Here is a 144,179-nt window from a genome sequence, read left to right on the forward strand (position 1 = left end):
AGGTTATATATTTCTTTTCCTATGCAAAACGTTATTAACATACCATAACTGTAAAATGTTTTCTTTCTGAGCTCTCATTCTAATTATTTTTAAGTTGATTTTTCATCCATTAATTGACTTCTAGCATGTTTTATTTATAACCTTATTAGCTGCACATAATATACAGAAATTAGTTTTAATATTTCTCGAATATGCCACCTTCATCTTCTTAATTTTGTTCTCAATATGTGAAGCGAACCATATAGAAATAATCCCATTTATTTTATTTCTTAATTAGCTGTACAACAATTTCCACACACTATTTAATTTTTGCTATAGTTCATCCCAATTATGTTCAAGTATTTCCTTAGTAACTTTGTTTTTTCCTTTCAATCCGGAATTCACAATTACATCTGTTCTGCTTTATTATTTAGCTACTTAAAATTTCTTTTTCAAGTTTTACCCTTAAAAGAGCTCTGAATATCATCAAAAGTCAAAACTTATGTTTGATACTGACCATCTGAAGGGTGCTGTTTGACTTTGATTAAGGCCGTTGCATGGCACATGAAGGACAGAGCCAGAGAAGTCTGCCTGAGATTGATCAATAGAAAAGGGACATCTGTGGAAGTGATACAACTTATACTGAGCTTCAGTGAGTTAAGTGATATAGTGAACAGGTGCAAGGAATACAACCTCTTATAGTTTGTAGCAGGACCAATAAAAGACACAAAGTAATGTTTTTTTTGTTAACAGAATCAAATTTAACCTCTTTAACCTGAATACTTAGACAGAGTGCATACTGGATAGATAGGTTTGATGGGAGGAAGACTTCATAACATAGCACTAAACAATTATACTCATATGTAATTTCTGCTTTAAAATAAGTTGTTGCTGTTGTTATTACTGTTATTTACTTTTGTTAAACAAGTTAGTTCCATTAGGCCTTTGTCCTGTTTCCAGGGGAGAGTGCAGGCAGGAGATGTTTGGCTACAACAGTAGGGAAATTCTCATAGGCTTTCATCTCCTCCAGGCAGCAGAATGTGCATAAGCATGGAAGACATGTTTGTGTTGGTGGCTTTCATGTCTCTTGGAGAAGTTTGTGAGCCTTCTAAGTCAGAATTCTTGGCTGAATACAATGGTATTGTGGAGTGGTTAGTGGAATCTGATACACTAGCTGGTTTGCCTTTTTGCTCAGTGATTACTTGTAATGCTTCTTTCCTAGTTTTCCACATAACGAGCAAGGTGAACGGGTGCTGCAGCAAACAGGTTATGCATGCACTGCTGTAGGGACATGAGAGCTAAATCCTACAAACCTGCTGATTCTGTTCAGCAGCCACTCTTATACATATTTTCAAGCTGCTTGGAGCCTGTTCCATACCATAAAGTTGTGCATTTGCATTATAGAGGGAGGAGCTAATTTCAATGTTCATGCACATGGTATGCAAACCTTTATTTTTCCTCTACTCTGAACACTATAGCACATGCCATCTGCTACCAGATATACATTATAGTAGAGTAATTTTACAAAATCAGTTTTGAGGCTGCCAGTTTGATGGATAAGTTCTGGTTTTATCTAATAGAATTAATGATACATCCACAAGGCAGGACTTTCATGAACTATTGCCATCCAGCTCTGTTTAGAGACATTATGAACTGGTTATTGCTTCAGTATGTGGTCCACATAGTCCTAAACAAGAAAAAGGATGAACTTGCTGCTTTGAGTGGTGCATGAAAGGCTCAGATCCATTTATACATCTAACTCTGGATTTCATCCCTTACTAGTTTTCTTTTACTCTGCCTATGGGGAGGAGTTCTAGTGCATGTAAATGATCTCAAGTCCTGTTAAAAGTGTAGGAGTTGTATATTATTTTCCCTACCAGCACCTTATTGCATTATTCTTATTTTGACTAGACAAGCTAGTGTTTTGCACTGGCTTGGCTGAAGTCAGATATCTGCTGTTGTTTCCAATATGCGCCTGCTCATGTTCACAGGCATGACAAGTTGCTGGTGGAAATAGTGGAAAACAACTAACTGACTAAGGCACAGATTCATGTATTGACTTCTTCATCTGTTGAACAGGGAAAGGGAAACCTCTTAGATCCCCACTGATTCAGAAAGAGAATAACATTAAAAGGGAAAACTGATCAGTGGTCCTTTCAGATGCTAGTGTCTCAATGTAGGATTTCATTTCGGTGGAACTTCAGGCGAGCAGTCAGGAAATGTCTCTGAAAAGGCATGTCTTGTATTTTGATATGGCTATAGGTCAAAATCTTGGGAAGCTGGGAGACATTCTTCCTTCATGATACTGGTCATAGTGTACGTGGGTGTAAATGACCTAAGGCATACCTCACTGGACTACATGAAGACAGACATGATGAAGCTCTCTTCTCTGAATAAGTATCCCAGGTGGGTAGGATTCTACCTTCACCAATGATGATGATGCCACAGTACCTAAAAAAAATGGCTGACTTCAACAATTGGCTTAATTTTTGCTGTCAGAACAAGGGGATCCAATATCTGTCAGGCTGTGGAGACATGATTGATAAACCACAATGCTTTGCCAGAGATGGTTTGCACTTGTCACCACTTGGATTCCAGATACTGGCAAAAAACGTTATCTATCCCAACAGTGCCTTTTTAGGGCATGCCAAGTTATTAAACCCTCCAACATAACAAAAATCACTCATGACTACCTAAAGGTATTGCTGCTCGGTGCTAGCAGTTTAAATAAAAAACGGCACTCCCTGAAGGTACTCCTCACCCTGGAGAATGCAGACATATGTACAGTTATGGAAACATGGGTCAGAGCCATGGAAAACCATGGAGAAGCTATGATCTCTTTCATACAGTTTTATCCCTTTCAGCTCAGGATAAAAATGAAGGCAGGAGGTGGCTCAGTGTTCATGAAGGACAAGTACACTGCTAGATTAGTCCAGCAACATGGCTTACTGGAGCTGCTCCATGCCCAAATAACCATAGTTGTGACCCTCTATCATATCCTTGCTAGTTAGGAATCCCCAAACATGAATCTGAAAAACCACACCTCTTACCTAAACCTACATGAATATCTTAACATTCAGGCTAACACCATACTTATGAGTAACTTCAACTATCTTGCCATACACTCGGAGACTTATACAAGCCATAATTCACTTGCTCAGAGGTTTTTGGACTTTGTCAAACCAAACGCCTAGAGCAACTAGTTAGCTCCCCAACTAGAGGTACAAATATCCTAGACCTAGTACTGACGAACAGGAGGGGTTGCTCCTCTCTCTCATGTATTAACTCCTCCCTGGTAAGATCTGACCACAAAATCATCTTCTTTACTATTAAAAATAACCTTGAACCCCCATCAAATTCCAAATCTGTTAAGAACTTTGCTAAGGTCAATTACCACAAACTAAGTGACAGTTCATCAAACTTCCAAGTCCTCTGAACCTGGATGACACTGGGGCTTTCTCTGGGCTGTACACAAAAGTGCTGTACAACCACATTCATAGGTGCACAGAGGAGGGAGTATCTATCCGAGTCAAACCTATGATTACTGACAAAAATAAACCACCTTGGTAGACCCCTAGGAGAAATAGGCTAGTCAACAAAAGGTAAAAAATCATCTCCAAAGCCAAGAAATAACAGACAAAATAGTGGAAAAAGACACCCACCTGTCTAAACAAACAAATTATGGAGCTGGTCCAATCTGCCAAAGCAATCTATGAGGCAAAGGTAGCCCCAGGTGAAAGATAACTATAAGGTTTAATTATGTTCTTTACCTCAGGGTAAAATGTGCCAATTTAATCATGAGAGGCAACACTTAAACCCAGCCTGAAACTATAGCAAGCCTGCTGGCCAACAAATTCAGTTCAAACTTCATGCCCCATCACCTCCTACAACACCCAAAGAAATACCCACAACCATCGCCCTGCTGGTCATCATTAGGGAGCAGGTCCTTACTCTGCTCACTAAAGCCAAAAACACAACCTCCATGGGTCTCATCAACATTCCAGGATGCTTCTCAAATAGCTTAAAACAGAAACCATCAGGACCACTAGAAAGCCTCTTTAACCACAGCCTCCAGACAGTCTTTGTTCCATAGGAAAATCCCAGGATGCAAACAACTCCCTTACCAGCCTCAGTAAAAAGCTGAGATCCTTCATAAAATCTTCCAAAGCTAGTTATGAAAATAAAATTCCCAACAATTCCAAAGACAACCACAAGGCATTCTATAGCTATGTAAAGAATCTAAACAGCAATGCTCAGATATGCTCTGAGCTACAACCGAATGGCATTAAATATACTGATCCCAAGGATATTGCCAATATCCTGTCAGATCAATTCAGTGCCAACTTCACCCCCCTCACCCCCTAAAGGGCCCATCTCAATACCGAAAGATTGCCAAGTTCCGCTAATAATGGCCACACAGGTAAAAACCGCACTCTGCAAAGCTAAGAATATAGCATCCATGTGACCAGACAGCATCTCAGGCTGTGTACTACATGAACTACAAAATGAACTGGCACCTCACCTAAGTGTCATGTTTAATCATAGCCTCACCTCAGGCTTTATGCCCACTGAGTGGTGCACAGCTACAGTTATCCCACTCCACAAGGGGGGATCCACCTTGGATCCTGGAAACTAATGCCCCATCTGTCTGACAAGCCTGATCTGCAAGGCCATGGAATGTATTATCATGGAACTTATAAACAAAGACTTTGGCAACCTTCAGGCACTGGACCCCATCCATTTGGATTCGTGAAGGGCCAATCTTGTCTCCTGAACCTGATTAACTTCTTTGAATCAGTTTCCAGAGCTGTGGATGAGGGTAGGTGGTCCACACAGCCTATCTGGACCTCACCAAGGCCTTTGACACCATCCCCTACTCTGGAATCATAGATAAACTTACTAAGCTGGGCATTAATCCCTATGTCACTTGATGGGTTGCCAACTGGCTTACTGACAGAACCCAGACTGTAAAAGTAGCCGACTCCAAATCCAGCTCCAGACAAGTGACAAGTGGAGTACCTCAGGGTTTAGTCCTGGGAATGCTCTTGTTTTGCATCTACTTCTCTGAAGTACAGGCCAACACTAAGGAACTCTGGCTAACAAAGTTCGTAGATGACTGCAAACTGGGAGCCATTATTGAATCCCCATATGATGTGGATATTCTACAAAAGGGCCTTACAGAAACGGATGCTTGGTGCCAGAGCCATGTACTCAAGCTCAATGCCAAGAAATGTATAGTTATCACCTTTGGGAAAAAACATGTACCCATGAATTACCACATAGGTGGCAGTACACTAAACACTGAAAGTGTGATAAGAGACTTAGGGACACAGGTGGACAGTGGTCTCACCTTTGATAACCACATTGCCACAACAGTCAGGAAATCCTTCTATGTGGCACACCTCATCACTAACGGCTTTTCATCCAGAAAAATGGAGGTCATTGTCCCACTGTACTCGTCCCTCATTAGACCCATTATAGAATACAATGCCCCATTTGGTATGTACCTCTCAAGACATCTGCAACAACTGGAAAGGCCACAGAAATACTTCACTAAAAGAATCACAGGCCTAAAGCAGATGGCCTATGCTGACCATCTGAAAAAGCTCCAGCTATACTCTGTCGCATATCATCTACTCAGAGGTGATCACTGCTTAACATACAAGACCATGTCAAATCCAGAGCTGTTGGACATGCTACACTTAAAGAAATCCCAGTCCCTCAGAGCCACATGCTCCAGGGATCTAAACCTTGTCATCACAATGAACAAAACCTGCTAGAGGGATAGGTGCCTGACCCAGAGACTCCCCAGACTCTGGAATAGACTGCCGATACATGTCAAGCAGAGCACCTCTTTGGCCATCTTTAAAAGGAACCTTGACAGTTGAATGAGAGATAGGAAATTCACCCTGGGGATCACATCAGTCACCCTGCTAGACAGGGGTCCAGGGAAGTAAATATTGTGGGAAGAAATAGCCAGGGAATTTTTATGCTTAGGCTTGTATAGGCCCTAGGGCCGATAGCCTAGTACCAACCTATGAACCTATGAACCTCCTTTTTTGTTATATGATCTTTGCAGAGTATATTATAGCCTGGTCTAATATTTCATTGTTGGAGATAACTGGCTTGAGCCATATTTCAGTTAGTAGAACTATATCAGTTGTGTACATGGAGAGGTTAGCGTGAATATCATGCTTTTTTTTTGCAATGTTTCTAGCATTGTTATTTAATAGTAGCAGATTATAAGCTTTTCTAGGACGTTGGAATATGGTGTTGATAGCTTTTTGACTAAGAGGGGTGATATTACAGTCTGAGGGTTGAGGGTTGGGATGAATGTCACCACAGAGTGCCAGTTTAGTGACTATGTGTACTATAGCTTTCAAGAGTTTAGTAATGTGCTTATAATACTTATTAGATAGTCTAATGGTGTGGTGGGAGGATAGGAAAATGGATGTGATGTGGAGGTTGATAGATGTATGTAGGATTGATGAGTATATGGGGAGGTTGAAAGACTTATCTTGTACAAAATGGAAGGCTGTTGTGGCATTATGAGGTGTTGATTCAGGAAGGTTATTATGAAATGAAGTAGTATGTTTGATAAGTATTAAACATGTTATTAATATAAGATGGAGTTAGATCATGTTTACACTAGTATAAGATGGATTGTGAGGGAGTGCAGTATCAGAATATAATGCACAGTAGACTGCTAGTAGTAGATTAAGTTATTTGAAGGAGGGTGTTAAGATACAACTAGGTGGTATGTGAGTCAATATTGGTGGAGTGTTACAATTTGTTACATGCTCTTGTGGGAGTGGCTATAAAGTATAAATTAGGGGAAAGTGGGGCTGGGTGGGAATGGGGGTAGGGTAGGGGAGCAGAGTGATCCCAGAGTGAAGCGAGGATGAATGGAGTGGGATAAGCCAGAGCGTCAGCATTACAAACAAAGAAAAACAATCTCCAGGCAGCTTTGTTAGCAGGTCAGTAGATTACAGTTTTAGGAGTTTATCAAGCTACAATAAAAGTTTGGAGAGGAGCCCTGTAGCAAATGGTTCTTGTGTTGTTCTCACCACTGAGTTAGCCTTTTACAGTTAACACAGAAAACTACTTAAATAGGAGTTTGCCAAGTAAATCATAGAACATACAGTGGTGGCACTTTTGAAATAAAGAATCCAGTTAAGCTTGGAGCTGCAGAGCTTAGAGGAGCTGTAATGAAAAAGAGAATGTAGATTAGGTAGGAAAAGGTGAAGGATAAGGAGTAGTAAGTAAATCAAATAGTTGAGAGGATATGAAGTAAGCTTGGTAAAAGACAATAGTAACAGTAACACACAATATAACTTGCTGTATAGTTAAAACAGCATGGTAACTAGTATGCCCGAACTGCATAAAGTGAGAAACAATACAGTAAGCAGATATTAGCAGCAGTAATTGTTATTACCAAAATGTGTAATTACATTAACTGGTATATTCCACACATAGACAAACATGGTTGGAGTAATCAGTTAAGTCCCAACTTTCAAGAGCATTGCAGACAGGGTGCAATGAGTGACAGCAGTAATTACTGTGTTAAAAAATAGATATAACCAACACTGGTATAAAATGCTAAGCTAAAATTTTTAATTACCTGGGATTCAGAAAAATATTTAGCCAAATAATGTGTATAATGCCATGCAAACTACAGTAACATGTACAGTATTACTAACAGGTCAGAGTGAGCAACTACAGTGTGAGTCATACAAGCTGCGGTGTGATGATAGACCACCTGCATGGGCTACAGAAGCTAAGACCACAAATGCATACAAACTATTTGGGTCACACGTGATATATAAAGATGGTAAGAACTGCAATAGTAACAAGCTTTTAACTGAACACCAAGTAGTTGCTTTTCAATCTGTGGCCATTACATATACTGGAACTAACATTTATGAGAACCATATATCTGCACAGAATAGAAGAATAATGCAAACAGCCAGTGTCAATAAAAATGTAAGGCAGTTTAAGTAGATTACCATTCATCAAATAAGCAAGTTGAGGAACAATACGGAGGGGACCCTGAGTACAAGGCAGCAGAGAGTAAATATTGATTTAAAAAAGCCACCGGGGAAGTGCAGAGAGATATATAAACTCTGTATGGTGACACAGAGAGGGGCTGGTTAGACTGATGTAAACAGTTGTTCAGTCTGGTTGTTAACCCTTGAGACAGAGAGTCAGCATTATAAACAAAGAAAAACAATCTCCAACCAGATTGGTTAGCAGTTCAGTAGACTACAGTTTCAGGAGTTTATCAAGCTACAATAAAAGTTGGGAGGGGAGCCCTGTAGCAAGGGATTCTCGTGTTGTGCTTGCCAATAAGTTAGCCTTTTACAGTTAACACAGAAAACCACTTAACTAGGAGCTTATCAAGTAAATCATAGAACATACAGTGGTGGCACTTTTGAAATAGATAATCCAGTTAAGTGCACTTGGAAGTTTTTTCTTAGGTCCAGGGGTTTGTTTTTGCAGGTATTTGGAGCCACAGAGCTTAGAGGGAAGTGTTGTCACTTTTGAAATAAAGAATCCAGTTAACCGCACATGGGAGTTTATTCTTAGGTCCCGACGTTGTGGCACTTTTGAAATAAAGAGTCCAGTTAAGCGCACATGGGAGTTTATTATTATGTCCTGAGGGGTTTTTTTTGCAGGTATTTGGAGCCACAGAGCTTAGAGGGAGTGGCGAGGCACAATGCAGAGGGGTCCCTGAGTACAAGGTAACAGAGAGTAAAGATTGATTAAGAAATGAAAATGCAAGACAGACCTCAAAATAGCCAAATCTCCTACTTTAAAGCTATGATGCTGAACTTTTAGGCAACCAAATATTATGTAAAAAAGATAAGCATTATAACTTGAAAAAGAAAACATCCAAAATTCATCAAACTGACAGTGATGAGTAATATTTTCTTTTCTGGAATACAGGTAGCTGAAACATTTAAGGAACAAACCTCCTCAAAGTCAACAAACACAGCACCATCAAAAATAAATGTATACAGATTTAACTTGTACATTCATGTTGTTAGCTCCCCATGAACTCACTAGCTACCCTTCTGCTTGATGAACCCTAAATCAGTAAAGTAAAATTCCTCTTAGCTCAGAGACTGAATACATGATGTCCATGTACAGAAGGCCTCCAGGCATTACTTGTGAAATCTGTAAAATTAGTAGACCAAAGGCATACTTTCTTTCTTTATTTAAAGAACAGCATTTTATTCTGTACAAAATGTAATTTTTACATGCTGTGTAGTCCCCATTCATGTTACATTTGTTATTTTGGTTCTGATTGCTGACACCCATGGCTCACCTTATTAAGCTCCATGCAACTATACAAACAGGATTAAAAAGCAGCCACAACAATCCCATTATACAAGCCAATACCCAGGAAACGTACTGCTTTTTGTACAGTTGCATTAACCAATTCCACTAAATTGGTTGGCAACATAATATGCATATAATCTGCCAATAAAGGTGGAATTATGAGTCAAGTCAGCATGGCTTCAGAGAAGGCTAGAGGACGTGTGTAGTATTGTGGTCTGTTACTAACCAAAAACGTCTATACTAAAACCAGAGACAACTTGCACCTTGAATTAATTTCAGAAAGGCAGTTCGTAGTGTAAATCACACAATCTTTCTCCAACTCTTTCATTCATTAATAATATTTACTACTTGCTTATATTTAACAAACTGAGTAATAGACATGGCATTCATAATTAAGGTAAATAAAGCCCACTGCATATCAGAACGGTTACAAAAGGTGTGCCTCAATTGTTTTTTTTTATCCTAATCATTTTCAGTATTTATTTCCTGTATCACACTAGAAACTCACAATATGTAAGTAACTCTATTCATAGATGATGTTTTAAATGACTGCACATATCAACAATGAAGCTTGACTTACAGAAAATAGTTCTTCTACATTCTGTAGATGTGTATGTATATGCCGAATTATTAAAACTAACAAATAATCTCAGATATAAAGGAGGATGACAATACTCTTTTTGAGTAGGTTAAAATCTTCAAATACCTAGACGTCCCGCTAGACCCACACTTCCTTTCATGCTGCATAAAAACACTATTATAAAATAAGCTGAAGATCAGATTGAAATATGCCATACTACTTGCTAAAGACAAAAGGCAGTATATCACCCCAAGTGTAATATTATCTGATATTGATTATGTATACATTAGCATTCACTATAAATAAAAAAAACACTTTCAAACAATGGTCATATATGCAGATTCATATATTCTGGTCAACTCAGAGAAGCACCTCATTATATCCTTATTAATGCTAACTAGCTACATATAGGAGCAATACACCTACTTTCTTTTTTTTCTTAATCATTCTCCTTAGAGATCAGTCAGGTAGGCATGAGAGTGATGTCATAGAACCTCTGCATCAGCCACAACAGCGGTGGCAGGTGTGCTGTATCACAGAGGATCTTTCCACATCATTATCATTTTCTATAGTACCATAAAGTGACCTGTAAGGGATATACACTTCACTAGCCATGAGCTTTTACTGTTATCTAGTGACAGTAGAAACCCTAATTAAAGGAGACGACAGCATAAAGACACAGTAAAAGATGATTTTTTTCATGGCAATAGAATGTGGCATCAAGTTGTTAGTGTTTGCAGCAGCTTAAAACTGTTGAACCTTGTACTATTGCACAAATATGGAAAGGAAAGTATAAATATACCAAATGAAAACACATTTGCAATGACTCGGTCATGACAGAAGTAATGGTCTAGTGTACATCTTTGTTCCTCGTATATGCAAAGATATCAGATATATCAGTGTGCAGAAGTACTGCTAGAGATACATATACTGTGTGAAAATGAATGTACATCATGAATGACTCATGTACAGAGCAGGATTTACATGGAGGATGGTGACATGTGACATGCAGTGAAGACATGTCTCAGCAGCTGAGAAAAAGTTCAAGTGTGTGTGTTGTGTGTGTGCCTGCATGTGTGCGTGTGTTTGTGTGCACATAAATGGCATGCATAGTGAGATGCATGGAAAGAGGCAGTGTGTTTTCAAAGAAAACAATCTGGACATGATACCTACATGAATTACACTATGACCAGGAAAAGAAGCTGGACATGGACATGGTACCTTCATGAGTTATAACATGACAAGGAAATCAAGCATGACATGGTGTCTACATGAATTACACCATGACAAGGAAAACAAGCAGGACATAGTGTGTACATGAATTACACTATAAGAAGGAAATCAAAAAGGACATGTTGTCTGCATGAATTGTAACATGACAAGGAAAGTAAGCAGGTAATGATACCTTCATGAATTACACAATGACTCGGAAAACAAGCATGACATGGTGCCTACATGAGTGACACCATGAATGGACCTGCTCTGTTACCCACTGTCTCCTACATCATTGCTCCTGATCTCTATGTCATTATATCCAAATATCAATACAATCATGCACTAAGTCAGACATATAAACGTGTTACAGTTGTACTTAGAGTGTCTCTGGCTGGATATGTGCCCCTCATATGAGATAATATGTAACAGTAACAGATAATGTTCTTGCTCATTTTAAATCTGTACACTGATGTTCATTTGTTTGCATAAACAGTCATTGTGAAAGCATTTCAAGTTGCCAGTGCAAGGAAGTTTGGATTTATTATAGATGTGACCCAGTGTGATTTTCAAATGCAGCAGATGTATATTAAACAGCTCATGCAAATGTATACTTTTTATTTCAGGATCTATAGGTCAACATTTTACGTAATGCTTCTCTGACAAATGATTGATATAAAGAGACAAATGTGAACAGAGTGATTCATAGGTATATTGCGGTGCATGCAATCTATTTAAAAGAGCAGGAAAGTATGACAGAATATTATTTGTGTTATAGACAGAGAACACAGCATTATCGATTCATTTAAAAGTACATATCGTCATTATCGTTTTCTTTTGACCGATTCTATTACCATAAAAGGAACAGAATGTCACTAGTAATACTAGTTGTCTTCCTGGCCCTGTAATTCCAACAGCAACATATGTATTTTGTTCAACACATGGCATTATTGTTTCAAAAGTATATATCTTTGATATGTTTTTCTGTCAACCTAGTCTATTAATATAAAAGGAGTACAATGTCACAAATAGCACTAATTGTTTTCCTGGCCCTATAATGTCAAATGGCTACATGTGTATTTTTTCACAATTCATGGTATTCATGGTATTATTGATTTAGAAATGTGTATTTTCATAATCTTTGTCTACCTACCTGCTCTGTTCTCATAAACGGAATAGAATTTTGCTAGTGATACTAGTTGTTTTCTTGTCACTCGATGTACCACAGCTAAATAAGGATGTTTTTGACTATACAATCAAGAGAATTCATCATATAGGCCTCCAGATCTAATGCATATTAGATTTATATTTTCAAAGCAACAGCACAAGCTAATATAAAGTTCCAGTTGCTAAGGGTGATTGATTCATTTTATACCAATGATATCATAAATCTGGTTATTACATGTCAGCTGAAGGAACATTCAGATCACAGAGCTTTTTCTGTGACACTGTTTAGAAAAGTCGAGAAATTAATTTGTATTGCTAATATGACTTGTATTTTCAATAAAGAAAGAAACATTTATGACTCTTTTTTCATAAATAGGATTGCTTTATTTTTTCTGCTTAGATAATGGTCTAAATGTACATTATCACCTTACTGGAAATTCGTTCTCCATTAGTGTGTTAATGTACAGATATTGCATTGTAAAAAATAAGTCTGGTGCTTTATAGAAGCATAATTAGCTCCCATGAAGCACATACTGTAAAAAAAAACAAGCGGCTGTCGTTTTTTTTTTTTATGCTTGTTAAATACCTCTTTACTGTTTAGCAAGTATAAATTAAGAAAAAAGTAAATAAAGGGAAATAAAAATTGCAAAAGTAACTTCAGTGGCTATTACAAAGACTTCAAGTACTTGTCATTTTGTTTTCTCCCACTAACCATGGCTTAAACAGCTGTGTTTAGCGAAAAACCAAGAACGTAATGTGTGCACTGTGTGTGTGTGTGTGTGTGTGTGTGTGTGTGTGTGTGTGTGTGTGTGTGTGTGTGTGTGTGTGTGTGTTTTGAGATAGGTGAGACAGAAAAAGTGAATACTTCTCAACTTCTTTGATTCTGCAGAGACTCAAGGTCAGTGTTTAAATGTCACCCTAATTAATCACAAGTAAATATGACATGAGACTTTCCACCAAAACGCATTGTCTGAATATCACTAAGTATGAAACTTTAATATCTGTTTAGTAATCCACAGTGATTTACCAGAAAATCAAACATTTTCTAAGGGAAGTTAAAAATATGAGGTAAGATTAGGAACATCCTGTAAAAAATATGAGCAGATGAGAATGGTGTCTTGTGGGGGGTGTTTCATTCATTTTATCATAAAGAGATATATGAAGCGAATTTAATCAAGAAAGTGGCTAATTTCTAGGCCCACTTGTATGTGAGCATGTGGATGTCTGTCAGTGCCTCTGTGCCTCTGCATGTGGGCTTGACTTTCTGTATATGTGTGTGTGTGTGTGTGTGTGTGTGTGTGTGTGTGTGTGTGTGTGTGTGTGTGTGTGTGTGTATGTGTCTGTGTCTGTGTGTCTGTGTCTGTGTATGTATGAACATTAAATACTTGTATAACTTCCATTCTGGATGCAAAATACTTCCTTCAAAAACAATTCCATATGATAAAGCAACTTATAAATATTAGGTGGAGGAAGTATTCTGCATCAAAGATACATAAAAAAGTATATACTACTAAAAAAGTGAAACAAAGTAACAGACAATCCATTATCTAAACATGATAATGCCCTCAGGGTGTTAGTTATAGGGGAAATAAAGACCCTTCCACTGGGGGAGATGCCCTCCATCTGTGGAACTGGGTCTCCCTAGATGGGAGTTGTTTCTCCAATAATGCCAACCCTGTTAGGCATTACTGCTTGCTTAGAAAATGAGCAAAATTTAACTACAATTGGAAAGGGATGAATCTAATAATGAACAGCAAATGAGGCGGAAGTCAGTCTATTTATTTATTTGTTTATTTTTTTTATTTGCATTTGGTTACTGGGAAGGGTCGGCAGTGTCATGCAAAAACCCTTTTAGATGAGATCTGGGGAGAAAAGGTCTAAAAGTGAAAAATACAAAGAGATTATAGCAGACCCTTTAAGAGTACATACAGTATTTGAAACATAGTGTTTACATATTCAATACAGACTAGGGGAATAGGTGAACGTGTAAAATATAATTTGCCAATGCAGGAAAAGTAAAAAGGGGGGTGCATTAGAAGAAGGAGTTAGGGCAAGCCACTTGTAGAAGAGTGGAGATAGTACAGATAGAGAAAATAAATCAATAGTAAAGGTTGACAGAGATCCATACAAAACTGTATAAAAAATGTAGGGTATGGACTGTAAAAGTGGGCGAAAAGGGATTTCATTGTTAGTCTGCAGATTCAGTGTGTTACAGAAAAGAAAAGGTTAAGGAGTCACATCAACATTTATGAAAAGAGCAAAATTATAGATTTACTCATCAAAGGCATTATCAAATTGTTATCAAGATGGGTGAGAGAATAGACAGAGTGCTTCATTCCCACTGGGACGTATGGGTGGATGGGATATTCAAACCACTGCAGTCAGGCACAAAAGGCTGGAAGATGCACAGATAGCTTGTAGGTTTGTCAAGGCAAGATAAAAGGCCACTGACTGCACCTAAGATGTGAGAAGTATTCTAGGCTGTCATCATTACCTGGACACAGAGGGAGTTTGGTGACAGAGTTCACTTGCTTCTGGTTTATGTATTGGTTGCTGGGGCTGTGGTCACTAACAAACTTGGTGTGGATGCATTGTTGTTGTGAAGTTTCTGTATACAGACATTTTATGTTCACTACAGAGACCGTCTGACACATATAATTAATGGAAGCTGGAGTATCCATTGTTAAAACAGTACTGGTGGGAATGTATAAAAGAATTGAAGGATGTTGTGTTTGTTGATTAGGATTGCCACAGGCATCTCTTATAACTCGGATAAGTCTGGAGGAAGTGAATTGTACCACACTTTAGGTGGTTTTAAATGCCACCTACTCAACTGTTACTTTAAGTACTGTAGCAGATTTTGTTGCATTGTAATTAATCGTATGGATGAGGGTTAAAGTATAAATGCTGAACAGCTCTGGATATGGCACCAAAGCAGAGTTGCTTCCACTGTCACAACACAAGTTATTATATTTTTCTAACTTGAGCTCTGATCTGTGCTTTGAAAACTATGTTTTTCTTGAATTTTTTGAAGAAAGCAGTAAAGCACATACAGTTTGTGCAGAAACCAGTTGATTGTTTTTACTTTAGGGCATGTCAACCTCAAAGTTAATTCTAAAGCAAAACGGATGGGGAGACTTGCCTAATATTAGACAAATAGAGTCAAGATTCTAATTTCAATGTTGTGTTTGAGATAGAATTTTCAATATATTCAAGGTATTCTGTCTGGATCACTCACTACAGGTTATGTTCTCTCAGGCACCAGTCGTTTCTCCATGGGATCTTTGTTGTATGTCTTGTACGGCTGGCTATTGGCATAAAAGAATAGTGGTAAAGTAACATATCTGGAAGGTTGCACTGCCCTACCATATCTCAGAAAAACCTTAGTGAAGCTCTGGTGGATGTCAGTGAAATACTGATAAAATAAGAATGATGATCGAATAGAACAAAAATGCTCAAAATTACTGGTGTCTGTGTTTATTTTATCAGTATTTTACTGACAGTGCAATATTTTTGTCCATCGGAGCTTCACACAGGTTTTTCTGAGTTGTGTTGTACAGTTTTCCTTCGGTCTTGTTTTTGGACCCTGCCATATCTCCACACTTGGGTGATGGCTCCTTCCAAATTACATATCAATAGCAACTATGGTAACAAATCTATAGGTGGCATAGGTGAAATTACCAAGCATCCAGTGGGTGAATCAATAGATGTGGAAGAGCTCAGTGACAACTGCTGTTTTCCATAGGAAATCACTGCTGGTGTGATTTCTAAAATGTCTTGTCAGTGGTTTCATTGTTTTGGGATATTTCTCCTTACTTCAAGTTGGTGTGAACCGAGTTTGTATAAGTTTTACTGGGGAGGGAATCTGCCCACTCACCCTATACACACACACACACACACACACACACACACACACACACACACACACACACACACACACACACACACACACTAGGAGTACTGAAACTTCCTGTTCAAATTTTTGCTGATTTTAATTTTGGCCATTATTTTTTGACATATTGGTTCCTCTGAATTCTGACATTCTGGGTTTCATAGTAGAGCTAACCATGGTTATGCTCAGTAATGTCAAGGATGACAAACCTAAAAATAAAGATCCTGCATATATGTACTAAGCAGTGAAAAGGCTTGTTTACTCTTTCTGTTTTGGGAAATGTTAAAACCGTAGTCTCATAACATCTTCATATGACTCTATTTAATGATATGCTGCTATCCCTCTAGCATAAGCTATCTCAGACATTATAGCTATATGTTATCCAAAAACCTCTGCTAAGTATAACTCCATTTCTCCATCATGTTTTAACTTTGTAAACTGCTTCTTGAACTACATATTGTAGCATATTTTTCATCTTTAAATATGTATATGTTTTTAGCATATCCTTGCATTTGTAAATATGTTACGTTCATTTCTTATGTGATCCTATTCATCCAGCAAATGGTCCATTGAGATCAGTGCACTAACCCCAGTAAACAAATACAAATAAATAAAGACATAGATAAATATTTGTTTTAAAGAAAGAGCTTTAATTGAACAAATTCTGGCATCTGTAGTCATCATTTGCATATGCTTACTCCTGCTGTCTTGACCTTCTTTCTTTCCTTAGTGAACTTTAACCTAGGGAAAGGAAGTTCTTTATCTATAGATGTGATTATGGCTGAGCTAGATGCCGAGAGATGTTTCCTTAATTTTCTTATAAAAGCAGTTTATTTTTCTTTACCCTGTGTGAAGCTTTACTGTAAATCAGCATATTTATAAACCTGAGCTTTTCAATATTCTTAAGTAAAATAATCAGGCAGTGTGGCAGTTCTTGATACATTTTAATTACTCAGCATGTATCTCATATAATGACAGTATTATATGCAGCACTTTTGCTACTAAGTTACTTTCTCATGTGAAAGTTGCCAATTAAAACCTAGTACATAGCTTATGGCTTGAGATTAATATTTTGAAATTAATGACACAGAAAGAGAGCATAGAGATTTACATAAAATTAAAAATTTTGAGTGCTAGCAACTGCTGAAAGGATCAGTCTTTTTTGTGTTGACAGGTAAATTATTGAATAATTGTGAAATTATTTATGTCAGAAAATTTTATTTGATAATAAGATATGACAGCTGCAATTTTCCCGGATATTAATAGTAATACTAATACCAATAATAATAATAACAACAAAATAGGTAATGGCTTGTTGACTGCATGATGATCATCTAAAGGCTGCAGACCTGATAATGTGTCCTGAAACTTAAAATTAATTGTGATCAACTTACAATAGTGATAATATTTGAAATTTCTGTTATAGTTTTTAACTGTTTTGCAAGAAGCTAAACTAACCTCCTGCACCTCAACATATTCTTGCTACTTATACAAAGTAATTTTGAAATTACTGTATCTCAGAAAAGGGGAATACACAGAGATAGTACATTCTTTCATTTAGTACATACACACCCATGTGTGCACTAAAAGATTTCACCATTTTAAATATCACAATTATGATCCTCAGACTTTCAATGCAGCATGCTACCCATGTGAAATGTCATCCATGGATAATTCTATATGAAGCCAAATATGCATTTTTAAAAGTATCCGTATTACACTAGATGTAGTTTTCTTAACATACATGATTTGTACATGATGAAGTAATTTGAAACAAAGGGAACAACTTTGTTTAAATATAGTTGGAAAATTATCCCAGGAAATATCAGTAACTGAAGTTTAACCTATCAAATTTACCTAAAATGACAGGGACTAAAGGGCTAGAAAGCTACACCAATAGGAATTCAATCACAAATCTTAATATTTATTAAAATATCCTTTCACATAAAAATGCATTTATGTGTAAGCAATCCCTATGAAAGTAATAAAAATACTTCAAATTGCATTATACCAGGGAAAAAGTTTACTGATTTTAATTAAACCATATGATCTGCATGGGTTTAGCATGCAGTCACAGTAAACACTTTCAGGTGTTGTAACTGATCTCATCGCATGCACGTTTATGTGTGGTCTGTGTGTGTGTGTGTGTGTGTGTGTGTGTGTGTGTGTGTGTGTGTGTGTGTGTGTGTGTGTGTGTGTGTGTTTGTGTGTGTATGTTTACTGAAATCTTTCAGAAAAGATCATTTGAGGTTCCATGGAAGAAGAGGACACACAAAGTTTAGTTTTAAGGAAAATTACAAAGCAGAGTGTGATACAGTAATTTGCAATGATAACAAACTCAGCATTTTAAGGATATTGCCTCTCCCTTCTAGAACAACGGTTTCAGTTATTATATGCAACAAAGACTGATTAATTTAAATAGTATCTCTTTCTCTCTCTCTCTCTCTCTCTATATATATATATATATATATATATATATATATATGCATACATGCTGTTAGGCTTCCTGTTACTTAATAAGTGTAAATGTATTACACAAGCTAAGTATCAAAACAATCATTTTTTTTAATAAGAAAGTTGGCCTTGGGTGCAGTACACATCTTAGGGGAAAGGGAAGAAATTCCACTTACTGCTTACCACACTTCAGTAGTTACCAGATGCAATGAGTTCATGCTCAGTAGCTCATTAGGTTTCTCTTGTGCCTCAAGTTGCACTTGTGATAGCATTTGGTCATTGTTTTACGCATTTGTTAAATGCAGGGCAAGAGAATGCTATTATTTTGGAAAGTGTAGCTAATTCAAGTAGTGTCAATCAAGTAGAAACATAGGAATGCATTGTTTAGAATTAAGCCATATCACCACAGTTGTCAGGAAATCCTTCTACGTGGCACACCTCATCACAAAAGATTTCTCATCCAGAAAAAAGGAGATCATTGTTCCTATCTACACATCCCTCATTAGACCTATTATAGAGTTTGGTATGTACCTCACAAGACATTTACAACTGGAAAGGCCACAGAAATACTTCACAAAGATGATCACCAGCCTCAAACAGATGCCCTATGCAGACCGTCTCAAAAACCTTAAGCTCTACTCCATTGCATATCGCCAACTCAGAGGTGATCTCTGCCTAACATACACAGTCATGTCAAACCCAGAGCTGTTGGACATGCTACACTTAAAGAAATTCCTCCTAGCCACATGCTCCAGGGACCTAAACCTTGTCACCACAATAAGCAAAACATGCTGGAGGGATAGGTTCCTGTCCCAGAGACTCCCCATACTTTGGAACAGACTGCCCATTCATATCAAGCAGAGGACCTCATTAGCCCTCTTTAAGAAAAATCTTGACGATTGGATGGGAAATAGGAAATTCACACCAGGGATCACTTCTGTGGCTCTGCTCAACAGGGGCACAGGAAAATAATTTTTGGGTGGCAAAAATTAGGGAATATTTATGGCTAGGCTTGTATAAGCCATAGGGCCGATAGCCTAGTACCTACCTATGAAGATGTAGGCATTAACCGTAGAGGCAGGAAATAACACAGACTGTGTCTATGAAGGACTTTATCTGGAAACATTTGGTTTGTACTATGGAGGACTCACTAGTGTGATACAGAAGTTCTGAGGCAAGATAGTCTGCAACAAATTCAGCAGTCAGTGCAGAATGTTATTGCATAGTATTATGGATTTAAATGACCGCACAGTACCGATTGTGTCATGATGTAACAAGAACAATTCGGAAAAACTAGTTTATCAATCAAATAATAGCAAGATAAAACCCTAGCACCTCTGAAGCTTTTTGGTTACGCCACTTATGGTCATCTTTATTCAAATGAAAATGAACAAAATGAAATAATTACCATGTAGCAACAAGTAAAGTATAGCTTACAGTGGGCTAAAGTGGACAGTCTTCTACAATGTGCATTGCTAGATTGGTCCTCTGTAGAGATTGCTGCTGCATTGTCAGATCGGTCATCTGTAGAGAGTGCTGCTGCATTGTCAGATTGGTCATCTGTAGAGAGCACTGCTGCATTGTCAGATTGGTCATCTGTAGAGAGTGCTGCTGCATTGTCAGATTGGTCATCTGTAGAGAGTGCTGCTGCATTGTCAGATTGGTCCTCCATAGAGTGTGCTGCTGCATTGTCAGATTGGTTATCTGTAGAGAGTGCTGCTGCATTGTCAGATTGGTCCTCCATAGGGAGTGCTGCTGCATTGTCAGATTGGTCATCTGTAGAGAGTGCTGCTGCATTGTCAGATTGGTCATCTGTAGAGAGTGCTGCTGCATTGTCAGATTGGTCATCTGTAGAGAGTGCTGCTGCATTGTCAGATTGGTCCTCCATAGAGTGTGCTGCTGCATTGTCAGATTGGTCCTCCATAGGGAGTGCTGCTGCATTGTCAGATTGGTTATCTGTAGAGAGTGCTGCTGCATTGTCAGATTGGTCCTCCACAGAGTGTGCTGCTGCATTGTCAGATTGGTCCTCCATAGGGAGTGCTGCTGCATTGTCAGATTGTTCGTCTGTAGAGAGTGCTGCTGCATTGTCAGATTGGTTATCTGTAGAGAGTGCTGCTGCATTGTCAGATTGGTCCTCCACAGAGTGTGCTGCTGCATTGTCAGATTGGTCCTCCATAGAGAGTGCTGCTGCATTGTCAGATTGTTCATCTGTAGAGAGTGCTGCTGCATTGTCAGATTGGTCATCTGTAGAGAGTGCTGCTGCATTGTCAGATTGGTCCTCTGTAGAGATTACTGCTGCATTGTCAGATTGGTCCTCCATAGAGTGTGCTGCTGCATTGCTAGATTGGTCCTCCATAGGGAGTGCTGCTGCATTGTCAGATTGTTTGTCTGTAGAGAGTGCTGCTGCATTGTCAGATTGGTCATCTGTAGAGAGTGTTGCTGCATTGTCAGATTGGTCCTCTTTAGAGAATGCTGCTGCATTGTCAGATTGGTCCTCTGTAGAGATTACTGCTGCATTGTCAGATTGGTCCTCCATAGAGTGCTGCTGCATTGTCAAATTGGTCGTCTGTAGAAATTGCTGCTGCATTGTCAGATTGGTCCTCCATAGAGTGCTGCTGCATTGTGAGAGTGGTCAACTGTAGAGAGTGCTGTTGCATTGTCTGATTGGTCCTCTGTAGAGAGTGCTGCTACATTGTCAGATTGGTCCTCCATAGAGTGTACTGCTGCATTGTCAGATTGGTCCTCTGTAGAGAGTGCTGCTGCATTGTCAAATTGTTCCTCCATAGAGTGTGCTGGTGCATTGTCAGATTGGTCCTCCATAGGGAGTGCTGCTGCATTATCAGATTGTTTGTCTGTAGAGAGTGCTGCTGCATTGTCAGATTGTTCGTCTGTAAAGAGTGCTGATGCATTGTCAGATTGGTCGTCTGTAGAGCATGCTGCTGTATGCAAATGAATCCATGAGCTTGTCAAAGAACTCATTAGAAAGTCCAGAAATGTCACTAGTGATGCATGTTATGCTGAACATGCCTGGTGCTGTTAGTGTTACTTCTGTGGCCATCAGTGTAGCACCTGGTTTTACCAGAGTCTGCTGTATAAAACATTTGGACATCTCTCTGTAAAGAGAATTTCCTTTGCTGAAATGCCTTGATTGCTTTTTCTGAACATTTAAAGATGAACAATTCTTTCTGTTTATGCAGTTTAATTTTTGTATGATACAGCTTTAGTGGTGTAATATTTTCTTTGCCTGTTTCACTAAACACAAGCATTCTTTCCTTTTGTTTAGCATGTTAGTTGAAAAGTGATTGCTTTGGCATATAATGAAACACATGAAGCATACTGATTTCACTTCAAACTCTGGAAAACATTTGAATCTAGATATAACAATCTTGTCATACATGGAACAATCAAGGTTATTCTTTGGTATCTGTAAAAAGCTTCTCTAGCTTAAGACCTGATTATAGCAGCCCTTGGGGATTGGGTCCCATGTCGGGGCTAGTGCTGTCTGGCAAAGAACAGTGACTGAAGGTAAAACAGCTTTGTTTCTGTTTGCTGTCCATGCCACTCAAATGTTCCTAAGTTTGTCTGCTCTTTCCCCTCATAATTTTTTTGATTTTCTGGTAAATCGCTGAAGATTACACCATTTGGAAAATGACACACATTATAGTTTCATACTATAGTTTCATACTTCTTATTGTTTGGGAAATGTTTAGTGATGCAAAACCTATAATTCTATTAGCTTCTTAAGTGAATACAAGCAATATATATATATATATATATATATATATATATATATATATATATATATATATATATATATATGTGCTTTGCTTGTCCATTATTTTTGGATTGTGTCCAGAATTCTTAAGCAAAACAGCTGAAAGGGGTTCTGCTGTCCACGACAGTACTAAGTGCCTCACCATCTTTCAAAGCCAGTAAAACACTTTGTGTTCCTATACTTTTCTTCTAAAACTGGTAGTATAAGGAACAAATAGAGCTGCATGCACCACTGAGAATTACAATCCGTTCATCTTAAGGATTATAATAATTTTATTATGTATTCGTGACATGGATGCCAAGATTTCCTGTTGAGGTGAGTTTTGTGGTACAGGAGACAGCCCAGCACAGAACTGTATAAGATATCAATTGGCAGCTTTGTAAGTACATTTTGTATTGCCACAGGGGAAAAAAAAGTGTTGCCATATGAAGTGTCTCACAACTTTTAAAACTGTCGGATGAGTAGAAAATGCATTTTGTTTATGGTTGCCCTTTATGACCCAGCACTACACAACTTTTTTGTTTTTAAAGCTGTTGGTTTATTCCACAGCATTTTTCATAACTGGTAATAGTAATCCATTGTGTCAGTTGAAGTGAAGACTTAAAAATCAGAGCTAGAAGAAACTGTTTTAGGACACATGGATTGACAGAAACTAAAGTAGGAAATATGGCTGCATTTCTTAAACAAATGGACTAGAAATCAACAATTCTCAATTAGTTTTAAAGAATGCTTGGTGAAAACTTCTAACAAGGATATCATTACACTTAGGTGGTCATTTTGTAATCACTTTAAACATAATGTTCATGCTGATGATGGATGCGCATTGCCAGTGATTCGGGCACAGGTTTGAAAAATGACACTGTATGTTTGGAAATTATTATGTGTTGTTTTAATTGTTGTGTAATTCCAGCTCTGGTACATTCAACCCTAGTAAATGATGATAGAAGCCTTAGCACACTGTTGGCTCTAGAACTATTGCTTGTATATTAAATTGTATATTTGGCAGGTCTAGGTCTCCTTGAAAGGAAGTGCTGATGTAGTGTGCTACCCCTTTCCCTGTTATAGAAGGGTGCTTCAGAAACTCTGTTAGTAAATGCACATATTTTATTGTAATACAAAATGGCAGTGGTACCTATAATGGCTGACAAAGGGTAAATAATTGTGTAGAAAATGGTTATTCTATCATTGCTGTATGATGTACAAATGACAGATGAATCAAGCATCAGTGCTTCTATTGGGAACAGAAAACTGAAGATTTTCTGCAAATTTAAATGGCAATGAATTATAATTAATATATGTAATATATTACATATATTATGTCATATATAAATAATGAGAGAATAAAATAAGTTCCTATGCATTTAATGTCTTCTACTTTCCAGTGAGAGATTTTATATAAGGAATGTGGTACATGACTAGTCTGAAGTATGGAGGATTTTGGAGAAATGATGCAATTTATTGATATATGACCACATATCTGTAAAAGGTTATAGATGATAAATAAAAAGTGATATGAATTTGAAAGATATAACAGGGTGCCTACTGCAGATAGATTGCATTTGTAATGATTACTGTGAGACAGCAAGTTATTTGGGCTGATTATTTTTCATATATATTAGGCACTAGGGCAGACAGAAAAGCTGAAAATGAATATTATCCCTTTGTCCCTCAAAAGTGGGCACATATGCATAAGAGTCACAGAATAAATCATTAGGTATGTTAGAAACTGCAAGAACATACCTCAAAATAGTCCAACTCTATGCGAATACTTTTTGCACCTAATCTCAGCATTAAGTTTGATGTAACAGTCTTCTTCTGAATAGGCAACAATGCAAATATTTTGTAAATATTATTCAGAGTTTGTCAATGACAAAATAATGACAGAATAAACCACTTTAGTAAGAACTGATAAGATATGACATGTGGTTAATGTTTTTTGCTTAACACATTTATGAATGTTTTATAATCAACATTATAGAGGACAATAATGGCTGTGATACTTATGATATTGTCTGGAGTGAGAATTGATGTGGTTATGGTGTGATACCAGGGTTCTACCTGACTTCGTCGACAGCTGAGAAGACCGACATCGGAATCCGGAGCTCCAGAAGATCGAAAGCGAAGAAGACCGACGCGAATCGCGGGTTGCAGAACATCGACAATGCAGAAGACCGACACGACGGATGACAACACCAACGCCGAGGATGCCGACATGGGGAAAGGCTGTGTGAGTATGCGGTAGTGACGGACGTTAGGGTGCGAGGCAGGTAAGTGTGGAGATTGACGGTCTGTGGGGATAGGGGTGGGTTAAGTGAGTTAGGGTTAGGGAGCGGGTTAAGTGAGTTAGGGTTAGGGAGGCGATAAGGTTAAGTGAGTTAGGGTTAGGCGGGTAGGTAAGTGTGCGATAGTAGCGGACCTTAGGGTTAGGGTAAGGTTTAGTGTGGGCTTGTAAGGATTTTGGTGTGCTTGTGTTGTGTGTGTGGTTTGTGGAATGGGGATGTGTTTTGTTTTGTATGGGGTTTCGTGTTTGTGTACCGTCGGTTATTTCGTTGTCGGTTATGTGTGGTTTCGTGTTTATGGACTGTCGAATATGTGGTGTCGGTGATGTGGTTGTCGGTGTTGTGTGGTTTCGATTATGTCAGGTAGAACCGATACCAGACATAAAAGGTAGAGCTTCTTTATACTGTGTTGTTATAAACATTTAAATCATGTAGGATATACCAAATGGAAGGGCGGCCATGGTGGTACAGCAGTTAGCATTGCCATCTCACAGCAAGAGGTTCTCTGGTTCGATCCTTGACTGGGGTGCCTTCAGTGCAGAGTCTGCATGTCCTCCCTGTGGTTGCATGGGTTTCCTCTGGGTGTTCCAGTTTCCTCCCACATCCCAAAGGCGTGCTGTAGGTGGATTGGCACTAGGAGTGTGTGCATGTATGTGCCTTCTGTGAAAGGTTGGGTGTCGGGCTGACAACTCGACACTGTAAAACTCCACTGCCAATCATGAGCAGACAGGTGATCCACTGTGAAGAAGGATATACCAAATGGACCAAAGGCTGTGTTATGTATGACATGTTTTTATGCTATGTTCTTCCTGAGTGAAAGGCTGAGGCAATTTTATTACCTCTTTTGTTGATAATGGAGGGAGGCAGAGACAGCCTAGCAAGAAAAACAAATTGGGAATCTGGTGTCATTCCATTTCAGAGCAAGAAATTGTTGGTAGAAATACTACATGACATCATGCATGTCTGTTTCACTACTATTTCTACATAGTTAAATATTTTCTGGAATTTTACTTTTCTTGAGATGTTCTTATATGCCTACTCCTTAGTGAATTGTTTCTGCAGTTTTGTAGTCTATGTTGGATTTTATTGTGCAGTTTAGTGGCATGATGAAGACTTTCTAAATCATTTCTTCATGTTGTTTTTTTCTCAAGCCACACAACACTTCAGACAGTCATTAAAATATTGTGGCTCAGTGTTACAGCTTCAGAGTAGCAGTCACCCATGTCCTGAGCCATGCATATAGAAAAACATAATGGTATCTCATGGCTTATTTCAGTGGAATATGTTAGAAACATTATGGATCCTGCATCTGGCAATGATAGTTGAATGACCGTCTTTCGAGTCAGTATGGTTTAGAATAGTGGGGGCAAGTGAAGACACCCATAGAAGACAGTCAGTATCAAGGCAGAATTGGTTTCTCGTTTCCTTCTGACAGGAGAATAGATACAATTTCAAAAATATTTGCAGATTAGTTTCTACAATTGGTATAGATTATCTATATGACTTCTCTGATGCAAAGGTGGAAAAAATGGAATATGCTGGCTGTGGCTAAGCCATATAGAGATCAGTATTTTGTAGGAAGAGTTGGGAATATGTGCAATGAAGGATTTGGAGGGTGCTGAAAGTTTTACCTGTTTTTCTACTAATGAGCCATTGCCAAATGTCAAACTATGGAACATGCCCATTAGAGTAATATGGCATCCCAAAATCTGTATCAGGAAGTTTGTCATTGGCTATAAAGTTTATCCATATTTGGTACACATATAAACAGAACCAATGGAAAAACCACAGAAGAATTATTTGTAAAAAAATGTGGACTTTACTACCCAACCACATTACTCACGTAAATTAATAAATTATACTTTGCAGCTGGTATTAATCACATAGGATACTAGAAACTTTGACATGTATAAATATTTACAGTATGAGAATTTCCTTAAATGCATTGTAGAATGAGGTTTACGTACTGCAGCTTCAGGAGCTATAAACATCTGTGTCAGATAGTGTACATATGCTATTAGGTACTCAGTGAGTTACTTTATCCTTATTGAGTTCAATGACAATGTGATAATTATCACAAATTATTGTATAGACCCCCAGCAATGCAATTCAGCAGTAACATTTAATTTTAACATCTTTTAAATCCAAAGAGCACAGTACATAATGAATTTCCTGTGCACTGTTTTGGACTCTATCACACTGCATTTTTTTCATTTGAAAGAGAATGTTCAAATACAAACAGACTTCCTACATTTTAAATCATGGTAGTCTGTGCTTTATGGGCATGTGGTTCAGCCACCTAAACATGTATAAAATCACTGAACCAAGTCTTGTGAATAAACACATTCAGGATTTCAAAACAGCCATCTAAAGTTCTTATGAATTTGTATTAAACTACTTTCAAGTTGAAGCTTTTATAGTGAAGAACTGCCCATACAAAACAAATCTCTGTTATCACTGCATCATCAAAGTGAAAAGGAATACTCTCATTTCTTCTTCCACTTATTGTTTAACTCTGTGTGTTAGTGAAATGTCAGTTTATTATAATTCAGTTAATATAATCAAGAACCCTAACATAGCCAAAAAAAAAATTAAAAGTGATCCAAACTTAGAATAAATTACATGAAAACTGACTTACTAGGGTCTTTTTATCATACAGTATACTATTTTGTTAAAGTGTTGCTACTTTTATTTATTTATTGTAAGCTGGGCAAGTGAACTTACTCTGACTATTTTCAGCCAAGGTTCAGGACAAGTTACTTAGACAGCAATGCCATTCATATATTGGACAGATTCAAGACTCAATGCACATTAACATTTAATTATCATGTGTTCATAATAACAAATTAATGGAAAACTCTACCTTAGAACTAAAAACAGATCTATTTTTTCAGTCTTTGTTTTTGAATTATTTTAACACCTCAAAATCACCCTGACTGCTTGTTATAGGATTTTAATATGTTTTCTGCAAAATGGCTGGCAACAGGGCTTGAAATATCAATGTGATCTTGTTTTTCATTAAGCCTTTCTCTTTCCCATAATCCATTTCAAGTCTGCTTTATATGAGTCATGTTAGACATAAGGAAATAGTGCTGCATTCCCATGCCATTGACATATAATAGGATTAGTGTCAGTCACTCTCATCTTATATACCTTTTGTAACAGGGCTACTTCTTTTATTTCTTGAATGACCCTCATTTATGTGTGCTTCAGAGCTTATTTTAGAAAATACAGCTGCAATAAAAAACTGCATGCCTTTGCTTAAAGTATCTTTTTGTAGTCTAAGACTAATTGACATTCCCCTCCCCCTACATTTTGGTGAATGTGTTGCTACTCCGGTATCTACACAATACTAGAACCACACTGTAGGGAGAAAAGCATCCTAAGAATTGAGTTAAGGTGGAGTTTTCCTTTAATCTACCTTTAGTATCATGCATTACAGAATCCTAAAATGGGTAGGTTCTGCATTGAGCCCACACTCACATTTAATAATGATTGCAAATTGTCTTCAGTAGCAGACTGAGAAAATATTTATACTGATATATTTACCTGGATTAGATGAATAGTATTATGCATTACTGATTGCACACTGTTGAAGGAATTGGCTGAATATTGGGGTCCCTATTATTTTAGCTAACGCAATGAATTACGAACACTGTTTATTCGAATGTCATTATGCGGAATGGCAAAATACCAAAAGTACGGAATGGCGATTTTTTTCCTAGGGAAAAAAAATCACTGAGCCATTTTTGGGACTTTGCCATTTCCTCCACTGTGGTGAGATCTCAGAGTTGGTATATTTAAGTAGGGGGGTATGGGGGACAAAGCCCCCCAATTTATTTTGTGTTTTGATTTATTTATTTTTTTTTAATGGATCAGCAATTTTATTCCCTGGGGGGAAAAAGATCACTGATCCGAGTGTTTGATATTTTAGGTTTTTGGGGATTGTGGGTCGATTATATAGCATTCGCAGTTCATTGCATTCACTTATATAATATAGACCTGAATATTGAGTGTATGTTCTTGCTATTTATACAGGAATCATCCTGTATGCCCAAATCAGTCGCACTTCCATTTGTTTGTAAGGTGATCCGTAAGTAACAGTTCAAACTGTGTGAGTTTGCTGGCTATATGCAGTTTACCTGGTAAACTATTCCATGCCAGAACTGCTATTTTGAGGAAGCCTCTTTTTTTGCTGTCGGGACTACATGATGGTCTATATAGATGTTGATTGTCCTGTACTCTTAAGTAGTAGTTTATACTTGTGACTAGTAGTATTGTCTTTGTGAAGACAATAGTTTTAATTCAGCAGGTTATAGTTAAGTGTATTTAATAAATACAAAAATGAGCTTTGACTTGCATAGATAACCACTTGGCTCTTTGTATAGTAGTGTAATGGTGCTCTCTTTACCTGAATGTTTTATTTTCTGTTATTTGTACAGTGGCAGTATTTTGCTGGAAGGTGGTAATATATACCTGAGGTAGGGGTTATGACATTTTTAGCCTAGGAGGTATGTGTTTTTAGTGTCAGTAGGGTAAATATTCTGTAAGCTTCTATACATAGCCTTACATAGACTTCCATACATAGACATACATAGACTTCCCATACATGTTAAGCAGAGTACCTCACTAGCCCTCTTCAAGCAAAATCTTGATGAGTGGATGGGAAATAGAAAGTTCACTCCCGGGATCACTCCACTGGCTCTACTTGATAGAGGCATTGGGAACTAGTGACAGGTGGCACAATGCCAGGGCTAGGCTTGCAATGACCCCAAGGCCATTAGCCTAGTACACACCTATAAACCTATGAACAACCTGCCATATGACTTTGTCTGCCTACTTTCTACATGTAGGTTAAGGCTATCCTGTTATCTAAAATCATTCCAGATATATTTGTACTTTGAGTGTAGGAATGGATATACTCTCTAGATCGATGATGTTTAGGGGCATACTCTGAGCCAGTCTTTTCTATGCCTCAACTACTATTTTTTTGTGTTAACAATTAGCTTTTTGGCTATGAACTAATTGCAGATGTGAGCAAAATCACTTTGAATTTTCACATTCAATGTGTTGAGATCCTTTGGTAAGTTTACTTAAATATGTAAGCTGGTTTTGTAATTTTAGTCAAATATATAGTTTGTAATAAACCTTAAAATATAACAGTAAAAAAGAATAATACACTCAACAGAGTAAACGCCTCACACCAATAAACAAATATAAACGAAATACAGATATATATCCTTTGGTGTGTGCAACCATGCATCAACAACTGAAATAGAGTTATAAGCAATACTTCTTCCTTAAAAACAGTTTTATTAATGTGCACAGGTAAGCGCTTTCACAACAGCTTCATCAGACCAAACAGCACACATTTACTAACATGCCCTTTATATACTTTATGCAATAATGACATGAACTAATTATTAACACTATGTTAACCAACATCACCATCATTTTTGAACTTTTTACATTTAAAACATCTGTTTTCTTAATTTTATAGACCTAGGTGGAATGCAAATATATAAAGAAAACCATATATGCTATAAACAATTCTGCCAATGTTATCATATTACATCAGAATCTATTGAAACTTATAAAATGCATTTAAAAAAAAAAAATATATATATATATATATATATATATATATATATATATATAAACATTTTTTTCACATATATCTACAAAAGCTTATAAATAAAATCTTTACTTAAAATAGCTAATTATTTACTATACTTGTGAAATCATTTTATATATATATATATATATATATATATATATATATATATATATATATATAAACTTTTTAATGGGCTTTCAAAATTGGTTTGCGAGAAGCTCTCTCATTAAGCCCATGATCTCTGCTCTAAATTTTAGAATCCATATCATTTCCCTTTTTTCCGTACTGTTCCTGATATCACCTTGCCTAATAATAGGTAATACAGCGTCTATAGCCATAAATCTAAATGTATGTTGTTTGCCGAACATCATAACATGTTTGGCTACAGCATTATTATGATATTGTACTTTGATGGCGTACAAATGTTCTCTAATCCTGGTATGAAAGGACCTATTGGTTTTCCCTATAAAAAACGATGCACATAAATCACATTCTGCTAAATAGACTATGTTCGCTGTATTGCAGTCAGCATCTATTTTAAATTTATGGGATTCTCCAGTATCTGGATGGAGAAAGTAACCTCTAGTGTTAATATAATTGCAATAATTACAATGTCCACATGGGCTGGTTTTCGAGATATTGTTTGAAGTGTATCTACTTATATTATGACAAAGTAATTTTGAGATTGGGTCTATTTTATATCTAAAAGATGGTTTATCACCCACTATCTCCTTAAACCCATCATTATTAGTGAGTATCTTCCAATGGTTGTTAATTATATCAAAAATAGCTTTGTTGTCATTTGTATAATACATCGGTATCTTTATGTTCTTGGTATCTTGTCTTACTACACTATCATACTCAATTCTAGCGGAAAAATAAGGTGCAGCTCTATCTTCCCTCAATATATCCATGTCTATAAGGCCATTATCAATTTCTGCTTCTTTATAGCCTTGATTTAGCAATCTATTCTTAAAATCAGTCAAGGCATTACGATAACCTATATCCGTGGCATTTAAATGAGAAATTCTCATGCCCTGTCCCCTTATTATGTTTTTAAAAATATATTGGGGGTGCATGCTTCGTCTGTGTAATAGATTATTTCTATGGCATTGCTTTCTATAGACCCCTGTATTAATATACACATCCATAACTCTTTCTATATACACATCCATATATTCAATGTATACATTAGAATAATTGTGTGTAAATTTCAAAAAACTTGTCATTCCATTGATGTCACAAACAAATCTCTCCAATTCTTCCACCCTTCCATTCCAAAGGAGAAAGACATTGTCTACAAAATGACGATAAAATAAAACATGTTGTTTGTAAACATCATAATTAAATCCTCCCAGAGAGCCAATACCATGTTGGCATAGCTATTGGCACAAGAAGTGCCCATAGCTACGCCATCACATTGGATATAGAAGTTCTGTTCAAATACAAAGATGTTATTTTCTAAAATGACTTCCAGGAAGAGACAAACCAGGTCTATATGTTTATAATCTATGTCTCCATGCTTGAATAAATATTCTCTAACTGAGTCTATGCCCAAATTATTGGGTATGACTGTAAATAATGACTGTACATCTAAGGTGACAAATAGAATATCTGAATTTAGCAGATGAACATTCATAAAACTGTGTAAATCCAACAAAAATTGTTTGGTATCCTTAAGCACGATAGTGTTCCTGTCCAATACTGGTCTTAATACTTTCTCTATGTACACTGAAAATGGTTCAGTGCACCATCCTTTACCTGAGACAATAGGTCTCATTGGTGGATTGAGACTGTCCTTGTGGACCTTAGGTAAACCTTGTATGGCAGGAATCATGGGAAATTCCACTAACAGATAATCACCTAAGATTGAAAGTGATGTCAAAACTTTTAATTACGTCAGCAATTAAATTAAATAGCTGATATTTGATTTCTTCCACTTTATCACTATTTATCAATTTATAGTGTTTATCATCCCTTAAAAACTTAAGCATAGCTTCATGATACCCTTCATGATCCATCACTACAATGGGACCACCTTTATCTGCTGGTCTAATTACTATGGTGGAATCATCCCGGAGCCCAGATAGAGCTGTTCTATCCCTAAATGTAAAATTGTTATATCTATTATAACATTTATCTGATTTACTGACACTATAATACTCATGTAAATCATCCTCCACCATTCTATAGAACACATCTATCAATGGATGGTTATTGGGTATGTAAGTGCTCTGTTTCCTAAAACAACATTTCTTTTCATTAGACCACATACCAAATTCATGTTGTAATAATACATTTCTCAAAAACATTTTTATATCAATTAATACATCTGCCAAATTGTTGACACTCGTTGGAATATAACTCAAGCCTTTATTTAAAACATTAATTTCATCACCATCTAGTGTCCTTCTTGAGATGTTCAAAATTAGGTTGTCTCTGTCTGTTGCCACATTCTCTTGAGAGTCTGATTGGATTGTATCTCTATTGAATGTTTTCGCTTTGTCCTGCCATGACTGGCAGAGCAGTTTCTCTTTGTCCTCTTCTCCATGGATATGGGAAGGGGAAATTGTGGAAAACCCATAGGATTCGTATTATTAACAGGAATTTTAGGCCTAACTGTTTGTTGATTATTAGTCAATATGTCACTATTGCCATCCTTATTGCTCTGAGAACGATCATCTTGCATGACCAAATTCGAAAGTGTATGGACATGCGAATTTTCATTCATTTTGTCTGCTAGATTATTAGCACCACAAGTCACATCCATCTGTCTATTATTAGGGTGGTTAACATCATTGTTGACAGCCAGACCAGTTGTTACAGAAATATCAGATGTCTGAAAGGGAGCAGATATAACATTCTGTGCTACATTCACACTACCCATTTGCTTTCTGTTGTGTGAAAAAGCAGCATTAATTCTCCCATGATTATTTTGTCCCATTTCTCGATTAAATCTAGGCCAAGTGAAGACATGGCCTTCCATAAAATCTCTGGTATCTCTATTAATTTTAGTGCGCTTTTGTTGCAATAAGCACCTTTCATAAACTAGGACAACGTTTAACATGTTTAGCTAAAGCATTATTATGATATTGTACTTTGATGGCATACAAATGTTCTCTAATCCTGGTACGAAAGGACCAGTTGGTTTTCCCTATATAAAACGATGCACATAAATCACATTCTGCTAAATAGACTATGTTTGCTGTATTGCAGTCAGCATCTATTTTAAATTTATGGAATTTGCCAGTATCTGGATGGAGAAAGTAACCTCTAGTGTTAATATAATTGCAATAATTACAATGTCCACATGGGCTGGTTGAAGATGCCCACATATGGGGATTTATATCCGGAACTTATGGCCAGTTGGCAAAAACTGAATTTAGAGGTGAGCTTTAATTATATTAATTTACTTATAGACTTCTTCAAACCAGAAGAAGAGAAACTTAAAGTTTCCATTTTAAAGCAGCTAGAAGCTCTATATGATCATTTTTCGTCTATTATAGTAGATCATGCTTTAAGTACTGTGTTAGATGGTGTCCTAGTCCAAGTATAGTAAATAATTAGCTATTTTAAGTAAAGATTTTATTTATAAGCTTTTGTAGATATATGTGAAAAAATGTTTATATATATATATATATATATATATATATATATATATATATATGTATATATATCTATATATATATATATATTTTTTTTTTAAATGCATTTTATAAGTTTCAATAGATTCTGATGTAATATGATAACATCAGCAGAATTGTTTATAACATATATGGTTTTCTTTATATATTTGCATTCCACCTAGGTCTATAAAATTAAGAAAACAGATGTTTTAAATGTAAAAATTTTAAAAATTATGGCGATGTTGGTTAACATAGTGTTAATAGTTAGTTCACGTCATTATTGCATAGAGTATATAAAGGGCGTGTTAGTAAATGTGTGCTGTTTGGTCTGATGAAGCTGTCGTGAAAGCGCTTACCTGTGCACATTAATAAAACTGTTTTTAAGGAAGAAGTATCGCTTATAACTCTATTTCAGTTGTTGATGCATGGTTGCACACACCAAAGGATAGATATATATGTATTTTGTTTAAAATATAACAATTCATTGTAGACAGTGATGAAATTTTCTGAAATTTTGAGAAATTTTAACATAAACTTTTCCAGTAACACTTGAAAGAAGTTAGCCACAGTCAACAGGACACTATAGTGTCTTAATATCACAGCTCTTAGTATTGTTTTATTGGCATGTGTGATTATAATTATCATTAGAGTATTAATATAACTAACATGGTTATAATTCAGGGTTTTGTTTTAGCTTACAATGAGAATACATACTGTGTTCTCATTCTGTGTGATGAGTCTTTTGTCATAAGAATATTTCTTAGTTAATAGAAGGAAGTCTGTATATTTTAATAAGGCTATAAGGTCCCTTATGATTTACTGAAAGCAAATACTTGTATAATGGCACTAATAAAACTCATTTGTGTATGTGCACACCACATTGTTCTGTTTAAAAGCGTTACCTTTGTAAGCACTGTTGAACAAATATGTGTATTATGGAGTTAATAAAGCATGCCTATATATGTGGACAAATTGGCAATTTGTTTAAAATGCTCACCTTCACAGCATTTTTTTATTACAATGCAGGTCTCCAATATTTTCCATGCTGAATTATTTCCAATATTTCTTATATGAGTTTATACAATGGCCAAACAGAAAACAGAGAAAGTAATATGCTACAGACTTAGTAAATATATAAGAACTGCATACAAAATCAGTGTTAGAATAACACCAGATAGGGTGGTGATTCTTGCTGAGTTCCTGGAGCTATAAGGAATAATAACCCCAGGTAAGTCTGCAAGGATAGCCTTGCCTGTCATAGCTGTTAACATACAGCAGAATGACAGGCTTGAGCTCCAGGCTATGGAATCATTTTGAATAAATAAATGCATCTGGCTTGACTATAATGAAATAATGTGGTATATAAATATGGAAATGTCTGATGGGTTTATATAAGTAGAGGTGTATGCATAAAGCATACTGTGATTGTATACATTGTGTGATTCAACAATAAATGTTTCTGTCTGTGACTGGATGAATATTTGCCCTTAAACAGGAGAGAGAGGGAAGATGGGCAGGGAAGTGAGGAAAAATGTTTGCTTAATTAGATAGGACAGACTATTAGTCACAAAGTCAGCCAAACGTAATCAAACTGTTAACAGGGTTGCTTAGCACATTATTTTCCAACAGCAGTGAAAGTGTCATAAAACAAGCTTTCTTTCTTTACTTCCATTTTTCTTTTCTTTGAAATTTGATCTAAGTGAGTCATTTTAGATTCCATCCAGTGCTCTACGCACACATGCGCACGGACGCACGCACACACACACACACACACACACACACACACACACACACACACACACACACACACACACACACACACAGACACACACACACACACACACACACACACACACACACACACACACACACACACACGCACACAAGCACACACGCACACACGCACACACACAGTTTTCAAACAGAAACGGAACAGATTTTAAGTGAATGTTAAAAGCTACAGTTTAGTAATATGCAAGAATAGCAAAATAAATTAAAATATATATTTTAAGAAATGTGGGGGTAAAGAAAAAGACAAACAAGTGTCATGGTGGTATTATTATGATGTTATACAATTTTAGCAAATACATATTTTGTTATAGAGCTCTTTTCACAATTCCAGCATGAAAACTGTATTCTTGCTTCATAGTTGTGAGTAGCACATTTGTGATTCTGCTCTTCCAATGGACTTTGATGTGAGGAGCATAATGAAACATCTGTCAAATATCTGTCAGTGTTAAATCACACAATTAACAAAACTAATTATTTAAAAATAGCTACTCTCACGTCAGGTTGTCAGTATACAGAATAAACAAATGCTCATATACTTTCAACTGTCCTGTAGTTTCACAAGTTAGGCTACATGCTGACTTTTTGTGTGATTTTTTAACTAATGCTTAACAAGGAATTAAAAATTTGGTTATTTTTCTGTTTAGCAGCATTGATTTTTTTTAATTGCTGCTAAAGTACATTTTTGTGACTTATTCTAGGATATAGTTATAAACAGTAGTCTGATCAATTGAAACATGTCAAATCCCATTGCAACTGTATAATTTATAATTACATGTATAATCAACTAGCTTTAATATTCATGATATTATTACATTTCCCCATTCAGTTCATGCACAAGCTATAATCAAAGGTTCTTCTACTTTTGAAAGATCACTACCTAGCTTTTATAGTTTTTGCAAGCTTACGTCTGCAAAATTCTCATAACATACAAGTATCAAATAAAATATACAAAGATAACCGAAAATCTGGCACAAATATGCATTGAGCAATCTTTACAACCCCTGAAAATGTTTTTTTGTTTACTTTCATGTGAACAACTGGTTTGCAAGAAGTTAATAAAATTTCATAATTTTTTATTTATTATTTGGGCATAAATGAGGTTTGGTAACAAACCAAGTTGCCCTAGGACATCTTCAGTAGGGGTTAGGCTGATATATTAATGGGAGTTAAGTGGGTGGGGGAGGTGAAAGGGTTAAATGGAGGGATGGATGATTGGAAGAAAATGAGATAAGGTTGGGGAGGGGCTTAAGGGGTTTAGACAAGTGTAGCTGGGTAAGTAATCACATTTTGGAGTGAACTTGCTACCCTCACACCCTCCCTTTTTGTTGGCGATTTGGTGGGGATTTTGGTTATGTTAGTTGGGGTAGGCAGAGAAGAGGGACAGGCTTGCCCTCTTCTGTTCCCCCTCTGGTGTGTGGAGGTTTATTCCAAGGATTTGTGAAAAAGAAATGAGCAGCTGGTGGAAGTTTGCTGAATAGGTAAGCAAATGGAGGTAAGGATACTGCTTATTTGGTTGGTAATTGGTAATTTGATGAATGATTTATTAAGCAAGCAAAGGTTTGGACGCTGCTTACTGGGCAGGATGAGCAGGTACGCTGTCCTGATTAACATTACAAGGAGGTTTATAAGTAAGTAAGCGAGCAAGGGTATAGACGCTGCTTACTGGGCAGGATGAGCAGGTACGTGCTCCTGACTAACATTACAAGGAGGTTTATAAGTAAAGTAAGTAAGCAAAGGTTTGGACGCTGCTTACTGGTCAGGATGAGCAGGTACGCTGTCCTGATTAACATTACAAGGAGGTTTATAAGTAAGTAAGTGAGGAGGGGTATGGACGCTGCTTACTGGGTAGGATGAGCAGGTATGTGCTCCTGACTAACATTACAAGGAGGTTTATAAGTAAAGTAAGTGAGCAAAGGTTTGGATACTGCTTTCTGGGCAGGATGAGCAGGTACGCTGTCCTGATTAACATTACAAGGAGGTTTATAAGTAAGTAAGTGAGCAAGGGTATAGACACTGCTTACTGGGCAGGATGAGCAGGTACGCGCTCCTGACTAACATTACAAGGAGGTTTATAAGTAAAGTAAGTGAGCAAAGGTTTGGATGCTGCTTACTGGGCAGGATGAGCAGGTACGCTGTCCTGATTGACATTACAAGGATGTTTATGTTGTGTTTAGAATCAAGTATACTATGTCCAGTTGTAAATAAATCGGTAATCAAAATTAAGGAAGTTTAATAAAAGTTGTCAAATGTCATTCGGTGTGATGTGTTTATTGAAGGGGACTGGGACAATCATCATATACAATTGTTTTGTTCAGGCATGCCCCAAGGTATTGTCTGGTTAAGTGATTCACTTAGAGCTGCAGAGTATGTAAGCATGAGATTGAGAAAATCACACAGAGGACTACAGGATGAATTTCATTAGCAGATGAGCTGTCTTGCTAGACACTGTGAAAGAGTATGACCTAACTTTATGTTATGCGGAGAGTTAGCTTCAGATATCAAAACCATATGAATTGTTGATTCTTACGCCACAAGGACTCAACTCATTAATTTTAAATGGTTGGAGCTCAAACTACTTAATACAATTAAAACCAAAGATTTCTGCAGGATGCTAACCCCCCTGTAGATGACGTATTGGGGGAGCAAGCCATTGGCACCTCCAGATTTATATATACTAACTCCATAGCTGCAAACATGCATAGGAGGCAGACATCTCCTAAAAAATCATTGCGAGTGCACATTTAGAAGCCACAGCTGCTTTAATTTCCTACAGAATATAGCTACTGGCAAGTTCAATACTGGGGATATTAACTCTGTGAGTAGCATCCTTCTGGAAAAAATGGGAACTGCATCCATATCTCATAAGCATATCCATCCAGGAATTATGCACTCATGAGCGCACCCCTTTTCAAGGACATGCCCCAGGAAGAATGAGCAACTGCAGGAGCAGTACTAAGACTGTTTTTACTGGGCATCAAATGATGAGGCCAGATTTTTAGACTTTTTTCTGACAGAATGTCTACAAATACATTCCAAAAACCTAAGGATCATAGGAACACAGGATCATTAGAGTTACATGGCAAGTAAGTCATAATGCAGATACCTTTCCTGAATATGTACCTACCACTTCCAGTTGTGCAAAGCATGTCAGGCCATGCAAAAGGCCATATGGCACAGTGGTTAAGATGTTTGCCTCACATGCTTAAGGTGCAAGGTTTGATTCTCACCTCTGCTAAAAGTTGATTGATTAAAGAGATGTAATTTTAACCTATACCTCATGAAGAGGATCCTAGGCCTAAAACACATGTCCTACATGGACAGACTCCAAAAACATCAGCTATTCTCTGTCTCATGTTGTCTACTTAGAGGCAATCTTTGCTTGACTTACAAAGGCATGTCTGACTCAGCGCTGTTAGAAATGCTACATCTAAAGAAATCCAAATCCCTCCACACCACATACTCCAGAGGCCTCAACCTCATTACCACAATCGACAGAACATGCTAGACGGACAGGTTCATAACACAGAGACTGCCCATGCTCTGGAATAGACTTCCCATACATGTCAAGCAGAGCACCTCACTGGCCCTCTTCAAGAGAAATCTTGCTTAGTGGATGGGAAATAGAAAGTTCACCCCAGGGATAACTGCAGTGGCTCTACTTTCAGTCAGGCAGCATGATGCCAGGGCACTTCTGTGGGCAAGGCTTGTAAAGGCTCCAGGGCCATTAGCCTAGTACACACCTATGAACCTATGTATAATTTTGAAGATGACCATCTACTCATCCAGGCTCCTCTTAAAAGATGTGAGGGTGGCCCTCTGTTTAACATGGAGAAAATTCAAAAAATGAGGTAACAAATGGATCATAAATCTGTACCTTTAACATGTTTTTTTATGTATTGATGAAGGATTAGGTCCTTAGTTCAAATGTTTGTTGAAATGTTTGTCTTATGAGGGTGCAAGAGACCCATTAGTGTTGTGTCTTTAATGACACAGAATGCAAATCATAAAGCTCTTCACAGGAGCTTAAAAGAGATAGAGACAGGACTTCAAATCTATTTGGTAGTTCAAGCTTCTTAGCTGAATAATGTTTTTAGTTAGGAACCTTTGTGGCCTTTATAGCTGTATAATATGTCTGGCTAGGTGCATATTGGAAGGGGAATTGTATTTTATGATTGAAATTTTCATGGCTAAGTACAGAGAGATGATAACATTTTTTTTGATCTGTATCAGATGCCCTTAAAATTATTTGGTATAGATAGAAAGGTTTGCTATCTACTATTGCTATATAATGGTTGAAGGAAAGGAAAGGAACTACCTATCAAAGTACCTTTCCATAGCATATATCTTTGTTTATTTTAAATGCAGAGATTATCGAACACTGATATTAGTCCAAATTTCTGGAAGTTATAGTATGTGACAACATGAAATAAATATTATTTGGAATAGTGCTTAGTGACATTATCATTCATTTTCTGCCATATTGGCAGCAACAAGGAAATCAGAAGTGGTGTACATTTCTTTCAAAGTAATATGACCGGTCTAACAAAACTACCAAACTGCCTACAGCTTTCATGACATTTAATGACAATCTATATGAACATATGGATGAGCCCAACTGTATATAAAGTCTTGTGTAATAAGTAAGACGTAACAAAGATTTCAGTCTGTCACCAGGGAAAATTATATAGATATTTTAAATAGTTGGTAAACAAAGGGGGAAAGGGTATATAAGAAAATGAGATATGGTTTGTTAAATAGGACATTGTTATTAGTGATTAGAGTTTGGTGCAATGGCTAAATTGGTTAAATTGTTTGAATGACAGTCACAAGGTAACAGGGTTTTATTCTCACCTTAGAAAGTGAAATTGGCTATGCTTAAAATGGCCTACAAAGGCAGTTAGCTTAGTACCTACTTATGATAAGAAAATGTTTAGAAGTGTATAAATGGCTGTAAGAAATTATAATGATTTGCATTATCAGGCTGGGTGATACCTTATGGTGGTAAAAATACAAACATTTGACTTAAATAACACAAGGAGTTCACCACTGACAAAATTATTAGTGCACTATGCATGAGGAATACACTTGAGTTGTGCAGCTGATATGGTGAAATAACAATACTGAATGCAAAAAAATAGTAGAATGTTGTTTTTCAAAACTGAACATAATGTTTGGAAAGAAGGAACTCTTGCTGCTTCCTACAACATGTTGCTGTCTGACATCACTGACAATACAATGGACAGTCATACTACCAAACATTTACCTCTCTACAATTTATTTGGTCAAATAATGACTAAATTACTCAACACTGTTAAAAATATTTTCTCAATGTCAAATCTGCTTTGTGGGTTAACCCCTTCCTGCATAAATATATTTTCCTAGTCACCATTCTACACTAGATACTGATCTCATAATCATGCAACATAATCTGAAAAAAATGCCAATGCTCAGAGTTAGACAAATCAAATTTACTCTTCAAAACTGAAAATAGTCCAGGACTGGTGAACAATGTACTTTCTGGCAAAAGTAAGCTAACCACGATGAGCATTTATCTGCCTTATGAGAGTCTGTTATATTGAATATTACAGGCATTCCATCTACTTTTAAGAAAAAAAGCATCTTCAAACTAGGATTGCTAAGCCCCAGATATCTGCTAAGGCAATCATTTTATATAATTTTATATAATATACATAGTGCTTTAAATTCTAACTCAAAGTTTATGCCACATTTGGAAATGAGGAGGAGCATAATTTTAAAGCAGTTTAAAGATCATGGAATGGTAACACCCCAGCTTTTGCTTCTATCTATGGCCATACTGGCTACTCTTTAAAATCAATGGAGACTAACTGACTTAGGGTGAATGCAAGAGTGTACTTACACCAGTCTGGACTCTACAGACCAGTATCATGCACTTGGATGGACATAATATTGGTTTGAGCCATTGTATTCTGATATTTCTTGATAAATTGCAAAGTTAGCTTTCTAGGCTTCTTCAACTAACTATTGAAGTGACCTGCAATACGTATAATGAAGGTAAATATTTCCTCTTGTAAATGAAGGCTACCAACAAACTTTACTAAATGCATTGAAGAGTTTGCATTATATCCATGCAGAGATGAAAAAAAGTGCCTAAAGACCTCTCCCTGCCCCAACATCTTGTTATCCAGCAGTTTCCACCCATGACATCTATTTACAAACATAAACATTCCTGTTTTTGCTCTTTAGTGTAAGCGTAAGATACAAGCAAAACTTTCTGAATTTTTATACACTTAATTGTATACTCATGTGACCCTATATCAACATTTAATAATTTTAGCCATCACTTAAGAGCTGTGCACTTGAATGGTAAATTAAAACCTCTTGCATTTAAAATAACACATATACCTTCTTAGCCAAAACAACAAGAAATATTAATTAGCTGTCATCATATGGAGTCAGGCCAAAGTCACTAGGCAAATGTGAAGGCTGTAAAACCCACTAATGGTGCCTTATTAAGAACTGTGAGCAGATGACAGCACGATATGCGCTGCACACTACATTTGGAGTATGTGATAAAAGTGCTTAGAGATCAGCACCAGCTGATTTGAAGAGCACATGAATATTATAAAGACAAATTGAATGTATCCTCAAGTCCTTTTGGTCTTTTTTTTAGATGATTTATTTTTCTTACTTTTTTTTAATAAATGGACCCATACATTTATAAATCCTTTCTAAGGAAAATACTTGCAGGATGGGTTTTTCCTCCTACCTGTGTCTTTGTGTTATTTAGGTGTTTTTTGGATTATATCTGCCTGTGTTCAACTTCATCCTGTGACAACAGTGAAGCAAACTTGCCTGAGCTTATAACTGTGTCTGGAAAGAACTGTTTTGGCTTGTGTCTCCTAGTTCTCTGCAGTGTAGGAATGCTGGCCTATAAAAAAGAAAAATAAGAGGCTACTGCAACTGCCTGGGCCAGAAATTCTCTTTGATCCTCCCCAACTTAGATGATGTGGTTCTTTTGTAGGTGTTCTTGTTTTTGCAGTCTTATTCAAAACAAACTTGACCACGATGTTGTCTTGCAGAAATTTAAAAGCAGACTCATAGGAGAGGAATGTGTGAGTCTTGCCTTTATGTGTGATGCTTGACTAATTAGGGTACCCAATGAAAGATGGCAGGTCATTTTTGTAGCATAAACTTGTACTTCCAGAAAAATACTTCTTTTTAACTCAAATAGGGCAATGTCCTGAAAATGGTGCACCTTGTAACTACTGCTGGGTTATAACAGAGTCAATTCAAGTGTCTGCTCAGGGCCTACAGCTTCAGGAGGACACATGACAAACTCATAAAAAGAGAGCTGAAGGTCATTTGGCTTTTTTATGTTATCATTTTGAGTAAAGCAATGCTGCAATTTCCATAATAAGTGTCCAGGTTGTTCTTACTTGCTTTAATGTAATTTGGTAGTCTGTTCCATTCATCAGCTGCTCTCTCAGAAAACCAATTAGTACACTTCTCATTTCTGTAGAATCTTCTGCATAAGTTGTCTGATAATTCTCTACTTCTTTTTTTTCAAAGCAAAACATTATTTAAACATGACAAATAAAAACTATTTGGAATCATCCATAGCAAGGTTTTTGTTAAGAATTAATTCAAATCTCATTACTATTTGTTCAAGTAAATCACACATTTTCCATGCTATATACTGATGCATGATATTAGGTGCTCTCATCTTAATGGTACACAATTCTTTTTTTGCATACACATTTTGCTAAATTTATAAATTCAGAGAATAACATAATGTTTTTACATTTCCAATATAAAGTAATAACTTTCCTTGCAATCATAAAAAAATTATCATAAAATAGACACTTGTGTTCTTGGAATAACTTCTAGAACTGGAGCATTAAACAATATTAATGAATAGGTTACTATACATTTAGAAAGCAGCTAAAATGTTTAAATTCTTTCCAAAATGGAGATATTATCTTACATTCTAGCATCTTATGAAACCAGTCTGCTTCTATGTTATCACCACATTTAATTTCCAACAATTAATATTTGCTATTTTATTTATTATTGCAACATTATGAGGAGTTATAAAAGATCTATGCAAACATTGTCAAGTAAGTAACTTCTAATATAGTGAAGAAAATGTTTTATTTATAGATTTAAGTAATGTTTTATTTTCATTAGAAAATTCATTATTAATTCTTATAGAGTAGTCCCAAAATTTTATTTCTACAAAGGTGCAATCAATTCTTAACATCCTATAAATTTTGATAGATATGACTTATCCTTACTTATATTACTATTGATGTTAAATACAACTTATAATATTTTTTGGTACATTCTTAAAAAGTGAGTCTAAAGACACTATTAATTTATCATTTACAAAATCTCTGCAGCTTTGCAGACTTAACCAATTATTCTGTTTTAAATTATACCTGGCTAATTAATATTCTGCTGAATGTGTTTTATTACTATTTATGAACTGATGCCAAAATATTAAACTATTATCCTTAAAATCTAGCATTTTTTATTAGATTATGAGTTGTTAAACAATCAGTAGTGAATGCTAATAAGAAAATTTTTTAATATTTTATAATTATTATTTAGATTTCTCTTAAATGTTGATAAAAATATAATTAATCAAAGGGATAGAGATGCATTTATTTTCACTACTGAAACAATAATATTTTAATATCCAATGACATTTATTATAAATAATTTGCACATGCAGATCCATTACTAATTTATTAATGCTTATTAGTATTTTTCTTTTATCAACTTCCATTTAGAATCATATGAATTATTTAACCATCAAGTTAATTTGAATACTACCTGCTTTTATATACAGATCAAAATTAGGGAAACTAGTAGCACAGTTTCCCCAGCTTTTTATAGGCCATTCTAATGAAATCATAGGTTTACTAGGGAACCATCAAAATTTAGGTAAGATAGAATTTATTTTTTTTAACTTTTATTAGGAGCTAAGATTAAAGATTGAATATAAAAGAAAATTTTTGGTAATATTATCATTTTCTTTAGTAACGAATGGTTTATTCCAAATTGAAACTAGTTGTGTAATCTTATTAGATACATTTATGTAATTTACCAATGTTAATTCTTTGCTACTTGAAGTTATAGTAACTCCCAAATATTCAATTTGATTAGTTTCCAAATAGCAATGGGGAAACTGTGCATCCTTGTTTTGTACCATTTAAAATTCTAAATGGTTTAGACAGGAAAGCAACTATTTTAATAAATGCAGACACATTATTGTATAACATCTTGATTAGATTAATAAATTCTACAGAAAAAATGATATTGTTCAAATGTTTTAAACAAGCAATTGTTTAAGAGTGAATATGGGTGCATCTCAAACACAGCCGGTGTTTGGATATGATGTATGGAAAGTTAATCACTTTGATTTCCAGATGAATGCACCTAGGAATCCACAATTTGACCCTAAAGGTGCTTCCGTGAAAGATCAATTAAAAATTCTAGAAAGAAAGTTGTTTTTATTCAAGAAATTGCAGTTGGAGAACAACTATATAATGAAAAATATTGAAAGTAATATTGTGCCCAAGGGACTGCATTTTTAGAAGCTACCTAATGGGGTACAATATGACTCTGAAAAGTATAAGGGCCTAGTAAAAAATGTTGATAAAGTGGGCAGTGACCTTAGGTGGACTTGCTGAATAATTCAATCAAAAATTATCTCTTATTTGAACATTATGAAAGCAATTACTTAAATATGTTCAAATCAGTGGACAATTAATTTTCAACAGAAAGTTAGTGAAATTTAGGAAAGATTTGGAAGCCTATGCAAAAATATTGAGGCATATTCTAGGCCAGTAGGTTACCATGGTAACTGTTCCCACAGTCTAGGTAATGGTCCAATTACTAATCAACAGGAAGAAGTCACAGCACAAGGAAATAAAAATGCAACAGCTCCAGGGGCCACTCCTTTAGAAGTCAGGAGATCAGAGAGAGTCAATAGCAGGAAGCAACATGGGGAAGATCAACGTTACAAGATGAGCGAGGAGATTTACATTAAACAAGGAGCCAAACCCAAATGGAATTACAACAAATTAATCAATTACTGGCAGCAACAGAATTAGCTAGAACATATGAAACCTACAGCCAATGAAAACTGCAAATAGTAAGCAACTCTTTTAAAGTGTATAATTTGTTTAATTATTCAAATAAAACAGTTACTGAAGCTCATGCTTATGTGTTAGCTAAAGGACTTTCCTTTGTCCCAGCAAGAGGGGCAAGCTTAGCAGAGACAATTTTACATTTGAAATTGTTTGTAAGGAAATTAAATCGAGCCTTATGGTTTCTTGAAAACAGTAACAACAGCAGTATGCTGAAGTTAAGCCATCCTAGTTGTTTCAATCTCCCCTTGAATGTTTAGATGCAAATGTTTGAAAAAAAATGTGTAAACTTTATATAAGATATATTTTGTGAAAACCAAGTGAAAGGAAAGTCTTCAGTCTATATAAAACTGAGAAGTTAATGTTAAATGACATGTGTAATGATTCTTCTATTAGAGTCATGAAGCCAGACAAGGGGGAAGGTTTGGCTATAGTGAACAACATTCAATACATAAGTAAAATGAAAAGTATGTTGAATGATGAAGCTTACACTGAAAGTTTTTTCAAGTGAAATAAATAGGGCATACCACCTATTAGATAGCTGCCTTTATGACATGTTGATGCAAGGACAATTGGCCAAAAGTGAGTATGAATATATGTATAATGATAAAAAAGTAGTGGCAGGGATATTTGGTATCCCAAAATTACATAAAAATGTAGATGATCCTCCTTTTAAGCTTATTGTAGATGCCACCAAGTCCAGAACTTATTATATAGAGAGAGATATGTGGACTACATAGTCAAGAGTAGTGTTAATAGAATAAGTCAAATTTGTAAAGACTCCTGGAATTTTTAGGCTTAATAAATAAACTAGAGTTTGATGAAAATGTCATTTTTGTCACTGCTGAAGTAAATAATTTGTATTTAGTAATACCAGATACACTGAGTTGCAATGGTTTGAACAGCAGTTAAAGATAGCAGAAATGGACACAGATAAGATTTCTGTGGCAGTAACCCTGGTTTAAAAAAAAAAAAAACAACTTCATATATTTTTACAAGAAATATTTTAGACAAGCTAGGGGGTAGCTATGGGGACTGCTTGTGCCCCAGCTTTTGCAAACTTGATTATGGCCTACTGGGAGGAAAATTATTTATTTAAAAGTGAATTTAGTAACTCCTGGTCAGGCTATATATAGTCTTTGGATGACATTTTTATTTTGTGGAGAGACTACTGATAAATTAAGTACATTTTTGGAATTTATCAATAATACTGTGGGATTTTTGAAGTTTAGTTATTCAATTCAACTAAATGTGTCAACTACTTAGATGTGGACATTAGAAAAGGTACAGCACAGGCTGGATTTGTTTCTACTATTTGCAGAAAATCTACTTTCTCTAACAATTACCTCCACTTTCATAGTTAGCATCCTGCATACCAGAAAAGGCTGTAGTAAAACGGCAGCTAGTAAGGTTGGCAACGATGGTGTCAGATTTGGATACCTTTCTTGTAGAGTGTGAGGCATTATTGGGTATGTTTTTTAGGAGAGGGTACCCCCAAGAATTTTTAATGGAAATTATGGATAAAGTAGTGTTCAAGAGAACACATGGTATTTATTGTTTTATACTGGATGCAAACAGTAAAGTACATAATATGGTCAGAAACAATAGTAGAACTTTAAAGGGTAATCATACTAGAGCATTTATTTCAACATTCAACTTGGATAGTAAAACCATAGGTGATTTTTTGATAAAGAACTGGGATATATTTCAAGTAGCTAATACAATTCTTAAGAAAGTAGGTAATAAGCCCATGTTGGTTTATAAGAAAGATAGGTCATTCAAGACATTATTGTAGAGTTCTAGATTAAATCAACCAGTTAGTAGCAGACCCCTAGGAATGTTTAAGTGTGGCCACTGTACCCAATGCAAAAACATTCTTGTAACCAGTAGTGTCATAATTAGAAATAAAGAATATTATGTCACAGGACATTATTGTTTTGAGTCAAAAAATATGGTGTATGGAGCTTTGTGTTCTAAGTGTCTTGCTTTTAATATAGGGAAAACCCATAGTATGCTTAAAATCAAATTTATGAACACATGCAAGATATACAAAAATCGAAGACCACAAATGCTCTTTTCAGACACATACAAGAAAATAGGACCACAATTTTGCTTTTGTATCATGGAGCACCTAACAATTGATAAAAGGGGTTTTATTGTAGAAGAACATCTTAATAAGTGTGAATTAAAATGTCAAATTTTAGTTAATGCAACATGTTTTTCAGGTTTGAACAATTCAATGCTTATTAATTGTTTTAAAGTTGAAATACTATGATGCTACATAGTTCATTGTTATTTCTAGTTTTATCCTTGTGTATGGTTTTACCTTGCAATCAATTTTAATTGGTAGGTTGGGTATAACAGTGTATCATGTGATTTTAATTATCTATAAAAGAAGTGTCATTAATAACAGATTTAGTTCTGAGGAAGTAGTATGTGTTGCATAGAAGGAACGCACTAAACTTGTTCTAATAAATTTGAAGTTTGAAACATTGTTACCTCCTTATTTTTACCACAGAATTTATCAGTTTGTGTTTGGTGTGTTTCTGTGGAGTAATTTTATAGACTACATCTTTTTACTAGGTTATTTAAACAATTAATGTTCAATGACATACATTTATAACTTTCCATTTATATTAGATGAAGTTGTATATATTAATATAACATTAGACATAAAACAGGTAAAAGCATTTTTTATAATATGCCTTGATATGCACAAAAACCTAATGACTAAAACGAAATAACTAATACTAAGAACAAATCTACTCCTTATCACAATATAACACATTCCTGCATTGATGATGTAATCATACGAACTCGTCTTCAACCTAACCATAAATTATCTAGCCCCTGTCCTATTGCTACTACTTCTATGTCAATGCTAACCTCAATTTTAAATTATATATTCAAACTCACTCAGTTTTAGTTAGTTAAAACATATTAACTTTACTTCAGTATATGTACCTATTATAGCACAATATGATACGAACTGCAAAACTACCCTTGTTAAATAATATTAACATTATTCTACATTTACAAAATCCAAATGTTTAAGTAAAAATATATTATTATTAAAGCCCCTCTAATAATATCTATTATGATTTTACACATATGAATGAATAATATAGTACCTTTAGAATCACTGATATCACCAATATGGAATGTATCAGCTTATTTTCTTTTCTTATTACTATGTTGTCAAAGCCTCTTTTTAGATATTTATACAATTTTAGGTTTAAATTGATCATAATATACTATTATCAGTTTGTGGATCCCCCTTTGTGAGTGATATATAGTCTTTTTGGCATCATAAAACCATGATGTCAAGACCCCATCTTGTCTAATAATACTATTCTCTGGTTTTATTCCTTTGAACTATGTAAATACCAGAATATCTACAACTAAAATCATGGGGAGCTTAGTATTTATTATGATATAAAACTATGACAAGGTAACCTCAGCCTATGACAAAAGCAAGTAATACCAAGAGTACTCTACTTTGATAAATCCTGACCTCTGATACAATCAACATGAAACAGAAACACGAAACATTAAATACTAAAGAATATAACTTCTTCTTTTGGCTACTCCCATTAGGGGTCACCACAGCAGATCAACTGTTTCCATTTCTTCCTGTCCGCTGCATCTTCCTCTGTCAAACCAACCACCTGCATGTCCTCTCTCACCACATCCATGAACCTTATCTTAGGCCTTCCTATTTTCCTGTTACCTGGCAGCTTCATCCTTAGCATCTTTTTCCCAATATACTCTGCATCCCTCCTCAGCACATGTCCAAACCAATGTAATCTTGCCTCTCTGACTTTGTCTCCAAACCTTCCAAACTGGGCTGACCCTCTAATATACTTATTCCTAATCCTGTCCATCCTTGTCACACCCAGTGCAAATCTTAACATCTTCAACTCTGCCATGTCAAGCTCTGACTCCTGCCTTTTTGTCAATACCACTGTCTCCAACCCATATAACATAGCTGGTCTCACTACCCTCTTGTAGACCTTCCCTTTCACTCTTACTGGTACTCATCTGTCACAAATCACTCCTGACACTCTTCTCCACCCACTCCATCTTGCCTGTACTCTCTTCTTCACCTCTCTTCCACACTCACCATTACTCTGAACTGTTGATCCCAAGTATTTAAACTCATCCACCTTCACAACCTCTACTCCCTACATCCTCACCATTCCTCTATCCTCCTGCTCATTCACACACATATATTGTGTCTTAGTCCTGCAGACCTTCATTCCTCTTCTCTCTAGAGTATATCTCCACCTCTCCAGGGTCTCCTCCACCTGTTCCCTACTCTCACTACAGATCACAATGTCATCTGCAAACCTTATCGTCCATGGGGACTCCTGTCTGATCTCATCTGTCAACCTGTCCATCACCATTGTAAATACGAAAGGGCACAGAACTGATTCTTGATGTAATCCCACCTCCACCTTAAATGCAACCGTCACTCCCACCGCAGATCTCACTGCTGTCACACTACCCTCGTACATATCCTGTACCACTCTTACATACTTCTCTGACACTCCCGACTTCCTCATACAGTACCACGACTCCTCTCTAGGCACCCTGTCATATGCTTTCTCTAAATCCACAAAGACACAATGCAACTCCTTCTGACCCTCTCTGTATTTCTCCAACAACACTCTCAGAGCAAACATCACATCTGTAGTGCTCTTTCCCGGCATGAAACCATACTGCTGATCACTAATCATCATGTCCCTTCTTAACCCAGCTTCCACTACTGTTTCCCATAACTTCATGCTGTGACTGATCAGTTTAATCCCTCTGTAGTTACTACAGATCTGCACATCACCCTTATTCTTAAAAATCGGTACCAAAACACTTTTTCTCCATTCCTCAGGCATCCTCTCACTTTCCAAGATTTCATTAAACAATCTAGTTAAAAACTCCACTGCCATTTCACCTAAACACCTCCATGCTTCCACAGGTATGTCATCTGGACCAACAGCCTTTCCGTTCTTCATCCTCTTCATAGCTATCCTTACTTCCTCCTTGCTAATCCACTGCACTTCATGATTCACTAGCTGCACATCATCCAACCTTCTCTCCCTCTCATTCTCTTCATTCATCAGCCCCTCAAAGTACTCTTTCCACCTGCTCAACACACTCTCCTCGCTTGTGAGTACATTTCCCTCATTATCCTTTATCACCCTTACGGTAGCGTTGTCGCCTCACAGTTAAACGTTGCCCATTTGATTCTCAGTTAGAGCGTCTTCTATGTGGTGACATGCGTGAATGGGCATTCCTTCGTTGAAGGTTGTGCATTAGGCCCGGCAAGCCAGCACATCAAAATCTACTGCCAATCATTAGCAGACCGGAGTTCCACTGTGGCGACCCCTAACCGGGAAAAGCTGAAAGAAACAAACAAACCCTTACCTGCTGCACATCTTTACTAGCTTGGTCCCTCTGTCTACAAATCATGTATGTATATAGATATATGTGTATATATATATATATATATATATATATATATATATATATATATATATATATCTACATACATACATACATACACACACACACACACACACACATATATATATATATATATATATATATATATATATATATATATATATATATATATGGGTCCCCTACAGAAGACCGACAGCTCACAACACCGACACCCACTTTGCCGGCACCAAAAGCCCGACACACAAAATACTGACAATGGGAAAACGGTAAGTCTCCATAGTGCAGAATGGAAATATTTCCATTCCTGCACTGTAGTGCGGTCTTGGAGTTGGTATATTAAAGTTACGGGGGGTGCAGGGGGGCATAGACCCCCCTGGTAGCAGAAAAAAGGAAATACTATTTTCCTTTTTTCTGCACTAGCGCTGTTGTCGGTATTTTGTGTGTCGGGCTTTTGATGTCAGTGATGTGGGTGTCCGTGTTGTGAGCTGTCGGTCTTCTGTAGGGGATCCATATATATATATATATATATATATATATATATATATATACATATATATATATATATATATATATATGTATGTATATATATATATATATATATATATATATATATATATGTATATATATATATATATATATCTTTATAATCAATACATATAAAATGCATTTAAACATCAATGGGGGTATTTGTTATATAAGTCAAATTAGACTAATCTATTGTTTAATATACTTTACATACTTTTATTTATTTTTTATTTATTGTCATTTGTTAACTGGGTTAGTCCAACTGAGCCAGGGACCCATTTTCTGTGAAGACCCAAGGAGAAAAGCTCCAAATACAAGTAACAATATCACAGAAGTATCACAAAAATATCACAAAAATAGTTATATTTACAATGATATAGTTTCAAGTAGTTATACATTGAAGAATTGGAACCACTTTTTTATACAGTTTTGTACTGTCATTCATAAATATGTTTACAAATAGCCATTTGTGGACAAAATGTAAACAGCAAAGCATCAACACTACGTAAATAGAATATCAGAATGAATGAAAAAATATACTTCTAACTAATTATGTTAATAGGCAAAAATACAAAATGTTTACATATAGTCTTGTTTCCTTATAAAAAGTATATGACTGTATCAGCCTACCAGTACATCTATTTCAGTATTATTTTTAATACTCAGTATTTACATTTAAGCATTGCATTATAAAAAACAATTAAAAATTACATTTTCTGTATTTCACAATCACAAATGTAGGTATAAAATGTAATAGTATTGTCTACTATATAACTCATTTAAGGATTGCATTATTAAAAACAATTAAAAATGACATTTTCTGTATTTCACAATCACAAATGTAGGTATAGAATTGAATAGTATTGTCTACTATATAACTTACATGTCACAGTATTATTTTAGCATATACAAAAATATATTACCCTGAAGCTTACTTTCCTTTTTTCTGTATGTATTAATTACTATGCATATTTTAAAAGTTCTTTTACTAACTTACTATTTTTAAAAACCAATAACTTATAATCATTATGTGAAGCTTCTAAAACAACAAGTTGCATATGTAGCGCACCAAAACCTAACTGACAAGACAAAAAGCACAGTAAAATTAATGCAGTTCAAGGAGATTCAAACATACATTCCCATACTATTAAACTTATATTTACATCATTCTTTACAAAAAACTAAAGAAACTTTTTAAGTGTGTGAGGTCCCCACTTTTGACCAGTAACCAAGGAGCCTCAATCCTCAACACTGACACTGGAGGGGGACGTTCACTTGGAACAAAAATGCATGTACCCAGTATTTAAAGATGCAGCTATCTGCATCAAACATAATTTATGTTAAGAGCACACAGGGAATACACTCAGTCTGGGGTTTGGGTTTCTCTATCAGTCTATAGAGCTATAGAGTTGAGACGTCAGCTGAGTGTCCAAGCCAAGTTCTCCACCATTCTGTCTGTGAAACTAATGCTTTGTGACATGCACACACTCTTTGAGATTTGATTTTCACACACACACACACACACACACACACACACACACACACACACACACACACACACACACACACCTGGGAAATGCTGGCACAGGTTTACTAGCAATGTCCCCTTCTTCCCAGACTATAAGGTAGTTACACCACCACCAGACACTCCAAAGCCATCTACTCCGAGTTTCTTATAAGAGTACCCAATTATACTGAGTGGAATTAATATTAATGCAAATTGTAGTTTGACCAACAACAAGGCTTTCAGGAGCAGCCAGAGCTGTCACCAAATATATATAAGTACTCTCACAGATTAAAATACTCTCTAAAAGAGCAGCCACAATGAAAAGTTTTAATATATTTAATAATAAATAAGAAAAGAACATGAAAATAATAAATATCTATTTATAGTAAACACCAGAGTTTCAGTCACAGGAAATATTAAAAATAACACAGGTAGAGAGATTCACACAGTTACAGAAAAAAACAATACTTAACTAATCTCACTGTATTTTCCTGACTGATCTAAAGAATTATTATTTCCTGGTTACTTACTAGAGCAAGGCAAGATGAAGTAGGTGAAAGATCCTTCTTTGTCAAGTTATAAAACAGATTGCTCTAAGACTTCAGTCACACCTTGTATTAAACATTATTTTAGTGATGGAATACAGAATGATATCACATGCATCTGGTCATCTGACTTCTGGTTCCCATGCAACCCCTTCCTGGATTCAGGATGTCGCAAATATGTGTCAGTAATGGAATCCTAAGATCTGGTGCAGCTCCCGGAAGTCATAAAACAATTTCAAACCTTTACCCTTCCAGATTAACAATTAGTTCACCCCAGTGACAATCCAGGAATCTTCCTAGTACATATGTTTTGCTCTGGCTGCATTGAGAACTGTAAGATACAATATTTATGGCCTAAGCCAGGCAATTTAATTTCAAACTATTTTCAAAGTTTGAGATTAACCTCTTCTCTTCCAGTATCCTCTGTTAAAACATATACATTTAAACAGTTACAATAATACATGTTTATTTATTTTTCTGTCCAGCAGTGCACACTGTTGGTGCATTTTTCACACAAGCAGCTTTGCAAATACATTTTCAGCACAAGCATCTATACAAATCAGTTTTATATACAAATGACAAATAATTCTTTACAAAATTCCAGCTAGCTGTGCTGGCATATGTTACAAATCCACTGCCCTACCTCTCCTGGCATAGCTGGTAATACTTCACATTGTCACAAAGTGTTTCATTCAGAACCTAATATTTTTCCATTAACTTTTTACACTAAAACTTTATATATAATGTTCACCTTGTTTAATTTAGTCTTCTTTTCTGCTTCAGTGATTTTGTGAATGCATTTTCTGTTTCACGTGAAGTTCAAAGGTCAAATAGTTCTTCCTGGTGCTGCAGCAAATCTAAACATTGTCGTGTCGCTTCTGTGAGTGCGAAACAGCTTGACTCATTCTGAGACTTAAACATCACTTAAATATGCTTCACTTTTAAAGTTGTATAATGTTCACAACTGCATCTGGTGAGCTTCAGCAGTACAAAAAGCCATTTTTAAATGGACTTTTACATGAAAAATTAATAGTAAAGCTGTTTCATAAAAAATAAGTAAATCATTCATTTAACATTTACATTCCTTAAGGAAGCAGGTCTACATGCATATAATCACTTAAACAACCAAATATTTAGTAGGAGAGGAGAGAGAGAGAGAGAGAGAGAGAAAGATAAAAAGAAAGAAAATAAAGAAAAACATTTCACACTAAACATACCACACATCCTTAAATATCACTTTTTCAGAACTTGCCTTTCTTTAAATATATAATATTTACTTATTTTTAGTATAGAACTGGTATGTTTTACCATTTAAATATATTCTACAGTAATGAGACAGTTTAAACTATTATTTGAATATGAATATTAATATTAACTCCAGAAGAACTAGCCCCCTAACTTTTGTTCATCTTATTCAACAGTAACCTACAGATTTATCATATTAAAGAAATAACTGTGTATTAAAACACTGTCTATGAGAACAAATAAAAAAACGTTTACATTGTTTCAGATGATATCCTTATTTAGAAGTTAATGAGAACAAATGTATACTAAGAACTTACAACTTGTCCATTATATGTTCAGTCATTTGTCTCTTGTTTTTTACTTTGTTTTTCATTTAAATTCCTTCCATTTCTTGTGGTTGCTTCTTTAAACCTGACAGTGGCCATTCCATATCTTTAGCTTTGTCCAGAAGTTTCTTCTGTTGTACAAAATCGACTGCTTCATTTAAAGTGTTAAATGTCTTTTGTCCCTCAGATAAGAAAATGTTTATTTTAGCCAGGAACACAATCTGTGCTTTGATGTTTACTTTCTTTAAGCTTTTTACAAAGAGAACATGTGTCTTTCTTTTAGTCATAACAGAAGTGGAATAGTCATTATCAAATCTTATGGATCTGTCTCTTATTTTTATATGTGAGTTAGCTCAGGCTGTCTTCAGGACTAAGTCTTTATCTTGACTTGACATGAATTTGACTATAATTGACCTAGGAGAAGGCGGATTGTTTTTAGTGGTATGTTTGAGAGAGATGCATATGCTCTTTCAATTCCAAATGAGAGAGCTTCAGTTAAGTGTAGGGACTTAGGAAGCCAGCTGTTTAAGAATAAATTCATGTTGTCAACTTTTTCCTTCTCTGGTATTCCACAGATTCTTATATTATTTCTTCTTGACTTACTCTCCAGGTCTTCTATTTGTTCTATAAGCTCAGTATTTTGCTTGAGATTGAATTCAATGTGGTTCTTATTTTCAGACACTCTTCCGTCCATGTCATTCACTGCTTCTTCAATTGTTGTTATCTGCTGTGACTGTTGTTCAAGCACCCCATTTAATAAACTTATCTGCTTCTTATAAACCTCCAGTTTATCTATTTTTGATGCAAGAGCCTGAATACTAGTTAGTATAGACTGCAATTCTTACTTCATTAAAGATTCCAGTGCAGTTCCTTTTAAGTAACTCATTGTAATAATAAAGTAAAAAAATGTTCTGACAGGAAAAAAGTAACAGAAAATTCATCAGCTAGATTTTTCTGGAAAAATATTATATGTAACTACTTAAATGTTAACTTTCTAGTGAAAATGACTTTCAAATAAATTTTTTGATAAAAAAATCCTGTCAGAATAAATTAAAATAAGCATAGCAAAGTTTCAGTGCTGCTAACAGCTCTCCATCTTGGCCACACCCTCCTCTAGTACTTTTTGATAACCCCAAACATTCCCAGAGATTGTTGTCTCTCAATGCCCTATATACCTGAATAAGATCTTCTCTTAGATATCTATAAGAGACACTGTACAAGTTCAGATATTTTACTGTTTCAAAATAATTTAAATTTCACATCCATGGATACCCTTGGCATATTTCTGCTGTACTCTTGCCAGTTTACTCATACTTGTTTTCTTATAAGGTCTTTTGTCTATGCCATGATTTCTAAGCTTTATGACTCTTCTGTATTGCTTATTTTGTTTCTGATTTTAGCAAAGGTTCAGTGTTAGATTTAGTCCTAATTATTCCAAAAGTGTTTAACCAAGGTTCAGTGTTAGATTTAGTCCTAATTATTCTAAAAGTGTATTAGTTCTTGTTTAAACACTTGGACTTTGTTTTTAGCTGTTTATTGGTTAATTTGTTTAACTCAGTTTGCTCATTTGCTACTGTTATATTAAAAAAATATATATATATACACTTCATGCATTGCTGCTTAGCGAGGGTTAAACTTTTCCCAGGGCCATAAAGTCTGCTCTTCAAAATTTCCCTTAGAACTAGCTAGTTTTTTAGTTTTAGCACTAAAATCTGTTTCTTTGAGCTCAGCACTTGTTCAGAACTCATTGTAAGCACTAAATAAACTACAAATTACTACAACACTCAACTTTCCTCACTTGTCTAGATGAAAAATGTTTGTAGTACTTAATAAATAAGCACCTATCCAGGCATGTCTAAGGGTCAGCTCCCAGTGTTTTCTCCTGTCTACCTGATGAATCTGGGCATCTTGGGGCAATGCAGCAATTGCCTCATGTACACAGACAACCCACTCCTCCTACCACCCAACACTACAACCTGTGAGAGATGTACTTATGCAGCCAAACTGGAAGCAAAGCTCTCTTCACCCAAGACTAGACTAGGCAGTCAAGAGGAGAAGGTAAACACTTGCACCACATCACACTCATCACATAGTCCCTCAAAACCTACACCACCAAAACACACACATAGAAACATGAAACGCACACCTACATTCGCAGAAGCTCTCAATAAAAATCTGCTCAAGCAACAGAGACCTCCAAAGCAGAAACACAAGCAACCTCCACCCCCAACACAACTCAAATGACACATAGCCACCAAACTCAGTGTGCCACTCAACCACAGCCCATAAGGCATAACAATGTACCCAACACTCTAGTCATAGGTGACTCTGTAATCAGGCACACTGATGTTCCACTCACCATGCTAAACTTGGAGAAAGTTACTGTCAGCTGCCTGTCAGATGCCAGGATCCACCACATAGTGCACACACTCAGATCACTCCACAACAAGTACAAATATGACTCTGTCATTGTCCATGTTGGTGTGAATGACCTGAGATGTACCTCCCTGGACTACATGAAAAGAGACATGGAGGAGCTCTCCAATCTTGGAACCCAGGCAGATATGACCCTAGCCCTGAGTTGCATCCTGCCATCACCCAGAATGATACCACAGTACAAGGACAAAATTATTTTCTTCAACAATTGTCTAAGCTTTTGGTGTCATTCTAAGGGGATCCAGTTTCTGTCTGCCTGGGATGACATGATCGAAAGACCACTATGCTTTGCCAGAGATGGTCTGCACCTATCGCCCTTGGGATTCTGGATACTGGCTAAGGCTCTTGCCACCCATATAGTGCCTTTTTTAGGTAAGGTTCAAATGACAAATTTACCACCTTAACAGGTACAAGCAAGCAAAATCTGAGGGTAATGCTACTCAGTGCTAGAAGTCAAACCTCAAAATGCATTCACTTGAGGCACTCCTTAAAATGGAGAACATCGACATCTGTGCAGTGACAGAGACCTGGTTCAAGGCTCCAGAGAGCACCCCAGCATTACCAGGCTATAATTCATACCACACCTTTTGGCCGCCTAACCTGGACTGAAACACTAAAGGCAGAGGTGTGTCCATATTCATTAAGGATATCCACACCTCTAGGCTAGTTGCTCAGCATAATGCATCCAAGATTATCCAAGTGCAACTAACTCTGGGCAAGACCACAATCCAAATTGTAACTTGCTACAGATCCCCAACCATGCCCAGGATTACCACTCCTCATTTCTTGATACACTGGAAAATATTAGGGTACAACCCTACACCCTAATAACGGGATATTTCAACTATCACACCATTAACTGGGAAAACTACTCATGTACCAACTCTTTTGCTCAATATTTTCTGGAATTCATAAATTGCAGTGCCTTGTATCAACTTATCCACACCCCCACCAGGGGACACAATATCCCAGACCTGGTCATTACCAACATGGGCGACTGGTGTTCCACACCAGAAGTCAATTCCTCGTTGGTCAGATCCGACCACAAGCTAATCATCCTAGACATCCACATCCCGTCCCACTCCCCATTAGGGAAACCAAGGTAAAAAATTTCTCCAAAGCCAACTTCACGCTTCTTAAGACAGAAGTGGCAAACTTCATGACACCCATGCAGACGGACAATAGAGGTATGACTGCTGAATCCTACACAAATGCACTTTATAAGCACTTACACGAGTGTGTGAATCATGTTATCCCTAACAGAACCAAGATGCTATCCTCCAAAAAAAGGAAGCCAATCTGGTGGTTCCTTGCCATAAACAAACTCTACAACAGAAAAATGAAACTGTTGCAAAAAAGAGTAAAATCCCATGATTGGAGGAACTCCCTGGTCAGCCTCAGTAAGAAGCTGAGATCCCTCATAAAATCCTCCAAAGCTAGTTACGAAAACAAAATGACACTGATTCTAAAGACAACCACAAAACATTCTATAGCTATGTCAAGAATCTCAATGACAACACTCAGATCTGCTCTGAGTTGCAGCACAATGGCACTAAATATACAGAACCAACTGATATTGCCAACATCCTGGCAGATAGGTTCAGTGCTAACTTTACCCTTTCTCACCCCCTAAAAGGCTGATCTCTATACTGGAAGAATGCAAAGTTCCTGTAATCACAGCTGGACAGGTAAAAACCACACTCTCCAAAGCCAAGAACACAGCATCCATGGGACCTGACATCATCCCAGGCTGCGTTCTACACAAACTGCAGAATGAACTGGCACCCCACCTAAGCACCATGTTCAATCCTAGCCTCACCTCAGGCTTTGTGCCCACTGAATGGTGCACAGCAATGGTTATCCCACTCCACAAAGGGGAGCCACCATGGACCCCGGGAACTACCGCCCCATTAGCCTAACGAGCCTGGTCTGCAAGGCCATGGAACGTATCATCATGGATCTTATACCCAAAGACATTGGTAATCTCCAAACTTTGGACCCCACCCAGCTCAGGTTTGTAAATGGCAGATTATGTCTACTAAACCTGATAGACTTCTTTGAAGCAGTCACCAAAGCTGTAGATGAGGGTAAGGTGGTTCACACAGCCTGTCTAGATCTCACCAAGGCTTTTGACACCATCCCCTACTCTGGAATTATAGATAAACTCACTAAACTAGGTAAAAATCCCTATGTCACAAGATGGTTGCCAACTGGCTCACTGACAGAACCCACACTGTGAAAGTAGCAGACTCCAAATCTGACTTCAGACCTGTGACACTTGGAGTACCACAGGGTTCAGTCCTGGGTTCTCTCCTGTTTGGTATCTACTTTTCTGAAGTACAGGCTAATACAGAAGGTCTTTGGCTAATGAAGTTCGCAGATGACTGCAAGCTAGGAGCCATAATCTAAACTCCTAACAATGTGGACATCCTACAAAAGGGCCTCACGGAGACAAATGCCTGGTGTCAAAGCCATGGCCTCAAGTTCAATGCCAAAAAGTGCATTGTCATCCCCTTTGGTAAAAACTCTGTACACATGAGCTACCACATAGGTGGTAGTCTACTTAACAATGAAAGTGTGATAAGAGACATTGGGACACGGGTGGACAGTAGTCTCTCCTTTTATAATCACATTGCCACAGTAGTCAGGAAATCCTTCTATGTGGCACACCTCATCACAAAAGGTTTCTCATCCAGGAAAAAAGAGGTAATTGTTCCCTTGTACTCGTCACTCATTAGACCCATTATAGAGTACAACACCCCTTTTGGTATGTACCTCACAAGACATCTACAACAATTGGAAAGGCCGTGGAAATACCTTACAAAGAGAATTACTGGCCTCAAACAGATGCCCTACACAGACTGTCTCAAAAAACTACAGCTTTGCTCCATTGCATATCGCCTACTCAAAGACAATCTCTGCCTAACATGCAAAGCTATGTCAAACCCAGAGCTGTTGGACATGCTCCACTTAAAGAAATCCCAATCCCTCCGAGCTACATGCTCTAGGGACCAAAACCTTGTCACTACAATAAACAGAACATGCTGGAGGGATAGATTCCTGTCCCAGAGACTTCCCATACTCTGAAACAAACTACCTATCTATAGCAAACAAAGCTCCTCATTAGCACTCTTCAAGAAAAATCTTGATGAGTGGATGGGAAATAGGAAATTCACCCCGGGAATCACCTCTGTGGCTCTGCTCAACAGGGGCACAGGAAAATAATTTACTCGGGTGACGAAAGCCAGGGTACCTTTTTGGCAAGGCTTATATAGGCCCTGGGGGCCAGTAGCCTTATACCTACCTATGAACTTATAAGTTGGGCAAGTGAATTTAGAATATTGAATGAAGCAGAGATGAATTTAGTTACAGGTTGATACAGTGGGTGATTTTGAGTGATGACCAATCACAGTATACTAGGAAAATTATAAGCGAGTTACATTTAAAACAATCTGGTAGATACATATACATGTAAACTAGCAGGAAGACATATATACAAGAACATGTGCATTTATACTCATCCTTAAACCATGGGAGCAACCCATGATGTAAACACTGCCTAGAGCCCAAGATACATGTAGTATGCCATTTTTGGGACTACACAAAAGCAAAGGTCACCACTCTTAACCACTTGAATGATTTGCTTCTTGCCTTTATAATTAATGAGTGCAAACTGGTCTTAGATGTGCAGGGAGGGCCCAGATACTAGTGTCCTGAATAACATCTGAGTTTAACACCTTCACAAGAGGCTCCACCAGGAAAGAACACGGTTCATAATTGCTCAGATGTTCATGTAGTCCAACCAGGCATATAATGGTGATTCCCATTTTCTAGATCTACAATACTGGACAGTTACAGCTGAGTATGATTGTCAAGATCATGCAATACCTTGAATACTCAATATAGCTTCCAAAAGATAGGGTACAAGCTGCACTGGATTCTAGTACCTGCTGGTAAAGTAAGGATTGAGGCTTTGTTGCTGTTGTATTCTCCAGGATTATTGTAAACGGATCTATAAGATTATTTATATTTGATGATGGATCCATCTTGTGCTGCAGGCCAGTGCACCCAGGATGTTATTCTGTTCCATGTGGTCTACTTGGTGATCTTTATGAAGCCAGATAGAAATGAACTTAGATGAAGTAATGTGCTCAGAAATACTAGTATAAAGCTTGAATATATATAGTTTTGCAGCTATTTCTACATTTACATAAATGAAAAAAGAAATAATAAAAGACTATTTTTTTAAGCTGGAGCTAAAGGGAACATGTCTTAATCCTTTACTTGATAGCTTCATCCCAAACCAAACCAAACAGAAACTGAAACATAAGGTCTTCTGTTGGCAAACTATGTACCTAGATCCAGCAGCACTGATACCAAATAAGATCACAAGGAAAACCCCATTAGAAGAATCATTCATCCTATTTATATTTGTTAAAAATATATTTATTTGCTTCAGGTTGGCCATGCATGATCCCTTTTCAGCAGAGGCATAAGGAAAAGGGCTCTATTTAAGAAGATTAACATTACAATGAATGATGAATAGACTGTACATAAAAAATAATACAAGATTACAATTTGCATAAGGCATAACAGTACTATAGAATTCAAGGAGTTGTCATGATGGCTGAGTGGTCTAATGTGCAGTGTTATGATCACAGTCTCCCCCAGAGGCTTGGACTGAAATCCCTCCTCAGTTAAATGAGTTTGTCTGGCATTTGATGCAGAGAGCTAAGGCCGAGAGCTTTAGTACAAGGGTTGATTTCTTCAGTTGTCATTTGCCTAATGAGTGACCTTGAGCAAGTTACATAACTAGACAGTGCTTAGTAGCAACTATGAATTTGAGCTAAGCTCTTAAATGATCCTCTATACTGTAAGCATAGTAGCTGTCTATGAACTTATACAAAATAATGGGGAAGTAGCAGAAGAGAAAATGGTGACATGAGAAAACAGTAGTGGAAGTGTAAGCTTTAGAAAATTATAGAATAATTATAAAGGAAAAGAAAAAAGAACTGAAGAACAGTAAAAGGGTACAAGATACTATAATATATATATATATATATATATATATATATATATATATATATATATATATATATATATATATATAGTAGAACAATGAGACCTGAAAGAAAAAGAAATCAGGTGTTTTGCAAGGGAAAAATATTAATCAAGGACACAGGAAGGAGACAATGGCCGAATGTGGAAGTTTGTAGAAAGAGTGTTATAATGTTCAACAGTGGAAAATACATATCAAACCTTATGATGGATGTGCAAAAATAGATAGTAGAGGCTGAATGTGTTAGTCAAGGGAATCATATGCACGAACAGAGCCAGGTGTTTAGGAGATGGGCATTGAGGTTACTGTTAAAGGTTTTTCAGGATGATATTTGTCAAAGTGTTATAGAAAGATTATTCCAGATTTTAGATAGGTAAGTGAAAAGTTAGGAATCACCATAACTGTTGTGCGATCTTATTGTAGAAAACATCTTTAGAGCAGGCAGGTATAGATGGAGTGTACCATTGCATAATGGCTGGGCAATTGTTTAGGTAGTAAAAAATATTGCCCCTGATTGCAAAAGAATTGCACTCAGTGTAAGTGACCACTTACACTGAGAGCAGGTTGAGCTAAAGAGTTTTGCAATCTGATCCCTGTAGTTAAGTCTGTTTATCGTGTGGCCTTACATCAAAATAAGTCACGATGAGAACAGTTCTTTCAGAATCATGGCAGATTTACATGGAGATCAACTCATTTGGAATCAGGCCCATTGTGTGCCAGCTTAAGTCGAGACTATGAAAGAAAGTTTCGGAATTTCATACAGTTTAGGCTGTTTAGGGCAAAAATGGAATGGCTGGGACAAATAAAAATAAAAAAATAAATCTCAGTTTAATTTGTGCTGCCTAATTCATATGTGCTGTGGACCTGACTGCATTGAGTAGCAAGTTGAAAATCCTGTAAGCGATTTATATATTTTATGATAAGTTTTATTGGTGGAGTATTAAATCCTCTTTTTCACATTAAGGCCTGTTCTACATATTAGAACTCCTACTGAGGCACCCACTGTGGAGATTTGCCCAGACAATATTTATGTATCTCCTCCACCCTGTTCTCTTTATTGTAGAATAACATTGTGTAAATGTATCAGATTGCCTGGTTCCCATGACTTGTAATAAAGAAATGTAATACTCATTGTCAGTGTTAGACATCTTCCTGTCATTGCATGCATTACAAGTAATGCTGCTTGTCTAATATAACCCCCACACACACATGCACATACCATGGTGCTATAAATGTTTGGTTTTACGGTTCACATTCTCACCTTTCTTCTCTGGTAAAATACATAAAAATATATGCACCTTGGGACACCCCATGTGCCATCATTCCCCTTCTAATAATAATGTTTTGTCTAGTGTAGTGACCACCTGTATCCTGTCCATTCTCATTCAATAATTAATAACAGTGTGCATAACCCAGAAAACTTCATCTGCTATTCTGTTTTTTTTCTTCCAGTGAAAAAAATTAGTTATAATGTAACTGTTAACCCCTCTAACTACTGCCCTTTTCCATAGCAACTTTTTGCATTTGTAATTTTATTGTACCCCACTCTTTTTTATTTAGTTACTTATGTATCTATGTATACATGTATGTCCATAATGTATGTTATCCAGATTAACCCTGCTAGGGCAGGCAAGGTTTCATATGGAACCTAAGGAGAAAAGCCAAGTATGAAAGGTGTGCTACACCACTGCTTCACATGCTAATTCACACAGGCATTATTTTAACTTAGGGGTGTGAAAGTTTTCCAACATTTTTAAAAGCTCATGGCCACTTGTTGTTTCCTTTGTTGTAGCACATCCTGTACCAAGCTCATTCCTTTTCAACTCACAGCACCATCAAGCAACTCTTGGAATTTTTTCATTATTCCATGTGATACAAATAATCAACCAAAAGAGTCTTTAGGCAGCCTTTCTGTGCCAGGTGCCATGCATAACTGTAAGTCATTTGTGATTGACAGCTTAATATGTAATCACAAAAGTGGTATTGATTTTTTTCTTTGTTTATAGATCTAGACTGTGGTATCTAGTAGAAGTCACTTCTCATAAAACTACAGCAATCTTAAAATTAATTCATTTTAGTAGTTTGGAGAGTTCCACATTGTAAAGACATGCAGTAGATAAAATGGACACTTGGTGGTGTAAACCTTGGCACTAGATAATTGTCGCTGTTGAAATGACACCCCAATGCCATATGCAAAAATGGGGAAAAAGGAGTTGTGGATGGATGGATGAAGTTGAAATTGCATTGGCATTTTGGTACTTACTGAACCTAATTTTGAGTATTAATCATTAGTGCATCAAACTTTAGTTACAGTGCCATGTTTTTGGGTAAGAAAATTATTACTGCTATCTACGTATGCATATAGAAGTCATCCTTTCACATTCACTTAACAGGAGTCACTACACTAAGTTACGGAAATGTGATGGATTGACTTTTTAAACTGCAAATATTTGATATGAACTAGTGGTGACCTCATAAAACAATTAACATTACATGAAAAACTGAGGGCAGGATTCACGAAGGCTTGCACGGAGTCTAAGAGCAGTGTAAAACTCCATGCAGCCCTCGCGATCCAGGAACAGCCCAAAATTCCGTGTAAGAGACCAGCTAAAACGTCTCTTACACGGACTGGGCGTGGATATGCTAATCACCTCACTTGCAGCTGAAAGGCATGCAAATGAGGTAGATTAGCAATCCACGAAGCTCAAACCAGCCTGTGTAAGAGTCGTGTTAGCTGCAGAAATGTAGTCAGTTGACAACTGAGTACGTTTCTGCAAATAACACAATGGAGCCATGTCAGCTCCAAATAAAGGGTGCATATGTGTCAGGCAGCATGCCAATGGCCAAATATGTGGCCATTGGCAAGGTACCCTGATGCAAATATGAGAAAAAAGTAATTTTTTTTTGGCAATTGCCGATGTTTAAACGCAGCGCAGCCCCGCGCAAATGGGCTGCGCTATATAAAACATAAAAATGAAGGTTATAAACCCACAAATGTGGGTTTTATGCAATACATGGATTTACAATACAGGGACCAGCAGACCAAAAACAACATGGCCACCGTTTAGTGGTTGCTAAGGGGGGAAGCTGAGTCTAAGACATGTAACTAAGCATTAGTAGGCAATCTTATGTAAATGAGTGTTAGGATACTGAATCCCACTGTCACATAGCAAATGAGCACATTCCGAGTAGTGAAAGAGTTACATAAGGGGGAGGAACAGAGTAGGAGATAGGTAACATCACAGGGGGGAATGGCAGAAGGAAATACAGTTCATTGGAGGACAGTGTTACGTGACAGGTGTCAGACACATATCATGGAAAGAGGAGTGCCACAAGATAAGCATGGGAAAGTCAAGAAATGGAAGGTGTACACTGTAGCCAACACCAAAGTTTCTTGCTGGGCATGCATGCGCACGTGTGTGCGCCAGGAGGCATGAGTAGGGCAGTGTGCACGCCTGTAAGGCAGACTGAGCATGTGGGAGCCTGTTGGCAGACTTGTAAGACTGTTTGCGCTGGTGTGCGCGTGTTTTAACCCGAATAAGTAGATTCTGAACTGTGTAAGCATGTGTGCATGTGTGTAAGCCACTGTGAGCGTGTTTCCGCTGGTATGCGTGTTGCTCCCCCCTGAGGAAACATAAAGGAAAAAGGAAGCAACAGAAACAGTAGGAAGCTAGCAGGGAATACTGCTGGAGCTAACAGGTGAAAACAATTAGAAGCAGGCAATTACACAGGCAGAATACTAGCCCAGCACAGCACTTAAAACACTGCAAACAGCAGTGCAGGATGTTTCTCTCAAGAGACACTGCAAGACAGGAGTAAGCTATTAGAAGTGAAAACTGAAAAAGCTGAACTCAGAGCAGAAATGCTAATGGCTGCCATAGCTGTCATAAGGAGACATAGGCGACTTGCTGAGGGTGGTGACAATGCAAATGGTGCCAGACAACCCACAGTGAGGAGACAGAGAAGAGTGTACAGGCCCAGGGTCACCTACCAGGGGTTACATGAGCTGGAGATAGTGGAGCGCTATAGAGTGGACAGAGACCTCCTGCAGCAAATTGTTGAGCTGTGTAGGCCACGCCTCACACACAGAACCAACAGAGGGGAACCCATCCCAGTGGAAACCAAGCTATGTGTTGGCCTAAGAATACTAGCAACAGGTACCTTCCAGAGACCAACTGGTGATATGATGGGGATATCACAGGCATCAGCCTCCAGGGTACTGCACCAGTTCCTGGATGCCATGTCAGCACATGTCGGTGATCATGTATATTTCCCCAATGCCCGTGAGGTATTGGCCAGCAATATGCGTCTCTTCCAGCAAATAGCGGAATACCCTGAGGTAGTGGGTGCAATAGACTGCACCCACATATGCATCAAAGCACCAGCCGGTGAGCGGGGTAGGGCCTACATTAACCTCAAGGGCTTCCCCTCCATCAACTGCCAGGTCGTGTGTGATGCCCAGGGCATAATAATGAATGTGTGTGCTGGCTGCCCTGGAAGCTACCATGATTCCCATATCTGGCATCTGACGCAGCTGTACCAGACATTTGGCAGTGGGGACATCCCACATGGTCACTTAGTAGGGGATGCTGGATATGCACTGGAGCCGTGGCTGATGACACCCATCAGAAATGCACACACACCTGAACAGGAACGCCATAATGAGGCACACGCACAAACACGAAATGTAATTGAGCATGTGTTTGGGCTGCTCAAGTCACGGTTCCGGTGCCTGGATACATCTGGTGGAGCCTTGCAGTACTTACCAACTACATGTACCCAAATTGTCATGGTATGTGCTATGCTACATAATATGATTCTGCGAAAACAGCTGCAGCAGGATCACCATAGGGCTGGGCCAAACAGCCCCCCACCATTGCCAAGTCAATCACAGGCAGAGCGTGACTCGGAGGAGGAACAACCTGAGCCTGCCCCAGTAGGCAGAAGGAGGCATGCCCAGTATGCCTTGGCCTTGGCAAAGCGGCAACACATAGCACATACACTGGCTCAGTAGGGACCCTGGAAATGATACCTCTCTGACTCACACATATAGTAAAAGGGACGCCTAAGTTGACACAACCTGCTTTCAAACATGTACAGGGAGTGTAGTATGTGCATCCAACATAGACAGCCCTGTAGCACCACCTGAGGCATGCTTGCCATGTGTTAAGCAATGTAACACCATGTAGTATATGCAAACTTGATGACCCTGACTAACATCCTACCCTCACCAAGCATGATGCCACAATATGAAGATGAGATGATCAATTGCAATAATTGGCTGAAGTATTGCTGTTAGTCAAAGGGGATCCAATGTGTGCCAGCCTGGGATGACATGCTGAGCACGACATGATGCTCCACCTGCTAGGGGTGGTGTGCACCTATCAGTCCTGGCCTTATGGATACTGGCAAAGGCTGTTGTTACCCCCAGCGTGCCTTGAATAGGTAAGGCTCAAAACACAAACCCACCTCCATAGGTATCACAAGGGATAAGAACCTAGATGTAATGCTACCGAATGCCAGAAGTCTAAACAGCAAGATGCATGCAGTCTAAACTCCCCCAGCATGGGTAATGTTGATATCTGTTCTGTAACAGAAAACTGGGTCAAGGCTCACAACAGCACCCTAACACTACCAGGTTACACCTCATACTGTGCTGTACAGCCCCAAAACATGGAACAAGCTACAAAAGGAGGGTGACTAGCAATAATTGTCAAGGATAACCACACCCCCATGTTGGTACCACAACAAGAAGCAGCATGGACTAGCCATGGTCAAGTAACAGTGGCTAAAACTGCCTTCCAGTTTATAGCCTGCTACAGACTACCATCCTAACACCAGGAACTGCACTTGGCCTATGTTGGAATACATGAATATATCAAGCTCTCCAAACCACATTTTATTGGGTGACTGAAAATACCCAAACATAGACTGGGAGCATTATTCTAGCTCCAACACCCTAGGACAAAGGTTCCTAGAATCCATAAACCAAAATGCTCAGGAACAACGTACCGCTCCCACAAGAGGGGTAAGCATACTGGATGTGATAATCAGCAACATGGGTACTGGATGGCAAGATGAGAAGTGTATCCCTCACTGGTAAGATCAGACCATAGAGTAATCACACCAGATATACACATCCTGACCACAGTCCCTGGCCAGAAAACCACAGTGAAAACATGTGTAAAGCAAATGTTGCACTCCTCCAAACTGATGTGGAATCCATTAAAGGCCCTGTGCATGTGCAAAATATGGGCCACACCTCAGAACCCGTTATACAGGCATTCCATGAACACTGCCAGGAATGCATGGTTTATGCAATCCCAAATAAAACCAAGACACAATGCCATACACGCAGGCATCTGGCATGGTGGACCCCAGCCATTACCAAACCATGCAAGAGAATGAGGAAGCTACTACATGATAGAGCAAACCTAAAGGGAAGTAATCTCTGATCAGTATTATGGCAATAAAATATGTCCACTCATACAATCCACTAAGGCCAGCTACAACAAGTTGAATCTGTGAATCTTGAGGCAATGTTACACCTGCCCCATGTACACAGACAACCCTCCTCCCCCCAAGAAATACAAATATATGTGAGAGATGCAACCATTTATCCAAACCGGAGGCTGAGCTCTCTCAACTCAGTACTGTCAAAACTAGTCAGAAGGAGAAGGTAACCACACACACCACAAACCCAGTCTCACATAGACCTATCACAACTGCAAACCAAAGACATAAAACAGAAAAACATTCCCGGAGGCTCTAATTACAAACACACCACATCAACAGAGGCCTCCAAAGCAGACACCCAAGCAACCACTACCTCCAGACATAGCACATGCAACAGATAGTACACAAAGCTGGTGTGCCAAACAGTCACAGGCCAGAAAGAGAAACAACATGCCTGATACAGTTGTAATAGGTGAGTCCATAGTCAGACACACCCCTGTCCCGCTCACCAGACTGAACAAGGGAAAGGGTAAAGTAAGCTGCCTGTAGGCTGCTACAATACGCAGGTCACCCCAAAGCAAGTACAAATATGATGCAGTCATTGTTCATGCTGGTGTGAATGACCTGAGACGTACCTCCCCGGACTACATGAAAAGAGACATAGATGAGCTCTCCGATTATGTAGTCCAGGCCGGTATGACACTGACCTTCTGCAGCAACCTACCCTCACCAAGAATGATGCCACAGTACAAATACAGAATGATCAGCTTTAACAAGTGGCACAATTACTGGTGTCATTCCAAGGGGATCCACTGGCTGTCTGCTTGGGATGTCATGCTTGACAAGCCACGCTGCTTTGCCAGGGATGGCTTGCACCTGTTGCCCCTGGGCATCTGGATATTGGCTAAGGCTCTTGCCACCTCCATAGAGCCTTTTGTAGACAAGGCTGAAACGACTAACCCACCTCCCTAGAAAACATAAGTGGAAAGAAACATAATGGTAATGCTGCCCAATGCCAGACATCTAAACCTCAACATGCATGCTCCCGAGGCCCTCCCCAGTATGGGGAACATTGATGTCCATGCAGTGACAGAAACCTGCAGCAAGGCTCCTGAGAGCACACCAGCACTACCAGGTTATACCTCATATCATGCGTTATGGCCTCAAAACCTGGACCAAACCATAAAAGGAGGGGGAGTATCCATATTCAGCAAAGATACCCACACGTCCAGGTAACTGACAATGCACGAAGCATCGGAGACCACCCATGTGCAACTAACTATAGGCAAAACTGCTGTACAGTCTGTAGCATGCTACAAACCACACTCTCACACACAGGAACCCCACTCAGCCTTCCTGAAGACACTGGACAGTATGAATGTCTCACCAAATACCAAACAAGGTACTCACAAATTACCACATAGGTGGTAATCCATTATGTATGGAAGGAATAATCAGGGACCTAGGGACACAAGTGGACAGTAACCTGTCATGTGACACTCACATTGCCAACGTGGCTAGGAAGACCTTCTATACTGGCCACCTTATCATGAAAGGATTCACATCTATGTCAACAGAGGTCATTGTGCCTCTATACTGTTCTCTTATCAGGCCCATAATTTACTACAATGCCTCATTTGGGATTTACCTTACCCGACACCTGCAGCAGTTATAAAGACCTCAGAGGTACCTCACCAAGAGGATAAAGGGTCTCAAATAAATGTCATATGCTGCCTGGCTGTAGACACCCTAGCTGTATGCAGTCACATACTGCCTACGCAGAGGCGTTGTATGCCTGTTGTACAAGGCCATGTCCAACACAGGATTAATGGACATGCTCCACCCCAGAAAACCCAAATCCATCAGAGCTGTGAGAGCGAGAGATGTCAACCTCAACACATAATGAAATAGGATGTGCTGGAGGGACAGATACATAACCCAGAGGCTCCCTACACCCTCGAACGGAGTCCCACTCCATGTTAGGCAGAGCCCCTAACTGACTCTCTTCAACAGGAATCTTGCCAAGTGGATGGGTGATCGTAGATGTACACTGGGGGTCTTCACTGTGTCACGTCCAGACAGAGGCACAGTAAAGTAAATCCTAAATGGCCATAATATTCACATAGCAAGGGGTGGCGAAAGCCACACACACTCTGGCTAGGCTTATAAATGCCCTAGGGCGGATAGCCTAGTATGAACCTATGAACCTATGAAGATACAAATTGTACAGGACACTAAGGATAATCAAAAGGCTTTCTTAACTGATGGTAGGAACCTTGTTGGGAATTCACAGATATGCTCTGAATCACTCAAATATTACAAACAATATACCAAACACACACACATTGCAAACATTCAACCTGACAGGTGCAGTGCAAACCCCCCCCCCCCCAAATGCCAAATATCTATCCCAGCAGAGTGCTAGCCCCCTGCCATTGCAGATGCTGAGGTAACAGCCAGCATCTACAAAGCAAAACACACAGCATCAATGGTACGAGATGGTGTCCTGGCCTGAGTCCAACATACACTCCAAGAAGAATGGAACGCCAAATAACACTACTGCTCAATGTCAGCCTTACCACAGGATATGTACCCAAAGAGCAGTGTACAACAACAGTGGTCCTTCTCCACAAAGGTGTTGCCTGAATGGATACTGCAAACTACCACCCCAGAATCGCAAAGCTATGGAAAGGATCAGCATGTACCTCAGACATAAAGATATTGGGGACCTACTGACACTGGACCCTACCCATTGTGGCTTTCTTAAGTACAAATCCTGCCCCTTAAACATGTCTGACTCATTTGAAACAGTCGTTAAGGGCATTGATGAGGGGAATGTGGTCCACACAGTTTAGCTGGACCTTGCAAAAGGCTTCCATACGATACCCCATGTGTTCATTATAGACAAGCTCACCAGCTTAAATATAAACCCCCATGTCAGTAGAGGGGTTGCAAACCAGACCAAGGACAGAACTGACATGGTCAGAAATGCTGCAGCCATGTCAGACTACAAACAAGATACAACTGGCATCCCACAAGGCTCGGTCCTGGGACCTACCTTGTTTGGTATATATGTCCCATAGATACAGGCCAACATGGAAGGACTATGTCTGAACAAGTTTGCAGAGGACTACAAATTGGCCCCCATATCTGACCCTCCAGCTGACACAAGCATCCCACAAAAGGGCCACATAGAAACAGACAACTGTTGCCATAGCCATGTCAGCAAGCTAATTGCAAAAAAGTGTATAGTCAACCCCTGTGTATATACAGTAAGTGCCCACCAATTACCACACAGGTGTTAACCCATTAAGTACTTAAGATGTAATAAGAGACCTGGGGACACAAGTTGATAGATATCTTGCATTGGACAAGCATGTGGCTGTAGTGGTTACAGAAACATATCATATACCCACCTAATCATGAAGGTAGTCAGATCTAGATCAGGGGAGGTCATTGTGGCTCTGCAGTCATCCTTCATCAGCCTCACAATTGAGTACAATGGCCCCTGTGGGATGTACCTCAGCAGACACCTCCATCAACTGGAAAGACCCCAAAAGTACCTCACCAGGAGTATCAAAGAGCTTGAACAGATGCCGTGTGTTGCCTGATTAAACAAACTGCAGCTCCACACAGTGCCATACTGCCCGCCCAGAGGCAAGCTGTGCCTGATGTATAAAGCCATGTCCAAGCTGAAATCAATGAACATGCTGCACCTTGTACAATCTGAATGGCAGTGAGCTATGCACATGAGAGACCTGAACCCCAGCACTGACATACATAGGATATGCTGTACTGACTGATCCATAACACAGAAGCCACCCGCACTCCTGAGTAAACTCCCAGTACAGGTTAGCCAGGGAGTCACTCATTGACTCTCCTCAAGAGGAATCTTGATGAGTGGATGGGAGATGGTAGGTTTACCCTGGGTATCACTGTTATGTCATGGGCAGACGGAGGCACAGTATACTAACCATGACATATGTCATGGCAAACTCCAGTTACAATGTGTGTCGAAGGACAAACACACTCTCTGACTAGCATTAGAAATGGCCTAGGGCACATCGCTAGTGTTTGCCAATGTCCACCTATGTTGTGGAATACACTACCAATGTTGGACAAGCCTGGTTTAAGTAGTCCATATCTGAACATAATGCAACATGGTCATATGTGCACAACTGGCCCCTAACCAGTCTGTTGTGCTCACTATGAAAATTTAAAGCAGTGATAGGACTAAAGCCCAGGATACTGTCCACCACAGTGAAAGTACTGAACCAGTACACTATACGGTACTACAGTGTTTGGTCAGTATGAAAGGATGTTGACAACTGTATGCAAAGTATCCCATGCAAACCCTGCAGGCACAGTATAATCCCTGTTGTGTTCAGACACAAAGCAGTTGGCCAGTAAGTACACAACATGACACCCAACACACAACCATAAACGTGAGATATTGTTGAAGTTCCCACTCATCCACAAATGTGGTGGACTGCAGATTTCAACATATGGAAAGCTCACACTGGGCATGCTCACACACTTTGATAAATGAGACATATGTCAGACAACATGCCATGGAAAGCCTGAACTGGGCATGCTCACACACTTAGGCCATATCTCAGTTTAGCAGTTAGCCACACATATCTGGTATTTGTATGTGTTATTCCAGGAACCAACCGCATTACAGCAATCTGCCCAGTGCACACAGTTAAAGAGACATAAGTGATATAGTGGATCCCTCTCATATTCAAACATCTTCCACAGATACACAAGTTGTTCATAGAAACAGGGAATGATATGGCAATAAAGACCTGCAAACAGTCTATCAGCAACAAATATTGTGCATCTGACAATTAAACATATGGGTGTAGAGGTCAATACTAGGCTGTTTGCCCTAGGGAATGAAAGCTTAGCCAGAGTGTGCTTGGCGTCTGCCTCCCCAGTACAGTAGGCTACTGTGCCACTGTAAAGTAGGTCACATAAGGCACCGTTTGAGGCTAGTGTGCTGTGCCTTCGTCAAGCAGGGACACAGTGGAGATCCCAGGGGTTGAATTTGCTATGCCACATCCATGTGGCTGGTGTTTGCTGGAAGAGGGTTGGTGAGGACCTCTAACAGTAAGTGGGCATCAATAACAGACTGAGGGGAGCCTTATCTGCAGTGTCTGGACAATTTCACTATCAACACTTTGTCATGATCATTATAAGGGATTGAAGTGTCATGCCAGTACTGTTCAGAGATGTCCTCCCTCTGTGGGCTACTGCTCTACAATGTATTAGCTCACTGCATCTGTTGGACAGCTCATATATGGCTGGTGTACACCTGACAGGTGTCCTGTTGTGGAGGAGTCATGGGTATATTTGGGATAGCATGATCAATGCAAACCTTCCACATGCTCATAGAATGCAATTGTCAAGGATTATGCAGAGTGGCCTGTATACTCCCCCAACATGGGTCCTTTGAAGTCTTCCACCCCAGTCTTCACAAGTGCAAAGTCTGCTTTTGATAAATACACTTTGTTTGCGGTGACAACCTTGCCTGGGGGTGGGGATGGGATATGGATGTCCAGGGAAAGGTGGGTATGGTCAGATATCAACAATGGTGGTCTACCTCTGGTGTGGAACAGTGAGTACCCATGTTGCAGATTGTCAGGTGCAATATATATTTCCCCTTGTGGCTGTGGTGAGTGGTCCTGCCATAGCACATAGACACACAAATTGTAGTGGCTGTAGGGTAATGTTGTACAGGCCTGAGTAGTTCCCACACACAATATACCTGTACCTGACGTTAACAACTGGAATGGTGTATGTGAACACCTTCATATCTTGGCACTGTTCCCAAGGAAGCAAAGTGTGTGTCCTGGATGTGGGAGGGGTGGTCTGAACTGTTTGTGTTGTGTGTTACAGGTCCTGTGGTCACAAAGCATGGTATAAAACATAACCTGCCAGTGCTGATGTGCATATCTGACCCTGAAGTAGGTGGCTGCAAATGCATATATATGCTATCCCCCACCTGACAGGTAGTAATAGATGTACATACCTCTGTATAAATAATGATGTAAGCACCCTATAAATACTGCAGGTGCAGAACAGATGCCCAGTAATTTGGATAGTGCGCTCTACTAATGCGTCTCCCTCAAGTGTCATAATATAGTTAGGTAGGGGGTTGAATCCTGCAAATGCTCAGTGTTTGTGGGTGAGTGGGGTTGGTGTGTGAGAGAAATGTCCCTTTTGGCAACTAGGAGAACACACTACAGGATGCACATTCCCCTTTCTAAACACTGATGATGTCAGCACCCTATAAGTACAGCCGGAGAAAAGAACCTTCCCAGTAATGCTAGTAGTGCGTTCTGCTAATGCGTCCATCTCGAGTGTCATAACATAGTTAGATAGGGGTTTGAATCCTGCAAATGTTCAGTGTGTTTGGGTGAGGGGGGGGGGTTAGTGTGTGTGCAATTCTGTGTGAAAGAAATGTCCCTTTTGGCAACTAGGAGAACACACTACAGGATGCACATTCCCCTTTCTAAACACTGATGATGTCAGCACCCTATAAGTACAGCCAGAGAAAGGAAACCTCCCAGTAATGCGAATAGCGCACACTGCTAATGCGTCTGTCTCGAGTGTCATACTATAGTTAGTTAGGTAGGGGTTTGAATCCTACAAATACTCAGTGTGTGTGGAGGGGGGTTAGTGTGTGTGCAATTCTGTATGAAAGAAATGTCCCTTTTGGTAACTAGGAGAACACACTACATGATGCACATTCCTCTTTCTAAACACTGATAATGTCAGCACCCTATAAGTACAGCCGGAGAAGAGAAACCTCCCAGTAATGCAAATAGCACGCTCGGCTACTGCATCTCGTACTAGTATCATAACATAGTTAGGTAGGGGTTTCAATCCTGCAAGTGTGTGTGTGTGGGGGTGGAAGTAGGGTGTGTGTAATTACATGTGTGAGAAAACTGACCCTTTTGGCAACCAGTACAACACACCAGCTGCTGCATATTCCAATCTCTTAACAGAGATGATGTCAGCACCCTACAAGTACAGCAGAAGAGGGCAAATCTCCCAGTAATGCAAATAGCATGCTCTGCTACTGCATCTCTCACTATTGTCATAGCACAGTTAGTTATGGCTTTGAATTCCACAAATGCCACGTGTGTTTTTGTCACACAGAATACCCATGTGTGCGGGTTGTTGTTCACAATAATGCATGACATTGATTAAACCAGTAATGGCAATGCACACATATGATGTATGTGTGTGTGTGGGGGGGTGGAAGTAGGGTGTGTGTAATTACATGTGTGAGAGAACTGACCCTTTTGGTAACCAGTACAATACACCAGCTGCTGCATATTCCAATCTCTAAACAGAGATGATGTCAGCACACTACAAGTACAGCAGGAGAGGGCAAATCTCCCAGTAATGCAAATAGCACGCTCTGCTGCTGCATCTCTCACTACTGTCATAGCACAGTTAGTTATGGCTTTGAATTCCACAAATGCCACGTGTGTTTTTGTCACACAGAATACCCATGTCTGTGGGTTGTTGTTCACAATAATGCATGACATCGATTAAACCAGTAATGGCAATGCACACATATGATGTATGTGTGTGCCAACTACACATATATACCTGTGACCTTCAATAGTCCCCATGTCTGACGCCTGCCACATGTGAATACATGGTATTTGCACTGGATAACATTATGACTATGGTTTTCTGTGCGGGTGCTGCATGTGGTATGTGTATATACAGTGTGAGTTGTATATGGTATCATCCTAGCAGCGAGGGATACACATCTGGTCTTGGGCATATAGTCTACATGTTGTTGATGAACAGGTGCTGCATGTTTTCACCTGTTGTGGGAGTGGTAACAAGTTGTTCCATAGCAATGCAGTGACTACATGCTAGGAACCTTTCAGCTAGGGTGTTGTAGCTACAGTAATTCATCAGCATTCAGTAATACTTCAGCATTCTTGGTGAGGGTATGATGCCAACCAAGGTCAGGGTCATACCAGCCTGTGCCACATGCTCAGAGAGCCCTTCTATGTTCCTATCATGTAGTCCAGGGAGGTACATCACAGGTCAGCCATAGTGGCATGGACAATGACTGAGTCATATGTGTCCATGCCTCTGACTGACCTGTATGCTTGTGTTATGTGGTGGAATATAGTGCCCCACGGGCATATCACTGTGACCTTCACCTTGTGCAGCCTGGTGAGCAGGACCTCACTGTACCGGACAATAAAGGTACCCAACACAACTGTAGCAGGTGTGTTGTCTAGCCGTACAGGCTGTGACTGTTTGGCACACAGGATTTGTGTGCTATGTGTTGCACGTGCTGTGTTCCAGCTTAACGTATGCCTGTGTGCCAGCTGCAGAGGTGTCTGCTGCTCATGCAGGATGCTATTCTGAGGCTCCAAGAATGCCCCAGTGTGTTCATGTGTTTGGATTGCTGTCAGTGTAGGTCTACATCAGACTGGTATTGTAGTCACTGTAGTATTTCATGCCACCTGACAGGTTATGCCAGTACTGGGTTCAGAGTGCTTAGTCCCCAGTTTGGCTATGTGGTTGCATCTCACACATGTGTTGTACATTCATGGGTAGGGGAGAGGGTTGACTGTGTACATGTGGCAGCTGTGACATTGCCACATGACTCACATATTCCACAACTGTACCATAGAGGTGACTGACAAGTGACCTTTGCACATGCTGCCATAGTATTGTGATTGCCATGGTGATTAACAGCACATAGGGCCAATGGGGAACAAGGTACAGAAGGTGAGTATGTGAGGGTGTAGTGCCTGTGATTAGTTGGCGCTGGCATATATGACTGCTCACGTGGTCAAATGCCAGGTAAGTCATATGCAATGTGTCACAGGCAACGTACATGCGAACAGGACAAACAGTGACGTTCTGTCAAGTGAGACATGGACATACGTATAGTAAGCTATGCAGATGTCACTAGGAATCTACAGAAGCTCCGTAAATCTGCATTGCAGGTGGAATCAGTGTTCCAGGGTAACTGCAAGCAAACATGCATGCAAACAAAGCTACAGTAAGCAGGGCTGCATGTAGTCCATTGTACAACAAACAAGCTGTACCACTTCCAGTAGGTAACAGTGCAAATATGCAGGCACTATACACATGTACATGGAAATACACATGTGTATAGTGCCTGCATATTTGCACTGCTATGTCAGGTAACAGTGCAAATATGCAGGCACTATACACATGTGCATATAGTCAGATGGCCAGGGTCCACTCTCAGTGCACACAAGTGTACAGACCATGTACTGTCAGGATGTACAATAACCAGACGGAAACCCAGGTGCTCATACCTGCACTAATACACATGTCAAATAACAGACCCTGAGCCTTCACTCAGTGGTTCCATACTTAGTAGGATGTATGCTACCTGTCCTGCCACCACAGTATCCCTGACATTTATGGGGACTCTCCCTCCTGTGAAAGTTAGTTTTGTGTGTTGGGGCTGTCTAGCATGGTATGAGGTGTGAGCTTGCAGTGCTAGGGTGCTCCTGTGTGTCCTGTACCAGTCGTGTAGTACTGCACACATATCAACATCCTCAAACATCTGCATTGCAGAGTCCAGTGTGGGCAATATGCCACTTGCAGTTTACATGTCCATCATTGCGTATCAATACTTTCATTACCTTGTCCCTTGTGCTACCTATGTATGTGGCCTTCTGTTGACATCCTTGCCACCAGTATGCAAACATGTGCAGATGATACACTGCGACAAATGCCAGCTGCTGCTGTTGCTGGCATACGCCCATGTTGACGCCTCAACCGTCCACCATTGCCCTGGCTCATGGACATGTAGTTGTGGAACTAATCTAATATGTCTACACAACGTCTGTCTATGACATCGGTGAAATTACGGATGGCAGCCGCAATGTCATGCATACTGTCACTCATGGCTGTGCGACGTGCTGTCAGCTCCCTCAGACCCTGTCTGGTGTACCGTTCCATACGTGACTGTGCCTGCATGACAGCCTGAAACATAGCTGAGGTTGTAAGACCTCTGTGGGCATGTCTGACAGGGGCAGTACGCCCAAGGATGCTCCCACGAGAACCCCTGGACATCTGTCTGTGTGGTACCATCTCAGGGCCATGCCCATGACTGCTGTGTAGGGAAGCATGTGCCACAGATACCATATTACCCTGGTCAATGCCCACTGTATCCTGTCCATCACCTAGGGATATTGGTGACAAAGGATGTATTGGCAGGATGACTGTGCACATTGATGAGGTTGACAGCTGTGTACTGTCAATTGGCTGACCAATGACGGACCCTGGCACACCTTCCTGTGCCATTACACAGATATCATTATCACTACCCGTGACACCTGATTCAGGTTCCCTGCTGCATGACACCAGAGCAGCACCAGAACCTGTGGGAGGGAAACAGGAAACACAGTTTACAATGTCTACACAATGTTACCAGTGATGCACACATGCACACATGCACACATGCGCACACGCGCACATGCGCACATGCACACATGCACACATGCGCACATGCACACATGCGCGCATGCGCACATGCACACATGCACACATGCACACATGCACACATGCACACAGATGCACACTTGCACACTTGCACACTACTCAGTATGCGAGATATCAACACACAGACACAGACACACCTGCATGCATACACAGAGCACTACTGATTGAGCCTAATATTACTATTACTATCAAGACTATTAAAGGTATTGCTAATACACACTCACCAGCATGGATAGGCTGCATTGCTGTTACACCGGAGGGACCTGCAGAAGTGAGGAAATTAATGTCAGTGGGCACAACTGTGCCATTGTTACTGAGTATGATACAGGTCAGTAGTGCAACAGTTTCCTTTCACAGGTCAGCTGCTGATATTGAGAATATCACACTTGCACATTAAATACAATGATGACAGCTACAAACCAAGGAAACACCTCACACATGCATTAACTACCAGTGTACACAACAGTCAACTATACATATGGCATATTACCTGCACGCTCATAGTCATGGTGCTGTGTGGCTCCAGCCTCCAACATAATGCAGGTCTGCTGCTGTTGCTGTTGGTGGTGGGCTGGAGCCACAACGCTTATGAGTAGTCCCTCCAGTCTGGTGAGTGGGGGATGTGTAGCCACCCCACCACCTGTGGCAACCTGTTGCCTGTGGATATCTGACGCACGCTGACGGACATTTCTGATTAAATCACTGCAGTGATGTCGTACCTGCTCATATGTCCTATTATGCATGCCTATGTCATTTACCCGAAAGACCAGGTCTTGCCACAGTGCAGCCCTCTCCAGCTGATTCTGGCTGGTGCGTGAAAAGAGTATTGCAAAATCCCGCACCACGCTCTGCTGTATTTCCTCATCCTCGGCTGCAGAGTATGCTGGATTGCGCTGATGAACCATGGTCCTGAAAAAGAAAATAAAATGATATTAGCAAAATATGTCAGCAGAATTTGGCACACATACTACACATGCTACTCGACTGTTGTGATGCAACATATCTCCCATATATAGCATCTGTCTGTCTATTGGTGGATACACATGTAAATGGCCAGGTATCAGTGCTCAGCCAACAACTGTGCAACAGTACCTGGCACACTCCATATGACATACTATCAAACCCCAGCAGTCAGCACACTGATTCAGGTCCAAAGCACCTCCTCACTCTGGGGGTTTGTATCGAGGTACTGTATGGGGAACATCATCAACTACTGTTCATCAACTACTGTGATCTGACCACAAACTAATCGCCCTGGATATACATATCCCACCTCCACCACCAGCACAAACGACTACAGTGAATAACATTCCAAACGCAACCTTTACACTTCTTAAGACTGAGATGGTATCCTTTAAGCCCATTGGAAGCCACAACCCACAATGCTGACTCCTTCACAATTAATTTCTACGGACATCTCCGAGAATGCATGGATCATGCAATCCCATATAAGACCAAGACACTCTCCACAAAGGGAAAGCATCCTGTCTGATGGACCCCAGCCATAAACAGATTGTATAACAAAAGATGGAAGCTACTGCAAGACAGAGCATAATTCCATAAAGGGAAGGCATGTCTGATCAGCACTAGTGAAGATCTATGTTCTCTCATACAAACATCCATGGGCAACTTTGAGAGGGAAATCACCAAGGACACTACAGATAACCACAAGGCCTTCTTCAGTTATGTTAGAAACCTGATCAGAAACCCTCCAATATGCTCATAGTTAGTACACAACAACAAATAATTCACTGAAACCACAGATATTGGCAACATTGTAGCAGATAGGTTCAGTGCAATCCCCCCCCTCCCTCTCCCCCAAACAAAGACATACTTATCCCAGCTGAATGTAACCTCCCTGTCATCACAGATGTCCAGGTGAGAGCCGCCCTCAGAAAAGCAAAAAACACAGCATCAATGGGACCTGATGGTATCCCCGGTTGCATGCTACATGAACTCCAAGAGGAGCTAAACCCGCATATAGAAGTGCTATGTAACACTAGCCTGACTACAGGATATGTACCTGTACACTGGTGTACAGCAGCAGTGGTTCCACTCCACAAAGGAGGCACCTCTACATAACAATACAATACAACACAGTACAATACAATACAATACAATACAATACAATACAATGCAATATGCTATTGCCCCTGGGACTACAGCAGCATACTGTTCTGCTACCCTGACCCTTGTGACACATGTGATGTGATGGTACCTGCACCTGTCAAACAGTTACACAGGGTGACTCATATGGCATATTACCTATCTGACTAACATTCAGCAGGGGTATGTGTGACATGTACTCATAGGGAGTCTTGCTTCTTAATGCTGTGTGGGTTATTGCAGGGTATGTCTTATCTGTGGGTAGGAACCTGTACCTCCGCCATGTGCTCTGTACTGCAGTGTCAAGGATGACACACAGTGGTCATTTAGGTTGTGGATGGTGTGAGGTGTCACTATGGTTGTTGGACATCTGTCATGGGTGTGACTTAAGTATGTAAATCCAGGAGTGGTAACTTCTGTGTGGGTAGTATGCGTGCACTCTGTGGAGTTGTCAGTCACTGTGCATTGGTAATGTGTTTGAGTGCATTGTCACAGTGTCGTACATGTCACTGTGTCCTTCTCCATATCTGTAGCTGTCATGTGAGGTACATACCATGGCAGACATTGTGTGGTGTGGAGGGGTACACTGACCTACATGTCCATAGCTGACACACCATGTCTGCTGACACATACCATGTACAGATATTCCAGGAATAGTGTGCCACTGTGACTATCATTGGGGGGCCTATTGTACACATTTATGACCCTGTTCACCCCTGACACATACAGTGCTGGGCAGCCAATCACATATCTGGTGGTTACTGGTGTAGGTGATTTGAAATGGGGTATGGTACTCCAGTTTCAACACTGGTGTTCACTCCATGCCGTTGTCACCAGGCACCTGTTGCAATACATCTGTACACATGTGCCTCACACAGAATATCTCTCTCTCTCTCTCTCTCTATATATATATATATATATATATATATATATATATATATATGTATATATCTATATGTATATATATATATATATATATATATATATATATATATATATATATATATATATATATATATATCTATATGTCTGTATACATATACACATATATATATATATATTTATGTACATATATTGCTATAGATATGGAGAGAGGGGGGGAGTGTGACAGAGATGGGGTGAGAGTGACAGAGGGGGTGGGACAGGGGGAGTGTAAGATAGTCATATACAGTCATATCTGTAGATAGTCAGATCTGTCTGTCTATGTATATGTATCTACATATATCTATATCTGTATGTGTGTATTACATATATATGTTTGTACATATTCTATCTATCTACATCTGTCTATGTATTCCTACATCCCTCTCTATCTATGTATACATATATGCATATTATATATATATATATATATATATATATATATATATATATATATATATATATATATATATATATATATATATATATATGTATATATATATATATATATATATATATATATATATATATATATATATATATATACATACATATATTGACATACATACGTATCCATATGATAGATAGGTATATCAACATGTTTGTTTACAAAACTGTATACACACACTAACATACTGCTAAACATACATAACTGTGAAACCTACATTGTACATTGCACTACAACCTACATTCAACCTACATTGATATGTGCACATAGATGCCCTCACATACATATGTATGTACAGCCTTCACTGATAGTTGCTGTATGTCCCCTGCCCTATGCACATCTTCATATACATATAGATACAGACCAATGACACATATGGAGGGTTCACAGTATGTAGACTTTTAAAGTATTACTTTACATTACCTGTGTTTGTCACAGCTGCTTGCGTTGTCTTTTGGATTGGTGTCCTGCTGCTGCTCCAGTTGACAGATGACAGCTTTCTAGTAGGTTTTGTTAATAAGTGTTTTTGTTTGTGTTTTTTTTTTTCTCTCTCTCTCTCTCCCGCTCTCTCTCTCTCTCTCCCTACCTCCAGAGGGTGCAATGAAAGTATTGCATGTGTGGACTGGGAGTACAGCATGCTTTTGTAGGTATCTGCATATGTCCATGTGATGGCCTCTGCACCAATTGTTAGCAAGCATTTGCTAATTGCATGCAGCCAGTTGTGTACTGATTGCAGTTCTCACTGTGATTTCAGGACAGTGCTATAGAAAGGTATGTGAGATAGCCGTAGCCCTTTCAGATTTTAAGGGCAGGGACCATGCTGGTATGCTGTGGACACTGTTCTGTGAGTGTAAAGGTTAGTATCTCTCTCATATTTCCAGCTGTGTCGCAGATTAACATTTCTCCATTCATTTCTCCAGTTTCCTGTACTAAGTGTGTATGTACACTGACACCTAAGACTACTACTACTGTTAATGTGGGTGTGTGTGCTTTCCTGTGGGACATGTGGTGTAACTGGTATATAGCATTGGCTCTTGCACTTTGTTGCTATGGCTTCATTATTTGCCCTTTACATTCACTACTTGTATGCCTGCTAGGTGTCTTGACTGTAGTGTGTTGCTGTGGCTTTCCTATCTTCCATGTACATACACCTTGGAATGCTTGCTATATCTGCTAGGGTGTTACTGCATGCAGTGTGGTCTGGCCATGGTGTGGGCCTTGACATCTATTAGGGTATTTGAGTATGCTGCTGAGCAGGCCCCAGAGACTCTCAGGTGCATATTTTATCTGCCTCATGGAATGGTACATATCAGTGGGGTACACCCATTAAATTGTCTGGTATTCTGCAGTTGTGACTGTGAGTTAGCATGAGCATATGTATTACTACACTATTTCTGCCGTGCAGGTGGTGCATACTTTCAGTACTTCATAGTTACCATTGCATGTGTTGTAACACCTTTCTGCCTACTGTTTATACATTTCACAGGGAGTCTGTGGGGCATCCCTGTAACTCAGTCACTGTTGCTATGTCTAGGCTCTTAACTATTCAAATATGGCAGTGTCATATCTCTCAAGTGTACAGATATTTGCAGGATGTCCACATTTTTGCCTCATATTTTGGTCCATATCTCATAAAACAGCTTTTTCTGGCAAATCACTCAGGGCTCAAGTCAGACTATAGTGACAAACATTTCAGTTTCAGACTTCATACCCTTCCAAAAATCCAAAATAATGCAAAATGTGTTACTCTCTCAACTGTCTAAGTTTGTCGGAGCAATATTTGAAATGTGTCCCTGTTTTTGGGCCTTTGCTCCACATTTTTTATTACTTAGTCCAGATGTCTTGCTGTAAGAGGTTGTGGGGTATGGGCAGTGATTATCCTGCTGTGAGTATGTGTGTGGCTTGCAAGGTGCTACAGTGACATTATTACCTACTAGCTACCAACTAGCATGGCTGTTTCTGTTCACACACTACTATTACAGAAATCCACTACATTTGACAGTAAATATACATGACATGCTTTGTGTACTACACATCCTATATTCCCTTTACATTCATTCCTACTATTGCATGATATATTTATTGTAGCACAATGTTCTTATATAGCAGTCAGGGCTTAGTGGTAAGTCATGCAGACTACTGTTTCCAAGGTCCTGGATTCGGGACTGACAGTGGGATTTTATTTTGCTTTTGAGCAGACTACAGGCCTTGTCATTCAGAGTGACTAAGGCACTTTTAAGCAGTTGTAAGCGGGTTAGCACTGGTTTGTGCAAGGCTCACGCATGCGCACTGGTGTTTAGCTCCGTGCACACACGCACATACTCGCTTACAACTGCTTAAAGGTGGTTACTCTTGCGCACACCCGTGCTAATTTCTTTGAAAGAAATGAAAATGGGGAGACAGGAAAGTGGTGAAAAAGGGTCACAAAGAGGGTAGGACAGTAGGGAAACAAGCTCTGGTTTTGCAGGAGGGATGTAGGTAAGCCCCATAGCTGCCCATTTCTTCATCAGCAACAGCTGTGCATATGTTTGTAATTTGGTGTGACATTTGAAACCTTCCACCCCTGAGAGAGGTGTAAGGACAACAATAATACTTGTTGTACAGCCAATTGTAATTGACAGTTTCCATGTCCAGCAGACATGTGTGCAAAATGGGCAGCTATGTATGGGGCGTAATTTTTTTGTGGGTACAGAGTGCCCTTTTTTTTTTTTTCAGGTGAGAGTGGTATGTCAGGTACAGGAAGTCGGTATAGCTGGGGAGGTAGGTTGGGTAGGTTAACAGACAAGACAAACAAGATGCATACAGGGGCGGTGTATGACACATGTGGGGGGGTTACACAATTGATGGGGACGGATGTTTGGATATCTTGAGCCTATGAGCCCACAGATGGCAACAGTGGAACTGAGATCCCCACCCATGGGCAGTTGCCACTGTGCCTTCACTGGCCAGGACGGGGCTGTGCTGGTGGCTGTGTAGGCCTGGCAGCAGGCACGCCCGTGAGTTGTGCCACCCATGCCTCAAGCTGGAGTAGGGGCCCAAGCACAGCATGCCGGATCTCCCTACGCACCACAGTCCAGATACTACGGAGTGTGAGTGGATGTTCTCCTCCGGCCACACTTGCAGAGGGGGGGCGAGTCCCATCCCCTGCAGCACTTCCACCCACAGGTGGCACAGGGCCACCGGAGGAGGGTCCGGCCTGGTAACTACTGCCAGGTGCACTCACCAGCTGAGGAGGGAGAGGTGGGTCCGCTGGAACCCGCCTTCCCTGTCGTCCTATGTTTTGCATTATGTTATGACAGTTTGGGTTAGTAACGTACAATATTATTCACAATTAGTTGTAACAGCATGCATTAGTATTCCCATTAACCAAACACCCATATATTCAAGCCATTGAACAGCAAGCATAACACATGCATAATTTGAACAGCAATACACAATCCAACAACATGCAGGGTTGATTGATGGCAACAGGCCATCAGGTTTGGATGTATGAACAGGGCAGATGCATCAACGTACATGCAAATATGTATGAACCAACAGGACAAATGTCCAGGGCTGTTAATTGTGATTGCACATACCAATTTCACGTGGAATGGATTATATGTGGTTATAGGGTAGGGTGAAGAAAATTTAATTAACAACTTCAAATACCAATACATATGCTGTACATTTCTACGAGCTGCAGATATATACACACTACAGTTCTGCCTACAGTTTCCTATGTGATAACTACTTCAGGTTGGTGATAGGAATGTTACTGCTACATCAATATACATTTCATTTTTATTCATACACATTCATATCTGGCTCTGTTCAGCTAGATCATCTTGCTACATTTGCTTTATATAGCTATAGACAACTGTGGATGTTTGGTATTTCAGACAACCATACTATCTGCATATTGCAGACTGAGAGCAACATATCCAGATTTTGGGACACACATTCCAGCTGCAGTACCGTTTTCAACACATGTTACTGTTTGGTTCTGCCTGTCACATTCATTTCATTCTGTACTGACTGCAGTATACTTTATTCAGGAGTTATTACTACTTTATTGGTGGATTCATACCTCTTTCTCACACTCTCTCACTTGTTTTATTTTTACAATTCAGGATGGTACTTAATTCCAGGCTTTATTGACATGTTTTACCTGTAGTTATAACAATCCTTTCCAACAGTCTCACTTCTGTCATGTTTCTGTATTTCAACAGGGATATATTTCACACGTGTTTTGCTCAGCTTCTGCAGCTGTACTTTTCAGCCTGCTGCAGGTTATGTACTATTATATTACAGGTGGGACATCTTTATTTCAGACTTGTTTCATTTTTATGTTTGGATTACAGGCTGCATCACACTTTTGTAATCAAGCAATACTTGCAAACCCTCTTACACTGTTACTTGCACATTTTATTAATTAGTGACTACACTGCACTCTTTTGCTAACTGTCATATTTATATATTTATTTACAGTTACAGGGAGAGAATTACTGACCTGCCTGGTGGCGCAACCGCACCAGTTTATCGCCATCGGCTCGACGGTTCACAGAATGGACACCTGCAGCTGTAATATAAATAAAGTAATATTGGAATACACATCTCCATAATATCAGCTAGGTTAATTTCTTACATAAATAATTACATGTAATTTACTCAGTAGTGGGGTGTTGGGCATTTGCCGGGCCTCCTGGATCCAACGGTTCAGTTGGTCCTGCTTCTGTCTCTTCAGGTCCGCATGGTGGTGATGGACCTGCTCACCAGTCCTTGGTATTCCTGTAGCACTGGTGAGATCATGAGCCAACCGGTCCCACGCCTCAGCCCTATATGCTCCCCACAGGACCTGGCCCTGCATGAGTTGGGCCTCATGATTATGGACGAGGAGCCAAACCATATATTTGGACTCCTCAATGCCCCACCTCTGTGCTTGGAAGCAACTACCCTCACCTACACCTGACATCCTGGCTGCAAGTCAGTTCTACAATCGGTTATGCTGTGTATTCCCGCCTATGGGGCTTATATATGCTGTTTTTCCTGCACTTATCTGTGATTGGCCATTTTGGAATTGTATCAGCTTCACAAAACCTGCTTTGTCATGCTCCTCTTTCTATTCATTCCTATATATATGCCATTACTGCATTTCTAAGTGCAACTGTCATGGCTTAGTGGTTCAGTACTTTGACTATGGTGCATGGTATCCTGGTTTCGAACCTGGCCATTGCTTTTTATATTTTATGACTGTCTACACAGGCTAGGAGGTGTGTCTGTGTAAAGACAGTTTTGATACAGCTTGCTCAACGTTGCCCATCGGTTAGCTTGTTGGCGCGGTGCACAGCTCCGCGCAAACGGGTTACGCCGGTTTACACGTGATTTGGCTGTCAGCACGCATATTACGCTCAGCTCAGCTATGGGCACACAGTTTCAGCATGTTAAAACGCTGCTCAACCCCGGGCACTCATTCTACACCTATTAAACCACTGCTCACCCATGGGCACTCATTCTACACCTGTTAAAACACTGCTCACCTACGGGCACTCATTTTACAACTGTTAAACCACTGCTCACCAACAGGCAGATATCCTCAACTTGTTAGACTGTAGCTCAGCTATGGGCACATCTCACATTTTTTTTTATTTTTTTTATCTCACATTTCTTCAAAATACATGGCCCATTTCATTACATTTTTCATAAAATATAATTTTATATTTGTACATATATGTCAGGGACTTGTTTCGTGCTTATTTCACTAAAAATAAAAATTGATGTTGTGGGGGCTCGAACCATGACTGCCTCCTCTTCAGCAGACGTCTCTACCACTACGCTATTGCTTCTTGGCTTAATTTGCATATTTAGTTCTTATATGCTTTTCCACTCACTGCTAACTGTGGCTAAGCGACGGGCACGCCCGCGCAAACGAGCGCACTCACGGGCAAACATCTTTACAACTTAAAAAAAAAAAATAAGATGTTCATATATACATTTTATGTTCATAGTCTGTGAGGGCATGTGTTGTGTTGTGTTTATTCACATTTACACGGACTCTGTTGTGGGGGTTTACTTTCGGGATTTTACTCTTCTGGGGGCATGTCCGTTTGCAGGGCTCGCCCTATGGACACGCCCCCTACTGTCTTTCGCAGACCGTGTTAGCCTTAGGTGTGATTCAGCATGCCCTCATGCATATGCATGACATGCTGACGTCACACCGTTTAACTGCAGCCTCTGTGTAAGCCTTGTAACTCTTACACGGAGGCTTCGTGAATCCTGCCCTGACTTTTTAATTTACAGAAATTAAGCATCTGCTCACATATGAAACACAGGAAACAACTAGGTGGCTATGAGAAAAATATTCATAAAAACAGCACTGAAGGCAAGTGCACAGAACAAAAGGGAAAAATGACTTTTAGGAATATTTTTATTATAAAATTATTCACAGAATAGAATACTTGGGGCTCAAAAATTACTTTTTGTTTTTTTTTTTTTATTTTTTCTTTTTTTGTTTTTATGTCACATTAAAGTTTGGCCTTTTTTATTTGGGCTATATTTTGTGTTTTGAGGCACTCTGTCTACGTTCAGCTCTTTTGTTCTTTGGCTTTAAAATTTTCAATTAGCACGTATAAATTCTTAGTAGGTAATAATTATGTAATTCCATTAGAAACATGTAGTGATGTTAAGTACTTTACCCAATAATAGTCAGCAAATTTTCATTTCTTCATATACTTAAGTTTTGCTGACTGGTTTAGTGTAGTAGGCATGGCCAACTTTTACAGGAGACCTGATCTAGTATTCATGCTGATGACAATAATTTGTCCAGGTCATTAGGGAAATTCTCCTAGTCTGTATGTGACATATTAGAAATGCTAGACAATGAAGACATGGGGGATTCTGAGAAATGGGGAGTGGAGGTGGCAGGCACCAGCTCCAATCATATGACTGAAAGTTAGAAGATGTCTACATGTGTAAGCACTAAAAATATATATGCTGAATAAACTGTTCTCAGTATTGAAGGGTTAGAGAAGGAAAAATTGTCACAGACAGGGTCAGCTCTAGACTCTTAACCCATATTATATTATTCCCTATGGACTGACATGATGAATGCAATCGGAAAGGAACAGTTTTTGCTTGAGACAACTGGGGAAAAGTCAGACTGTCTGGATAGTTCCTTCGAGAAGGACTCTGGAATGGGAAATGTTTCACTTGGAACTCTGCTCAATGTCAGAAGTGTTTCATGGACCTCTTTCAGATTTGGTCTGAGAGCAATGACTTGTTAAATCATTTGCTCAAAGAAGAAAGTGACGCAAATGGAGACTGAGGAAATGAAACCCTAGATCACTGGAAGCAGCTTGCTAGCAGTTGATATCCTTAATCTTCTGTGCCTGCCAATTGCCACTAGTATTGCCCAGGTATTTTTGTACATGCTGTAAATTAAATGGATGCTTTACAGAGGAATCGCAACTGGATTGTGCTGGGTCTGAGTGCTCCTTTCATTTTTCACTTTGGGCATGATGGAAAATGAGTTAGAATAACAAAATTTGTGCAATGTGGTAGAAACAGAACACAGTGTTATTGAGCTGGAGGACTGGCAGCCTGTTGTACCTATGGTAGAATGGTCTATAGGCGCTAGGGTTATGGCAGTAAATATGTTAATTTCTTTGATGTGTTTTAAAGGTCTGAGTAAACTTTTACAGGGCATGAAATAGGGGAGGGGAATGATACTGGTGGTCTATATCATATCATGGAATGTAGAGTGAATGCTTATTAGTTGAACATTAATAAGCAAAAACACTAAATAGCGAATGTTCATTTAAGTGAAATGTTTTGCTGGGAAAACAACTGGTCAGCCATCATCGGGGATTAGACATCTTCCTCACTGTAGTATGAACTCGGAGTTGGTATATTTAGTTAGGGGGGTGTGGGGGCACACATTGGGGGGTGGACCGCAGCCCCCCCACTAAGATGGGTTTTGTTTGGTGATGTTTTTCTGTGGTTCGCTGGATTCGCCAACTGGTTTTTAACCCAGTGAAACAGTTCCTTTCAACGAATGTTCGCTATTTACTGTTTTAGCTTATTAGTATTTGATTAAAAAGTGTTCGCTAAACAGTACATTTGATGATATGATATAGACCCCAATACTGGGTGGGATGAACTGAATCTAGGAAAGATGTCCAATAAGGAAAGGTTAAAAAGCATAAAATAAAGAAAAAGGTCTGATAGGAAGAAATGTAAAATGAAATGAAAGCTTTAGCTCTAAATTGTTAAAAGTCTGAAAGCAAAACAACAACAACAAAACACAGAAAGCTAGCTTTACTTGACTGGGTTTGAAAACAGTACTATAATGTTGCTTGTCTACAGCATGCTCATTTTATTCCTAAAGTTAGAGAGACTGACTGCAGATGGGGGGGGTGTCTTTTGTTTTTGTTTTCTTTTTTTTTTTGGATATGAGGAATGTTTGGTGGTATTTGTTTGTAAAAGGAATACCATGGTGGCAATGAATGACTTGGACATTGGATTTGTGGAAATGTTTTGTGAGTTAAGGAATTATACATTGCCTGGGAAGCATTACTTATGTGTGCTGAACTATAGTTATGAGATATGTTAGGTGGAAAAAATATGGATTTTGATTTTGTTTTGAATATGATGACTTTTCAGACTTTGATAGGTACTTAGAAGAAGAAGAAGATGCATTTCAGGTTAAGTAAAAAGAAATGTGCTGAAAATATCACAGATATGCAACTTTAACAAAAATAAGTTAAATGCTTTTAGCTACTAATGTTGTAGACTTCTTCAAAATATCAAACCCACGAAAAAATTAATTTGATATGAAGCCGTTAATAAAAATCATACTATCAGATTGAAATGCAAGTTCAAACAGTGTATAAAAAGAATAAACACATAACATGTAAAACTCAGCATAATGACCTAAATTTTAAAACACATTTAATATTTAAATTCTCATTAAACCTATGTCATTGAGCTGTTCTGTGCCTTAGCTGCCACTTCATCATTTTAACATTTCATGTTCTGAAATGCCACTAAACCTGTAGTCTGTATAATCTGATCAAAGAAAAAAAATAAAAACTTGTTAAAAGTTATAGCACTACTACATTTAAGGCTGTCAATACAGACTTCTTACATGTTGATGGAAAATCGTATTCTTTAGTGCCAGCTTAGCTAAAGACTATGATCTTTTTAGCATAAGGTTATAAATGGAAACTCAAACTTGTCATCAATAATTCAGCGTTAACATTTGTATTCTTCTCTAGAATGTTTGTTTTATTTTTTCAAAAGCAGTCTATAGCCATCTCATATATCCGGAGGGTCAGCTTTGTGTGCTCTTGCCTTGTTTAAAAAAATAGTTTACAATATTAACTTCCATAGCTCTGCGGATAATTTATTCTAGTTAAAACATGACTTTATTATTTCTTCGTAATGTCTCAGAACTTAAACTATTAACTTTTAAAACTTTTTTGTTTATCTCATTAAAACACAGCACCATGAAAATGCATTACTTCCTGAGAGCTTAACATAGTTATTTGTGTTACTTAATACTGTGACACGGTAGCTATTGGAAAAAAAAGTATAAACTGATACAGCTGAACTAATATTAGACAAGAACCCATATATTTATTTTGGTATATGACTGAAGTTAGTTTTTTTAAATCATTTACAGTTTATATTTAAAAAATGGTATATGAAGTTTTAACACATGATTCTACATATGACTAGAAAACAGTTTTATTTTGAAAGTGCTATTTAGGTCTGATTGCAACGCAAAACATTATTTTGCACACAAAGCCATCCATTTTATGTGAGGAGCTGTATATTACATGCTTAATGCAGGGATTAGCTTTAGTGATAGCCACTGTGAGACAAAGTATAATGTCATTGTCATTGTTCTTATGTATACTGTATTGGAAGTTTGAGATTTAAAGTGCTATGGTTGTATTCATAGTCATTACACGGATGCATTAAGGATATTGTGTTGTCCATAAATGAGCACAGCTAAGCCATGATATCAAGAGGCCACTTTTGCTAACCTGCACTGGCCTCACATACGCCTAAGCAAATGAATGCATAATGATATGTAAGTTAGGAATGATGTAACCCAGCATATACTAATGAAGCATTCTCTCACCTATTGGCAATTCATAGTGAAATTTTCCACTTTTCCATGCCATCTAAAGATACATTATATAAAGGGGAGTATTGCCAATCCTATCTACTTTGCAATCTGTGAAAATGCTTTCACTTGCTGCTAGCCTTGCTATTTCTTGGTGTGAGCTGCTTGTTTTGGCTGAGCCAAAAATCGCTTCCTCCCAAGGACACTTGCTGGTAAAAAAAGTGGCAATGTAGACATAAGATAACTCACTGTAATTTTAATAATCAGGAAATACCTGATAGGATCAGAGTGGCCAGGGATATTACATGGGTCTTAGTGAGTATGCAAGACCCTCATGGAGGTGCTGGAGGAATGCTTGGATATCCTGTTTTTGTGAATACTAAGGTAAATATTGCCCTCACTATACCTGCCACATGCGCACTCTATAAATAGACTGGGAACACACTGGGGATCTTAAAAGCTTCTGCCGTGAGGATACTGCATCAGTTTTTGGATATACTCTTGGTGCGTGTGGATCAGTGCATCTATTTCCCAATGTCACCTCAGTGCCGATCCAGGATTATGTGTTTCTTTTTTTAGGGTGGCACAATTCCTTGTGGAACTTGCTGTAATAAATTTCACCCATGTTGCAATTAGGGTCCCTTATAGTCCACGGAGTGAGTGGTACTGCAATAGGAAGGGCTACCATTACTTCAGTTACCAGATAGTGTGTAATGCATGGGGGTGCATCACCAAAATCTGTGTCCAGGATCCCGGCAGTGCACATGATTCCCATATCGGGTATATTATCTCACTACATCTTCTTCCTGCATGGTAGGATGCCCAGTGGTCATCTTGATGGTAATTGGAAAATATTTTCTTCTTTTCTTCTATTGTATCCAACTAGTTATTCACAGTAAAATGTATTACTGATTATTAAACCACGTTTCCTTTGTTTTGTCTCCCCCCTTCTCTCTCTCTCACTCTCCCTTTTCTGTCTTTCAGGTAGTGCTGCATACCTCATGGAGCCGTGGCTCATGACACTAATGAGAAATCCAAGTAAAGCTGTAGGAAGCATCAACAGCACATACCAGTCCCAGATCTGTGTTATCATCAAGGGGGTCTTCGGCCTCCTGAAGAGTCATTTAGGTGCCAATATGAATCTGGTGGTGCCATGGCCCAGCTACTGCATGTAAGATATTTACTGCATGTTGCATTATACACAACATGATCATGTGCTGGTCTGGTGTTGAAGTGAGTCACTGCAGCTCCTAGTTTGCATCCCATTATGATTAATGATGACCAGCTGGCAACAGTTGTAAGGGAACCCTTGTGGCAGACTTGTGCACTGCATATAGTTGAGCAGGTAAAGATGTGGCATCTAGTCCGGATCTATGGACCATGACATTCAGGTTAGTGTTTCCTTTCTTGTAAAAATCACATAGAGTATAACTGATGCATTCCATGATATCTGCGGGCTATGCTGTGTGGTGCATGGCCTGCTCTCACTGTTCATCTGACATTTCTTCTCATCTTTAATTAATTAATTTTCATTTCTGAACAGTTACTCATGTTGTTTGAAAAATTTATGCCTAAGTGCTCACTGACTCCTGTTCAGTGATGTTACAAAGTATCATCTAAGTATTAATCCCATTTTAACTGTTCAGCACAATAAATTCTAGTGAGGTGGTTTACATGAGTACGCATCTACTGAATGTCCTCAATTAGTTTAGTTAGTAAAAATTAATTTAGTATCTAACATGAATTCATACCTTGCACCTGAATGAAAACTTATATATTTTTTTATATTCTGCAATGTTTTCTCAGTTAAAAGTATGTTTTGTCTGTTGAGGTACACTGCAAATCAGATTATTTTATTTTGTCACACACAATAATTTGTGGCCTCAGAGCCAAAACAATATTATCATTTGTGAAATGGTGAGGCTAAAGTGATATTAGTGATTGTTTACATGACAGGTGTACCTCTCAACCTCTTAGACCAAGAAATATCTGGACAAAGTCATAAATAATATAGGGGGCAAAGGTCCCAAAATAGAGGCAATTTTACAAATTTAGAAAGTTGATGGAATAACAGGTTTTACATTAACATGGATTTTCTGAAGGGTATGAAGTCTGAAAGTCAAATGTTTATCATTTTCTATCTTCATCCCCAATGACTTGCCAGTGATTTGCCAGAAAAAACAAAATTTTAAGACGAACATACCAAAAATATGAGGCAAATATCTGGACTTTCTGCACAAATCTGGTCAGTTGAGCGGTATGATGACAGGATACTCATTTTAATCTCTAATTTTCTCATTAGCATGTTTCAATGAAAACTTGTGTATTACTACTTTTAAGTTCTGGGTAACTGCCAGTTTTAATAATAATGCGTAGAACATTAGTGTTAATGACTGTGATCATATGTTATGACATCTAGATTTATTTCCACACTTCCATGAGGTTTTAAGCAGTACCATTTCAGGAATGACATGAATACAGTTGAAAAGTGTTCTAAGCACACCCTTTTTTAATAACTTATTCCCTTTCAAGTTAAAAATTGACCTGTGTTTGTGAACGTTAAATTGTAAATAACAGAAATGGCACACTTGAATCACAGCAGGTCATGGTCAAATGTGTCATACATATCTTCTAAAGATAGGCTAGGTGAGAGTGGAAATAATTTTCAAGAGGGTCTGTCATGAAAGCTGTATGGTGAGTTGGTCTGATGTCATGACCAGCTTGATGCAGCTGATCCTGCAGACCCTGTTCTGATAGAGCTGCTGGAATGTGATTGAGGCCTCGAATGAAAGGTTCTGCTAGGTGCTGATGAATGCTGATCTTACCTGCATGAAATATGTTATGCTTGTCCCCCTGCTTAATTACTTTATTTTCTTGATAACCCCTTGTAGTCTCATGTGATCTGACCTCCATGTATCTGGACAATACCCTGTCCTCTTCACCTTTCAAGACTGTCTCCTGCTTGAGTCTGGTAAGTCCTAGCTAGTGTATGAATAGAGGTGGCCATGGATGCTTGGTGTGCCACCTATCTATAAATTAGTGTGAGCATGGCATTATTCCTATGCTGCCATTTCCAAGTAGTGATGGAAATCCTCACACATACCCTGGAGTACTCTGACCATTTCCAGATGCCAGTGTTCTGAGCCCAAATAATGTCACAGCACATTTACTGATGGACAGTCAATGTTTTACATGTTTCCTGGGGTAACTGTAACAAATTCTTGCACCTGGCTCCCCTTTGTAAAGGTATCACTGTGAACACTGTTACCTCTGAATGTCTAACATCATCCTGAAAGTATTTTTCTGGGTTTGGATCCATTGTCGTAGTGGTACATGTGTTCTTCTCCTGTGGTGTGAGCGTAATGTCAGCATGTGCTTGTCTTTATAATACATTGTCACTTCCTGCAGAGATACTAACATGGTGTGAGGTGCGTGAACCTTCCATTAAATTTGGAGATTGTGTGCCACTTTCCTCAGGCTGTCTTATAACTATAGCTATATAATCATCATCATCATCTTTGCCATTCATTCTGCTGCTGATAGCCACCAAATTTATAGGTATAGTGGAACTATTTGTTTCTGTCGCTGACCTTGTAAAAGTGATTTGTAATGAAGAAATGGTGTACACTAATGTATGCTTATTAAGGAAGCATGATGGCCACTTAAGATGCACACTGACTTCATTGTCATTCTGAGCAGATGTGGAAGTTTCACTTATTAATAATAATTGTCAAGAGTTTAATGTAATCATTCCATGTCAGCATTCAATTCTCTATATAACTATATGTTACTGTTTTTAAACCATCCTTCCTAAGCAGACAAGCTTTGCTGTCACAAAAGCTGATAATAGCCAGTGTCCACACCACTGGTGATTATCCCAGTGCCACAGTCTTCTGTGTCATAGTAATCTCCATGGCAGGAGAGAAGGTATTCATCATCTGGAGTTAAAGGGAAAGTTTTTGTAGGCACTCCCCAAGTACTATTATCGGCAATTGCTTTCTGCCTCTCGTTGCTTCCTGCATGTCACATCTATCATATCAATTGCCTTCTTCTTGCACTGTGTCAATGTGCAGTTTCTGCCACCTACTACATTAATGTACAGGACAGCATGATTCTTGGCTTTTTCCAAACAAATGTTTCCCATATGTCCTAAGGGTTGCTGTGAGGAGGTGAAGTTATCATTTTATTGCCTTGATCTCTTGTTTTACATCATTAATGTAACCCTAGCCAATTCTTTATCTCCTTTTACTGCTTCCCCACTAAATACCTCTAAGACTTCATCTCCTACCTTTCAAATACAACCTACATCTCTCATCTGTAACCTCCTTCAAAAATTGAAACCTTGCACCCCTTCTGCTGACCATCTCCCAGCTGAATACCTACAAATTGCCGAAAAAGCCTTAGACTATCCCATCTTTATCCTTATTACTAGAACTATCTCAGAAGGCAAAATCCCTACCATATGGAAAGTATCCTGCATTATCCCTCTACATAAAGGTGGATCATCTATTGAGCTTTCTAACTTTTGGCCTATTGCCTTACTCTTCCCAATAGCTTAGATAATGGAAAAATGTATTCACAAACAACTACTTAACCATCTTCTACAAAATAATCTTTTGGCAAACTGCCAACATGGCTTCAGGCCATTCCATAGCACAACGACTGCCCTGTTATCCTTCACCGACTCTATAAACAAAAATCGTAACAATAACTCTTTTTCCTCTGCGCTATTTATTGACCTGTCAAAAGCCTTTGATATGGTCAACCATAACTTACTTCTAGACAAACTGAAAGCCAATTCACTCAATCTACAAGCATTACAATGGTTTAGGTCTTATCTGGAAAACAGACAGCAAGCAGTACTTTGGAATAACAATCTGTCTACTTTACTTCCAGTAAATATTGGAGTACCCCAAGGCTCTATACTAGGTCCACTTCTTTTTTCCTTATTTATTAACTATCTACACATAAACATTCCACAAGCCACCTGCATTCAATATGCATATGACTCTACTTTAATCTGTACAGCTAAGAACATAGCCTCTCTCCAGTCCCTCACCCAAACTGTTTTCCATAATGTTGAAAATTGGTTTATGCAACACTGCCTCCTCCTAAATCCCCAAAAAACAAAATTACTGCTTTTTACTCCAACTCATAAATCACCTCATCTATTCTTCTCAATAACCTCTAACAATGCTACCAACATAACCCCAGATACTACAACCCGCCTACTAGGTGTAACAATTGATAATCGCCTCAACTACGATGACCACATTAACTCCACTATAAAGTCTGTTAATAAAAAACTTGGTACCCTCTATAGAATTAAACCCTTCCTTACCCCTTCTGCCAGAAAAACTATTGCCCAGACCCATCTTATTTCTACCCTTTTCTATGCCTCTGCTATATATACTAACCTATCTAAAAACAACCTCTCCAAACTTTCCACCTGTTATAATAGCATTGCGAGATTCATCACTTGCTCCCCCTTTAAAACTCACCACTGCCTCAACCTCAAACAACTGGGATGGCTAGAATTACAGAACCATATACTTTTTCAACAATTACTTATCACCCAAAATATCCTATACCATCCCAACAACACCCCTATCCTCACTAATATGATTACACCATACAAAAATCTGGCTACACTATGCTCTGCTAATAAGCTCCTAGCTTCCTCGATTAAATCTAACAACAAAGTCGGTGACTCACTTTTCTCTAACACAGCAGGTAAAAACTGGAATCAGCTTCCTTCTGAAATATCAACCCTTGTTTCTACTTCACTATTTAAAAATCATCTTAAAGAACATCTTAAAACTCACTGGCTTTGTCCATGTGCAAACCCAGACTGATATCTCTTTCCCTTTCCTGCTCTCACCCCTTTCTCTACTCTTCTAACCTAGGTCTCTAATTCTAGTCACTACACTTTCCTTCATAGTATGAGGATAAAATAAAAGGGTCTTCTCTCCTTTGGGTCTTGCTCAAACTTAATATTGTGTTTAGTATAATTTTTCTTTTGACCAATGTTGCCTCTGGACTGTGATTTTATGTGTCTTTTTATATATTGTAAACTTTGTCACTGTTTATGCTTGGAGCTTTTCTCCCCGGGCCTCTACTGAAAATGGACATATATCCAGTTAGACTAGCCCAGCCAACAAATGTAAAATAAAATAAAATAAAATAAATAAATAATGCACATGAAAAAGGCCACAGTCATATATACACAAAAAACTTTTGATGTAATCATCAGTCAAACTACACAACACTGACCATGTGGGCCTGCCATCCTGCTGTAGAAAGTTAGGTAACATAACCTCCATTATTTTATTCACATGCAAAATCTCAATCCAGCCAAGTAAAGCTGTGCTATAGTCATATCTGCAGTATCATAAATTAATTAAGGACAGTAAAACAATCACTTTTTTAACAGATTCATCCTTCCCCTAGTCCCCTACTATTGCATGTAATTACAATACTGTCATTTTTCATTCTTCAGTGAAAGCTAGAAGTTTTTAAGTAAAGATGAATGTTTTTCAGACAGTTTGTTGTTGTATTAAACATATCTTTAGTGCTTCACTACTTCACAATTAAAACACATATATAAGCACAATCACTAAATGACACAAAAAGTAAATTATTTTTCTCAGTGATCATTAAACATTTCCACTGTTGCTGTAATGATGTTCCACAAAAACAACTACAAATGACAGCTTTACATTAGTGAATAACACCATGATAATATATCCATCATTTTGAAGTGCTTCACATTAAATTTTAATATTTTTATTATTTTTTCTTACTTTAAGAAATCCGTAGTTTCCTAAGTCATTTGCCACCTAATTCAAGTAATTTATTTATTATTTTATTTTACATTTGTTTACCGGGAGAGTCCGACTGGGCATAAAACCCTTTTTCAGTAGAGGTCTGGGGCGAAAAGCTCTATTGTTAGTAAACTATTTTGTTAGTAGAAAGAAAATTGTATAATATAATAAAGAAAAAAATAGTAACAGACATTCATAACGGTAAAAAGACTAGAACAGAATAAATTGGTCAAGTGGGAAACAAGGCCAATAATCTTGTATAACAATGCTCCTAGAAGACAGTTCTTACAGTAGTAGCAGGTAATGACATTGTATACAATAAGAGTGCAATTACAATACTTAGTCTTATATACAGGTAGCATAGCAAACTGAAAAATTCTGAGAGATATTAACAGTGAGAAAGAAAAAAAAAAACAACATAAGGTAGTCATAGGGCTTAAATTCAATGCTCATTACATATACAATTACAATTTAAAAATCAGCTAGTTCCATGGTTTGGGCTACCCATGCCCAGTACATGTACAAGTCCAGGAACTGGTGAGGTGGCTTTAATGTGATGCTTGAAGTTTTTTAATCTAGTTATAGTTCTAATCTCAAGTGGTAAGGCATTCCACAGTTTATCAATGTAGTAGGAGTATAGAGAGTCACCTGAGCTATTTTTACTGCTGGTTACTTCAATTAGAGCTTTATTAGTGGATCTTAGTGGACGGGTACTTATATGGGGATTGAGGAGGCCTTGTAGAGCTGGTGTTTTATGGGGTTTATAGTACATTTGGTGGGCAGTAGAGAGTTGTGTGAGAATAAGTTGGTGGGGTAGTTCTAACCAAGATAGTTGTCTTAGGGCCTTACAATGATGGGTTCTAGGAGGACAGCGTGTATCAAATTTAGCTATCTTATTATAGCAGGCATCTAGCTTGGTTAGGTCTGACATGGAGAGGTTGGTAAGGGTGGGTGAAGTGTATAGTAAAGTTGACAGAAGATGAGTTCTGGCTGTGGTTATTCTGGAGTTTGTGGTTAGGTAGTTTTTGCATCGGTATAAGGCACCTATTTTCTTGTGTACCTTTTTTACAGTCTGGGCAATGTGTAAATCGAACTTCAGATTTTGATCAATAACAACACTAAGAAGTTGGGTGGATGGTACTGGTTTGATCAAAGTCTTATTACTGGATGTGATGTTGAAGTAAGTGGATTGGGTTTTGAATTTAGTGGTGTAGAAGAGCTTGAGTTTAGTTTTATTTGGGTTCAAGATTAATTGGACATCTGCCAACCATGATTCAATAGCATTGAAGGATGTTTGGGTTAAGTTCTGTAGTTCAGGTAGAGTTGGGGGAGAACATATGACAGTGGAGTCATCTGCATACTGTATAAGTGTGACTAGAGTTGTAGCATTATGGAGATTATTTGTAAACAGGTTAAAAAGGAGGGGGCTGAGAATAGACTCTTGAGGCATGCCCATAGTCACTGGTAGTAAGGGAGAAACAGCTTAGTTCCACTGTACCGCTTGTTGCCAATCTATGAGGTAGTTCAGAAACCAGGCTAGAGTGGAGTAGCTTACATTCAGTTTGGACAAGGCAGTCAGTGGTTTGCTATGAGACACTGTATCAAAGGCTTTTGATAAGTCTAAAAAGATTGCTGATACTAGCTCACCTTTATTTCTAAGCTGACTGATGGTGTTAGTGAAGCTAATAAGGGCTGTGGTAGTACTATGGTAGGGGCGAAAGCCGTGATGAGTATTTGTAAGTAATTTATTGTCTAGATTAGAAGATGGTTAAGTATTTGGGTGTGAACACACATTTCAAGAATTTTTGACAGAGGGGATAGGATTGCTATGGGTTGATAGTTAGAGAAGTTTGTGGAGGGACCTCCTTTGTGTAGGGGTATGATGTTAGCAATTTTCCAGAGAGTGGGGATGCATTTCTCAGTTATAGAATGGTTAATTAGTAGGGAAACTGGATAGGAAATGGTTTTAGCTGCTATTTTTAAGTATGTTGAGGGTAGGCTGTCAGCTGCTAGGGTTATGGGTTTTAACCTGAGCAAGTATTTGTGTATGTTGTGGGTTGGGATTGGTTTTAAGGAGAATGTGTTGTTATTATCTAGTAGAGAGGTTAGGTAGATGGACAGTGATGGGAAATTTTGGTTAGTAAGGATTTCAGTGGCGTCAATGAAATATTTATTAAACTGGGTAGCAATACATTCTAGGGGATTACTTGCTGTTGGTTAAGGGGTTTAGTTTGACCTGGTCGTAGTATTTTATTTAAAGTGGTGTTAACCTCTTCACATAAATTTAAGTCCATTTACATGTTATGTATGCAAATTAGGCCCTTTTTATGAATCTTTGTAATATGTGAATGTGTATGACCACTTACGCATGTAAATCTCTCTTGGTTGTTCGTGAACACAGCCTTGGGTTGAGTTGAACATGCTGTGGGCAATGGCAAAGTCTGCAGCATTCCCCAGTAGTTCCTAGAATGCTGCAGGATTGTGTGGACAGTCACATATATGCTCAAAGCTAAATATATTTTGAAAATACAAAATGGAGTCATATGCATGACCATCTGCACACCATCTCACTTAAGACCACTCAACATTTAATAAAAGCTGGTAATTATACACACATAGGAAATGTATTTCAGCAACCACCTCCTCCAAAAAAAACTGCAGCTATACTGCTTGAATAAATGACAATTTCTGTCCATATAACATTATCTGCCACCTCAAACCACTCTACATTTAATAAAAGCTGGTAATCACACACACATGAAAATGAATTTCTGCATATCCCCACCAAAAAGAATACAAAAAATAATATAATTAGTGCTGCTGAACTGCATGAATAAATGACATTCAGGTATAATACTCCAAAAAAGGTAGATAAGGCTATAACCAGCAATTGTAAGTAATATGATTGCATACTGTTTTTATTTGCCATATAAATGAAATGTGAATGTATTAATTGACAGAAATGTATGTGACAAAACAGTTTTGGTTAAAACCAAATTTGCCAACAGTAACAGTACATGGTTTGCTAGTTATCTGGGTTTGGTTAAGGTGATGTCACACCCCAGAGGGACGGGTTCTAAACATGTGAGCCGCAGGCCTGCTTATACTTTCTTCATTCTCTTTCTTTAACTTCAAATGATGGCAGCACCTGTGAAGGCAGGAGGCCGCACTCCAAGCTGGTCAGACAAGGAGACCTTGATCATGGTTCATCTTCTTAGGGAGTCATATATGGATAAGATTCAGGCCTGCACAAGAGGAAGTGAGTGGAAAAAGGTTGACATCTGGCAGGATTTGGGTAAGAACTTGTAACGCCTGACAGGGATGACACACTTCAGCTGTCAGTGCTGCCACAAGTATAATGATCTACAGAAGCATAGGTTCAACCAGCTGGTCGAGTGGGTTGACTTGGTAGTTGCAAGAATGCTAGAGTTCCATAGTAAGTACTGTGTAAACACAGGATTAAAAAAAATAAACTATAAGAAAGTTGTGTAATTGAAGGTATCATCTAAAAGAAATATATGTAACTGAAAATATGTACCTGCAATGTTATTATAATACAGTATAAGAAAGCATAAACATATTTGATTCTGTACACAGACCGGCATCTCTATGTACATATATGGAATTTTTTATGTTATCATAAATGTAACGCATGTATGAGTAAAATAATAATCTGCACATGTATATGTCTGTAAATTACAGATAACAGCTGCATGAGTACATTTACAACTACTTATTCATGTGTTTATACAAAAAGCAAAAAAGAAAAATTGCATTTCCACATAATTTCATTTAGTATTGCATAATCTTAGGTAGTAGTTAAATTACATGCAGAAAGTTTATGCAGGCCAGAAAAAATATCTATTAGTATAATAATTATAAAAGATAGTAATTTGGGTGTTGCAGTATATTTTAATGGGCAGTTGATTCCCACTGATGCAATCTATAAAGATTTTGTGTTACCTTTCCAGAACTTCTCAAATGTACTTTTTGCTGATACATTGAAGGCTATTATAAATTAAGTTTGTGTTGTTAGGGCACTTTATTTTCATGGCTAAAGTTTCAGTTTGGGAACATGACTATGACAATGGCTCTTCCAACCACTAAGCTCAAAGCAGTTAAATGTCTGCATCCATCTTTTGGTCTTATCTTAATGAATGGTTCAAACAACATTGACAGTTACTTCTTCAGGTTGACTACTTCTGTTTCTGACAGGTTTGACCACATGGCTGACATCTGTGAGAAGCACACTGATGCAAGATTTTGATGATTCAGGTTCTGCTATGGATGTCATGCCATCTTTGTTGATCAGGAGATTAGGAGCAGTGACAGAACAAGTGGGCTCTAGTCCAGCTAGTAAAGGGACTTGACATTTTATGTATTATTTCCAACCTATGCTGGTGAGGCTAGCAATACAAATAGTCTGCTTCATCCCCTTTTATCCATGTTATGGTGCTGACAGAATGAACCTTTTAGACATTTGGCAACACTTTGTGAAAATGGTTGTTCTTCTTTTTGTCATTTGTTGGTAGAATGCCTTTGGTTTATTCAGCGCAAATTGTGGTTAAGAGTATTCCTTTGTTTGGAAGCAGTGTTTTATGATGGAACAGATTTTCAGTGCATGTTTTTCTCTGAAATATAAAATTATTAGGCTTTGGATTGTCTTTACTAGCTTGTGACTTACTGTTTAGTTTTATTTTAGTTTATACATTTTGTAATTTTTATTCGCTATTTTAGTTATTTGTTGATCTTAACTTTTAATATCTTTATATATAGTTTTAGCTTATTTTCTTCTACATTTAATCAATGAGTACCATGTTTAGTTTTTAATGCTTTACTGAAAAATGATGGCAGTATTGTCTAAAATCACAGGCATGACCTCATTGTAACTGGATCCTCAAAACTTCAACTAGCTTTTTTTTTAATTATGAGGGTAAGGTACTAGGGGTAGGTGATTGGAGATTTGTAGCCTTTGAACACCAATCCTCCCTGCTCAAGCTATGGGAATTAGTGAAAATGTCTTTAAGAGCAGACGTTACCCTCTACGTTTATGTACTTAATGCAGTTGTTTAGAGCTCATATTGAATATAACTTAATGGCATTTATTTAAACTCCACACTGCAACTTCAGATGTGTCTATTAGAAAACCTAGCTGCATAAGTGTCACTACTGTATTCTTATTAATCCTCTTTTTTTTCAAGTCTGACCTTCTTTAGTATCCTTGTTAGCCTAGTCTCCAAGTATATTGGTTTCTTGAGACACCCCATGTCCCAAGTGTTCTCTCTGTCCAGCTGCTTCACTCTACAAAAAGTGAAACAAGCACATGTAACTTCTGCAGCAACAGTGTTGTGTAGTGTTGAATCTGCTGGAAGGATATCCCCACTGCACCCACACTCACAGGCCTTTTAATGCTGAAGGTGAAGCTACATTAACACTTCAGCATATTTCACTCTTATCAGTGTAATATATCCCTGGAAAGACATTGAAAAGCCCATAACTATAAAATTAGATGCTGTGACTTGAGACAGGTATTTAAAGTTCAGACACCTTGTCTTTATCTGGGGGGGGGGGGTTCTTCCCGCTCCGTTTGATGCTGTGACTCGAGACAAGTATTTAGAGTTCAAGCACCTTATCTTTATCGGGGGTCTTCCTGCTCCGTTTGATTCTGTGACTCGAGACAAGTATTTAGAGTTCAGACACCTTGTCTTTATCTGAGGGAGGGGGGTTTTCACTCTCCATTTGATGCTGTGACTCAAGACAAGTATTTAGAGTTCAGACACCTTGTCTTTATCTGGGGGGGGGGTTCTTCCCACTCCATTTGATGCTGTGACTCGAGACAAGTATTTACAGTTCAGACACCTTGTCTTTATCTGGGGGAGTTCTTCCCGCTCCGTTCGCTCCACTCACTCCACTCCCCTGCCCTTCCCCCATATCCCACCCTCCTCCAACACCTCTACCCTTATCCTAAGCAAGCCACTTCCCCTCATTCCTATGATTCAGTTATATAAAACTTTACCTTGTCCACACCCACATTTCATGCACACCTTGCTTTCTTTTATTTAGCCAAACTTATCTGCTCTCCCTTACATCCATCACCTTGAATTCACCTGCCCTCTACTATACTTTTTTGCATCGTACTCTGCTTTGCCATCACAATACAATCAAACTATTTTAAATTAACTCCAGGCTTGCAACCTTCTCTTTTACTATAGATGCAAACTAGCATTGCGCGATATTTTACTACTGACCAATCACATCTCCCCCACCCATCCTTATCACAAACTGCAAGGTGAAACACCTAACCACATTATCAAAGCCCACTCTGAAGTCAAAACATTTCCAGCCTTACCTTCAGCTGCACACATATCACATGATAACAATCTCTATTTACACCTAATACTACATTCAAACACACAAATACCACTTTTACTATTGTTAATCCCACTATCACAGTTGACATGCTCCTCCTAGCTTGCCTAGCCTCTTTACTCTTAATTCTCAGCCTCACTACAGCTATATCTTCACATACCCCACACGCCAATACACATCAAAACCTCCTCTAACCCTCTCCCCAATAAACAACACAGCTTCTCGCATTTGTCCTCCCAGCTATTCCCCTATACCCTCCCATTCTACTCAAGCCACAAACTGGCCTTCTCACCTCCTATGAAACCGCACTTAACACCAGTACCCACACCTAGGACTAAAAAAACATTTCCCATGGTACACATTCCTCATTTCCTATCTGCTCAAATGTGGAGACATACAAACTAAGCCTGACCCACCTTCTAATCCTAACCACAAGAGTAACCCCAAAGATTTAAACATACGTACACATAGCCTTAGAAGTATATGTAACAAAATAGCCCCACTGCATGTCTGGATTGATCAAAATAAACCTGACATACGAGCCCTTACTGAAACATGGCTGCATCCCAAAGTAAAAGACTCAGAAATGACTTTGCAATAACCAGAAGAGATAGATCTAAAAAAGGGGGAGGGAAAGCACTTCTATATCCCTCTGCACTCAGCATCACACCCTATACCAGTAATATACCCATCTTTTCCAACGCTGAGGTATTAATCTCCTTTTTGAACCTCAATATATTAAAAATAATTTGCATAATAGTAATATATCCTGCCAGGTAACAATATACCAGTGTTGGAAATTATTTTATCCTGGACATCCCAAACAATAAACCTTGAAACAATAATCTTAGGAGACATAAATATAGACTGGTAAACCATAGCTTCCAACTCCCACACAAATAGTAAAAATTTGTATGTTTGTTTTCTGCTTATCAAAGCTCCAACAAGATACAACAAAGATCTTACCTGCCAATCCACCTTAGACTGGATTATAATATCCTACCCTGCCAATAACCCCTCTTCTAGTACACTGTCTAGCTCCCTGAGCGATCATTTGCCAGCTTACTCCCTTAGAACAAACTCCCAACAACTAAGAGTACACACTATAAAATCAGTTAGGAACTCAATTCATTTTTGTCAGCATAAATTCAACAATCTCCTACAGGAAATAGACTGGACACCCCTTAAACAACTACCCCTTAATGATGCTGTACTATACTTTAATAACACCTTCCTTCACATACTTAATACACTAGCTCCCATTCGTATAAAAAGAATCAAAAAGAACTCAGCACCATGGCTCTCTAAGGAATGTAAATACCTGATGAAGCAAAGGGACCTCGCCTGGGTCAACCTGGAAACAAAACAAAAATTAACAAAATCATGTTAATTTCAAAACACTATGTAACAAAGTAACAAAACTAATCAACAGAGATAAGAAGTCATTTTGTTCCCAGCTTCTACAGCATAAAGTCAACCCCAGTAAATTTTGACACTCCATATCTTCTCTACTTAACCATGGAAGAAATGGAGAGCACACCCTATCACCGGATACCCCTCCATCACAAAGAGCCGAAAACTTTAACAAGCACTTCATAAAATCAATTTCAGACCTACTAACTAATACCCCTAATGCTGGACCCCCCACCCTTCAACCTATTTAGTCACCGACCCCAGATCATCAATTACTTCTAACCCTGTCATTACTAACCCCCCACTCAACAAAATGTCATACAAACCCCATTCTGATTTCAGACCATACCCACTGACACCATTCAGAAACTGCTACAAAAACTGAAACCCTGCTCTACTTCAGCTGACAATCTTCCCCTATACTACCTCAAAATGGCTGCTAACTCAGTCACCTACCTAATCAGTATCCCTATAAACAGGTCTTTATCCAAATCAGAAGTACTCACCGTATGGAAACAATGTCATATCACCCCCATCCACAAAGGAGGCAACTCTTTTGACCCATCCAATTTCAGTCCTATATCCATCTTGTCACCCATATCCAAAATTCTCAAGAGAGATATCCATCAGCAGGTAATGCAATATCTATTGCAAAACAATCTTTTAACCAAAACCCAACATGGCTTCCAGCCTAGTCACAGCACAGCTACAGCCCTATTATCTTTTACAGACGCCGTGAACAAGGCCAGAGATACAGAATGCTATACAGCGAAGTATTCCTTGATCTCTCCAAGGCCTTTGACACAGTGTCTCGCCCCTTACTTTTGAACACACTGTCTAACTTAGGCTTCTCATATAACACAGTAAAATGGTTTCAGAGCTACCTCAAGGATTATAAACAAGCAGTGAAATGGTCCAACAAACTCTCACCCTTTCTCTACAACCCTACTGGAGTCTGCCAAGGCTCCATCCTAGGACACCTTCTCTTCAACATTTTCACAAACAACCTTCACACTGCCTCTCACCCTGGGACTCTCATTCAATATGCTGATGATTCCACCATAATCTGCACTGCTCAATCACTATCAGAACTACTCTCAAAAACTCAACAGTCCTTAATAGCAGTCGAATCCTGGCTAACAAATGCCCAACGCTTTCTTAATCCAAAGAAAACAAAACTAGTACTCTTTCTTCCCAAAAACACCTCCCTTGTCACTGATCATTTCAACATCCTTGCATCTGAAAACACTGCCATAGAAATAGTGCAGGAAACCAAACTTCTAGGTGTTATCATTGACAATAAACTTTCATTTGACCCCCAAATACAGAAAAATATAAAGATAACTCATCAAAAACTGGGACTCTTATACATAAACAAACATTTTTTTACTGCAGCAACCAAAACTACCCTTGCAAAAACATTTTTATTTCCCTCCCTTTTATATGGTGCCCCTATCTTAACTAACTTATGAAATCCTACCCTAAGCAAGTTGGAACAGTGCTACAACAAAGTTGCAAAGTTTGTCACAAACTCTAGATATCACACACACCACTGTAAACCACTCCTAGAATTAAACTGGCTTGAACTACCCAACCAACTTGCCTTTACTCAGCTATCCAGCTTGCACAACCCTATTTTCAAGCCTACTGCCTGCCCTGCACTAGCCAATCTTGTCACACTTTACAGACTAAATCGATCCCTACATCAGAAGACAAAAATCTCTTGGCTATCTCAAAAGCCACAAGAAAACCTGGTCACTCTCTATATTCATACTCTGTCTCTCTACATTGGAATTCACTACCTCTACCTGAAGCATAAATAGGCCCTGGATATGGGTGACAAGATGGATATAGGACTGAAATTGATTGGATGGATCTATGCCTGGCCCAACCCATTTCAAAGCCTCTTTAAAGAAATCATCTCAAAAATGCATAGCTATGCTCTTGCATAAAGCCTGCCTAATGCCCAGGTCTTCCTCTTCTGTCACACTTCAATCCCTCACAGACTGCAAGATCCTAAAGCTCTTCAACTCCTTTTCTACTTCTATACCATATCCTTAAGCTACTGCTCAGGCTTTATTGCTTCTATTCTTTTTAACTCTCTCTCACTATATAGCTGCTTCACTAACTTGCTGGCTGTTATTTTGCTAACTGAAACTAACATTCTATTTTGCATGTACTGCAACAGTCTATGTCACACATTGCATTACCTACGTACTTTTTTTTTACACTCTCTACATCATGTATGACGAGAGTGACTATTATGGTCTGTAATGTTTTAACTCTATAGAATTGTCTAGCTGTGTAGTAATACATTACATCTTGCTGCAGTTTGTTCTTTCAACTTATTTTTTGTATAGTATTTCTAATATAATCTTTATTGTATTGGATTATACTGTATTTGTATTGTACTGTATGTGGAGCTTTTCTCCCCGAGCCTCTGCTGAAAACGGGTTCTGTAGATCTAGTCAGACCACCCCGGTAAACAAATGTCAAATAAACAAATAAATAAATAAAGACTTGCTTTCAGGATTACCACTTCCTTATTTTCTCTTTTTTGTCTTGTTTTACTATGTGTATCTATTAGTCCTCTGTTCCCTCTAAAATAACTTCCTGACACAATTTGCTGTAGACTCAAAATTTATTTCAGCCAAGAACTAAAATGCCCTGTACATCAAAATTCAGCTGCCACTTGATCTTTGATCCCAGTGATGCCAGATGGCCTAAAATTCAAAATATCAGCTGTTAGCCTATGTGTCATACTGAAAATAATAGCTTACTGAAAATTAAATTAAGATATGTGCCACTTATCTGCTATAAAGTACAAGTACACGGTAGGTCAGCCTTAATCACGCTAGGTACATTTTTTAAATAAAAAAGTAACTGTTATTGAAAATCCATTTTTTCACATTCTTCTGAATTTCCTCTTTCTCATTTCAATATTAAATGAAGATAGCTTACACACCAATCCTAGTCAAGCCATAACTGCCATTGGTATAACTCTTAAAGCTGAATGATCATTATATGCCATGTCTCATGCTATAATTGCAACTGTATCATTTATTGCAATTTACAACTTAAAAATTTGACTTTATTCATTTGTTAATTGATTTAGTTAGTGATTTAGTTAATTTTGCAATAAGGTTTCCAGCATCAAGAAATTCACACATTATAGCAATATGTTGATTTCATTAAAATTCCCTGAAGACTTTGGCTTTATAATCAGCCTAATAGTTCACAGATAACTGCAAACCCAGAATTGTTATAAACTCACTGTCTAATTTTTAGATTATCCAGGAAGGTATAAATGGCCTTAATCTAAATGCAAAGAAATAGAGCATTGTGTCCTTTGGCAAACCTAGGCACATATGCATCTACCATATAGGTGACACCCCTTTGAAAACTGACCCAGTCATTAGGAACCTGAGCATTTTCACTGGTAATGAGCTATCCTTTGATCACCAGGTATCCACTATCATACCAAAATCCTTTTATCCAGAGTGATTGATCCTCAGGTATATACCTTTGAGGTCTAAGGAAGTTATCCTATATTTCTTCTCCTGTCCATTCAGACCCATTATAATATAAAGTCCCAAACTGTAAGTACTTACCTAATCATATGATTCATCTTGATAAACTTCATCTCTTCCTCACTAAATCAATTAAGGGCATATCTGCCCTAAGCTACACTGACCACCTTAAAGCACCCTTTCTGTCTCCTACAGCCTCTTGAGATGGATCCTCAAAGGACCTACTCCTATATGACCTCCTTCACATCCGCAAAACAAAAAGCACCTTGAACACTTGCTTAAGCTATCTAAACCTTCACTGAAGCATAAATAGGCCCTGCTGTCAAGATCGATGACTGTCACAAAGACTCCTTCTTTTATGGACTATTCACTTTAAACCAATGTATCTACTTATCCCTCTTTAAGTGCAACCTAGATGAATGGATGTGTAATTGTAAATATACCGTGGGTCTACTTCCGCAAATCTTCATTTAAAGGGTAGAAATTAGGCATTAATTATTCATGCTGATGGGTACTCACAATCTGGGATATGTGGCCAGGCTACAAATGGTCCACCACATCAATAGCCTACTATTAACTTATAAGGTTTTTAACCTATGACCCATGCTATACAGATACAGTGACAGAATAAATGATTTTTTTTAAGAATGTCATCATACAAATGAATAGACAGAAGAGAAGAGACCTACATTTTTATCCTAAACGAATGACATATTCAAAGGGTTGATACTTCTACAGCTAATTGGGCTACTTAGTGCTCAATTTTAACCTAAATAACTGTCATTTTCTAATCCTGCCTTGTCTAGGACACTGCATAACAAAGACAACGGGAGGCACAGTTGTTGCCAGTTGAGGGTCAAAGTTTTCTTCCAGTCAGAGTTATGTTATAACGGTAAGAGCAACATTAAGCAATATGTCAAAGACAATCCAAGGCTTGATGTGTATTGATCTCATACTGATATACAAAGCACTGTATGGACTAGAAGACCTGTCTGCGATGTCATATGGGAACCAAAGTTACAGCACACATTAAGAGATGAATGATACTTCATGGGTTGTTTCTATCCATGATTAAAATATACGGTCACCATGCCCATAAAGAGTTTGCACTCAGGCATCACCATAGTGTTTACATCTATGTCTATTCAAAATATGCAAATACCAACAAGTATGGAATTCAGACCCAGGCAGGCAAATGAGACAAATGTGGCAGAATGACTCAATTATAAAAAATGCAGAGATACATATGAAGCATTTGAAGTGAAAATAAAACAAATGAGATATAAAGAAGGAATGTTAAATAGCAATAAAAATAGATACCAAATAAGGAAAAGTTAAAAATATCAAGCAAATCACATAGAGACCACAATAATGGCTTGAATATAAAGATTAAAAAAAGACTAGTATATAAAGCAATGCATCAATCAAGGATAACGTCAAATCAGCCACTGAACAAGGCACTCAAGCAAAAGAATGCTAAGCAAACCGTCAGAGTCACTGGCAATACTAATATACCAAATTTGTATAGTCCAGACATAAGACAGAAAAAAAACGAGATCCTAATGTAACTAAGGTGGTTTGAACCACACGAACAGCGAATCTGTGTAAAAAAGTGAATGAAGAGGAGATGATAAAGCCAGAATATCAGACCTGCACAAACTTCTCAAAAAGTGATAATTATATCTCTGCTACCAAAATTAAGATACCATAAAAAATGTCATGTAGACTATAAAATGTCAATTGGCAACAGTCTTGAAGTTCCTGTCAGTTTATCAAAATAATTGGAAGACTATGAAGGAAGTCTTTTACAATGTAGAGTCCTCCTAAAATGGTGAAAGTCAAATTCAGAGCAAACATTGTCAAATTCTATACCAGTGATACCAAGCAGAGCCCATGACCCATTCAATGCCTTGGGAAGTTCTCCTGCAGTCATTTCTCAGAAGGCAGAATGGTATTGCAGGACCAGTATTGAGGACAGACCCTTGTAGATAAGATAAAGGTAGTCAGAATGTTCATCTTGCAGGTAGCATCAGTTAGGATGTATGATGATGAAACATATACAAGTAGCGATTAATGACTGCAGGCGATGCTAACAAAATACAAAAAACAATGTGTTTCAAAAAGTAAAAGTTTTAACTTCTGAGACTAATAAGTGTGAGTTCCATAATAATAGTAATAGTAGCAATAATAATAATGATGATGATGATGATGATGATAATTATTTTTTAACCAAGCAGGACCACTGCACACGCAGTCCCTTTTCACCACCTGGGAACAATGGCTGGTTAAATAAATCGTTTGAGGTCATGTGAGAGGCAAATGAAAGTTGAGAGTCAACCTGCACCGCAGGAAGTAGAGCTCACAGCCTAGAGTAGCAAGACTGAATATGTAAAAATAATGAGATTGCTGTGTCTCAGGATATTTGTTTCCTACTACATCTAGGACTTAGTACGTATAAGTAACCCCCACAAAAAAATAACATTAAAGACAAGAATGGGGATCATCCGCATTTGCTATTCTCTTATAGTTTATGTGCTTTTTTTGAAATTCTAGGTCTAAGAATTAAGTACAGAGCTGTTTCAAAAAAACTGCAGGACAACAGAACAGTAGCTAAAAGTACTCAAAAAGGAAAATTAAGCATATGAAATTCTAATGGCAATCTAAATGATAATAACAATGTATATTGACACTTTATAAGGAAACAATGTATAATCTTACATTTAGAAATGTTCAACATTCAGAATGCAGCACTGAATAAAAAGTGAAAACCAGGGTGATAGCAAAAAGAGCTGAAATCTCTATTTTACTGTCTGTGAAGGTATAATACAGCAATATCTGGGAAAAGTAAAATTAAATCGCCATATCCTCAAATAAATATAGATGACTATGGCTAGGTTGCTAGGTGCCACCAACTTGCCTTCTAAATAAATGAAATAAAGATCAGATGTTATGTAAGTTATGTGAGTGAGAAGCAAGGAATTCTGACATAATACTGGAAATGCAGTATGAGCTGTAATATTGTTCAGCATGGACTCCCCTGTCTTAGATGATTAGCTTATTACTGATCCTGAAAAAAATTAAATTGCTTTATATGGACAGTGAAATATTTCTCAGTCCTGAGGAAGGAGACTGCAACTCAATATCAGGCACTTAATAATAACATTTTGTTGGGTTAAGCTCTGTATCACTGCATCGAAAATGGACTTGTCTGACACCAATCAAATATATAATCATTCAAAGATGCGTCAAAAAGAATATTTTGAATTTCCTCTGTGTAGACTGAGTGGGCTCAGCGTCTTCATAAAGATGAAGGCAGGATAGATACAGCTCAGAGATTGAAAAATAATGGTGAAAAGGTCATAATAAACATACATAAATAGTGACTGTTTGTTTTTCTGGTAAAGAACTTTTATTCAGTCAAATATAGATGTGCCAAGCATACCTATTTTATTTAACAAATTAATATATATATAGACTACTAGTCAGTTACATTACAAGGGAAAGAGAATGAAAGCAAACAATTACATGTGTATGTTCAGATAGAAGCCAGGAAGGTGTACCCCAGGATTTAATAAAATCTGTGTAAGCACCATGTAGAGCCTAGACAGAATGTATCCATGTCCGTGGCCACGTTTCCCCCTCGGCAATGCACCATGCATATTAATGATGGCACTTTGCCGAGGGAGACCATAGGAACAGGGATATTGAGTCCATGTAGGGGGAAGTGTAGAGGCTACCCATGGTTGTGGATGCCTGGTCAGATGTTATGTACAGGGTGAGGCTCCCTGTAATGCTCCCTGCTACTGTTGACATGCTGTGAATTGTTTCAAATGTGTAATATTTTATTTTTATGAATTTTTTTTTCCTTACGGTATGTTTGCAAGGCATGGCGTGGAGAGCAGCAATACCAACCTGTGTTCACATATAGACAGCTGACACCTGGCAGACATGTAAAAACAGAAACCGTATATTATTAATTATTATAATTTTTTTTTTTTTGTAATTGCTGTTTGCGTGGCACGGCGCTCATACATACATAGCCGACACCTGCCAGACATCTAAAAATAGAAACCAGATATAATTAAATTATTTATTTCTTGGTCTATTTAAGCATGTTTGTGTGGCATGGCATGATGCTTAGCAACACTAACAGGTAGCCCAGTAGTATATGTGAAGTTATACTGGTTTTCATAATACCAAATAGCCAAATGGTTAGAGTAAGAGCCTAATACTTAGTAGATCCTGGGTTTGAGTTTGTAGCAGTCATAGAATGTCTGTAATTTAATTTATTATATATGTTTAATTTTAACAACAAATTTGTGAAATATAACACTGCTGCAAAGCTGAGCACTACTTAAATATGCTAACAGCTACTGCTGCTTGTATGGTGCTATGCTTAGCTAAAACCTCGGTTGTGCAAGTTTTCACACTGCTTAGCTCTGCTTACCTGGTTTGTTTGATGCTAGGTAATGTGGCACTTTTTTGAATGTTGCTCAATGATGTGTAAGGGTAGGAAAACAGCCTAAATCAGGTGCAATAGTTGGGAATTCTGCACCATTCTTTGGAGTCTAATCAACTGTTGATATGACAGGCAGTGCTGGTGAAGGTGCATGCTTTCAGGCACAGAGATGGTGTGTCCAGGAGTCCAGGGTCTTTGCTGGGCTCCTGGTAAAAATTTATGAACCCAGGCTGATGCAGGGCGGTTTTCACAGCTCAGAATGTAAGGCAGAGGCATGGGACCAGTTGGCCATGGAACTTTCAAGTGCTACTGGTATACCACACACTGGTAAGGAGTGTCATCACCGTTATAATGACCTGAAGAGGAGAAAGAGGGGAATCTTGGACACCTGGGTCCAAGAGGCATGAGCTGGGAATACCCAACAAATATGTAAGTATGTTTTCCACTGCAAGCTGAATGTCTGCAAAACTGGTATGCATAATGGTGTGCTTCTTTTCCAACAGCTGCAGCTGAGAGGGCTTGCAGTGTTGAGTCCCATGCTGGGTGACTGGCCAGGATGCACCCTGAGTGTGATAAGTACAGATTTATTATGCTAACTGTAGTGCAATAAGCAAGAAAGAGTAAAGCATTTACTGCAAGAAAGTATACGCAATAAAAACTGTAGTGCAATATATGGGCACGTAGAACTGCATTGCAATAAATGGGCAATTAGAGCTGTAGTGCAAGAAATGAACAATAACAACTGTATTGCAATAAACAATGAACAATACTAATAACAGTAAGCAAAATGGTGTAAAGCAGGACTGTGTTGTTGTAATCATTGCAGTTGAGCTGCATGCATTGCTTGATTATGGTAAGGTTGCTGCGGTCAAGTGAAACACTGTCTCCAGGCCAATATTAGTCACATAATGCTGTCTATTCCTCCTGCCCCAGGTAATATAGGTATATGTGTAAGATAGCCCACTCTATGGTCAGATATTATGTGGGGACTTCACAGACATTTATCAGCAATACCAAGAAAGTGTTAAGCAGCATTATTGATTTGTAAAGAAATCCATTTTAATAAATGCAGTATGGCTATATTCTATGCAAGTGTGTTCTACTGTCATTGCAGTCAAAAATAACACTGTAATACTTTTAGTATGCAAAATGAATTTAGTCACATAATGCTCTCATTTTCTCACACTCTAGGAACTAAAGGTATATGGTTGAGGTAGCCCACATTATGAGCAGATATGACTGTGTTTACATTTCACAGATACTTATCAATAATACCAATAAAGTGTTAAGCAGCATTGTTAATTCCTAAATAAATCTGTCTAAATATTTTCACTGCAGCTGTATTTCTTGCATGTCTGCACTAAGTTGCTGCAGTCAATGTGTACAGTCTTTTTCAGATGTCCCCCTGCAGTCACAGCTATTGGGTTCTATTCCCATTCCTACCAAGTAAGGCATGATGGATGTCTAGTTTATGTACTGTATGCAAACATGCCTCTTGAGTATGACAGTTTCTCATAATGCAATAAAAACTGCCTAATCCATTGTCACAGGATTACCAGAAAAATGATTACCTGGAATGCAATGTATTACCAAATCCACTTACAGAACACATTGGCAGTTATAGAAGTCCACATTATGTGAAAGTGCTCTGTGTACTTGTATACCTTCATTTGTTATTGCTTGACCCATACTGACCCATGCTAACACCTTAAGAGGTATGTACATGCTACATCAGCTATAGGAGAATTGTAGTCACTGTACTGAAAACTGACACTACATGCCTATAGAGCATGTATTATCAGTGTTTTAGGTGATATAGTCTGCATTGTCAGTAATGGAATGTTTCTCTTTCTCTCTCTCCCCTTATCTTCATTATTGTTATTTATTATGAGTTAATATTAACATATTTTGTTAAACTAACTATATTTTGGTAAACTGTGATTTATTATTATGTTTTATTATGATTCAATATTAACATATTTCATTAAACTATTTTGTTAGCCTTATGGTTTAATTCTTACTGGCATGCTGTTATGTTACGTAATGTTGTGTTACACATAATATACATTAATATGTATTTGACTGATAAATATGATGTTCCATTCTGTTAATACTAACAATGGTTTGGTTATTACTAAACTTAACTTATTGCTATACCTCATTTACAACAGCACACCAAGGTAGGCAGGTTCCGGCTGATCCGCCTACCTTGCCTCATCCGGCCATGGTACTGTGTTCCACCATGTCTGGGACCCAGACTAGTGGTGCCCCCTCTACTGTTGCTGCACTACCTGCGGTATCTGGTAGTACCACCCCATGGGATGGGGACTGGCCCTCCTCTGGGAGTGGTGGTGGTGGAGGGGGAGTTGTTACTTGGACTGAGCTTCTGTTTTTGGTGTGAAGGATAGTCTACCATGGGTTTCACTTCCACCTGCACTGGATTGGGGGCATGCTGGCCAACCTGGTGGGGCAGCTTTACCCTGGTGCCCAGCCAGCACCACTGCCACCCTGGGGCAGTGACGAAGCTGTGCAGACAATCCCATGGGTGGAGATGTGAGTCATGCTGCTGCCTTGTGGAGGCACATGGGACTTAAATTCCACAACACCCTCCCTATCCAAGGTGTTCACTCCCTCATATGTCATACACCCCCGTCTGCTGTCTTTTTTGTTTTGTCTGTCTGCAAATTCATTCTCACCTGACTGACTTACCTCCCCCACATGTACCTATGTCCCTTCCCCAACATTCCACTCTCACCTTAAAAAAATGGCACCTGTCCCAAAAAAATATATATATATCGTCACATACATAGTTCTTCGTTTCACAAATTTGTCAACTGGACACATATAATTTGGTCCAAATGGCTTGAAAATGCAGTTATGTTGTCCTCACCCCCCTCTCTCTCTGGGGGTGAGAGTTTAAAGTCATGTACAAATTCTGTCAAAGTGCACAGTTGTTGCTTTACAAGAAATGGATAGCTATGGTTCTTTCCTACACCCTTCCTGCACACCCCTACATGCCTTTCACTATATTTCCCCTGCTTGCACCCTGTTTTACCACTTTACTATCTCCCCATTTTCCTTTTCTTTTTATATTTTTTAGGACAACACTGAGTGACACTCTGCATCTCGCATCTTTGCTAAGCTCAGCTAAATAGAGCTATATTGACTATATGTGTTTTTAAAATTGTAATACACACTTACAAAATAAACACCTGCCCTATATGTTGAACCCAAGGCGATTGCACTTGCTGATCACTGCATTAACCTGCCATTCTCAAAACTCTTCATTAAAAACAGGTGGTTTAAACAAAACATGGTAATTGCCATTTAGAGTCATTAAGTGTTTTTCAGTGGAGCTGCACACTGTGCCGCACTGCACAAACTTGATTAAAAAGTTATGGAAAAAATGAGAGTGTACCTTGAACTCTGGTGCCAAAAACATAATAGTGGATGTAAGTGAGGCCTGTGATAGCAGGTAAATGTGCTCTTTGATCAGCAACATGTAGAAAGACACCTGCTAAGGCATTAATGGCAAAACACATGCTCAAATGGGACCCTGGTTCAGAAATACATCCATATAAAGCCATGCACATACCGATGGATGTAGAAAATGTTTGTCACAGCCTGTATGTGTGCACATATACTGCAAATCCACCTGCTGAAGTAGTGACTCAGTAGCTCAGTCTGTTAAATGCCTTGCAAACAGTGCATTTTGCCACACACAGTCATGAGTTCAAATCCAGTGGTGTGTAGCACTGGAATTATAGTATTGTTATATTGATCTCCATGCTGCTCAAGGACACAACAAACATGTGTCTTAGTACTCTGTTAATGATATTGTTGCCTAACACACTTACTTTAAACACATGCCTTAAATGGACTGGAAACAGTAGACTTACTCTGGCTCTGTCCCTCCAACAAGGCTGACACAGCTCCCACAGTTACCCCTACAGCTTGTTGTCCTCCAAAGTATTCACCGTCCCTGCTCATGCCTGTTACCTACAGCAGCTGCAACCTGTAGCACACCCATCACTGTGTAAAAGTTGCTGCTACAGACCTACCCCCTGTGATGAAGTAGTCTCTTCATCCCAATAATGTCCAGTACAACATATCAGAAAGGACCCCTAATCTACATGAAGACCTTATATATTGTACTGTGGTTCCATATGATTAGCTGTTGATAGTGCAAATCAGCTGTGTTGGCTGCAAATGTCATTTCAGAGCCACAGACTAGTTAAGAGGCAATCACTTGCTGATGAGAACCATGTTAAAAAGGCAAGCAGCTGTCTATGTGAGCCAGTCTGTATGAGACTTTCTTCACACAGAACATGTGTATGCAAAATATTGACTATCAGCACATATCAGCAGAGGAGTACTGCACTCTATCAAGTATGTAACCATTTTGTTTACATCAGGATGAAGATGTGTGAATATACTTACAGGAAATAGGGATCACAGCAATAAGCCATTCTTAGAACTGTGATAATGACATGTCAATTATCTCCAGATTTGTTACACATACAGAGGATGTGCAATACCTCAAAGGTGGAATGTATATTGTCAGTGTGGCACACTGGGTTAGTGGGACTCCCCCTTTATAGTGGTTGTAACCGCACACTGCCATTTGTTTAGCACAGTTGTTTTCACATATTATCAGGGGGATTGGCCCTTGGGGACACACTACAACAGACTCCTGTGTTGGCCGTATGATCGTATATACCTGACTATTATTGATAGTGTTCTAGTTGTATCCACATGCTTAATATGTTTTCACACTGTGGAATATAACATGTGTGATCAAGCAGTGGATATTGCCAGCCATTGTGTCCTTGTTGTATCTCTACATAGTGTACTTCCATTTATGTGATCCTGATGTGATCCCATGTTGTTGTCTTTCAACAAACATGTATGCACACCACCATGCAGCTTTCACAGATGCAGAGAATGAGTTGATACTGGAAGGGCACCATCAGCGTCATGAAGTCCTACTGTCCAGGGGAAGGCACAACAGGGAACAGCAGAAAGCAATGTGGGCTGTGTGGGCTGACCTTGTCTGTGATGTCAATGCCACAGGTCAGCAGAACAGGACATATGAACAGGTGTGACACAGTGCAATGGACATGATCAATGCTGCATGCAGAAAAGCAGCAGATGTAGCCAGGGATTGTGGTGCCACCAGTGGAGGGCCTGCAGTGGAACAACCACTCTCAGCCACAGAGGAATTCCTGGCAAATCTAGGCACACATGACAGCTCCCAGGCATCCATCACACCCTACATCAAGGATGTGGGTGCCACAGTTTCCATGACAGAGGAGCATGCAGGTAACCTCAGGTTGATTAGCACTGCAATACTGTAGGATTCAGTGTGTGAGGGCATACATAGTGTTATTTGGGTGTCAGGTCTGTCTGTTTTGAGGGTGGGAGAAGGGTTTAACTGCAGTTTGACTGTCATGGTCAGATTTTGACCACTATAACAATTAACACAGTAACTACTGTAAATGTGAGATCCATGGATGTATTACTATGTGGTGGTGGAAAACATGATGGTACTGATATTATCTCTCCCTCAACTTTTCACAGGTCCATCAGGTATCGCACAAGTCAGTGGTCTTGCTCCTGGTAAGCATGACACTGGTTTGTATTGATGTATGTTTACAGCATTGTAATCCCTAGACTATCATTCCAGGCCTGCTGCCTACACTGCTGTACTGTTGACATGATTGATAAATGCACACATATTGTCTGACTATACACATGTTAGACTCATATCTATGCCTTATAGGTGTGGCCACACTGATAGATGTGCTAGTAATGTCAGGACAATACAGAGAGTCATATGTGTCAACTGCGCAAAGTTTACACTAATGTCAACAGTGTACCTCACTGTTGCTGATGAGATTGCAGTGTAATGAGAGTTTATTTACAAGTAGCAATAGCTGTTAGTAGGAAGAGTACTTTCCTTACTCACTACTATATGAAATTGGGTTTTCAGCAGGTCTGTCATAGTGACAACAGTATATAGAGCCTTACATATATCACAGCATAGTACTGCAGAGCATAATAGTACAGATATTAATGTACTGTTTTTTCCTTTCTTATCACATGTGACTATGGGGGTTGGTCTCTGTCCCCTCCACAACCTGATGTCAGTATTTCCTCAAACTCTGATGATGATGGTAGCCACAGTGTGGTACAGGTGGGGGGTTTGGGGGCTGAATCTGTCCCAGAGGTTGACATCTCTCTTCTGCCCTCATTGACACTGCACACAGTCAGTATGCCCACAAATATTCAGTCCCTAGAGGCCACAGCTAGACAGTCAGAGGGTGGGGACATTGAACAGAAAAGTGTGGCAAATATGGCTGCAGTAAGTGTAGACACTGGCTATAGCCAGAGACCTGGTGAGGTCCCACACAGGTGGGTTGACAGGGATGCTTGTAAGAGGCCTGCTGTCTGTCTACCACCTGTTGCAGGTGTCACATCATGGGTCACTCGGTGCATGTTTCAAGCCATCATGGAGGCACAGGCACATTCTAAAGAGAACATCAGAAGTATGCATAGGATTATGGATGCAGCACAGTCTGACATTTGTGACTGCCTCCTCAACATTGGGGACACCCTGGATCTGTTCACTGATGCACTGGACAGAAGGTGGGCTGAGACAGTTTCTGTCTTGGACCGCACATTGTCTGCGCTAGAAAGTGTGGTTGGAGTTGAGCATTAGACTCGAGGACATAGGTCAGCAACCCTATCTGCTGAGAGTCCACGTGGCCATGCACAATCATGCTCCCATAGTGGCAGTACATCCAGCACTACAGAGGGTAGTGTACTGTCTACACCATGACATGGCAGGCCATGGGCTGTTGGTCCTGGGTGATCCTGTGGGGGACACGGTCCCAGCAGACAGCAGCTATTGTCAGGTACTAGCACCGCTTCTGACCTTGGGCATGGAGGTGCCAGTTCAACTCTTAGCAGACCCAGTTCCCGTGTTTGAGGTCAGAGACACTGAACTGTCAACTCTACCATGTATGGTCCAAAGTTGTCCAACATACACGCATTTAGGGCTAGCACTGAGCTTGACTATGTTCATGCACACACTCACACACCACTGTCAAATGCAGGTCATCTATAGACACACACAACACCTTTCCATGGTCCATCATACATGTTTCCTTTCCTGACTCACACACATATTGGGGGGATGGCAGAATGGTTAAGGTGTTTACCTTGCAGACACAAGGTGCAAGGTTTGATTCTAACATGGGGTAATTGGCTAGGCTTAAAAAAAATGGCATGCAAGGGCAATTAGCCTAGTATTAATCTATGTACCTCTATGTTCCACATGCTGTCAACCATTTAGGTCAGCCTAGGCCTCCTGCAGCCACACACAACACCCTGTGCAAGTGATGATACCTGTGCTACATCCTTGCCATCCTTGCCATCCTCACCATCTATGCAGGGAAATGAAGCTGCATGTCTGATGCAAAAGGTGACTATACGAGTTAACATGTACTTGTGTAATGCAGTGTTATTTTGCCATGCCACTTGCAATGGTTAATGACAGCTACTGTATGCTGGCATTTGTCATGACTACGCCACATACTTTTGTGTACCTTATGTTGTATGAAGTTGTAATGGTTGTATAGTTACATGATGGCAGGTGTGTCATGGACCTGTTTGTTTCTGTTTCAGGAGTCTGTTGGGATAACATATGGGTACACAGAAGCAATAAGCAGCACAGGATGGCATGTTAGCACAGCAGAAATATGTCTTCAGCAAGGTACAGCACTGTAAGTGCATAGCTCCATAGGTTCATGTGTGTATAACAGGCAAACAAGGACAATGGCAGCATTCAGCATACTCATACTTCCCTAATCTGTGAACAGGTCTGCTACCCTTGATAAGTGTCACCAGAGTTTTGGACACAAACACATCTACAAGCTGTGGTGATGGAGATGACCCATCTACAAATATCCTGTGTCCAGTACAGACAGCTGCCTAACACCAGTTATGATTGTTGTGTTCTGCATCCCATTGTGTAACCTTCACATGATATGTGTCACAGCAGATGTGTGCTTCACATACATGGAGGACCTGTTACATGTAGGGTATACTGTCTGTGTAACATACCTGTCTCTCCTGCATGTACTATGTATACCACAGAGATGTTGCAGGTGTGTAGAACAGGTGAGGCAAGTATTAGTCCTGTCATGGATATGTGGGAGGTACACAGTCGGTTCTGACATCTTGCTGTATGGAGCCATACACATCCCTTGCAAAGCATTTAGAAGACAGACTACACATGTAAGGTCATGACACAGACTACATAGGACATGTTATCTACACTGTGCATTGGTGTACCATGGAACCTGTGTGGCTGCTATGGTTTTACAATATGTATGTTACAAGATTTATTACTTAATGAGGTTATAGATGATGAGTTGTTTGATTTTCTACATGTGATAGATCCCTTGTTTCCAGTCATTCAAGGTCTCCTCAAGGTACATAAAAATCCCCGAGATCCACCAATGAGACTGATAGTGGCAGGGAAAGATTGGGCAATGGAGCCCTTATATATTTACCTTGAGAACCATCTAAGACCCTTGGTGAATGAATCTACACATATCCTTAGAGACACGTCACATTTTCTACTGGATCTGTACTCCAAGGTTGTATTATAAAATGGTTAGCCTGGATGTACAGTCTCTTTTCACCATGATACCTAACTCTGAAGGTGTTGAGAGTGTTATGAAATGTTTACAGATTTACGAAGCCTATAGTCCAGCTACAAAAGGTTTACTTGGTGCCTTGCTGGAAATTGTTTTGGAAAATAACATCTTTCTTTTTAATGAGGTAGCCTATATTCAGAAGGATGGCGTGGCTATGGGCACTTCATGTGCCAATAGCTATGCCAACCTTGTTATGTTGGACTGGGAAGGTAATAAACTGTCTGTCTTAGATAGTTTTAAAAAACATGTCTTCTCTGCCCGTTTTGTTTATGATCTTTTCCTTTTGTGGACTGGCACAGACAAAGCTTTGGATGGCTTCCAAAAAGAGATTGATAATTTAACTATTTTTTAACTTTTCTTTGGAAAGTTCAATTAGTTGTATCACTTTTTTGGATGTTTTTGTTGATAGACTGCCAAATGGGATGCTCAACACTGGAATCTTTAGAAAAACGTGCTATAAAAATTCCCTATTACATCGGGAAAGTATGCACATATTTATAAGAACTTGATAAAGGGACGAGCATCTAGGATGAACCCAAATTATGATAGTTTTTTACAGGAGTTGTCCAGTTTAAATAATAGACTTATAGAAAAAGCATATAGGCCAGATGAGATCACCTTCCACTTTGAAGGTGTTTTGGAGCTGTTTTAGAGCTGAGGAATGGTATTGCAAGACCATACTTTTCACAACCATATTCAGTGGAGAATGTCCCTGATATATCTCCTGAAGTTAGGAATCCACTAGTTAAATTTTCTGTTAGCTATACGCAAGCCACAAGCCGTATAAGAGAGGTTTTGAACAAGAATTGGAATTTACTTTTACTTGATTCACAACTCAGAGATATTGCTGGAGAGGAGCCTTGTTTTAGATATAGGAACAAGTCAAATTTACACAGACTACTTTGTTACCCTCGCTTATCCACACAGGTAAATGAGTGTCCTAATAATATTGTAGGTACTGTCCCTTGTAATTGCTGTAACTTTTGTAGATTTATGGACACGAGTTCTCAGTTTATTCACCCAGTTACCTCCTACTGTTTCAGGTTTCAGTGCCATTTGCAACACAGATGTGTATTTATACATATATTTTTTTTAGACATATATTTTGTCATTGCGTACTGTGAAGTTTTTATCAGGAATAGGAAGTGATGTCAGTCCTATTTCCTTATATAATGCAATTTGATTTTATTCAATGTTTGTTTCTGATGGTTTAAAAAAGCCCTTGCTGGGTGAAAGCACTTACCAATAAAATGGCCTGGATTTTATTTGCATTTGGCTTGGATTTATTGTTTGAACTAGCATTTATATCTGCTGCTTGAATAAGTCTTAGTGACTGCTGGATTTTATGCTGATTTTTGTTGCCAGCCTTGGTTTGCTTCTGTACTTCTCTCTTGGACTATTTATTTATTTTATAACAGGAGCATTTGGACTGTGATGACACTTATTCTTATAGTGCAGTTTTACAATATGTCTGTGTAGTGACATAGCAAGGGTGCCATTGCACACAATGATAGGTGTGATGACTGCCACACTCAGTATAGAGGTGACAGTCCGGGATTTATATCCCAAACCTGTCAGTAAAAGTTGTACAACATGAATTCATCTCCACATCTTACTGACCAGTGAAAGTCAAAGGCTACATTACTCTCTGTGTTCCTAACACCATGTGTAAAGGCTCAAGTGTGTGCGGTGTGCGGACAGTACAATATTTCTTCAGGGTTGGATGATTTCCCACAGGATAGTATTGTGCAGTCATTGATATTTAGACTTTGTCAGTAGCTCAGAAACATCAGACTGTGTATTAGGACATCCTGCATAAATGTTGGGTTCTGTGTGGGATTCTGTGACAGTTCCCAATATGCAGTCACTTGCTAACGTACTCAATCAGAGGTCAATGACAGTGCCAAAGAGGGAATAGGTAGATGGGGTACACCAATAATGGAGGGTGGTGAACTCCACTGGTGACTGGTGTCATTGCCACATAGGTCTTACAATGCTACCTTCCCAAAGTATGACTGTCACACATTTGCCTATCCAGCAGCTGACATAACACTCTGTACATGACATAAACAGTTTCCAGCAAGGCCTGCTGGCCTAATATTGTCATGCACCTTGTCAGGCCATGGTTGGAGCAGTAAGACGTATGTCCAACATGAGTCTACATTACCGTGCTGAAAGACATGTTCACCGAACACGTCTTAATTGGCACGGAAATATCGACTTGTTAAAAACCCAAATGGCTAAGTTAGCAATTTTTTTCCCAGGGGAAAAAAATCATTCAGCCATCATCTGGGATTTGCTCTTTTTCCCACTGCAGTGCAATCTCGGAGTTGGTATATTTAGTTAGGGGGTGTGTACGATTTGAAAGTGTGTTTTTTTTTTCTGTATGGCTGAGCTATTTTTTTTCCCTGGGGAAAAAATTTGCTAACTCAGCTATTTGGGATTTTGCCAAGTCAATATTTCCATGCTGATTAAGATGCATTTGGCAAACATGTCTTTCGACATGGCAATAGAGACCCATCCAACATCCATTGCATAGTGTATCAGTCAATAAGCACCACCAGTTACAGTCAGTCAGTAGGCATGATCTGGCCTTGAGCAGCAGTAACAGTATTTGGTCCAGTGTCAGTAGGTGTACAACAGTGTTAGTGCTCATATCCATCCTAACTCCTATCATGGCATTTCAGGTGATGTGACTCAGAGATCTGGGGACACCACTTGGTACTACATGCTAGTTGCCCTCTGTGCAAGTAAATATTGAAGTTACTTCCAGCATGTTTCAAGAACAGAGTCATGCAAGGTGTCTGTGCAGAGCACAGACAAACACATTAGGGAAGTGTAATATGTGCACACTGTGTTGCTTAGTCATGCTGCAGCTCACTTGCCCAAAAGATAGTCCAGGTTTTTACCATCCATGCAGCAGTGCCGTGACATCCTCACACAGACATACAATGTATTGCATCATGTGTTTACCAGTATGGGTGACCATTACAGCTCCCCCAATGGGAGGTCCTCCTTGGTGGGATCTGGCCACAGATCAGTCTCCTTAGAATTACTGGCACGTACCCTCCCTCCAGACAATGCAGACTTATATGTAAAAGAAAGCCATTTATTTCCTGCTGTGGGATGGATGACATAGTGCGATTGCACCTCCCCCATCAGATGGGACAGGCAGTATGTAGAGTGCTACACCCATGCATTATGTCACCAGCATTACAACTGACTGAACTCAGCTGTATGTGAAAGGAGATACACAGGATCATCATGGCTCAGCAAATCTGACTGGTGGACAATTGCCATTAGCAGGCTGTACAATAACAGGCGGACAGTGCTGTGTGACAGTTGGAGTGAGGGTACCCCTCCAACATGCAGGCACTACCTCCTCAGCTAAAAGAAGCCTACAGTGTTTTTGTGATGTTGTGTAGACACAGTGACAAAAGTAGCCACCCACACAAAGCAGAACCACAATATACTGTATAGTTACGTGTGACATCAGAGGACAAGCCCAAATTGTGGCTGACCTCAGATGTCATGATGCCATATATGATGGTGCTGTTCTCATACCTAACCTGTGCTCCCACACTATCTGTGTCAACTATACTCCCTTGTCCCCACCACATGTGACACATGACATTCCTGCAACCTGTCCCATAACTTCCGTATTTACAGAGTAGTTCATAACTGACCTCTCACTGGAAGATACACAGCATCTATTGCACTTGCTAACATACCAGGCGGCATCCCACATGGGATCTGACAAGGATTACTAACCCCACTGGGAAAGTCTCACAATTATACTGACACCACTGGCTGCACACCAGCTGAGTGGACTATGGCAACTGTTATACCCTTTCACAGAGGTGGTACATCCACTGACCAACATAACTATACACCTCTTTGTCTATGTATCCATATCTGTATGCCTGTAAGGACAATCAACATGGAGCTGATCAGCACATATATATGTGTTCTATACACAGTTGACTGTACACAGTTTGGATGTGTGACAGGAGGAGCATGACTGTTATATGTGGTGGACATTTCTGAGGCAGTCACCAAGGACCTAGGTGAGTGTACATCAGGGCGTACAACCACCAAGACTGTACCAAGCCATCTGACTATATCCCCCACTCAGGCAACATTTACAAAACACCCACTTAGGTAGCCACAATACTGTCATTGTAGAGGTCACTAAGTAGCCCATTAATGGCACTTATACACAACATAGGGACATCCACCTCCAATAGCTTATCTGTAAGCAGCAGTGCTCAACAGCGGCTGGGTCCTCTACTGCTTAGAATCCATTTAACCACAATACACACCACTACTGACTGACTGTTGCTAAGAATGTTGGCTGATGCCTGTAAATTGTGAGCACTCATATAGTCTCTGTGGTATGTCACTATCCTGTAAGAGGGTATTGCAAACACATGCCTGTTGACATACTAATGACCATAAACTCCATGCAAATATATATGTAATATCATTTTCATCAGTTAGATCTATGTACCTGGTAAGTAGCACATCAGTCGCAACATGTGATGTACATACTCAGGGGTGAATAAAATGGGCACACAGACCTGGCCACACAGGTTTACACCTAAAGTGTATGGCAGGAATCATGTGGCACATCTGAAGCCACAGTCACCTGTAAGTGACATACTCATAACCTTCAAGTACTCTTCCCTTGTAATGCCAATATCTCAGAGCAATGGCCATTTGTCGATGTACCCTTCCAAGCAGTACTGGCAATTGCACACAACAGTATGGTCCCTCACAAGGACACTTCATGTCTTCAGTGTGTGTTCAATGTGGATTGTATGCAATGAGTGTCATTGATGCCTGTGGCATATAGATTACTCAGAGGTGATCTATGCCTTGCATACAGGGCAACGTCTGACTCTGTTTGATTGTATATGCTGCCTATCTGTAGGAGGCATAGTAGATGGATAACTCACTGTAAGGACATTAACTTTGTCTGTTAGATTGGTACTACATGCTTCTGGAGGAGATATGTCTAGCAGACTTAAACACGCCCTTGAAACATAACCCTGCCTAATGGGTGACAGAGCACCTAAGTGCACCTCAGCACATGCCATCTGTATGACTAGCTGAGCGACTGTCATCTCAACACAGGGCGTCTGCCTGTGACCCTCTTGGACTGGGGCAATATGTGCTGATCCTGTAACTACCAGTCTAAAGATGTCTATGATTGTCAGGGCTGCACGGTCATTATGATAGTGAAGTTCAAATGGCTGTTGCTCTCTATTTTCACAAATAACCTCAAATGCTCTACACAACATGCCATACTCATACAATATGCAGATGATTCAACTCTGATCTGCTCTGCCTCATCTCCCACCACCCTACATACACTCACTCAAGATACCTTTATCTCAGTAGAAAAATGGATATCTAGGATCCAACTAATTCTAAATCCCAAAAAGACAAAACTGCTACTATTTACCCCTAATAGATAAAAAAAAAACTTTCCTTTACCATAACATCTAAGGACGGCACCACCATCTCCCCTTCTAACCACACCAAACTTCTGGGCATTGAAATAGACAATAATCTCCACTTTGTTGTTCACATCTCACATACCATAAAACTAGTACACAAAAAACTAGGCTCCCTATACAGGCATAAGTCCTTTCTCTCACAAAAAGCAAGAGTCACTCTTGCACAAAGCCACCTCCTCTCAACTCTATTATAAGCAGCACCAATATTTACACAAATCAGACAATGTGACCTTGACAAACTAAAATCATGCTACAATAAAACAACCAAGTTTGCTACTAACTCAACCTATAGAACCCATCACTGTGTTGCACTAAAAGAACTAAAATGGCTTGAGCTACCACAGCTACTTAACTATCACCAGCTGGGCACAGCCTACAATATTCTCAAATATCCTGAAAAAAAACCCTCATTATCCAACCTACTTACTATCTATACTACAAACCGATACCTAAGATCCAGTGAAAAATCTCTCCTCTCCATCACCAAGGCTAACAATAATGCAGGGAAAGAGCTCTATTCCTACACCGTTGCCAGAAACTGGAACTCTCTTCCCCTATGTGTGTCCACTGCCCCCTCCACATCCATATTCAAAAACTCCCTCAAATCGCACCTTCTTAGTACATGGTTATGCCCTTGTATCACATAACCCTACCCATACTACTATTAACTCCCCAAATTCCTCTCTGATCACATGCTGGAGCTCTGATCCCCTGTAGGCTTGGTCATCTGAAAGGGTACTTTTAACTGTAGAATCTTACTTGATATATTTTCTTTTCTTACCAAAGTATGACTGACATTGTCTTTTTACCCATGTTCTATATCTTTAACCTGGAGTGTTTTTATTAATTCTTGTTATATTACTATGCTCAGCATACGTGATGTAACCTGTTTTGTGTATTATGCTGGATGTACTGTATTTGTATAACTTGATGTTGGAGCTTTTCTCCCCGGGCCTCCGCTGAAAATGGACCTGGTCCAGTCGGAACAAATGTAAAATAAAATAAAATAAATAAATAAATAAACATGATGTAAAATGCTCCAACAGGCTCACACCCAAACATGGCTACATTGAGGCTAGCACCACATCCAATCACTGTGTACAGGACATGCCAAGGCACACATGTAGTTCAAGTTGGCTGTATGTTGATGAGAACACTTACCTATGTAATGATACACACTACAGATTACAGTACGTGATGCATGCAACACACTTCATGTCTGCTAGTACTATAAGTTCAGGACACATTATGCTTGATGACATCACCAGGCCCTGTTGTGGTCAGTCTTTTGGGGGAACACATCACACGCTATAATTAAAATAATGCAAAACCCTACTAAGTTACCAAGGTGATCATATTTATGCCATATGGCCATACAGACACACCAAGTAGCCTGGAGTGAGATTAGAACCCCTACTTATCTAGTCTTTCTCATTACAGCTCACAGTACTTGTCACATGTGCCACAGCTTATGTCTGATACAATTTTGTCAGCTGGTAGTTTTAAGTTGGATGACATCATCAGGACTTGTAGAAGAGGGCAGTTTGGAAGCCAGTAGCAAGTTCCAGGGCCAAAAACTACATAACCATTGCAGGTGGACAGCCCATGAGGGCATGTTAGTTGTTTTGCAGGGGGATGCACACACACACACACACACACACACACACACACACACACACACACACACACACACGTGCACAAAGTAGCCTGGAGTGAGATTAGATCCTCTACCTATCTAGTCTTACACACTACAGATCATAGTACTTATCGCACATGCCACAGATTAATTCTGTTGCATATGTGATTGCAGGCACAGTACTTGAGCATTAAAGAAACTAGGTTTGTGTTGAACAGCATCTGTAGCCTGCAGTGTGATATTGCTTTGTACAGTTATCTGCATCTAGTATCCTACCAGTGAAATAACTGTTATTAACTTAGGGTCTATATCACGTGGTCAAAAGCTAATAATAGCGAACGACTACAACTTCGAAAACACCGGAAGTCAAAGTTGTCATTGTGGGGTCGCACTACAGTGTAGATAGGGGTATTTGCCCTTTCCCTACTGTAGTGCAATCTTGGAGTTGGTATATATATTTAGTGGGGGGGGGGCACAGCCCCCCACAATTGCAACTTCAAGTTCCGGTGTTTTCGAAATTGTGGTCGTTCGTTATTATCAGCTTTCAACCATGTGATATATACCCATTATCTTAGCTATGTGTGTACGGTTACCAGTATGGCCATATGTGGCTGTTTGCACTTAGATAGGCAAACCTGTGGGCAGGAACAATGTGCCCTGTCCATGCATGCATTGTCAACATTATACATTACACCACCTGATCACCAGTGTCTGTCTACATGGTGATATCCAGCAGGCACAGGTGTCTATAAGTAAGTGGATTATGTACTGTTGTGCCCTTAGTTTAGTTCCTTTGAGCAACAGTATGGATGTGTGATAGTGCAGATTTACTCACCATTATTAGGGTATGTAGGACAATATAGACATCCACACACATATTTCTGTATATAACAGGGATGTATATATATATATATATATATATATATATATATATATATATATATATAGAGAGAGAGAGAGAGAGCTGTGTGTGTATGATATGATTATGTGTTCTGTACATATGAGAGTCTATGTATCATTTTAATATATATAGCTATAAATATCACTATATATCTATTTGACACTACATAGAGATAGCTATACTATGTATATGGGAGGGAGATCATGACAGTAAGATATGTATATGTGTATCTCTGTATGTACAGACATATCTATACATAACAGGTCTGTTTGATGAAGTGGCAATGGAATAGCGCTCATTTTAACAAAGTGTATGGGCATGCCCAGTGGGACTGTCAGTACTTATAACGTGACTCCAGGCCACACCTACCTGTACTCCAGTCTGGGATTTTGTGTGTTACAGGCAGTGACATCTATCCCTGGTTCTGCAGTACTGCACTTCACTGAAAATGTCCATGGCATTCCCTAGCTGCCTGCTGTACTTAATATGTGACTGAGGTTCATAATGGTAGTCACGCACAGACTGACAGTCTATGAAAACACCAACATAATAATACCTGACATGCGAAACATGTTACTACTTCCAGATTAAAACCAAGAACACCATCACCCATGTTATCTTTCCCAGTTCACTGAGGCACACAGGCTGCCAGACAGAAAGGAGTCATTCATCGCACAATCAACAGCATAAATATATACGCTGTTATTCCTGCTTTGACATACAATCTGCAATCAAGTTCTATGTTACAGCCCTGAGATTGCCTGGTCTGCTGATATACCATTGCTGAATTAGTGTTAAAGCAGTTATATGGGAGCAATGCTGTGTTGTGGATGGGGGGAATAAGAGCACATGATCTGCTAGGATAGACAATAGTCCAAATATCATGTGACTCCACAGTTTAACATGATGTAGTGAATATTCCAACCATGAGGACTAGTGAATATTAGGGAACACATGCTATTGGACTGGGTATCTGTAGTCCCATGTGGATGTTACATCTGCCCATATAGCCCACTATATCTCCTTCCATAAATGTAGCAGATCTATACATATGATACCATATTATGTGCAGTAGTAATCCCTACAAGTAGTGCATAGTTTAGGGCTTACCTTTTGAATGCAGCAGTTGTTAGGACTGTAGTTCAGGGCTGACTCTGTGTGATGCAAGCACTACACAGCCAATACATGGATAGGTGCAGATTGTGCAGGCTGCCTGGCATCAACAATTTTAATATATGCATGTGAGTAGGAGTAAGTTGTCAGTCCCTAGGGCCCTAGGTTGTCAGTGAATGTGCTATGTGTTGTCTCTTAGTCAAAGCCAGGGCATAGTGGGAACACCTATGTCTGCCTATAGGGACATCATCAGGGGGTTCCTCCTCTGAGTCCTACTGTGACTGTGGCTGTGGCTGTGGTGACCTAGGCAGTAGTGGGGGGCTGTGTTTCCCTTCCCTTTGCTGATTCTGGTGCTGCTGTTTCTGCAGGATCATATTGTGTGGCATGGCATATATTGCGAACATATGTGCACATGTGGCTGAAGAGTTCTGCAGGGTTCCACCAGATATATCGAGGCACCAAATCCATGACTTCATAAGCCCAAACACACACCCTCTGATGTTTCTAGTTTGCGCAAGTGCCTCATTATGACATTCTTCTATGCGTGTGTATGCATTTCTGATGGGTGTCATCATCCACGGTTCCAGTGCATAGCCAGCATTCCCCAGTAAATGGCCATATGGAATGCCCCCCAGAAAACATCTAGTACAGCTGTGATGCATGTCATATTTGGGGTTCCTATTAGAAAGACGAAAACTCATTTTGTCAAATGCGTTTTCGTCGACACGTGGGCGAACAGGCAAAACAGCGAAGCTGCTGTTCAACGAATTCTTTTCTTGGTAAAGAAGTCACTTGACCGCTTAGTTGCTTTGCCATGTTCTGAAGTGTAGTGTGGTCCCTTGTCCGGTATAGTTCCCGAGCATGATTGTGCAACAGTTACTGACCTTAGGGTTAGGGTGCGGGTTAAGGTAAGTGCATATGTATAAAAGTGTTTACTGTGTTTTATTTTGCATTAGATGTATGGTTGAGTTACGTGTGTATGTGTTTTCAGCTGTTTACTTTTGTTTTTGGGGGAAGAATTAGGGTTAAGATAAGTGTGTATGTGTTTGGAACTGTTTAGGTAAATGTGCGAGAGTTACTGACCTTAGAGTTAGGGTGCGGGTTAAGGTAAGTGCATATGTTTTAAAATGTTTACTGTTTGTTTTTTTGTCGTTAGATGTATGGTTGGGTTACGTGCATATGTGTATTTAGTTGTTACTGTTTTTTTGGGGGGTACAAATAGGGTTAGGGTATGTGTGTATGTGTTTGGAAGTGTTAAATGTTTTTTTTTGGGGGGTTGGAACAGCAATTTCTTTCCCTAGGAAAGAAATCGCTATTCTGTGGTTTTGACATTTTCAGCTTTCGCTGAATGTGTGTCAATGAAACACTGTTCGCTGTTTTCAACGTTCGGTATTTTAATATGAACACCCATATATGGGAGCTGTCAGGGCTGCCAGCACAAACATTCATGATAATCTCTTAGGCATTGCACATGACCTGGCAGTTGATGGAGGGGGTCCCCCTTGCGGTTGAGCTAGATTCTACCCGCCTCAACAGGTGGTGACTTGATGTATTCATGAGTGCAATCTGTGGCATCCAATGCCTCAGGGTAGTGCTCTACATGGTAGATGTGTTGGATATTGCTGGCCCTCGCCTCAGGGGTGAGCGGAAAAGAAATGTGCTCACTGGCAAGTGGTAGTATGGTATCCAGGAACTAGTGAAGTAACCTGGATGCTGATACCTGTGAGACCCCCATCATGTCCCCAGTTAACTTTTGCAAAGTCCCTGTAGCTAGCATCCTGTGAGATCCCCATCATGTCCCCAGTTAGCCTTTGGAAAGTCCCTGTAGCTAGCATCCTAAGGGCTATATGTACCTTTGTTTCTACTGGGATGGGTTCCCCTGTGTTGGCTCTGGGTCTGAGTTGACGGCGGCAGAGCTCAGAGAGTTCTTGTAGTATGTCCCTTTCCAACCTGTAGTGCTCCTCAATCTCTAGCTCATGTAGCTCCTGGAAGGTTACCCTGGGCCTGAACACTCTTCTCCTTCTCTGTATAGGACTGTTATCAGGAGCAGCAGCATTGACTTCAGCATCTAGCACATACGGATGTAGCAGACATGTAGCAACCCCTAGCATTCTCTCAGTTAAAACTACCATGTCTCTATTCCAATGGTGCACAGTATGGGGAAAAAATCAGATTGTAGGGTGTATGCATACTTTATAGTGCTCTGGTGTAGGTGCTGATTGTATGATTGTCTACCTATGATGCATTCCACCTGCCTGGTATATCTTTAACATCATTTAATGGCCCTAGTTTAATTTAAACATGGGTCAGAACTAATTAATATGTCATTGGCTTTTAGATAAACTTAGCACTATGGCATGGTGGTCAAACATGCGCTTCTTAGGTAAACAAAGCCTAGCACTTAGTACACACCCTCTCCCAAATGTCCATGCTCAGCACAGTGGGATGCTGTACAAACATGCAGAAACACGTTCCCCTTAGCTAAACAAAGCTTAGAAGTTAATGCATACCCCCCCCTTCCCCCGAAAGGACCACACTCTGCATGGAGGCGAACTGCACAAACAGGTGCAGCTAACCTGGAATAAACTTAGATGTCATTGGACACACTCTTCCCTGATGTCAGCTACCTCCTGTGTAAGCACCAACATGGTTCTCTGCCTATACGAAGGGGATATGTGGACACGACTACCCCTTTATGCTATTCAGTAACTCCACCTCATATGTGCAGTGATCCATGCTCACAGCCTGGAAACTACACTCTTCCTAGCCCTACCATGTTAGCAACAGCACCAAAACACCATTGTAAATACTCCACGCAAGGTCCTGTAAGACATTTCTGCCACATAATATTAATTTTGCCTTTTCCAATTTTTTTTTTTTTTTATAAAGCACGTTTGCACTCTGCGGCACACTGAGCAAACATGCCCAGATTATTAAAAAAAAATTAATTTAACTTATTTCCTTTAATTTTTCGTACACACAAGAGGATAGTTTTGTTCATATCTGTATGTGGGTTGCCATTTCTGTCCATATATCTACATTTTACAGCCCCCTTTTTCTGTCTACATTCCATGTACACTATGGACACTGACATGGGGTCTGAAGAGCTGCCAATCTGCTTACTGGATCACTCTACCTGACTCATTTGCATGAGATTCACCTGATTATGAGGTGATTTGCATGACACGGAACTTCCCATGTTGGCGCGTGCATGTGCACTTCCCAGCAGTGTTTACTGAATCTAAAACCGGCTTACATTCATGTAAGCAGTGCGGCACAATGCTTACATGGTGAAAAAACATTGTGTAGACTTTATTAAATTCTCCCCATAATCTTTCAAAGAATAGATATATGACAACAAAGAACCCCAAACTGAAGCTTAGTTTTTTTTTGGCTTAGGAGAAATGAGGAGGTACTATTTTATAAAAAGGGAAATGGACAGTTGTAATAGCCTTCCTGAAGAGGTCATATGAGCAAAGACAGAAAGAGAATCCCCATTTCAATAATGAATTTCTTGTGATGGGTGAACACGAGGAGGAGCAGATAAGCTGTGAGGTAAGTGTCAATGGATCCAGTACTCAGCAAAATGTTAAACAATATGAGACAGTAGGCCATTTTGCAGTTGTAGTTATCTAGATGTATACAGAACAAGATTTTAAAAACATATGTTTCCCTTCTATAGTTATTTGTGAGAGGTAAGCTCTGTGCATTATTTGAAAGCAAACGTGTTGTGCAAAACATCGATGCCTTTCAGAAAAAGATTTCTGCATTTAGTCAGAATTTCTGATACATTTAAACCCAGAAGTAACACTGACATAGCTATGAAACTGCACATTTGATACCCTTGGTGTGTATGTCTTAAAGAATTAAGTGCCCATTTCTAAGTACAGTCCTTGAAGTGTATTGGCAGATGATGTTTCTGTCATCTCTAAAACATACTTACCTATTTTCACCTTTGAAAATGCACATGAAACTGATGTGCAGTCCCTGAAAATATCAATCTTAATTGGACAAGGTATCAATATAGCAATGTGACACTTGGCACCTTTTAGATGCAGCATATATCTAATGATTTAAAGTGGCTGTGATAAACTGATTTATTCTCCTTCACTGCGATTTCATTTCTTGCTAGAATCCCAAGGCAGGTGAATATACCAGCCTATCTCAAATGCATCGACTGATACTGCATATTTTGAATTGTTGAGCAGCACATATATTTAAGGAAGATTAATATAATCTTCATTATGCCTGTAGAATTGATTGCATGTGGGCTTTCCCTTTAGTAATTTCTACTATATTAAATCTTTGAATGTATAAATGTAACTACTGTATGTGTATAAATGTGAATAGAAATGGTAACTAGTCTTTGTTTAACTATAATGCAATATAAATAAACTGAGCTTTTCTCCCTGGGCCTCTGCTGAAAATGGGTATTACCCAGTCAGACTTCTCCAGTAAACAAAGAGAAATAAATAAATAAAATGATACATTAAATCTCAACAGTGGCACTTACCACTCTCTCTAGATGTTTTGTCAGCATCATTCTCAACAGCCTTTCCAGCCACACTGCGCAGCCTGTATACCTTGTTAGACAACCTTCAAATATGCTGAATAGGCTGTGCTGAAAGGAGCTTTACTGCTCAGTGCTCTTGTATTGTATTTTGCATCCTTAAATATATTTTGTGGATATGCTGATAACGTCTACATGAAATAGTACTCTTGAAATATCATGCCATCTCATGACTCTTTAAAAGTAACTCCAGGATCCAGTAGCATATGGAGCCTGACAACTTTCATTCTTGGAACCAAATTTTTGTGTCTTGCAGAGTAGCATGACAGACTTTCCACACCTTAGACTCTTGAGCTATACTTAGAATATTGAGCTATACTTCCTAATGGGTTGCAGCATGATCTTCTTTCTCGTATGTTACCTATGTCATAATGCACATTAATTCAGAGGCATTTTGCATAAATTAAGGTCAATGAATTGCACGGTGGTGCAGCGGTAGTGTTGTTGCCTCACAGCAAGAGGTTCTCCCGTTCGATTCTCGGCTTGGGTTGGGAGTGCCTTCTGTGTGGAGTCTGCATGTCCTCCTCGCGGTTGAGTGGGCGTTCTAAAGACATGCGTTGAATGTTGGGCATCGGGCTGGAAACTCAACACCATAAAAACCAACTGCCACTCATTGGCGGACTGGAGTTCCACTGTGGCGACCCCTAACTGGGAAAAAGCCGAAAGACAAACAAGGTCAATGAAATAGATAATCAAATATCATAAAAGACTTACCACAGGAAAAAAAAGTTGTAGACATATTTTTCATTAAAAATATATACTTTAAACCACTCATTCTTTTTCACAAAATTTTTAAATCTTATGCTCAGATCATTTGCTAGTTATTCTGAGAGATAATGCACTGCTCAAAACACTTTGTGTATCTATTTTTGACAATAATGTTTTCTGTAAGCTTGTATGTCCTTGAATTGCCAACCACATAGCATGTGAGTCAGGGGTGCTGGAAGATGCAGAAGGGTGGGGAGGAAGGCAAAAGGGATATGGGGACATGGTGTGATCTAAAAAGACATTTTGTTAGCTTTCTACATTAACAGAATCACATCTGTGACACATGAACATAAATACTGTAAATATGTGTTACATATGGAATTACTGCACAGAAATTTCATAGAAACATACAAATGAAGCTAATATTTCACCTGCATGGCATGTGATCCTGGAACCATAAATTCAAAAGTTAGAGAGAAAAGTGCACTAGTGCTGTAACACACTTTCCCCTGCCACAGAGAGAAATCACCAGAGAAAAGTGCTGGGAAAATGTTAAACTCTTAATTTATACTGTTAAACACTCCAGTTGAACTTTAGAAAAAAGCTTCTCAAGGTTCTTTTGTGGAGTCTACTGATTGCTGCTGGTGCTATAGTATGTGAATAGAGCTTAACAGTAGTAAGATGTATTTAACATAATTTAATATAAGTTTGTTAAGCACCTTTCTGATGTCAGAAAATTTATTAACAAGCATGCCTTTTCCCCAAATTCAGAGTATAATTGTGATCAATCTACTACAAGTGTTAATCTTTCAAAAAAACAAACATAAAATACATCACTGGCAGCATCCGCAACTCTGGTTGCAGAAGTGGATTCTGATACAGGCCTGTTTAGAGTTTCTGCTTGGATCCACCTGCTCTACAAAAGGCCCTGCTCAAAAGTGTGTACAGAAGGTTGCTATAGCTTGCATGTGTGTGGATGATGGGAGCATGAGGCTGAGACTGACTTCACTTGATTATTTCTTCATCATTTATTATGGTGTAATCTTAGCCATTTAGGATATATTGAAGCAATGCAGGAAACATTTGAAGAGTTTGACGATGTATAGGAAAACAGGAAAAAAAGGAATCTGAATGGTGTCATAAGACCAAGATTGGACGAAGTAGGGGGCACAATGGTGGTATGTAGGGACCCATGGAGTTCTTTCCCTAGGTTTCATTTCACCAAAGGTCAGAGTCAAAATATTCAATACTACCAGGATCTGCCTCATTTAAGTACATCACACAGCTTATCAACAAGGTTTGTTACTTTCCAAAAAAACATTTAATAACAGTATAGCATCTAGATAAGAAAAAAAAAAACATGTAAGATGCTTGGTTTTGTTAGAGTTCTGGTGTACAGCATCCATTTTTGCTGTATCTTTATTACTACATATAATATACCTGGTTGTATAACAGTGTTAAATACGTCCTTGCAGACACACTCTCGAGCTGTTTAACTTAAGATTAGTTAACTGGTTTCATCCCTGATGAGTGACACACTACAGAAGTGATGCCCTTCCAGAAGGATGACCTTATATTTGACCTGGGTGATTAAAGTCCTATCAGCCTTACAAACCTCAACTGCAAAACCATGGGGTGTATTAGAACTGATCTCAAAAATTGTGATATGAAGACTCTTGTTTGAATTGACCCCGAAAAGGTTTGCTTTGTGAAGGGTAGAGCCCATCGGTGTACCCTGGCAATCTTCTTCTAAAAGGTTACAGAGGCTATAGATGGTGGCCAAGAAATGCATGTGGTGTAAGTGCTGTATCTTGACATGATGAAGGACTTCAACATCATTTCCCATGTTGGAAGCATACTAAAGCTAATTGCTTTAAAATTCAACCCCATATGTGGTAAGATAGGTAGCAAACTGGCAGAAAGACAGAGCCCACTCAGTGTGATTTGCAGGTGTAAGTATGAATGTGACCAGCGGTATTCTCTTGGGGCTCAGTGCTGGAACATCATCTTTTAGGTATGTACTTCTCTGATCTCCAAATGGAAAGCCACCTTTGGCTAACAAAGTTTGCAGGTGACTGCAAAATGGATGTTGCTGTTAAGTCGACACCCAAACTCTTCGGAATGAACTTTCCCTATTAAACCCTTGGTGTACTAAAGATGAGCTCAAACTAAATGCTGAAAAGTGTTGTATCACTTTTGGTAGACAACCCCTCTCTTTATCATACTGTGCAACCAACACACAACTCCAAAATGAAAAATTTGTCAGGGACCTAGACACGTAGGTTGATAGCTCCCTTTATTTTGACTATCATGTGACAATAGGTGTCAGGAAATCCTTTTAGTTAGCCCATCTCATTGCTAAAGGAATATCCTCATGGTATAAAGCAGTAATTACTCCCTTATACTCAACATTGACCATGACAATTATTTAGTACATGTCTCCCTTTTGGATGTATCTCATTAATCATATCAAACAATTAGCAAGACCCTAATATTTCTTAGCCAAAATGATAACAGGCCTAAAATCCTTGAGCTATGAAGATATGCTGGAAGTTCTATCCCTTTATTCAATGTCTTAAAGGCTTTTGCGAGGAAATCCATCTTGCTTGCTGCAAAATTTGAGACCCAGTTGTCCTGGACCTTCTGTTTCTCTGCAAGTCCAATATCTCCACCAGTACTAGAACAAAGGACCTAAATCTTAACCAGCAGATAAATACTGCATCGTGGAGCGGTATGTTTATAAGGTATCACCTCCCAGACATCTTGAGCAAACTTCCCTGACATGTTAAGCAGTGTGATTAACTATCTTAGTTTAAACATAACTAATGACTGGATGGGTATCTACAAATTTACTCTGGTTTCATTGTTATAGTCCTCCTGGAGAAAGGAGGTGCTGCCTGAGGGAGGGTACTGGCAAAGCATGAATGGTCATAAGATTTGTTGATTTTGGAATATCTTAAGAATCTAGACTGCTTTTTATGGCTTACTCCCATAGCTTATCAGGAAATCTCTGCCTACCCTCATAATAATATGGAACTGCGTACAGTGGGTGTAAGAGAATGAATAAATAATTAAATAAAACAAAATGATTACTGAACTGAAGTCAGTCTAGCTCTTGTGAAATGTACCTCTACAGTAAATCCTGCCTAAACAGGCCACTAGACAGGAGATCCAGAGCCTACACTGGTACTCATTTGGAAAAAGGCAATAAACATGCAAGTCTGCACCAACTTATGGAAACTAAACATACCTCTTAACTGTACAAAGAATGCACATGAATGTCATAACTTACTCTACTTTGTAAATTATCTTTAATGTTGTTGATTTTGGGTTGTGGCTGAAAAGGGTCAGTAAACCAGCCCACTTACCTGGTAAAAAGACAGCAAATCAGTAATTAAATAAACTGTTCAGAATTTTGCAGAACATCCCTGATTTTGCCTCATATTTTTCCCTGTCCCTTGTAAAATGTTTGATTTTCTGGGAAATCACTCAGAATTATATCTCTTAGCTCTCCAGAATTTCACAGAATGTTCAGATTATTGCCTCATATTTTTGGCATGTTTTTTAATAAAGTTTTTAGTTTTCTAGCAAACCTTTGGGAACTGTGCTCACTAAATGATGAAACATTTGAGTCTGAGACTTTATATCCTTCAGAAAATGCTTGCAAATGTAAAACCTGTTATTTTAGCTGCTTCTAAGTTTATAAGAGCAATATATAAAATATGCCCCTGATTTTGGCTCTTTATTCCCCCATCATTTTTGGCTTTTTCCAGAATTCTTAAGCAAAAGTTGAGAATTATGCAGAGGTTTACAGTCAGTCACTAATATCCAGACATTTAAATTTCGTACTTTTATTTATCAAAAAATGCATGTTGATGCAAAAGTTGTTCTAGTAAAAGTTTAAATGAAATGAATAAGTAATATTTAGAAATTGTCCCAGGTTTTGTGCCTTCATTCCTCTGTTTTTTTTGGTTTTGTCCAAAATTCTTGGTGAAAGAAGCTGACTGGCATGCCTCAGAAAAACTTTCATAGCCTTTTCCGTGGTAACCGTAAGCTCGGACAACCAGAAAAAGACATTTTATCACTCAAATCATTTTTTCTGGCTGCCCGACCTTGCAGTTACCTCAGAAATGGCAATGTAAATGTTTTTGTGTAATCGCTTTTCTGGCAGCAGTTTCAGGTAATATTGGGCAGCTCCCCCCCCACCCTATGGTTCTGGTGCCCATGATGTGAGTTGGAAAAACAGGAGCAATGGTTTAAGTTGCAATGGTTTTCATTATTTGGATGAATGAGGCCACAGTTAATACAGTGCATGTTTTGACCATAATACAGAGGTTTCCAGTGAATGCTAATGCATTTATACACATATCTGAAGCACTTTCGGTCAGTGAGTTGCATAAGTAATTTTTTGGACTATGTCTGCATTTGAGTAGTGAAGATGTTAGCCATCTTCTGCACTGTGCATTTCTGAAGTATCTTTTAAAGTCCTTTCTATGAAATATTCCATAGCCCTTTCATATTAATAACATTTTTGGTCATTTGTAGAGAAATGTTGATGAAACCATTTCCATTTAAATATATTTCCATATTTAAAATGTTACATTTCAAACTGTAGCCAAATGGAGATAAAGAGAAAGAAAAAACAGAGGAAAAAATAAGCAGTCACTGAAGACATATACGATCTGGTTCTTTGAATGATTCTTTGCTAGATTTGTAAAATTATCTGCACATTACATTTATGTATATGCATGTTATACACTAAAGAAGTCATTTCATAGTTTATTTTTGTAAATAAAACTATTCACTCAGAATTTCAAACCTACTCATTACATTTTTGATAAGAACCAAATATATATATATATATATATATATATATATAT

This window comes from Protopterus annectens, chromosome 5.part1 (genome assembly GCF_019279795.1).
Source record: "Protopterus annectens isolate FY-2018-M chromosome 5.part1, PAN1.0, whole genome shotgun sequence".
NCBI classification, from domain to species: Eukaryota; Metazoa; Chordata; order Ceratodontiformes; family Protopteridae; genus Protopterus; species Protopterus annectens.